The 122165-nt window shown below is 40.3% G+C and overlaps 5 protein-coding genes across 9 annotated transcripts; 1 reads left to right on the plus strand and 4 right to left on the minus strand.

Moving 5' to 3' along the window:
- Positions 1 to 4853: 4853 nt before the first annotated feature.
- On the minus strand, positions 4854 to 26255 carry LOC139445098 (scavenger receptor cysteine-rich domain-containing protein DMBT1-like). 4 transcript variants are annotated; one of them, XR_011651859.1, is made up of 15 exons: positions 26060 to 26255; positions 24690 to 24774; positions 23366 to 23496; positions 20189 to 20347; positions 19063 to 19144; positions 18251 to 18366; positions 17260 to 17406; positions 16173 to 16254; positions 14891 to 15003; positions 13344 to 13505; positions 11147 to 11246; positions 9853 to 9974; positions 7219 to 7377; positions 5760 to 6839; positions 4854 to 5643 (listed from the first exon to the last, which is right to left on the minus strand). XR_011651859.1 is itself a non-coding variant. In XM_071226188.1 (14 exons), the coding sequence occupies exons 1-14, from the start codon at positions 26169 to 26171 to the stop codon at positions 6463 to 6465; spliced, it is 1944 nt and encodes a 647-aa protein (XP_071082289.1). In that variant the 5' UTR covers positions 26172 to 26255; the 3' UTR covers positions 4854 to 6462. The 4 variants fall into 4 exon arrangements, 2 of the variants coding, with proteins under 2 accessions (XP_071082289.1, XP_071082288.1); XR_011651858.1 differs by having other exon boundaries at positions 4854 to 5682; XM_071226188.1 differs by having other exon boundaries at positions 4854 to 6836.
- Positions 26256 to 31835: 5580 nt separating this feature from the next.
- LOC139445968 (scavenger receptor cysteine-rich domain-containing protein DMBT1-like) lies at positions 31836 to 51050 on the plus strand. Its single transcript, XM_071227217.1, has 14 exons — positions 31836 to 32045; positions 33910 to 33994; positions 35105 to 35235; positions 36182 to 36337; positions 37744 to 37828; positions 38874 to 38992; positions 40397 to 40543; positions 41056 to 41137; positions 42558 to 42670; positions 44653 to 44808; positions 46167 to 46266; positions 46643 to 46764; positions 47582 to 47740; positions 48215 to 51050. The coding sequence occupies exons 1-14, from the start codon at positions 31952 to 31954 to the stop codon at positions 48616 to 48618; spliced, it is 1953 nt and encodes a 650-aa protein (XP_071083318.1). The 5' UTR covers positions 31836 to 31951; the 3' UTR covers positions 48619 to 51050.
- Positions 51051 to 56212: 5162 nt separating this feature from the next.
- LOC139445630 (uncharacterized) lies at positions 56213 to 74086 on the minus strand. Of its 2 annotated transcripts, none has more exons than XM_071226802.1 (5): positions 73901 to 74086; positions 69860 to 69968; positions 64634 to 64770; positions 62535 to 62693; positions 56213 to 60006 (listed from the first exon to the last, which is right to left on the minus strand). In XM_071226802.1, the coding sequence occupies exons 1-5, from the start codon at positions 74028 to 74030 to the stop codon at positions 59660 to 59662; spliced, it is 882 nt and encodes a 293-aa protein (XP_071082903.1). In that variant the 5' UTR covers positions 74031 to 74086; the 3' UTR covers positions 56213 to 59659. The 2 variants fall into 2 exon arrangements, with proteins under 2 accessions (XP_071082903.1, XP_071082902.1); XM_071226801.1 differs by having other exon boundaries at positions 56213 to 60072.
- Positions 74087 to 85516: 11430 nt separating this feature from the next.
- On the minus strand, positions 85517 to 91657 carry LOC139446788 (CD209 antigen-like protein D). The gene is made up of 4 exons (XM_071228112.1): positions 91473 to 91657; positions 88026 to 88300; positions 86629 to 86817; positions 85517 to 85737 (listed from the first exon to the last, which is right to left on the minus strand). The coding sequence occupies exons 1-4, from the start codon at positions 91655 to 91657 to the stop codon at positions 85517 to 85519; spliced, it is 870 nt and encodes a 289-aa protein (XP_071084213.1).
- A 4832-nt stretch (positions 91658 to 96489) lies between these two features.
- LOC139446835 (perlucin-like) lies at positions 96490 to 106266 on the minus strand. Its single transcript, XM_071228176.1, has 4 exons — positions 106182 to 106266; positions 102988 to 103232; positions 100873 to 101058; positions 96490 to 96754 (listed from the first exon to the last, which is right to left on the minus strand). The coding sequence occupies exons 1-4, from the start codon at positions 106232 to 106234 to the stop codon at positions 96540 to 96542; spliced, it is 699 nt and encodes a 232-aa protein (XP_071084277.1). The 5' UTR covers positions 106235 to 106266; the 3' UTR covers positions 96490 to 96539.
- Positions 106267 to 122165: the final 15899 nt, after the last annotated feature.

Consider the following 122165-nt stretch of genomic DNA (forward strand, 5'->3'; position numbering starts at 1 on the left):
CACTCCCTCACTCTCCGCGCTTTAAAAAAAAACTCACTATACAGTAAATACAAGTGAACCTTTGATGATGCGGTGTATTAACACAGCGGCAAACTCATCATTCGTCAAAGCATGTGTATGATACAATAACACCACCCCCATCCCCCAAACACACATTGAATCAACACAGGCAAGTTTAAAACAATATAAACAATATTTGTTTCAATTCGTTTCCTGTCTTACGTCTTAAACCATGTTCTTGACTACTATGCGATTACCTCCCTTACACATGGAATTTGATAAACAATGTCCCACAAATGAGCGCAGTAATTGAGGCAGAAACTAGGACACGCTGCATTCCGCTTGTGATTAATCGGCACGTCGTAGCTGCCTCCATCTCATAGCAAATGTCATGCATTTCAGGGTTGAAGTAAAACTAAAACTGAACTGCCAACAAAATATCAAGTATTTTAAGAACGTAATATATATATGTAATAATCGTTTAAAAAAATGAATGTACTTTCTTTTCACTTACCCATAAGGCCACATTCTAGCTACCTATATGTCTCTTAGACTTTTCAGAAAAAAATTATAAATAGCAAAATAGTTATTCAGAATGTTATATCAACCAAAACTCATTTAGAAGGGAAAAAATATACTCCTCCTAGTTCAACTTTTATTTGTTTCATTATTGTTTTGTCTCATGTGCAGTTAGGGGGGCAGGGGTGGCCCAGTCGCGATTCGCTGTGCAGAGTTGCGTCCCTTGGGCACGCCAGAAACCTATGATTGTGGGTTCGAATCCCGGTTCGCCCCGATTATGTTTTTAGGTTTGTCAGCACCATACCCGTGCTCGAGGGTTTCACCAAAGTGGTAAACGTCTGAGACCTGCATCACTTCGGGCTTTCCTCCCACATTAAGCTGACAAGCCGTGATATAACTGGAATACTGTTAAAAGCGGCGTTAAACGCTACTCACTCACTCATGTGCAGTTACCTCCCGTACTTACCGAATTCCTTAATTCCGTTGGAACCCTGTGGAATTAGCCCGGTAGACTATCTATGTCAATGGTCTCACCTCCATTATTTTGACAAATTTTCTAACACATATTAAGAATTCAGGGGTTTCGGTAAACAAAAAACTGGACAACTAACATCATAACAAGAATGCGCGAAACATATACCCCCACTGATAATGAATTGCACACACAGACAAGTGTAGACAAAATTAGAAATACGATATAACCCTACACAATAACCCATAAACCCCCATGTCCCCACAAACTTTGAATATAACTACTATAAATAGACCTGGCCATCGTGGAATAACCTAAATTCATTTTCAACCTGACCACAGTAAATGTATGGACATACATTGTGGCCAAATGTAACAAATGTTATATTTGGGATAACACTTTCTCAGAAAGCCTCGGTGGCTGACTTTGTGTGCTGGCGATCTGGTGCCTCACTCTGGCAGTGTGGGTTCGAATTCAGGACGGGACTGAAAACCTAAAGTACGAGAATCTGTACTTTACTGAGAAAGAGTTATCCCAAATATAACATTTGTTACATTTGACCACTTTCCAAACAGCATTGTGTGTTCATAGCTTTCGGCCATGGGAGCCGTGCCAATCTACGCTTGTCAGAGGGGTACACAAAGTACGTGATCTAGACTACCAGTTGTCGGACTTTCATTTTGTGATGATAAGGTGCCTCACTCTGGCAGGATGGGTTCGAATCCCTGGCGAGACTCAACCCAAAAATTTCGAGAATTTGTACTTTACTGAGAAAGTGTTAGCCAAAATATAACATTTGTTACACAGTTAATGTATTTATACGATCTGTATACTCTTTATACATACGGTCCGTGAAGATCCGGGCTAGAACAGGTCTTTAGCAACCCATGCTTGCCGTAAAAGGCGACTATGCTTGTCGTAAGAGGCGACTAACGGGATCGGGTTGACAGGCTCGCTGATTGGTTGATGCATGCCATCGTATCCCAATTGCGTGGATCGATGCTCTTGGTGTCAATCACTGGGTTGTCTGATCCAGATTCGATTACTAACATACCGCCGTCATATAGCTGGAATATTGCTGAGTGCGGTGAATTACCATACATCACATCGCATCACATCATAATAATTCAAATCGCTTTTGATCATGTCATAGATACTGTCTAGGCTTGGCAGTTGTGTTCGCACTACATACGAATTGTGTACACATTGGCGAGCAGCGCACTTGTCGAAATTGTCAAGTTGGAATTTGATTAGACTAAGATCTAGTCTGTGAAATGAACATATTTTACAGAAAAAAAGTTGTTAAATTATAGTTATAAAATATAATAAAAAGGGACAAGAGATACTGCAGTGTTCAAGACTTCCCACATATTATAGACTTGCATGGGTTGTATTGGATATATTTATCATAGTTTAGGGTCTGTATGACAGACTAGGATTTGATCACAGGAAGTTTTCGCGGCTTACTTGGGCTAAGGAAACTACTCTCGCCTCTGTGACGAGCGATAACTTCTGCTCTGATGTGCTTTAGCGCAGGTACAGACAGACCAGTGGCAATGCTAACTTTTGACATTGCTTGAGATTTATTTGTACTTTCTTTCTCCATGTAATTTATGGCATTACATGCCAATTCTCGAGCATGAGAATTTGACCATGCTTACCTTGCTTTGATACGTTTATTTGTTTGTAATTGACTTCTACCAAACGACTCTTAGAGAATTCTGGTATCGACTTGTCACACTGCATGACAAGAGGAGAGTAGTCCATTTCATCGTCATGATCTGCACGTGCAAGATATGTGTACGATATCTTTACCTTTACCAAAACAAATATGTTTGCCCAAATTCTGTTCACTGCCTACTGTCTCAAACGCTTTTCATTAGTTGGTTCAACTTATCCTAGATTACCAGTAGTTCCTGTCGCAGGTCTTTGCACAACTTCCCGAGGCGAGGGAGTTACTAGTAACTGACTAAAACTGCAGTTTCCACTGTACTTTTACAGTCAGTTAACTGCCTTGCCTCGTAAAGATGATCTTTGTAAAGAGAACAGAAGTGTTCTTAATCTTCTGTGTCGTTGGTTTTATCGAAGGGACACATCCCTTCTGCTGATGGAATATAAGAGTATCGTCCTCTCTCAATTTGAAGGTCGTGAGCACTGAGCCTGAGCCTTGTTATGGTTCTATGGAGGTTGTTATGTTTAAATATGCTTTAATTTCGAATTTATATCTGATATATTCCCTAGGTGTCCGGGCTTATGTGATATAGCGGATTGAGCTTGGCCAGTCTTAGTGATTGATATATTGGCTTTGAACCTTTCTTTAAACGGTTTTCTATTCCAGAAGAGATATTATCGTGAGCCAGACCAGAGAAAAGATAGTTAACTAGAATGTTGATTGAAGAGGTCGATGAGTTCAGTTTTTCATCTTTACTGAAGACAGCATGATGTTATCTGCCATTCTTCATATCTAATACCCGAAGGTAATAATTGTACATTGATATCAACATTGAAATGTTCAGAGGACCGGGTCCCAAGTTCTATAAGATAGCCCCTGTTACTTCTAAACTACTCTTTGCAATTTTGATGGTTAATGAATTCACTTGCTGTTTAGACCGGTTTTGTTGTACATGTTGATGAGTAGAGTGCCCTACACCTCCGACCTTTATGTTGCTATTGGTTTCACTAGTGCCTCATACAGACCAGCGACCCCGTACCGACATATGGTTGGTTGGTTTGTTTGTTGTTTAACGCCAAATTCAGCAATATTCCATCTATATCAAAAATCGAGGCTGGACCAGACAATCCAGTGATTGATATCATGAGCATCGTTGTGTGGAGTACGATGACATGCATCAATCAAGTCAGCGGGCCTGAACACCCGATCCCGTTAGTCGCCTCTTAGGAGAAGACCCGTGACGATCCGGGGTAGAATAGGTCTTCAGCAACCCATGCTTGCTGCAAAAGGCGACTATGCTTGTCATAACAGGTACATCCTCGTTTTACATCAATATATAAGGCCACAGATAGTTATATCCCCTTTGAAGTGTGTATAACATTATGTATATTTGGGTACATATTAGTGAGTAGATGGTAAACCTTGCCTTTTATATCCTGTTGCAGTAGCTTGAAGCTTAGTTCAGTAGATGCTATAATCCATAATAACAGTTTACCAGGCACCCAGGGCAATTCCTTCACACATATTTGTGTCAGCCTTTCACCTTTCTTGTGAATTGGTACAGTACAGGAGTGCAACTAGGTTGGGTATTTTCCACAGTCCAAACTAAGATTAAATAAGTTCAGGTAGTGACGCCAGGACGCAAGAATCCTTTGATTGTGGGCTCGAATCCTGGTTCGCCCCGATTATGTTTCTAGGTTTGTCAGCACCTTACCTGTGCTCGTGGGTTTCACCGGAGTGGTAAACATCTGAGACCTGCATCACTTCGGGTTTTAACTGAATTGTGGTATAACTGGAATATTGTTAAAAACATGCTGTGACATAACTGGAATACTGTAAAAGTGGCGGTAAACCCAACTCACTCACTCACTACCCAGCAGCACTTCAAACTCTCTGTCTCACACCTGAAACCTTCCAATGCTCTTGCCACCATCAAGATACATACAAAACCCATCAAAGCTAGATTACCTTTATGATCGGGAGACACTCTCTTCTACAGCACTGTTCAGTACCTCACCAAAATACTCTCCCTTATGTAGAACCACAATAAATCAACACCAAGCGGTTATAAAGTAAGCAAATTTATTTAGAAAAAGGTTTTATTTATGAAATATACACATATGGATCAATAAACATTATGTTTACACAATTCCATAAACTGTAAACGATGACATATGACATTGTATTTAAGAGTAACAGTGTGAGCTTCATTCTATATACACAAAAAACTATTCCAAATGCAATTTTGAAGAACATCAAAGAATAGTGAAATGAGGTGAAATCAGTTTAATGTCACCTTGAAGATTATTGCATGCAAGTGTGTGCTTGTTCAAGTCTTTCATTGTACTAGTCTTCCAGACCTATGCTTTGTACAAGACATCAGGCATGTTCTTTCTGACCTATACTTTGTACAAGACATCAGGCATATTCTTCCAGACCTATGCTTTGTACAAGACATCAGGTGTACTTTCTGACCTATACTTTGTACAAGACATCAGGCATGTTCTTTCTGACCTATACTTTGTACAAGACATCAGGCATATTCTTCCAGACCTATGCTTTGTACAAGACATCAGGTGTACTTTCTGACCTATACTTTGTACAAGACATCAGGCATGTTCTTCCAGACCTATGCTTTGTACAAGACATCAGGCATATTCTTTCTGACCTATACTTTGTACAACACATCAGGCATATTCTTTCTGACCTATACTTTGTACAAGACATCAGGCATGTTCTTTCTGACCTATACTTTGTACAAGACATCAGGCATGTTCTTCCAGACCTATACTTTGTACAAGACATCAGGCATATTCTTTCTTACCTATACTTTGTACAAGACATCAGGCATATTCTTTCTGACCTATACTTTGTACAAGAAATCAGGCATATTCTTTCTGACCTATACTTTGTACAAGACATCAGGCATATTCTTTCTGACCTATACTTTGTACAAGACATCAGGCATATTCTTTCTGACCTATACTTTGTACAAGACATCAGGCATATTCTTTCTGACCTATACTTTGTACAAGACATCAGGCATATTCTTTCTGACCTATACTTTGTACAACACATCAGGATATTCTTTCTGACCTATAGTTTGTACAACACATCAGGATATTCTTTCTGATCTATACATTGTACAACACATCAGGATATTCTTTCTGACCTATTATTTTGTACAACACATCAGTCATATTCTTTCTGACCTACAGTGTGTACCACCTCTTTCTGATCCATTCCTGTATGACTTGTCTGATGATTCTTATTGACCGAGATTCTTATTTACCAGTGGGTCCTTCAGACCAATACCCGGCTCTAAATTCTCACCCCAGCGTTAGATCTAGACTTACAACTGGTTCCCAGCATCTTACACTCGTCTTAGGAGGTGACGTAATGGATCGGTTGGTCAGACTTGCCTGCTTCTTTGAATGCAACACTTAATACACCAACTATCGTTGCTTCACATCAGTTCCAATTGTATTGGGGGGGCACGGGTGGCCCAGTCGTCTAAGGCGCCGCGATTCGCTGTGCAGAGTTGCGTCTCTTGGGCACGCTAAAAACCTATGATTGTGGGTTCGAATCCCGGTTCGCCCTGATTATGTTTCTAGGTTTGTCAGCACCTTACACGTGCCCGTGGGTTTCATCGAAGTGGTAAACGTCTGAGACCTGCATCACTTCGGACTTTCCTCCCACATTAAGCTGACACGCCGGGATATAACTGGAATACTGTTAAAAGCGGCGTTAAACCCAACTCACTCACTCCAATTGTATTGATGTACAGAATTATGATTCCTCAAAACCTAGTTTCTGTGTCTTTTTCAATCATTCCTTTTGTCACAGCATCTTCATAACTGGGAGGCAGCATGGGGGGCGTGGAAGGGTCAGTGACGGGTAGATAGTTGACATCCTGGTATGATGGTGGTGGTGCAGTAGGATCTACAGTATTGCCGGGGGTGTTGGTTGGGAGAAAAGGGGTTGCTTGGTCTCTGGTCTGGGGAGGAGGATGAGGATGACAAGTGGTTTGGACAACTGGAGTTTGTGGCGTGCGGTCAGAGCGTCTTTTTATCCAAATAACGACGATGATGATGATGAAGATGACGGCGGTGATGCCACAGGCTGTTGCTATGATTGTGGCTCTGGATGAAACTGAAGCTGTCCTTTCAAGCTCTGCTGAACAAGCGTTCCATGAAAAAAGACAAATGTAGTATATAATAACATTTTGTAAATAACTGAAATTGCTCATTCATTTACATTACAACATATTTTGTTTGAAAATATTGAATCATTTTTTTCAGTCTTTAAAGTCCATCAGATGCTGATTAGTCAAACTTATGGTTTGAATAACTTAGTACTGCCTGCTAATGATTAGCTTTGATTTAAGTCTCATTACAAAAGAATGGCACCAATAAACTTTCATATTTATAAATATAACAAAATATCAAATTGTTTAAACGTGAGCCAAATAGGAGGGAACATATGAAAGTTGTCTTATATTGTATGTTGACACTGCTGCATTTCTACCACGCACGAGTGTTCATGTGATACATACGCTTAACAGTAGACTGATATTCTATCTTGAAACCTGTTCCAATTCCAACCTCATTGGTCGAAAACACAATGGTCATTGATGGACTTTCGCTGTAGAAAACTTTCTTCTCAGTGTCACACAATATCATGTCTGGCTTCTTGTTCAAGTCAGACAAGTACCCTGAAATGACATCATACCAAAGTGACTCAGTCAGGTATAAGGCTTATATGTCAGAACTAAGAACATTAGGGATCAGCTATTTCATATTCTGTGGGGATATGGGATTTCACCAATCTCATTAAAATCAGATCTTAGTTCTCGCTATCGCTAAACAAAGATCTGAGGACATCCCAGACACGTCAGATCGACCTTGCACAAACTTTGACTGACCAATGGAATGACCAATCAGAAGGTAGCTTTCTCATGCTTTACGGCACTAATTTCAAATTGGCGATTACGCTCCGAAACATATTTTGACAAATTCTCGATTACCGTATTTACTTGAGTATAGTGCACACTTTTTAAAAAAAAAACACAGCTGTGTAGAAGGGGGTGCACATTATACACGAATTATGAGTTTGGATGTTTTTTTCCCCCATGGAAAGACATTACCGTGAGCACGAAACACCGGAAATACCATGTCAACAAATCCATACTGTAGTACGCAAATAAATCATGTAATTACACTGTCTGGCTATAAAAAGTGTTCTTTGTATATCTGGACTTCTGTAAACATGTAATTCTCACGATCAAGCGATCACGTGTGCATGAGCCTTGACGGTGACTGGTCAGACTGGTTCCATGTAAAAAATAATACCCGGGAATAGCGATCAGCTGCTTCGCTTAGGGTTATTATTACTTTAAATATGTTTAGTAAAAGCTGCATCAAAATTAACAATATATTGGAATATAATTTATTCCTGATAAAAAAAATAGTTTCAGATACAATTTTTGCCGATCCTTGCATATAAAATTCTGTAAAGTTATATCATTGGGTGTGTCTTGACCGAATCACCGGTCGATTCCAAGAAAACGTGTGGACAGCTGATTGCTGTTTCTGGCTTAGTTTACGAGAAAATACACAAGGTAATCTTAATGCCTGGATATGAAACAATGCCTAGCAGAACAATAAATACTATTTAAACGGTAAATCAACATGTCTGGTGATTTTTTTATCTCAAATTCACCCGTTCGTTTGCTGGACTTCGCTGAAGGGGTACGGTGTAATTTTTTTCTGCGCTTGGTATTCAAATTTTTTTTTTCCAAAATACTGAACCCGCTAGAGGGGGGTGCGCATTATACATGGGTGCGCACTATACTCAAGAAAATACGGTACAAATTTGAAACCTGAGCAAAAGAACATTCTGGAATGGCTAATAGATGGTCCAGATTGTATGGATTCAGTTGTTAAACACGTAACTATCACAGGAATATCCCGAGTTAATGTTTTCGAGGTTGTATGATTAGAAATCACACTCTGACTGTCACTTTCATGATCTGGTAAGTGACGCTCTGATTGGTCGGATGAAAGATCGTTCTGACGTGCCCCCTAATGGGATGTCTTCAGATCTTTGTTTAGTGGTAGTGAGATTAGTCTACTAAGGTCTGATTTTAATGAGATTGGGATTTCACTTTCTTCTTGGAAACGCAATGTTTTTCGGGACATCCAGCACCTCGAGAAAATGAATGTGTTTTAGGCAAACCTTAGGCAAGTATTGTCACCTGCCCTCACCCCAGAATATTAAATGGTCGGTCCCTTGTTATAATGCCTATATCACACCACATAGGCATTGGTCAGGTTACAACTAAGAGGTAGAAATGCGGCAGCCAGGCTCTGTTCCTGGCACTGTTGACCTCTTCTGTCCTGGTGTTCAGCCTATGTTGTTGTTTGTTGTTTAACACCGCACTCAGCAATATTTCAGCTATATGACGGCAGTGTGTAAATAATCAAGTCTGGACCAGACAATCCAGTGATTGACATCATGAGCATCGATCCACGCAAATGGGATCGATGACATGCATCAACCAAGTCAGCGAGCCTGAAAATCCGATCTCGTTAGTCGCCTCTTACGACAAGCATAGTCGCCTTTTACGACCAGCATGACTAGACACATCAGGTAGTATGTGTCTTATGATTAACTGGTGTTTCCCAGGGGAAATATCTGACCTCTAGGCTTATGACAAGACAGGTTAGGTACTATGTGTCTTATCATTACTAGACCTTAATGGGCCTGTACGTCGACCATTCTGAACCATTGTTTGCAAACAATAGCCAATAATCCCTGTCTACTCCCTATTATAACATCCCTGTTTATGAGATTTAAACCAACTGTAGAACATTAGGATGACGTCACTGGAGGTTTATAGTCCCCTCGGTCCCTAGTATGGTGGCCTAACTTTGGTTGCTGGTGATCTCTAGCCCGTTTTTATAATGTGTTGTTGAATCATAGGTTATTCTTTTAATTGTTCAAAAAACTAGTTTTACTTATAAACTGTGATAGTCTAGTTATTATACTGTCCGTTGATGACAGGTTTTTATTTGTCTAAATTTAAGTATTATAAATGTTCTCGTCACGATACGGCTGAAATACTGCCGATGTGACCTTAAATTTTAACTCACTCACTCACTCACTGGAGGTTTATAAGAATACCTACCATTATATAAGCGGACACTGTCAGAACATGTTGGCTTCGGATGAAGGTTAAGTTCAACAACTTTAACCATGATAACGTCCATATCATCATCAGCCCTCACTTTCCACACACACTGTATTTGGCTGAAACACAAAACAGGAGCCTCCATCACTCTATACATTTAATAAATATAGAATACTAAACGAGCTCCCGTGTAATACCAATTTTATGAAACGAGTGAATAGTTGTGGTATCTGACGAGCGAAAGCGAGTCAGATACCACAACTATTCACGAGTTTCATAAAATTGGTTTTACACGAGAGCGAGTTTAGTATTTTATTTATTACTTGTCATTTATAATGTGTTTAGAATTATACTGTTGAGTGTAAATAGGCTGACACCTACACGATCCATGCATGGCATAATCCAATTGAGTTTAACAGAATAATACTTCAAACACGTCAAAAGTTGAAACGTATGAATTTAATATCATACAATGGTCCACCTTTAGATTTCAGGCGTTCGTCCCACAAAATTATCGTAGTGCTAAGGCTATCACAACTCTCATAATTTAACTTAGACTAACGACTGTCGTTGCGCTAGAGTACGATCGCCTTGTGGAACGGGGCCTTGCAGCTCAAAGTTTACAATGACGTCACAATACCCGATGACGTAATTTGTGGAATTTTGTTGTAAGATCCATCGGCAAAACAATACCATGTGACGTCAGCCTAGCAACAAGGTTGCTGGGGTCATCGAGCTCATCCCAGTGATCTATCATATCCACACACAATGTCGTTGAATACGCCAAGGGATGTTGAGAGCTTTCAATATTTGTTCGTGAAACGTGTTCCGAGAGTACATAAGCACGCGTTTTGGTATTACACAATGTGTAATAAAGCTGTATGTTTATTAAACGGGTGATCTCTTCACGGGCAAGTAATAAAACTAATGTTCTATCTCTATACTGTCAGAACTAATGACAAGTTCTTGAAGTGAGGTGGAAGGTATTATATTTTATCAATTGCATTAAGCACTTAGCAATATTCCAGCTATATGATGGCGGTGTGTAAATAATCTAGTCAGGACCAGACAATCCGGTGATTGACATTATGAGCATGCCGTGATATTGCTGGAATATTCTAAAAGCGGCATAAAACCATACTCACTCACTTTGCATCCTAGCATTCTTTACCTGATGGAGGAGTAAGCATGTACACCGAAACGTGTTCCTCATTATAAAGAAGTTGACGTCCATAAATTCTCTCTCTTATGTGTATCAATTCTAAAAGCCATTCCAAGACAAGATACTCACTCGGGGTACATCTCAGGGTATCCTGGGGACATCAATATTTGTGTTTTACGTTTCGCTGTATTGAAATCTGCCTTGCCGTATTCTCCTTTTTGGAAGCACGCTGGTGACAAGAATAAAGAAGTTTTGGCATAAGGGACCCATCATTTAATAAAAAAATTCTGTGAAAGCAGGAATTCCACAAGACAATCGATTTAATTTTTTTCTGGAACAAATTATTCTCAAAAATCATTCCCAGCCACCATTTTCATACATTTTTGGCATATTTAAAAGAAAAAAAACACCCCAGCTTTTAAAAATTTTCCTTTTATTTTGGATAGGGTATTTAGAATCACCCTTGAATAATTGCTTACAATATGGCTGTAACTAGTCCCTGTAGCACCTTGGCCACACACAACATCTTTTAATGTGAATCAATAATGATATGAAACAAATACATGAATGAACCAGAACAAGTTATTAATAATAGACAATAATAGATAAAGGTATCAAGCCATTGGGAGCCACTCAGGCCACTTGACTCAAATTTACTGAAAATATTATTTCTGGAAGTTTACCATGTTTACTGTATAATGTGTAGAGAAGAAGTGACCTATGAAACATTGTGCTGGGTTCCACGGGAATGGCGAGCAAAAGACTTATGGCATGAAGTGAAGGTTTGATGTAGACAGTTTGGGCTGGCCTGTCAAAGGTACATAACAGCATCATGTATCCTATCATGGCTGACTGAAGATACGTATCATGTATCCTATCATGGATGACTGAAGATATGTATCATGTATCCTATCATGGCTGACTGCAGATACGTATCACATATCCTATCATGGCTGACTGAAGATATGTATCACATATCCTATCATGGCTGACTGATTATATGTATCACATATCCTATCATGGCTGACTGAAGATATGTATCACATATCCTATCATGGATGACTGAAGATACGTATCACATATCCTATCATGTATGACTGAAGATACGTATCACATATACTATCATGGCTGACTGAAGATACGTATCACATATCCTATCATGGCTGACTGAAGATTAGTACTACTACATCTACAACTACTTTAACAACCACTACTACGCATACCACAATACTACTATCATATAACTACAACACTGCTACAAGCACTACCACTTATATTACTACTACAACCACTATTACTACTACTACTACTACTACTTATACTACTACTACAACCACTACTACTACTATTACAACTACTTCCACTTATTTTACTACTACAACCACTACTACTACTACTAGTACTACTACTACAAACACTACTACCACTATTACTACTACTTCCACTTATACTACTACTACAACCACTACTACTACTACTATTACTACAACCACTACTACTAATACTACTACTACAACCACTACTACTACCACTTATATTACTACTACAACCACTACTACCATTATTACTACTACAACTACTACTACTACTACTACTACAACCACTACTATTACTACAACCACTACTACTACTACTACTACTACAACCACTACTACCACTATTACTACAACCACTATTACTACAACCACTACTACCACTATTACTACTACCACCACTATTACTACAACTACTACTACTACTACTACTACTACTACTACAACCACTACTATTACTACAACCACTACTACCACTATTACTACAACTACTACTACTACAACCACTACTATTACTACAACCACTACTACCACTTTTACTACAGCCACTACTACTACAACCACTATTACTACTACCACTTATACTACTGATACTACTAATACTACTACAATTACAACTACTCCTACTAGTACTACTACTACTACTACTACTACTACTCCTGTGACTACAGCTACTGTTGATGCCATCACTCACCTGTGTTGTTGTACCCTCTGTAGTTGATTCTAAAGGAGCTGGGTCCTGCTACTACAACTGCTACTACTACTACTACTACTACTACTACTACTACTACTACTACTACTACTACTACTACTTCTACTACTACTACTACTACTACTACTCCTGTGACTACAGCTACTGTTGATGCCATCACTCACCTGTGTTGCTGTACCCTCTGTAGTTGATTCTAAAGGAGCGTGGTCCTGCTACTACAACTGCTACTACTACTACTTCTACTACTACTACTACTACTACTACTCCTGTGACTACAGCTACTGTTGATGCCATCACTCACCTGTGTTGCTGTACCCTCTGTAGTTGATTCTAAAGGAGCTGGGTCCTGCTAAGGAACCCTGGTTTTTGAATTTGATGAACATACTCGGCCCGGAAACCAAGAAGGTATAATTCTCTTTGTCACAGATATCCCATGTGCTTTCAAAGTCTGTATCACTTGGTCCTTCAACATAAAAAAAAACAGTGCTCCAGAAGCATTGAAAGTAACAATTTGCTGAAAAAAGATTATTGCTAATCCAAATAAAATCTCTCAGAAATAACTAGGAAGACTGAAGCAGCTTCCCCCAAACATTTCTAGAAAGAAGTCTTGAGAATTCATCACATACCACCATGTTTGTTTGCTTGTTGTTTAACACCACACTCAGCAATATTCCAGCTATATGTTGGCGGTCTGCAAATAATCGAGTAAAAACCAGACAATCCAGTGATTGATATCATGAGCATCAATCCACTCAATCAGGATACGATGACATGCATCAATCAAGTCAGCGAGCCTGACCACTCAGTAGCGTTAGTTGCCTCTTACGACAAGCATAGTTGCCTTTTACGGCAAGCATGGGTTGCTGAAGATCTATTCTACTCCGGATCTTAACAGATCACTCTGTGAATAAAAGTCTAGGTGATTATATTGTTGGCCATTTGCAAAAAAGTGTTTAATTTTCAAAGCTGATGTAGCAAGTGTATTCTTTGTCCAACGTGCTAAAAGTAGTTTAGACCACGAGCATGGGTGACTAATGCTACTATTCCACACAGAGCACGAATCCCACAAATCGCCATAATTTGTAAATTTTAGGATTCGTGAGGATTCGTGGAATTTAGCAATTAATCTGGTTCAATTCATGACGTTCTACGATCTAGTTACAATACAGGTACGATAGAGTTACGTATATTTGTGTGATTGGGCTGGATTCGCATGAATATTGTCAAGAATTCACTACGATTTACAAGAGGCTATTACTAATACTGCATGAAAGTTAGGAATCGGTTTAGAATACGCCGAATGCATGTATGAATCAGGTACGAATAGAAATGAATTTTTGACTATTCTTGACAATTTTGGGGGTTTTCCATAAAGATAGCTTCGGCATGTATTCGTGGGATTCGTGACAGATTCGTAGCCGATTCGTCGTAAACCCATGAATTTACAAATCCCTGAATGAGTTAAGAATACCTACAAATGCCAATGAATCGAATACGATTCAGTTATGATGCCTAAAAATGCATTATGAATTTGTTACGAATTAACTACGATATTTTTTAATTGTGAGTTCGTGGCAAAAACTTTGAACAGCACAAAACTTTTGCCATAAATTCCTGATAGCTCAAGAATTGTAAGAACAAACTACGAATATATGCAAATCAGTTAAGAATTTCATGGACTGATTACGATTCAACTATGAATCCTAAAATTTATCAATTTGTGGGATTCGTGGTCTGTATGGAATAGTAGCATAACCCAGGAAAACATTGTCAGGACGGCAATTTCTACGAATTGAACTGCGAATGTTCATAGGGTTGTATGTTGATGAATAACCAACTGTTTCTCACCTTCATACACTGAAATTCTACTAAACGGGCAGTCAACTTGAACATTTCTGAAGGCCACCAAAAATTTGGAGACAGACTTTGGAACATTGAGGTACCACCGGCATTTGATGTAACTGAAATAAAAGTAAAATAATCAATGATGCTACTTGAGTAGCATCATGAAGCCCCATGCTAATTTAATAGGGTTTCAATAAATTGTTTCATCATTGTATAAACTACTGAGCGACATTATTACTTTTACATGTAAGTAATCAGAGAAAGGTCACCGTATGGACACTTAAAAATGCTTAGTGAAAAAAACATTTACTAATGAGAGAGTTTTTTTATTGTTGGGCTAAACATGTAGAAATATAAGTTAGGCCACACATTTTCTTAACTTGCTTTACAGATTTTTAAAAGGAAAATACCAAATGGTACGTTAAAAAAATAGGCAATTATATTTTATTGATAGTTTTCTGCTCCACTATAGGTTGCCGGGTATAAAAAATTAAAATGTTTTTAATGTGGGAGGAGAGCCTGCAACACAGCTGTTGCTTAAGCAATGCAAACCTGATGAATCAAGCAAGACTACTGTTTAGCATCTATGCATCCTATCAATTTCAGGAACAACAACAAACTATATTTTGGTTCCAATGTTTTATATATGTTAACATCAATGGGTACTTGTTTAGAAAACATTTTTTGTGTGTAATATATACGGCCGGCTTATAGGCGGGATAAAAAATATGAGCTAATAATGAATTATTATTTTTCCACTTCAACAAAAATTTCAGTCAGAGGATCAGTAAAGCAATAAAAAAAAATGGTGGCTAGAGAATTTGCTGAGTAAAACAAACGTTTAGGAGAGAGTTTTGTTATTGCTAGGCTAAACATGAAGAAATGTGAGCCACACTTTATACTATTAATGTTTCACATAATCATTCCAGCTTTTACATACAAGGTCGATCGAAATAAAACTAAAAATAAATAGCTGGGTCAATCATTTATTTATTTATATGAAAGTCATTCTGCCGTGGAGTTAAAACTGCACCTGCCTTCTGAATAGCTGATAGTGATGTAGACATGGAATTCATAGATAACATTTTATATTGTATAAAAGGGTCTGTATTGCTAGCGGGGGGCATAATAAAAATAAATATGTTTATGTTTAATTTATTTCTTTTCCAGCTGCATTTCAGTAGGGACGGTGGGCCTGTGAAATGAAAAATCGAAAATGTGTGGCCTAAGTTAGAAAGATGGTGAAATTAGTATATCTTGAACCAGCCATAAACTCTCGACTCACTGGCTAAATGGTGAAGAATATCCAGGAAACACAATTTCCCCCATCTTGTAATAGTCTGTGTGCACTGTGCCCCCACACATGGCTGCAAGTGAGGACAGATTGAGTGAGTGAGTTCGCTTTAATGCCTCATAGAATAATATTTATCCCATTATATCACAGCAGGGAAGAGTGAGTGAGTGAGTGAGTTGGGTTTAACGCCGCTTTTAACAGTATTCCAGTTATATCGCAGCGTGTCAGCTTATTGTGGGAGGAAAGCCCGAAGTGATGCAGGCCTCAGACGTTTACCACTTCGGTGAAACCCACGAGCACGGGTATGGTGCTGACAAACCTAGAAACATAATTGGAGCGAACCGGGATTCGAACCCACAATCATAGGTTTCTGGTGTGCCCAAGGGACGCAACTCTGCACAGCGAATCGTGGTGCCTTAGACGACTGGGCCACCCGTGCCCCAACGGCAGGGAAGAAAGCCCCAAAGTGGTTTAGGTCATCGTGGAACCAACGAGCACAGGTATGGCAATAACAACCCAAGAATTAGTATAAGGGCAAATCTGAGCTTCATAGGTGTGTGATGAGACTCGATCACCTACAGGTTGCCATGACATACCTGGAGTGTTGCTGAATGCAACATTCATTTCCCTGTTTGAACTGACTCATACAATATGGTAATTCCTGTTATTTCTCTGATCGAAACACCGCCTCTGTGGTCAAATGGTAGAGCGTCCGCCCGGAGAGCGTAAGGTCCGGGGTTCAATCCCCAGCCGCGTCATACCAAAAGACATTAAAATATGGTACTTGTTGTTACCCTGTCTGGCACTCGGCATTAAGGGGCTAAAACAAGGACTGGTCGGCTCGGAGTCAGTATACTGTGTCTGAGTGGGGTATTCATGTTCAACTGCTGCATTGTATCTCAGTGTGCTAGCACTATAAATCGGCATCAGTCCGGACTAGTACAAGCAGCCACACACACACACGCGTGCATGCACGTCGCTATATAAGTGTAGCAATAATCTTGGACGCGACGTTAAATCGAAAGGCTATATATGTATTACGTTAACGGACAAGATACATTTTCTCTGTGTGGTGTACCATCATAATAGTTTGCTGTGAAGCCTGTTCGTCTAAGGCTGTTGTCTTGGCTCACAAACACTACATAGAGTTGTTGTACCAGGCTAAGGAACTTGGGCTTCTGAAAGCCGCACCATTTTCCAAGTAGAGGCCCTTGTTCTGAGTCTCCTAGACACAGAGAAAGAGATCAGTTAATCAAAACTTAATTATTAATATCATATTTGACGTAATAAGCACCTCGCTCTAATAAGCACCCACGGCGATATGTGCTGATATATTGGCTAGTGAATAAGCCCAATTAGCATCCCTTCCAATTGATCAGTGTCCACAACACTTATTTATTTGGTATAATACGCACACGTGTGTTATATGCACCCTTATTTATGGGCAATTAAATTCTGGAAAAATTTATCTGTCGTAAATAAACATTTCAGGCTGTCAGCACAAACCACAAAATTTATCTTTCAACTATGTTTTTTTTTCCACCAAAATAATATTCTAATAAGAGCCCCCTATTTCTAATTTTGAGAGCGCCCTGGGCACTTATTACGTCGAATACGGTGTATCTGGAATTCTACCATGAATTAGGAGGCTATCAAATCACAATAGCTCCCTCCACCCTCCAACACTAAACCATGAACACCAAAGAGTTTTAATTTTCTTTAGTCATCGTAGAATCGAGATAAACATAGTGTTTCAGGTAACCTAGCCCTACATTGAAAACTCAGTATGTTTATCTCCTAATTGATACCTTTGAACAATAAAACTATGCTCAACATGAATAAGTATAAGAAATGAATGACTAAATAAGGATAATTCAATTAGGCATAAAATTCAATGACCAAATCAAGAATATTCATGATATGTGAAATACATGTATAATTAATCTTCATCACATTTATCAAAGGATGTTATACGTGAATCATTCATTTACTGTCACCATGATATAGTGTGATGTGATTTATAAAATATAGTAGCATTTTAACAATAGTACGAGTATTGGTTTACATACCATCGTATACCATAACATATGCATCTCGACAGGTGCCAAGAGCAGAATGTAGGACGTCCAGCCTGACATTGTAGTCAGGTGTCGATGTCCTTATCAGGTATGTGCATCTCTGAAAACTAAAAACTTAAAAAGTTTAATCCTGCAACCCTGTAGTGTATCTGTAAATCCATGATATATTCATTACCTGTAATTACTGGGTGCAGGTATGTGGAGAATAGTTACCTGAGACATATTGCTTACAGTAGTTACCTGGGATACGTTTTTAATGATACTGTAAATCTTGAAATTAATGCATCTTTTTGGTGATTATTTGTTTGGTTATACTTTTAATTTCTGATTTTGAGATTGGCAGATTTAGGCTCATTTCTGCACCAATTTGGTCATTTTCCGTGGATGTATGCTAGTGAGTTGTTTTTACAGATGTTGTGTCCATTTGTTTGTTTAGAAAGGAGGCGAGTGAGGTGTCTATTTTTGGAGTGTAAATTTCGGAAGGTTTGGTGTTTTGTCTCAAGTTTTTTAGTTTGTGTTCATATTTTTTTTGATATTATTGATGAGAGGATTTGATTGGGAGGGTTGACTTCGGGCACCTTGAATATTGTGGAGAATAGTTTCCTTGTGTAGGGTTGACTTAGGGCACCTTGAATATTGTGGAGAATAGTTTCCTTGTGTAGGGTTGACTTAGGGCACCTTGAATTTTGTGAAGGATTGTTTCATTGGATAGGGTTGAGTTAGGGCACCTTAATTGTTGCAGAGAATAGTTACCTTGGATAGGGTTGAGTAAGGGCACCTTGATTACTGCAGAGAATAGTTACCTTGGATAGGGTTGGGGATATCCATGAGAACTGAGAACAAGTTTTCTTTCAGTAGAAAAGAGCCTCTCACTGCATGATGTCTCTGATAAAGATAAAACATACGACGTTTATTTAAACATAAATCTTGTTATTCTTTATGACAGGTAGCCAGGACTCAAGATGGAGGCAGACGACTTGCAAGACGGTTTCTTGAAAACAAGAGATGAAACGTTTTGGAGTCGAAGGCTACAATTTCGGTCGGATTCCTGACTATGACATTCCTGGAGACAAATAAAAAGAAATTGAATCTGAAAGATGGCTGCACTCGGAGCAATAAACAATTAGCTGCACTTCCAACGACAGTCACAACACCATAGGTGGGGTCAGGCGTTGAAAAGCTATGGCAGCAATGAATGCAAGCCGGATGCTGTTTTTCTTTCTTACCCATCTTCAAGTGGACGCAGGTAACACAGGCTACGCAAACCCAATAGATAAACCCGCAAAAAAAACCAACTAAAGTTTCTCTGTAGACAAACACGGCTTCACACAGAGGCAATGTGAAAGAGAAAGATGTAGGAGAGACAGATATGTGACCAGTCACAAGGGTCGTGGTGCACAGAATCACGTACATGGACCAGTTGTTGGATGGTAACCATGGTGATGCTGGGATGTGTTTAGGTGAACTGTTTGTTTTAGATGCTGAAAACTGTTCAAGCATGTTTCCACATTCATTTCGGATATCATCTAATAGTCTAATCTTACCATCATCAATCATATGGGATATCATCTTGGAATCTTGTCTTATCATTGTCTGGTAGGCCAATCGCAAAGTCATCAATACTATCATCAATCATATGAGATATAATCTTATAGTCTTGTCTTACCATTATCAATCATAGGGGATATTTTCTTAGTGTCTTGTCTTATTATCGTCTTGTATGCCATCTTAAAGTCTTGATGTACCATGGGTGGAAACGTTGCTATTTACGTTGCTATTTGGTGAAAACCTGGGCAGTCGGGTAGCACAAGGCCCGCTTCCAAGTCCCTACATGGATACAATGTACGAAGTCCATTTCTGGTGTCCCTCGCAGTGATATTGCTGAAAGCGACGTAAAACCATACTCACTGACTCATACTCTTGACGTACCATCAATCATCTGGTACACCATCTTAAAGCCTTGTCTGCCTTGTGAAGAACTAGATCCGGTCTTGAATACAACCAGGAGGGACTCGATGAAGAACTCATATCTTTTCTTCTTTACGTTGCCACACAGCACCGCTAGTTTTGTATTCCTTGGTGATGTGACTGTTAACAAAGGATAATACACAAATGTAATACAGCACTCCCCTTGGGTAATATATACATGTAGTACGGCACTCCCTTTGGGTAACATATACACGTTGTACAGCACTCCCTTTGGGTAACATATACATGTAGTACAGCACTCCCTTTGGGTAACATATACACATAGTATGGCACTCCCTTTGGGTAACATATACATGTAGTACAGCACTCCCTTTGGGTAACATATACACGTTGTACAGCACTCCCTTTGGGTAACATATACATGTAGTACAGCACTCCCTTTGGGTAACATATACACATAGTATGGCACTCCCTTTGGGTAACATATACATGTAGTACAGCACTCCCTTTGGGTAACATATACATGTAGTACGGCACTCCCTTTGGGTAACATATACTTGTAGTATGGCACTCCCTTCGGGTAACATATACATGTAGTACGGCACACCCTTTGGGTAACATATACACGTTGTACGGCACTCCCTTTGGGTAACATATACACGTAGTACGGCACTCCCCTTGGGTAATATATACATGTAGTATGGCACTCCCTTTGAGTAACATATGCACGTAGTACGGCACTCCCTTTGGGTAACATATACATGTAGTACGGCACTCCCTTTGGGTAATATATACACGTAGTATTTCACTCCCTTTGGGTAACATATACACGTAGTACGGCACACCCTTTGGGTAACATATACACATAGTACGGCACTCCCTTTGGGTAACATATACACATAGTACAGCACTCCCTTTGGGTAACATATACATGTAGTACGGCACACCCTTTGGGTAATATATACACATAGTATGGCACTCCCTTTGGGTAACATATACATGTAGTACAGCACTCCCTTTGGGTAATATATACACATAGTATGGCACTCCCTTTGGGTAACATATACATGTAGTACGGCACTCCCTTTGGGTAACATATACACATAGTACAGCACTCCCTTTGGGTAACATATACATGTAGTATTTCACTCCCTTTGGGTAACATATACACATAGTATGGCACTCCCTTTGGGTAACATATACATGTAGTACAGCACTCCCTTTGGGTAACATATACACATAGTACGGCACTCCCTTTGGGTAACATATACATGTAGTACGGCACACCCTTTGGGTAACATATACACATAGTACGGCACTCCCTTTGGGTAACATATACACATAGTACAGCACTCCCTTTGGGTAACATATACATGTAGTACGGCACTCCCTTTGGGTAATATATACACGTAGTATGGCACTCCCTTTGGGTAACATATACATGTAGTACAGCACTCCCTTTGGGTAACATATACATGTAGTACAGCACTCCCTTTGGGTAACATATACACGTAGTATGGCACTCCCTTTGGGTAACATATACACGTAGTACGGCACACCCTTTGGGTAACATATACACATAGTACGGCACTCCCTTTGGGTAACATATACATGTAGTACGGCACTCCCTTTGGGTAACATATACATGTAGTACGGCACTCCCTTTGGGTAACATATACATGTAGTACGGCACTCCCTTTGGGTAACATATACATGTAGTATTTCACTCCCTAGTCACTATCATGATGCCATCCAACTGGCTGTGATGCAAGAGATATGATGTCACCAAAAAGTACCAAATTTCAAGTTCACTCATTTTCTCAATCGATTTATATCATGCTTTTTTTCCAAAGAGCTATTGTAAACCAACTTGGAATATTGCTGGTAATTGAAAATCTGCCTTTCAGAACCAATAATTGTACGGTATTATTTACCAATGACAAGGATGAAAACTGCACTGTGTATGGACATGGTAGCTACATTGTATATGTGAAAGGTAGCTACACTGTATGTGGTAGGTAGCTACACTGTGTATGTGGTAGGTAGCTACACTGTATGTGGAAGGTAGCTACACTGTATGTGGAAGGTAGCTACACTGTATGTGGATGGTAGCTACACTGTATGTGGAAGGTAGCTACACTGTATGTGGAAGGTAGCTACACTGTATGTGGATGGTAGCTACACTGTATGTGGTAGGTAGCTACACTGTATGTGGTAGGTAGCTACACTGTATGTGGAAGGTAGCTACACTGTATGTGGATGGTAGCTACACTGTTTGTGGAAGGTAGCTACACTGTATGTGGTAGGTAGCTACACTGTATGTGGTAGGTAGCTACACTGTATGTGGTAGGTAGCTACACTGTATGTGGAAGGTATCTACACTGTATGTGGAAGGTAGCTACACTGTATGTGGAAGGTAGCTACACTGTATGTGGTAGGTAGCTACACTGTATGTGGAAGGTAGCTACACTGTATGTGGAAGGTAGCTACACTGTATGTGGTAGGTAGCTACACTGTATGTGGAAGGTAGCTACACTGTATGTGGAAGGTAGCTACACTGTATGTGGAAGGTAGCTACACTGTATGTGGATGGTAGCTACACTGTATGTGGTAGGTAGCTACACTGTATGTGGATGGTAGCTACACTGTATGTGGTAGGTAGCTACACTGTATGTGGAAGGTAGCTACACTGTATGTGGTAGGTAGCTACACTGTATGTGGATGGTAGCTACACTGTATGTGGAAGGTAGCTACACTGTATATATATAGATGGTAGCTACATTGTATATGGGGATGTTACCTATATTGTTGCTGGTAGCTACACTGTAAATGTGGATGGTAGCTACACTGTATGTGGGAGGTAGCTGCACTGTATATGTGGATGGTAGCTACACTGTGTATGTGGAAGATAGCTACACTGTAAATGTGGATGGTAGCTACACTGTGTATGTGGATGGTAGCTACACTGTATATGTAGATGGTAGCTATATTGCATATGTGGATAGTAGCTACATATTATGTATATATATGTGGATGGTAGCTACATAGTACATGTAGATGGTTGTATTGTATGACAATAACTAAATCACTGAACACCTTATCAGATGAACAATATTATATTTCAAGCCAACATGCATTTTACTTGAAAGGAAAAATCCAATTCATTTCCATACTTACAAGCATGCACTGTGACAGATTCTCCTGAACAATCTGTAGAATCTTCTATGTCCACGATAAATTGCAGTTTTATTGTTTTGTTCTGGTTAAACATTCTCGTTGCATCCAACCTCCATTTGCAATCTGTATTCCTGGGAGACAAAAGAAATATGGTGAACATCTTTGACAAACCCACGTCCAATGCATCTGCATTGGGAGATATATTCAAAGTTTCTGGAATACCTTTCATTTGACATTGTCTTAAACAGACACGTTTTCATTCGAGTTGGGTTTGTCAGCACATTCGTGGGTTCACTGCAGTGGTAAAGGTCTGAGACCCCTATTTCCCCCCACATTAAGCTGACACTCCATAACGGAGAAATCATGAGTGAATGAGTTTGTTGTTTAACACCGCACTCAGCAATATTCCAGCTATATCATGGCGGCCTGTAAATAATCGAGTCTGGACCAGACAATCCAGTGATTGACATCATGAGCATCGATCCACTCCATTTGGATCGATGACATGCATCAACCATGTCAGCGAGCCTGACCACCCAATCCCGTTAGTCGCCTCTTACGACAAGCTTTGTCGCCTTTTGCGGCAAACATGGGTTGCTGAAGGCCAATTCTACTCCGGATCTTCACGGGAATCTGTAGATTCCGGAGTAGTGTGCCGTCATCATTATGGTGGCATATAACTGATCCACTTTACAAAGCAGGCACCTACTCCATGACAGTTAAGTATTTAAACACATTGAAGATTGTACTTTGAATTGGTTAAAAAAGACAAAGTAAAATTAAATAAATATTTGTTTTAGAACTGCTTTTACTTGGTTTGAGAGAGATTTTTCTTTTTTAGTCATGTCTTCAAGACATACATTTGCATTCTCTAAAGGAGTAGCAAAACAATTACTTTTTATCCAAAAGACATTATCTTTCAGAGCAACTGTGAATCACATTAGTTTTGCAAAACATTGAGTCTAAAACAAATATTTCAATGGTTGGTCCCTGTGAGATGGTACTTATGGTAACAGAGAAGATTGGTTTGATTGGTTGGTTTGTTGTTTAACGCCGCACTCAGCAGTATTCCAGCTATATGACGGCGGTCTGTAAATAATCAAGTCTGGACCAGACAATCCAGTGATTGACATCATGAGCATCGATCCACGCAATTGGGATCAATGACATGCATAAAAAAAGTCAGCGAGCCTGACCACCCGATCCCGTAGTCGCCTCTTATGACAAGCATAGTCACCTTTTACGGCAAGCATGGGTTGCTGAAGATCTATTCTACCCCGGAATCTTCACGGGTCCAGAATAATGTATCAAGTGATTGTCTTACTGTTGATACCCTGATGGGTACCCTGCTGACTTGACTGTGTGTTTGGCTGTGTCTGACACGACCACCACCGTATTGCAGCCACTTTCTGTGAAGTACAAAACAAATGCAATATCATCATACTGATAGGAAATGTTTGGTTACAAATATCAACACTATTTACAATACAAATAAAACAATAGTGAAATTACTTTCATGCACCTGGTCATTAGGGCCGGGACAGGTAATCTGGGTACTCGGGTCGGGCTGGTCCTGAGTAGGACCTGGGTACCCACAAGACTACCTAGACCCGTGGTTAGTCACGTGATATATTGTTTTATGGCATTATTTATACAAGAAAAGTCTACGTTACACTGTAAGTTGCTAATGTTCCTAATCTTTCCAGTAAAACAATTCCCATTGAGAAATTTTTGCACCCAACTCTTGAGTGAGTGAGTGAGTATGGTTTTACGCTGCTTTTAGCAATATTCCAGCAATATCACGGCGGGGGACACCAGAAATGGGCTTCACACATTGTACCCATGTCGGGAATCAAACCCGGGTCTTCAGTGTTACGAGCGAACGCTTTAACCACTGGGCTACCCGACCGCCCCCCACCTTCACCTCTTGAGACCTACAGTGGGTACCCAGGTAGGGTCTGGTAATAGAGAGTCCGATTTCCGGGTAGTGAGTTTATACATACATTATATATATATATATATATATATATATATATATATATATATATATATATTTAAGCTACTGGTTTTTGAAGACTTTGTTTGTTTTTGTCCATAACCTTAACACATATCCACAAAAGGCTGATCCGGCATGTTTAAAAGGGAGGGCTCCAAAATATCAAAACAACATACCACATTTGATTTACAAAGGTGGGGTGGGGTGGGGTCGGGGGGTGGGTAGGGTGGGGTCCTTGGCTCTGGCCTCTGGAGCCGCCTATGTCAACTAGTTGTGATAAAAAAAAGTGTATTTCGTGAGATCTATTTGAAACCATAAAATTATCGCAACGTATATAATATTCTTCTAGTTAGGTTGAATACATTGAAGGACACCATTAAGAAAATAGAAAAATGCTATGCCTTTTGAATGAACAATTAGTCATATGTGTCTAAATAGAAAGTTCTCTCGTCTGGTATTATAATCAGCATGGGGGGGATACTATTTCAGGGGCTGTTATCATACTAACACCTATGTGTCAATACTTATTTAGCTTTGGAACAGTCAACGAGTACAGTTGTACTAATTTCTGCAAATATATTTATCATTGTTTGTTGACATACACAAAATCAAAAAACTTCTTGGCTCCAATGTATTTATGATATGTGCATGTCAGCTTAACGAACTTTGAATAAGAAAACTGCACAAGTCCAACGTACCTGCAGATTGACCCAGTATTCGCGTACAGAGACACACTGTTGCTATCACAACAATGTCCAGTAGTTGTGGTCGATGTGACTGCATTTTAAACTCAAGTGTTGACACTGACATGCCATTAACTTACTAACAAATGCCTGTTTCCGGTGAAAAAGAAGCATAATCGTAAGCCATGTATGCTGTGACGGCCTGACCTGGTTAACGTTCAGTAAGTGTACCGGTGCAGTGGCAAAGAAGTTCCCTATGAAATAATTTGTACAAGGTTCACTGACAGCTTGAATACGAAGCACATCCGTGATTTATTGTGATATTTTGTTGAGGCTTGGCCGATGCAGATGAGCCAGACCGTTGAAGAGACGCCATTCTGGGGGATGGAGTTTTTTCTTCTTCATTTTTAGGGGCTGAGATTTTGTATCTTCTTAAGTGAGAGCTGATATTTTTTATGGCACATTTCAAATTCAACATATGGAAAGAATGTTAACATTTTCTCACTGTTCACTAAAACATTATAACTGTACAGGTGTAGGTGCAAACAGAACAATGAAAACAGCAGTATAATAAAGCATTTTATACACTAAAAGACCATGCGTAAGATCCCGCGACGTAAGGAGGCGTTAATTGCCTATTATAGATAACGCTGGGGATTAAGGGTCCCGCCCTAAGGGGGCATATGATTAGATGGGAGACGCTGAATGTTTGCTGTATACATTAAACAGAAAAAGGAGACAGAATTTCAGTGCACTTCTATAAACATATTGAAAAAATTAGATATTTGGGATAAATGAAGTTTTAAAGAAACCTATTGAAGTGGTTTGCATTAAAACAATACCCCTGAACATAGTGGAGCTTTTGTCCTCAATATTGAAAGCACAAGTATACAGTAAAATGCATTTCTCCAATCACAAAGATCAGTTTTTACCTCAGATTGGTCAGGATTAGGGAATGTTCACAGATTAGAAACGGGTGACGCCAGACCCATCAGACTCCGCAGCATTACAAAAGAATATTCCAGACAGGTGCAAGAAATGACAAAAGCCAATATCATTCAGCTCAAGCCTATATTTCCCCCTCTACCATGTTTTGAAGATGACGTTGATGCTATCTCTAGGCGACAGCCATGCCAACATTTTGTCATTGCTTGTGCTAGATACAAAACACAAGTCGGCCTTCTTTACACCTGATGGTGTTTTTGAATGGAGTCGCCTCCCTTTAGGCCTCAAAATGCAGCTATGATATTTCAGGCACTAAAAAAAATGAATCGGCGTTACATATTAAGAATATCGTAATATTTTCTAAAACGTTTTCAGAACATTTGAATCACCCCAAGCCAGTATTACAAAAGATCAAAGAGGCAGGGTTCACTCTAAAACTAAGCACATGTAAATTCGCGACAAAACAAGTCACCTACCTAGGGTATATCTTCAGCAAACATGGCATCCATGTTGATCATTCAAAAATAGATTCAGTCACACAGATCCCACCCCTAAAAATGTCCAAATGCGTCATTTCTTAGGTTTGGCATCGTATTATCGCAAATATGTAGCAAACGTTTCTGGCATCGAATGCTCCAACAATTGCCAACAGGCAATAGAAAAGAAAAGTAAGCCCTCACAACAGCCCCCATTCATGCATATCCCAACCAAAACAAATCCGCCATCCTCACAGCAATAGGGTACAATTTAGGCCAACTGGATTCTCGTGGCATAACTTGTAATGACTTTGTTCATTCATGTCTTTTGACAATACAAGTATAAACCATGACATTGGTCCTGTTTTGTGTAAGGAACAAACAATGTTGGTTGGTAACATTTATTTTGCTCGTTGACAATTTCTGTTGAGTTTACCAAAGTATTGTAATGTTTCTATTTTCATAATATCCTATTTTTTGCTAGGACACTATTCCCATGCATATTCTAAAAATATAGAGGAATCGTATCTCTGAAAATAGGACAAAATCTGAATACATATTAAACAAGTGCAGTTTTCCGACCACATCGGTCGTTTTTACACTTAATTTATTTCGCTTGAGTTCATCTAGAACGGTCTGTAGAGGTGATAATATAAGGACCATGTATCATTTGATTCTAAAATGTATGGGATGTATGTATCGCAGCTCAATGTAATTTGTTAAACAGTGTCCAATATTGCTCAAAGTTACCCGAGCGTTCGTGTTTGGGTATTTTCCAAAACATTCTAAACGACTGTAGGGTATCGGCGGCGTTTCACACTCATCATTGGTTATTAAATAAAAGCAACAACAAATACCCGAAATCACCGATATGTTATTTTTGAAATTCAATTCTACGAGTATATATTCAATATTTTGATTTCAAAACATGCACGAAATAACATCGCGAATGGTGACGTAGTAATGTGTCAAAAATAGTGAAATTTACGATGTTCCTAATTTTCAGAGGTGATCTTCAGCAGTTTTCCTTTGCCAAAAATGAGATTTGAATAACATCCTCCATATTAAACGGATAACATTAAAAATGCCGTCACTTATCACTATGCATGACATTGCATGCATGTTAAATGAAAACAATTAGGTCCATGTTTTCAACACCATGTGTAGTAAAAACCTCGTGTTCCCATGCATGTCCTTTGATTAAAGTTTTTTCATGGACCAGTGTAGTTGTTTAAAACGCCACACTGTCTTCGGCTTCCCTTCAGTCGGGAATTAACGCGCATTAAAAACTCGTGCAACGGAAGTCAGCCCTGATTGACCCATAACCATGACTCCACGTGACAAATCTCCCGAACACCGGCGCGAAATATGCAGCACGTCAATACTGATTTGACACTTGTTGATGTAAGTAGTCTAAAACGACTAAAGCCCCCCGTTACACTATCAAAAACATTGATAAAAAGCTTGGTCAAAGAAAACTTTGACCAAGTTTTCTTGGTCCAAGTTGGACTGTTTACACTCATCAAAGTTTTTGACAGGCTGTCAAAGTTTTGGCGGGAATTATCTTTCCAAGGTGGATGCTACTGCTACTTGTTTGCTCATATGTATTTTGTGTATGACCACGTTGAGAGAAGGCGGCGTCGGGGTAGGCAAAGGCATATTTGGTCCCGAGAATGGCTGCTCTTTGTTGAAACAAATCAATTAATTCTTCCAAAATCTCGTCAGTCCAAAATAGTTGACTCATTTTGACTTGACTCTATGCACTTCCGGTTGAAAAGGGGTAAATGTTCCTTGCAGTCTGATTGGCTAAATTACATCAACGAAATCAAGCTTTGATCAAAGTTTGACGAGAAATAGGATCAGTTTCTATTCCATCAAACTCCCGTCAAAAACTTTGTCAAAGTTTTTGACGGCATGTTACACTATAAAAAAAAACTTAGTCAAAATGGACCTGATGTCTGGACGTTGTAATTAGCTGGTCTTACTAACATAACAATGTATCTACATAATCATGATTTATTAGATTTATGTAGAACACAATGTATTTTGAAATGGCTGGAATAAACTTTGTTAATTGGCCCGAGTCTAGAACGGCAAAATCATAAATAAAAGCATTTGATCTGTTTGTTTCCTAATAATAAGAAGACAACTTAAAAAACATCATTGGCTGATATTCATGTTATTGTATGGCTTTATGTGATAAGCAACGTAGTGTCGGACGTGTGTTGCCATCTCACCTATCAAAGATGCACTGCTTATATTAACAGCAAGTAATACATAAGATCTAAAAGTGGATCGAAACATTAAGGCATTTATGAGATGTATGTAGGGATGGCTAGGAAAGAGCGAACAACCAACATCTCAGCGGCTCTGGAACATTTGAAACAAGGTGTGGTACAATACACCACAAGACGTACCTACGATCTATAGTATATATCATGCCTTCCAAAAGGTTACAATAAGATACAAGATTAATGTAAAACGTCCTGACACTTTTCGGTAAATGAATGGAAAACAAAGACGACGGAAACAGAACGTTCCACAAATACAACCCGATAGCCAATGCCTTTGATTTTCAGTCACGTTACCTTATGCTAATGGTCGTGAAAGCAACGGGACCGCCTGATCTTCCATCGTTACCCACAGCACCCCGACCCGCCCTTCACCTCCTACTCCTCCCCGAGCACGCACCCCACCCCCTCGCCGTTATTATACCGCCGGGCAAAAGAACATATACACCCATGTTTCATGAATATTCGATGGTGATGTATTTGAAACGGGTATCACAGTTATTTTGGACCTCACGTTTGCAGTGTTTCGGACTGTTTTCAGAGGGTCTACTCTTCTACATCAACATTTTTCTTGGAGAAATCCTTCTCATGCTACGAAAGGGCCAGATCGTTTTTCTCATTTCCATTAAAATCGACAGATGTACAGGAAATTGAAGTTTTCGCTCTATTTCTGAAAGATTTCGCCTTTCTTGTGGTATTTGGTTTAGGAAGCAAATCTATGATCATGAGAGGCCGAGAGGGGACACACTTACTTGCATTGGCAGATTTGACGGATTTTGCGGAGTATGAAGGATTAATTATGGTGGCCGAGAGGGGACATCGCTTTCTCGCTCTCTCGCTTTAGAGCGATGTCCCCTCTCGGCCACCATAATTAATGGGGGGGTGAATTAAGTATGCTATTGACAGCAACCCATGTTTGTCATACGAGGCGACTTATGTGCTTCTCGTAAGAGGCCAGGATCGCTGGACTTGATCGCTGACTTAGTTGATGCGTGTCATAGTATCCCAATTGCAAGTGTGTGGATCGATGCTCATGATGGCAGTCACTGGATTGTCTGGTCCAGACTCGATTATTTACAGACCTGGCGCGACAGTTTTAGGTCTGTGTGATACACGTAGACCTAGTTGTTTCAGTTTCATTCTATTATAGTTATTGTTCGTATGTGTTATGTCTGTGTGTTTAACTATCAGTATTAAAACGGCATGGGCCAAGTGTTATAAGGTCCCTGACATCAGTGGCTATACATACTAAAATACTATAATCCGTGTTTTGGAGTTTCTCATCTCATCCGGGGGCACGGGTGGCCCAGTCGTCTAAGGCACCGCGATTTGCTGTGCAGAGTTGCGTCCCTTGGGCACGCCAGAAACCTATGGTTGTGGGTTCGAATCCCGGTTCGCCCTGATTATGTTTCTAGGTTTGACAGCACCATACCCGTGCTCGTGGGTTTCACCGAAGTGGTAAACGTCTGAGACCTGCATCACTTCGGCTTTCCTCCCACATTAAGCTAACTGGAATACTGTTAAACGCGGCGTTAAATTCAACTCACTCACTCTCATCTCATCCTATATTACCTCCGCGCGCATAAAATAAATTTAAAAATAAATAAATCGATCAGCCCAGCCCCACCACACCCCGCTTGAATATGTATCATCCCACCATGGAAATATAGTGAATTTCAAATTAAGTAAAGAAAATCCTCGCTGTATTTTCCCTGATGATATTTGAAGGAAGTAGCCCTTTCGCGCCCTTCTTCCTTTCTTTTAAGCCCTTCCTTTCCCGCCTAGAAAGCTTGATACCCTATCCATTGCATTAAAAAAATATGGAGGACAATAGGGGGTCAAAATATGAACAGTTGGTGTACACATCTTAAACAGCAAACAACAAATCAGCTGTTTTGTCAACTAAAAAATAGTTTCTTTAATTTTCTTTAAATGTGTTTATTCAAAATAATTTATTTTCATCCGACCGACCGAAATGACAAACAAACGCAATTATATGGATGGCCTAACGCTCTGTATTGTGTTCCTGAAAGCTAACCTCATTTGACGGGTCACTGTTTTGCCTCTGCACCTGTGTACCTTACCGCGTCTCTGAACACCTGGAGGAGGGGGTCACTCCATACGACAGTGTGTTTCGTGTTCCCGGACATGTTCTTATTCGTTACAAGATTTGTGGCAAGGGAATATCAACAAGCATGTTCAAAAAGTCAACACGGCAATCTCAACAACTGGCTGTTTTGATACCAACATTGTTGCTGTGGACGCGAATACTAGGTCAACCTGCTACAGGTAAGCTTTGGTTGTTGATCAAATAAGCACGATTCTCATGGCTTGTGTACAAAAACAATATAGCAAAGTAAATGCAATTCTATGTTTGGCTATTAAGTTCTGATATAAGCTAAAGTACTGCTGTACTCCGCGTGGTGTAACGTTATTCTATTCCATCTATAGAAGTCAAGCGCGTCGGTGTCAATGTAAGACAACACCCCCTAAAATAATGTCTGTACCCACCAGACGTGATGTGCTGCTCTTGTTTATAGGTAGACTCCTGAGGTAAAGCAGGTTTGTCGACTAATTTGGACTACAGCACACCGCACCGCTCCTAGTTAAATCGGATTTGTAAATGTGTTTTTGTTAAGAATTGACCTGCTTGCGCTTGTGGAGATATGTGATAAATCGTAAAGAACAACGAAGAAAGAGGAGTGTGATATATTTCACAATTCAAAAGTGTTCTTTCATTTCTGGAGATTCGAACAAACGCTCGCATATTGGACGACGCTATGTTTTTTGAGAGGATAGTAAGATGTAGCTTAGCAACGCAGATGAACACACTGACCGAACGATCGCACCCAAAAGTGGGCGAGATATGGCAATTTATAATGGGATAAAGGTTGTCAATAGTTATTTTTCGGACGTTTGTGAGAATATCCAAGATATACCAAGTGTACCCCCACCCTGCACCCCCCACTCCCCACCCCCTGTTCATAAAATGGACTTGTCCGAAATTGCCGAGATCGGATTGTATTCAGTGAGTCATTATTGAATGAAGGGTAACTATTTAGCGGGTAATATCATGAAAGAAGCTGTCTGTTTACTTTACGTAAATAAATATTAAACCGGTTCGCACGGTATATCTGCATGGCGGATTTTAGCAAAGTGTGTTCGCCGCCCTTAACGTTTTTTCACGCTTAAACTCCATAAGCGCAAAAATATAGCAATCAAGTCAATTTTTATATATAAACACGTCAATAATAACTTCACAGACAACATATTTAATCATTAACACAAAACCTCTCTACGCAATACGAAATCAGTGACATCATTCAGCGCAATAATGCTCCGCCCATTCTATCATCAGCTGATCAGGTAACGGTACTCCGTTAGTGGGCGTGGCTTTATTCTTTTCCGTTTATGAAAACATAAAAAGCAAACCAAGTTGTTTGGTCAGTCAGTCAAATGTCTTGTAATCACTTCCGGATCAGCCAATCATGAAGTTGTGTTAATATGTAAACCGACAAGTTGTTTATTATGAGAAAAAACATACAGTGAAACCTAGTCAATCCTGAATCTTTTCATTCCGTGCGAACACTGTTTACCATGCTGTCATGTATGCAATGTGACATTCCCCAACCGTTATCCCTAAATCCGGAAAATTGTTATTGAAAAGAATTTTTTTTTAAAGTATATACTTGAAAAATGTAAACTTGCTTACAGGGCATGCTGAATGTGAAAAACGTGTGAGAAAAAGACGAAATTTTAGACTCCTTCATTCAATGAGAAAATGTCTGTCTTGTTGCAGGGACTGAAACTGTATCATGTCTTTCTCAAATCGTTCTGATGAAATGAAAAGTATGTATCATAATCACATTGATAAATGTTAACTATAGTTGATAGCAAGCTGATGACGGAACAAGAGCTGAATATACATAAACGAGAGGGGTTTCAAGCCCACAGGTGTGTCAGCATGTGACTTGGATTCATGGTAGCCAGGAATAGAATTGTGTTAGGGCGTTCAGTCTTGTGTGAGAGATTGCCACAGGTAACAAGCGTCAATCACTGTGTCAAATCTACGACAGCGGTCATGGTGCTGTGAGCTATTATCGTTATACCATGACTTCGTCACCATGGTAACTATATTGTTTGTACCTCGCAGATAATGACTGCAAAACCGTGGTTGCCGTGGCAGACCTGGCGAAAAAAGCCATCAGATCAGCAGGTTACCCGTCCGGATATGAACCGTAAGTAGTCTAACCACACCCCTTTTGTACAGGTAAGTGCAGCCAGGTGCTCGGCTTGTACGTACACGTATATGCAACAGAGGCGGGGTTGCAGGGGTGCTCATGATGTCAATAACTGGATTATCTGGTCCAGATTAAAAAATATACAAACCGTCTTTGTATAGCTTGAATATTGCGGAGTGGAGCGCTAATGAATGACTGCATGAATACACCAATAAATAATAACGTCGATCCGGCATGACTGGGGACGGTACATCCGGATTAACGGGGTTTGCCTCTGTATGCTATCAATCACTGGTTTGTCTGTCGGTGTGATTCTCATCGCCCTAGTTGTTTCAGCCTCACTCTTCTGTAGTTTTTCAGTGCGGCGTAAAACAACAAACAAACATTTTTTTATAGTCCGAGTGGCGCAGTGATTATAATAAGCATACCACCGGTCATACCAATCTTACCAGTAGACATACCATTCATACCAGCAGCCATACCAATCAAACAAGCATACATACCATTCATACCAGCAGAGATACCAATCATACCAGCAGAGATGCCAATCATACCAGCAGACATACCATTTATACCAGCATACATATCATTCATACCAGCAGACATACCATTCATACCAGCAGCCATACCATTCATAACAGCATACATGCCAATCATACCAGCAGAGATACCGATCATACCAGCATACATATCAATCATTTCAGCAGCCATACCATTCATATCAGCAGCCATACCAATCATACCAGCATACATACCAATCATACCAGCAGCCATACCAATCATACCAGCATACATACGAATCATTCCAGGAGACTTACCATTCATACCAGCAGTCATACCATTCATACCAGCAGCCATACCAATTATACATGCAAAAATGCCAATCATACCAGCAGAGATACCAATCATACCAGCAGACATACCATTCATACCAGCATACAAACCAATCATACCAGCAGACATATCAATCATACCAGCAGACATACCGTTCATACCAGCATACATATCATACATATCAGCAGCCATACCAACTCCAATTGAAACATATTTATCTCCCAACGGAGATGCATAGACGAATATGGTTATGATATGTCCTTTGTCTTCCAGGAATAAAGAATGCACGTGGGTGTTGAGTGCGGGGAGAATGTTTTACGAGAAGAAAACAATAAAAGTGCAATTTATCGTGGACATAGAAAATTCTACAGATTGTTCAGGAGAATCTGTGACAGTGCATCCTTGTAAGTATGGAAATGTTTTTTGGAAATTCAATGAAATTCTGTCATAATCAATCCGATAGGAAGTCACACGCTTTAATGACTTTATAAGCTCAATGAACATCATTTGCCAATGGTTAAAAATACGCAAGATTACATGACATGCATGTGCACGAATACAATATACAATTTAAATTTTCTAAAAAAAAACAACCTTCAACGCCAGAAAAATCCGGTTTCGATTATCTGCCGATACAGATTCCACTGGGCGTAAAAGGCAAGATATCGGTGAAAATGACATAAATGGAAGACTGAAAATCAGTGACGACCCGAAGTCTTTACGAAAAGGCTGAGCATGTCTTGCTGACCCACCAAGACATTTTAGAACTGGCTAGACATGTGACTGACATTCAGCCTTATGAATAACAAGGGGATAATGAGACAATGCTTCGATCCATTATTAAATGAGTTAGTTCTCAGTTTACCAGAAAAGTTGAACATTGACCTTCAAAGAAAAAAAAGTCTGGTAAATTCTACTAACTTAATTAGTCACAGCAACCAGAAGGTTAGTGAACAGCGACTTTACTATCCAAATAAAGAGGTTCCAGGTTCGAATCTCACCGAGGTACAAAAATCTTTGTGTTAATAAATGTGTTGTTGCTGTATGCCTAACAGTATTTCACTCATACATGAAACTGACAATAACAAAATATCTTATCACTACTTAACATTTTTCAGTTAATGACGATAGGCATTCTAGTAAAATAAATACTAACTGATTTGTAAAGTCTACTAAGATGTTAGTGTCTGAGTGGACAGTGAAATTCACCAACTAAGTTAGCAATCTTTACAAACGATTTTTGTCAGTGTTTGTGAAGAATCCTTTACCCGTTTAATTATATTGAAAGTGCCCCAGCATACGCCAAGGGACCAGGGAGTACTACATGCATGTCCTACCCTTTGTCAACAGTCACGTCACCCAACAATACAAAACTAGCGGTGCTGTGCGGCAACACTGAAAGAGAGTACGAGTTCTTCATCGAGTCCCTCCTGGTTGTATTCAAGTCCGGATCTAGTCCATCACAGGGCAGAAAAGGCTTTAAGATGGTGTTCCAGATGATTGATGGTACGTCAAGGCGTTAAGATGGTGTACCAGATGATTGATGGTACGTCAAGGCTTCAAGATGATGTACCAGATGATTGATGGTACGTCAAGGCTTCAAGATGATGTACCAGATGATTGATGGTACGCCAAGGCTTTAAGATGGTGTACCAGATGATTGATGGTATGTCCAGGCTTTAAGATGGTGTACCAGATGATTGATGGTACGTCAAGGCTTTAAGATAGTGTTCCAGTTGATTGATGGTACGCCCCAAGGCTTTAAGATGGTGTTCCAGATAATTGATGGTACGTCAAGGCTTTGAGATGGTGTTCCAGATGATTGATGGTACGTCAAGGCTTTAAGATGGTGTTCCAGATGATTGATGGTATGTCAATGCTTTAAGATGGACTAGATGATTGATGGTACGTCAAGGCTTTGAGATGGCGTACCAGATGATTGATGGTACGTCAAGGCTTTGAGATGGTGTTCCAGATGATTGGTGGTATGTCAAGGCTTTAAGATGGTGTTCCACATGATTGATGGTACGTCAAGGCTTTAAGATGGTGTACCAGATGATTGATGGTACGTCAAGGCTTTAAGATGGTGTACCACATGATTGATAGTACGTCCAGGCTTTAAGATGGTGTACCAGATGATTGATGGTACGTCAAGGCTTTAAGATGGTGTACCACATGATTGATGGTACGTCCAGGCTTTAAGATGGTGTACCAGATGATTGATGGTACGTCAAGGCTTTAAGATGGTGTTCCAGATGATTGATGGCACGTCAAGGTTTTAAGATGATGTACCAGATGATTGATGGCACGTCAATACTTTTAGATGGTCTGCCGGATGATGGTAAGACTGTAGGGTGAGATCCTATATGACCTTTAGTAAAGACATCACTTTGGATGAAGTGAGGTGAAATTTTGTTTAACGTTTACAAGATTTTACAAGTGAGTATATATTTACACCGTTGTTAACAATATTCCAGCAATATCAAGGCGTTATGGGTTTCAAACATTGTACCTTTCTGGGGGATCGAAGTCGGGCGTGAAGACCACGCTTTAAGCACTGGGCCACAGCACCCCAAAGATTTCACAAATATAGGGACGTGTATGCACGTGTTTAAAAATGCATCTACAAGTCGGGACTTACGCAGTTTTTTTAGCGTCAGCCCAGTGTCATACGATGCTACACTTTTTTGACATCATGACATCATGAACATAGATCTATGCAATTTGGACACGATGACATGTATCAACCAAGTCAGCGAACCTGATCACCCGATCACGTTAGTCGCCGCTCACGACAAGCATGGGTTGCTGAAACCCTATTCTAACCCGGATCGTCACGTGATTAACAGAGCTTTAAGATGGTCTACCAGATCTAAATAAAAATGCATGATCGGCCTCTGTTTTCGATTCAGAAACATCCTGCCATGAGAGGTTGGATTCACATAACTACAACACACGTGCCATTCATTCACCTAGATACCCGGACCCATATCCCAGGTAACTATCTAGACCCATATCCAAGTTAACTATCCAGACCCATATCCCAGGTAACTATCCACAACCATATCCCAGGTAACTATCCACAACCATATCCCAGGTAACTATCCACAACCATATCCCAGGTAACTATCCACAACCATATCCCAGGTAACTATCATCAACCATATCCCAGGTAACTACCCACAACCATATCCCAGGTAACTACCCACAACCATATCCCAGGTAACTATCCACAACCATATCCCAGGTAACTACCCACAACCATATCCCAGGTAACTATTCAGACCCATATCCCAGGTAACTATCCACAACCATATCCCAGGTAACTATCCACAACCATATCCCAGGATACTATCCACAACCATATCCCAGGATACTACCCACAACCATATCCCAGGTAACTATCCACAACCATACCCCAGGTAACTATCCACAACCATATCCCAGGTAACTATTCAGACTCATATCCCGGGTAACTACCCACAACTATATCCCAGGTAACTATTCAGACCCATATCCCAGGTAACTATCCACAACCATATCCCAGGTAACTATCAACAACCATATCCCAGGATACTATCCACAACCATATCCCAGGTAACTATCCACAACCATATCCCAGGTAACTATCATCAACCATATCCCAGGTAACTATCATCAACCATATCCCAGGTAACTATCCACAACTATATACCAGGTTTTGTTTGTTTGTTGTTTAACGCCACATGGCGATCGCTAACTAATTGAGTCTGGACCAGAAAACCCAGCGATTGACATGATGAACATCGATCTACGCAATTGGGATACGATGACATACATCAAACAAAGTCAGCGTGCCTGACCACCCGATCCTTTTAGTCGCCTCTTACGGCAAACATCCCAGGTAACTCTGTCCATCTGCGTGCCGGGTAATTATCCTCAGCTATATGTTTTATGGGAAAGCATGCGCCAGCTAGGTACATCATGAAGTAGATATCGGTTTGCATTTGGATCAGGGCATTCATATGCCAACTCCATCAGGATACAACGGTCAGGCTTGTAGTTTTCAGAGATGCACGTACCTCATAAGGACTCGTACAGCCAACCACAACACTGAGCTGAAGGTCATACTGTCTGAGCTGAGCGCTGACTGTCGAGATGAATACGTCCTGGTCTATGATGGTATGTAAATCAGTATTGTTAAATCATTGTATATTTAATCAGTCATATTTGCATGACAGTGAAGATGCTGAAAGACAATTTTAGAAAATGTTATTCATTTTTGTGACCTTTGGAATGAAATAATACAATAAAAGTGTTTTTTCAATTATTATTATTATTATTATTATTATTATTATCATCATCATCATTATGCGAATGGGACTTCTCCCAGGAAGCGCTGCCTAGTCGAACCCACTGGGAACTTTTCGGAGAATGTGAAGACCCCCCTACACTGCAGCCTTCGGCATTACACAGATTGTCAGAAGGGCTGTATTTCTAGCAAAAAACCCGTGTACTCTCCCAATGTCAGTCACCAGAGGTACCAAACCTAAGGCACCGAGAACAATGGGGAGTCGGACAGCTTGGTACTTGGGATGCAAACGTGACATTTCGAAAGCGAGGTGTGCATATTTGCCATATTTGTTCAGGGACAGAAAATTCAATAATGTAAATGATTTCATTGGATTTATCGAAAAGGACAATATCAGGTTTGTTGGCCTGGATAGGTCTGAGGCTGTATACGGTCCTATTCCAAATAAGTTTGTATTTATCATTTTCCATGACACCCTCTACTTATTCTGGGTTGTACCATGGATTGACCTCTGTGGCAAAACCAAAAACATGGCGAAGATAAATAAAATAAAAAATCCTTGCGCCAGTCCATCGTGTCGCTTTAGCTATTATGTTGGTTGACACTCATTTCTGTACCACCCAGCAGTACATAACCATCAGCAAAATCAACACTGGCATTGAGATTTTGTCCCACATCCTTGGTTCGTTTAAGGAAACTGTGGAATGCCTTGTTTTCATTATGAGTCTTTACATAATTCAGACAAGGATCAACAGACAAATAAATGTGTGCAAAAGTGCACAATAATATTCTATCAAGAAGAGCCTCCACGTTAATAGCCCCCCCAATATGATTGGTAAATATAAACGATTGACGGAAGAGTGAGTGAGTGAGTTGGGTTTAACGCCGCTTTTAACAGTATTCTAGTCATATCACGGCGGGTCAGCTTAATGTGGAAGGAAAGCCCGAAGTGATGCAGGTCTCAGACGTTCACCACTTCGGTGAAACCCACGAGCACGGGTATGGTGCTGACAAACCTAGAAACATAATCGGGGCGAACCGGGATTCGAACCCACAATCATAGGTTTCTGGCGTGCCTAAGGGACGCAACTCTGCACAGCGAACCGCGGCGCCCTAGACGACTGGGTCACCCGTGCTCCCGATTGACGGAAGAGCGAGGGTGATGGGAGGTATTGGGAATGCCATTTCTCTTGTGTTTCTTTCACATAAAATTACTTATTTTTCTTGGAGCAAAGGTACCAATCATCATATCAGAATGGATCATTTCTTTCTAGGAAACTCGGAACAAGGGCCTCTACTTGGAAAATGGTGCGGTTCTGAACGACCCAAGTTCCGTAGCCTGGTGCAAGAACTCTATGTGGTGTTTGTGAGCAAAGACAACAGCAGCGGACGCAAGGGGTTCAGAGCAGATTACAGAGACGGTATTTTACATTGTTGTAAATTAACATAACGTTGATTATTTACGCTTTTTTCCCTATCAAATATGATACCAGATGTTCGCAAAAAGCTGAGCGTATCCTGTCTCAGCGGTGGCACCCGTCTCAAACACACACAACGACAAGTCAACAACAAGAAATAACAGTTGTTGGTGAAGGTGATTTCAAATTTGTTGAATGTTATTGATGCATGGATAACATATCTTCAGCTTCGCAATTTCGTCAGAACATATGACGTTAGAGTGAGTGAGTGGTGAATTGGGTTTAACACCGCCTTGAACAGTATTCCAGTTATTTCACAGGTGTACGTGGCATTGGACCATAGACGGTAGCCATATAGACAGGCTGAAAATGCACGTGGGCTTCCCAGAATATTGTAATTGTCGTGTTTCCAGAACGGTTTTTCCATTGTTCCATGACGCGGAGCGACGCGATGGGGAGGGATATTGCCTATCCATTCGTTCGTTATAAACAATCGGTGATATTTATTGTTTCAGCCATGTGCGGAGGCACAGCATCAGCGCGACGTTCCTTTCAAAATGACATCGTATTTCCTGGATATTCGTCTCCATTTAACCAGTAAGTATGTGACGCATATCGGGCATCGGGTGGTCAGGCACCGTGACTTGGTTGATGCATGTCATCAGTGGCCCGATTGCGTAGATCGATGCTCCTTTTGTCAATAAACGTGACAATAAACGTGGCGGTCCAATCACGATTATTTACAGATCGCCGTCATATAGCTGAAATATTGCGGCGTTAAACAACAAACAAACTAACAACAGTAAGTATGTATGTATGTTTATCGACAAGAGAGCTGGACCCAGTATTGTCAAGATAAGACCCGTGAAGATCCGGGGTAAAATAGGTCTTCAGCAACCCATGCTTGCCGTAAAAGACAACTATGCTTGTCGTAAAAGGCGACTAACGGGATGGGTTGGTCAGACTTGTTTGATGCATGTCATCGATCCCAATTGCGTGGATCGATGCTCATGATGCCAATCACTGGATTGTCTGGCCCAGACTCGATTATTTACAGACCGCCGTCATATAGCTAGAATACAGCTGAGTGCGGCGTTAAACAACAAACCAACCAACCAAAGTGTCAAGATAAAGACAACTAATTCTACTGACCATGTGATAATCTGGCAACTTGCCAAGCATAATGACGGAGGAGTTTTATTTGATTGTTATTTGTTGTTTAACGCCGCACTCAGCACTTTGCAGCTATATGATGGCGTTCTGTACATAATGGAGTCTGGACCAGACAAGCAAGTGATTGGCGTCATGAGCATCGTTCTACGCAACTGGGTTAGCCCTGATCATTTTACAAGCAAGGGTTGCTGAAGACCCGTTCTGACCCAGATTTTCACGGGTCGATCTCGATAGTCGCCTTTCACGGCAAGCAAGGGTTGCTGAGGACCTATTCTAACCCGAATATTCACCGGTAGACGAAGAAGTAAATAGAGTTGATGAAACGCAGCAATGTCGTTGTCCAACCAGGCATGCCTGCTTCTTGTGAATTTCACCCATTGACAATTAGGGGGAGACTAGATAATTAGTCAGCTTCTGATGCAAAACCATATATTTTCTATTTTTGTATTTTTGTTCTCTTTCAACAACAGTCTGTCCCATAGTCCCTTAGTGAACATTTTGTCTATTTAAAAAAGAAGAAAAACGTACCTGATACCTTCCGTCTGGCATTTGTAATACATTTGGTTGAAAAATATATTATTTTATTGTGGCCTTTTATTATCTATACCTAAGAGTCACGGTTAAGTTAAGGGACCTCGTAACTGTAGGGGCGGTCGGGTAGCCTAGTAGTTAAAGCGTTCGCTCGTCACGCTGAAGACCCGGGTTCGAATCCCGACATGGGTACAATGTGTGAAACCCATTGCTGGTGTCCCCCGCCGTGATATTGTTGGAATATTGCTAAAAGCGTCGTAAAACCACACTCACTCACTCACTCGTAACTGTAATTGGTGTTATGTTTTGCCAGTTACATCACATGCAAATGGTACATCACACCAACCAGCGGATTTACAAGCGTACTGGTGGCCTTCAGAAATCTTCAAGTTGACTGCGCCAGAAGTAGGATTACAGTGTATGACGGTGAGAAACTATCAGTCCCATGAAATTGTATCTGTTTAGTATCTACAAAGTCTATACTCAAGATCAAAAAGGTATGCATTGAAACTTGTGTATTATCATGACTACAATACAATCTCAGAAGAAGGAAACAGTTCGCCCAAACATAACCGAAGTGTTCCGGAAGACACAGATGTATACAATTATTGGTTTTCGATCGATTCGGTCACAATCGATTACAGCTAGAAAAAAACACACGCTCGTACGGTTGGTGATCTGTAGAACAGCGAGATAGAATGCCCCGGGTTGGAGCGATGCAAGACCGTTAGGCTGTACTCGATATACCATCGTCAGAGTGCTGTAGCCTTTCAGTCAGACTTGTAGAACCACACAAAATATACATATTCCTCACGATGATGTCATCTGTATCATAATGTTAGGTCACCTCATCAGGCCATTCATTTTTTATTGTTTCTCATCTCCAACTTCAACCAGCAAGAAAATTGGCGGGTGAAATAAAAATGTTAAAAACTTTTTTTTAATGATTTTCACTTATTGTGTAACGTTTAAAGTTAAAAACCCTTGGTACCATTCTTAAATTAATATATGACGTAGATCCAGTCACTTTGCTTGGAAACGATTTTTTAAATAAAAGAATACTGAAGAAAGATCACGCTGAACTGTTGTTTTACGAGTATGCAATGGTTTTAGTATTTTTGTATCACACAGAGGCTGGGAAAATTAAGATACAAACACTTTATTATTTCACGTCGGCATAACAATTCACATACAGACAGCCTCAGGGAAGAGAGCTTTACGATCATATCCCTGAATTATTGTAAATGTCCCATGAGTCTTTTTTTGGATGAAAGTTAGGCTTTTATACATTTTTCGGTTTGTTATTTTCATATTTAGCTCACATGGCCTGAAAAGCCTGTCTGTCGTCCATGGTCGGCGTTTTCAATAAGCTTTTGAAAATGGCAAGATGGACTCAAAATGTGGATGTTTGTTATAATAGAGTGGATTGAGTTTGTCAAGGCCCTTAAAACAGAAATTTCAATATGATCGCCATCTTTTATTTTACAAATTTTTTCAACAATCTTCTTCTCCAAAACGTCAATCGCCAGCGGCATGTAACGTAGTTGGCTAGATTGTCACCATATGCAGTAGTTCCAGGTTTGTTCGAGGAATCTTGCCTGGAAACATATGCGTTATCCATCGTAATCTATCGTGGACAATTGTTCCCATCAATTAATACGACTCAGTTTCTTCAATTGTTTTGATTCCCATTAGTTAGTAATGTGACGCAACATATATTTCGTCATTCGCTTTTACCTTGTTTTGATCATTTTTGGTTCTGTAAACATCTTCTCATCTGAAATTGTCAGACAGAACTTTGGAACGTATGTTCCTCTTTACAGTGGCATCATTTTTCGTTCAGATCATTACAACTGTCCTCAGTATGTATGCGGTATCTATAAATTTACAATTCAAATGGATGACTATAATTACGAGTGAGCTACAGTGCCGTGGCACTGTTTTGATAAAGATGACAAAGATACGGATACCCTTTTGAGGTTTAGTTTTTATAATATTGAAAAATATTCCAGACGCGTTATTCATCTTGTATTATGAGTTACAAAGGGGCTTTTTTACATTCCGAAGGGTTTTACTCATTGGCCATGAAAAATCCATTTATAAGTTTCACTGCTATTTTGCATTTCACGGCCGGTTTTTTTTTTGCGTTGAGGTTTTACATATTCGATATTGCATCAATCTTTCTACCAAACGTTACATATACGTCAAAAATCTTGTTTAACTTGATATATTATATCGTCGTTGGTTATTGCTATTGTTGATTATACCTCTGGCAGGTCTGCTTCTGTTTTAGCAAGTACTTGCAAACGCTTTTTCTATTTTATACACAGCGATGCATTTGAATAAACTTTTACATCAAATGCTCGTTAGAGCACTCTTCCAGATTCTGGTTTGTTTTGTTATGTTAGGGCTATCGGATAGAGACAGGACCTGGATCATCTGTGGCAAAGAGGATTATACCTACTTGATTTCCGGGCCGGGTATGTTAGTCGAATTCAACAGCCAGGGCAACACAACAGAGCCCATCTCCTTCAAAATCAAACACAGAGGGGACAACAACACAGGTAGGTACTAACACGAAATCATGCAGGCGTATATCATGCAGTTGGAGTGGGTGTGGGTGGCAGCACTTACAGAAGTAGGAGTTGTAGTAACCGGAGCAGTAGCCTTAGTTGTAGTAACCGGAGCAGTAGTTATAGTTCTCGTAGCAGTTGTTATAGTTCCGTGTCAGTAGTTGTAGAAACCGTGTCAGTAGTTGTCGCTATGAGAAGTCTATGACGCTAATCCACAACTCCCATGGCCCCGAGAGGTTCTCTAAGTCCAGAAGCGGTGGGTCCAAGGACTGAAGCTCCTTATTACCAACTTAGACATTAATGTGCCGTCGCCCACGCTTACATGAATTAACACAACACAAGGTTTGATACTCACATAAACTCTTCCAAACTTCAGTCCATCTCTGAATACACAACTAACTGGTCAGGACAGGCTCGTCACTAAATGGGCGACCGAGGTTCAAGTAGATCTCAAGATTCAAAACCCGAACTACTTGCTTAAACACGAGGAGCTCTGTACAGGTGTTCGAGTCTGACGTGCCCAGAGATATCGTTTTAATTTGTAAAAAAAATCCTTTTCTGAATACACAACCAATTGGACAGAACAGGCGAAATGGGGAACTGGGACAACCGAGGTTCGACTCGACCTCAAGAAACAAAGCCCACACTATTCTCTTAACCATAAGAAGCTCTTTTTAGCTGTTCGAGGCTGACGTGTCCAGAGATATCCTCTTGATTTGTTAAAACATATCAGAGTGAGTCAGTGAGTTTGGTTTTACGCCGCTTTTAGCAATATTCCAGCAATATCACGGCGGGGGACACCAGAAATGGGCTTCACACATTGTACCCATGTCGGGAATCGAACCGGGTCGTCGGCGTGACGAGCGAACGCTTTAACCATAAGGCTACCCGACCGCCCCTAAAACATATCAGACCATGGTCACTTGTGAGTCACCATCTATCGATTCCTTTACCCTATCTCTTAACTTAACGATGTTTCTACATTCAACAACGCAAGCCATCACATCATCTAAGCTATCGAGATTATAGACTAGTGATTGATACTATGAGCAACGACCCATGCTGCCGGGGACCGATGACACGCAACCAACGGAGTCCTACCACCCGATCCAACGCTTACGGCAAGATTTTGATATCAATTCGTAATACAGTGTGATGGATTTTTGCTATTTTGTGGATCTATACAGAATTAACGACGGCATTTCCGGCTATATCATGGGATGACACACAGCATATGGTTCCACTGCGTGATATTGACTGAAATACTTTTGAGACGTCAAACCAAACTCATTGATTCGCTCGTTTCAAGTTCAGTCCCAACTGACATCACCTTCCTTTCTTGTCATCAGCATGTCGTCTGAAAGGAAATGACCGAGACAAGGCTTACCTCCTCACTTACTCTTACGAACAAATACTGCTGTCCCCGGGCTATCCTGATCTATATCCGGAGTAAGTAGCTTTGTTTATATAACTGTAAATTTTGAATAACATGACACTTCTTCCAGTACCTTCAAGGTATATTGTGCTGGACTGACACCTATCCAATTTCACTATCACTATAATACATAAAGTGACATATTTCCAGACTCATTTCCATAATTAATAAATATATTACTTTAAACTGAATTTAAGTACAACCCGTGGATCCTTACATAAAACAAAGAGACGGAACTTTCATGGAATGAGTTCACCACATCCACTGTCTTCTTAATGAAGCACCTGCATCAGCTGCACCTTCTTAGGTTGCCTTGGATGCCAATAGATGCCAGATCTTAAATACCTCAAAAACGTCTTTAAATTATGTTGCTCTCATTTTTTGTTACAGCCGAATACGATGCGTGTGGCAACTGAAGTCTGACCATTACTTGGACATTGTCATGATTAACGTTGAAACACTGAATCTTTACTCGCAGCCGGTATGTGGTGACAGTGTCCGCATATATCATGGTAGGTACTCATAACCATGGTCAAACACATGATAGACAGACAGTAGGTACCATTGTAACCATGGAAACGAACAGTCTCCATGTTAATATGAAATGTAAATAGAACATGACCATGATGATAAAATATATGTCAATTGTCTCCTAACTCCACCTTTTTTGAAACCTGTGAGGAGTATGCTATAAGTGAATGGTGCAATATACGATCATTGCTCCTCCCGGTTTCTTAACTTTCATGGAGATTATCATCCATAATTAAGAAAACTTTGTATTTTATTTACACGCCCTTTTGCCATACTGTTTGAAGCGAAGGTCGTCGTCAGTACGTCACGCCGTTACATAGCATACGTTACTCCATCACCAGTGAATACACATGACGACTTTGTGGTGTAGTCGTGACGAATTGCCTGGTATTTCAGCAGTGTGTAGAGCAGATAGCCGGAAGACCGTTGCGCATGCTCGAGAAAATATTGCCCTTTGTGCAATGTAATATTGGCGCTTATGGGTCCGAGCACTCGCTGGAATCAGGCCGTGTCTTGATAGGTTGGTTATAAGTAACGACTCTGTTAAATTGGCAGTAAGTATTCACTGGTGGTGGAGAAACGTTGTTCTTACGTACTGACGATTGGTGATGTCTCATTGCGATTAAATAGCCTATCACGGAGCTTTGATTTCACTGGCAAAGGCAGATATTTTCAGATAATACCAGTTCTCTTTCTGGAAGTTCTGTTCATAGCAAAGACTCGTGACACAATGGTATGCGAGAGAAAATGTCATGTCATGGAATATATAATCCTTACTCTGACGTGACGTCATTTCAGGGGCAGTGTCCGATTTGACCAAGACGCCGGATATGGTTCTGTGCCACACTGAGAGCAATGTTTTCTACAGCGATGGTCGGTACGCGACGATTGACTTTATAACGGATGACTTTGGGATAGGAAAGGGCTTCAGGATCGTATATAAGTCAACACCAAAGAGTACGTACCACATTTAATATTGTGTATACTAGAGATACAGTATGAACAGTTACGAAGCGTTTCACATAAATACATAGCAGTGCTAGATGTAGCTATATAAAACATGCACCAGTGCAACCTATTTTTGAAAACTGAAACCTAACATGTATGTCAAAATCTTTCAAATTGTGTCTTACCCTTACATATCCATATCTTCAAACTTTACCTGCCATACGTCTATAATCTCTCTGTTTTGTGTACTTTGTCATTCTTTTGGGGGCTTGACGTCATCAAACTGTGGGTGCTTGAAGATTATGTATAAGTTTGAACTTTGATAAATTAATGGGACCAGCTGCTACCAATTATCATTTTCTGCAAACGACTGTCCAGTCAAGATCTTTGATGTTAGTATTCTTGATAACAAAGTATGTTATCTTATACAATTTTAAGTTATTTACAATTAAAGCAACTGTAAACTATATCTGTCATTTTCAGAGAATGTTCGTTCAGAAGGTACTGGTGTCTCACACACGGTTTCCTCCAGTACTCCAATGATTGCGGCAGTTTGTAGCGTCATCGGCGTCATCATCTTCATAGTGATTGTGGTGACATGCTGTTTTGTTATGAGAAAAAGACGCTCTGACCGCATGCCACAACCCCCAGTTGTCCAAACCACTCTTCATCCTCCTCCCCAGACAAGAGAACAGGCAACCCCTTTTCTCCAAACCACCACCACCACCACCGACAATACCACAAATACCAGTGCACCACCACCATCTTATCAGGATTTAAACTATCTACCCGTCACTGAACCGTCCGCGCCCCCCATGCTGCCTCCCAGTTATGAAGATGCTGTGACGAAAGGAATGATTGAAAAAGACTCGGAAACTAGGTTTTGAGGCATTTTGAGAAGGTGTTTTCAAATTAGAAATACTCACTATGATGTGTATATGAGGGTAGTGATCCGAAAGTGAACGAGTTGGGTTTGACGCGGTTTTGAACAGAATTCCAGTTACATCACGTGGGAGTAAAGCGATCAGATATCTTGTATAAGGTACGGTCAGAAAGAAGCAACCTCGCGTTTAGTACCTTGTATTGATCAGAAAGCAGCACTCGGACATTGTATTTGTCAGACATAAGCACTCGGACATTGTACTGGCGGACAGAAATAAGAACTCGGACACTGTATTGGCCATAAATAAGCACTCGGACGTTGTATTGGCCAGAAAAAACAACTCGGACATTGTACTGGCCAGAAATAAGCACTCGGACATTGTATTGGCCAGAAATAAGCACTCGGACATTGTATTGGCCAGAAATAAGCACTCGGACATTGTACTGGCCAGAAATAAGACCCCCACGCACAAAGGATGATTCCTGCAGACAAATCTGTGGACACGTACAATGTGGAGTATTTATCTCCTTGATATCTTTAACGATATAGGTAATTGCAAATAGGTTTAAAAACATAGTGGTGGTATTCAAGATCTGGATTTCCCTACAGGCATCTATTTAATCCAGGACTACCTCAGTAGGTGCTGCTGAAGCATATGTGTCTTTCAGCAGACAGTGGAGGTGTTGAACTCAGATCATTCCAGGAGCATGTACCGTCTCTTTTGTTATATACTGATTGTGTGAAAGAATTCCTAGGAATGTCTATTTTGCTATCAACTTTACCAATACCTATTTCTAGGAGTGTGACGCCTCTGCATCGCCGCGTGCTATACATTCCATTGCAACATGTCTATAGTATCAATTGCGTTGTGTCTGTATTGTCAATCTTGGCAGTGCCATGTCATCAGCCGAGTCCTGTGGCTTAAAGGGCAAAGGAAACATTTATTTAATTATTTTACAGAACAATTCTGCTGGTTAATTGTATTAATGGGAATCATTTGATACAGTCTATCCTTGGTCACATTTCATTCTATACTTGTAACTCAGAAGCATTTCCTCTCAGCGAAACACTATTAATCAGATGATGTGCATCCCTACGTGAAGATTCGGGTTAGGATAGGTCTTCAGCAACCCATGCTTGCCGTAAGAGGCGATAATGCTTGTCGTAAGAGGCGACTAACGCGATCGGGTGATCAGGCTCGCTGACTTGGTTGATTCATGTTATTGTATCCCAACTGCGTGGATCGATGTTCATGATGTCAATCACTGGTTTGTTAAACAACAAACAGAACAACAGAAAACGTGTATCACTATTCAGATTATGGAACATATTTCTGAAACCGTTTTGTACGTATTAGCAGTGCTCAGAATGTCTGCACTTGTACAAAGCAGGCTCAATAAAAAATTAAGCTATCGTTTGTTTCAACCAAAGCAGTAAATGAGCTGTCGTGCGACTGGATTTCAGATCCATCTCGTGATTGTCTGGTATGTTTTCAAGCCGCCCCCTCGTGGCAGGAGTACTGCTGTGCAGTATCAGGTAACAAACACAGACGTTTTTTAGTAGATTGTGTGAGTGGCGCGGGGTTCCGGTAGGGTAGGACATGATTATGCTTTTCGCGAACACCTGGTGTTCGTATAATGTGTACCGCTAATATACCTTTTACACACAGTGGAATCTGTTTCGTTGGACTGGTTATTCTCTGGCGTGGACCTTTTTTTCTATTTACATGACACCCTGTATAGATTAATGTACTAAATATTGATAAATATTCATGCTACCATGTGCGAGAATCTCAGTTCAGATACACACACACACACACCTGTGTTAATAAATGAATCAACAATAAATTTAAATTACTTTTTTTTATTATCTCACCTTACATATTAATGTCGGATTCTGTTTGGCTGAGACCCATTCTTTTATTTTCAACGTACCCTGCTTATATGTAAAGTACATGTCTAATGTTCCCCGCTTGAATTGCCAAACTGTTTGCATACCAACCGCAATTTTGTATCTCCAATGATGATGTGAGACGCCATTCTCCGGATATTTACGGTATCGTCCGAATGAACTAGATCTAGGGGAAATAACTCTAAGTTTGTTGCGATAATAGCCGATGTATGTTAAAAATAAACGAAGTGGATAAATGCCTAACTGTGGTATTCTTACAGATTTGGACGATGACCAAACATGCATGCATAAGACTACAGCTGGAATACCAGAAATTATCTTTTTGGTTGAAACTATTCGCCTAAATATTTGTTTAGAGAAAAATGTGGATGGCTATTTATAATTTTTTTAACAGTCTGAAGCATAATTAGTTTTCAAGCATTTCCTGGAAAAAGAAAAGCTAACAAAATCCTAGCTATCTGCTATTCTTTACCAAACACGAAAGAAATGCATTTTGTGAGAAACTTGATGACGAATGCAACTGCTTTGTTTTAATTAGTTTGAGACATATGTGTACATGTATATTATATAAACATTATATACGTTTATTTAAAGATACATAATTCATAATAACGTGTTTATTTTTTATTGGTTTATCTGGTTCTCGTCAGGAAGACCTTCACACAGTAGCACCTCGCTCGTAGGGACGTGTTACTGAGGCGCGTGCCTGCCTGTGTTTGTTGGATGTTTAACGAGGCATTCGGCAATATTCCAGCTATATCACGACTGCCTGTAAATTATCGAGTCTGGTTCGAACAAACCTGCGGTCGATAGCATGGGCGGTTCGAACAAACAGGTGGTCGATAACATGGGCGGTTCGAACAAACAGGCGGTCGATAGCATCAGCGGTTCGAACAAACAGGCGGTCGATAGCATGGGCGGTTCGAACAAACCTGCGGTCGATAGCATGGGCGGTTCGAACAAACAGGCGGTCGATAGCATGGGGGGTTCGAACAAACAGACGGTCGATAGCATGGGGGGTTCGAACAAACCTGCGGTCGATAGCATCAGCGGTTCGAACAAACAGGCGGTCGATAGCATCAGCGGTTCGAACAAACAGGCGGTCGATAGCATGGGGGGTTCGAACAAACAGGCGGTCGATAGCAAGGGAGGTTCGAACAAACAGGCGGTCGATAGCATCAGCGGTTCGAACAAACAGGCGGTCGATAGCATCAGCGGTTCGAACAAACAGGCGGTCGATAGCATGGGCGGTTCGAACAAACAGGCGGTCGATAGCTTTGGCGGTTCGAACAAACAGGCGGTCGATATCATCAGCGGTTCGAACAAACAGGCGATCGATAGCATCAGCGGTTCGAACAAACAGGCGGTCGATAGCATCAGCGGTTCGAACAAACAGGCGGTCGATAGCATCAGCGGTTCGAACAAACAGGCGGTCGATAGCATGGGGGGTTCGAACAAACAGGCGGTCGATAGCATGGGCGGTTCGAACAAACAGGCGGTCGATAGCATCAGCGGTTCGAACAAACCTGCGGTGGATAGCATGGGCGGTTCGAGTGAGTGAGTGAGTGAGCTTGGTTTTACGCCGCTTTTAGCAATATTCCAGCAATATCACGGCGGGGGACACCAGAAATGGGCTTCACACATTGTACCCATGTCGGGAATCGAACCCGGGTCTTCGGCGTGACGAGCGAACGCTTTAACCACTAGGCTACCCGACCGCCCCTGGGCGGTTCGAACAAACAAACAGGCGGTCGATAGCATCAGCGGTTCGAACAAACAGGCGGTCGATAGCATGGGCGGTTCGAACAAACAGGCGGTCGATAGCATCAGCGGTTCGAACAAACAGGCGGTCGATAGCATGGGGGGTTCGAACAAACAGGCGGTCGATAGCATGGGCGGTTAGAACAAACAGGCGGTCGATAGCATGGGCGGTTAGAACAAACAGGCGGTCGATAGCATCAGCGGTTCAAACAAACAGGCGGTCGATAGCTTTGGCGGTTCGAACAAACCTGCGGTCGATATCATCAGCGGTTCGAACAAACAGGCGGTCGATAGCATCAGCGGTTCGAACAAACCTGCGGTGGATAGCATCAGCGGTTCGAACAAACCTGCGGTCGATAGCATGGGCGGTTCGAACAAACCTGCGGTCGATAGCATCAGCGGTTCGAACAAACAGGCGGTCGATAGCATGGGCGGTTCGAACAAACAGGCGGTCGATAGCATCAACGGTTCGAACAAACAGGCGGTCGATAGCATGGGCGGTTCGAACAAACAGGCGGTCGATAGCATGGGCGGTTAGAACAAACAGGCGGTCGATAGCATCAGCGGTTCGAACAAACAGGCGGTCGATAGCTTTGGCGGTTCGAACAAACCTGCGGTCGATATCATCAGCGGTTCGAACAAACAGGCCGTCGATAGCATCAGCAGTTCGAACAAACCTGCGGTGGATAGCATCAGCGGTTCGAACAAACCTGCGGTCGATAGCATGGGCGGTTCGAACAAACCTGCGGTCGATAGCATCAGCGGTTCGAACAAACAGGCGGTCGATAGCATGGGCGGTTCGAACAAACATGCGGTCGATAGCATCAGCGGTTCGAACAAACAGGCGGTCGATAGCATCAGCGGTTCGAACAAACAGGCGGTCGATAGCATGGGCGGTTCGAACAAACCTGCGGTCGATAGCATGGGCGGTTCGAACAAACAGGCGGTCGATAGCATGGGGGGTTCGAACAAACAGACGGTCGATAGCATGGGGGGTTCGAACAAACCTGCAGTCGATAGCATCAGCGGTTCGAACAAACAGGCGGCTGATAGCATCAGCGGTTCGAACAAACAGGCGGTCGATAGCATCAGCGGTTCGAACAAACAGGCGGTCGATAGCATGGGCGGTTCGAACAAACCTGCGGTCGATAGCATGGGCGGTTCGAACAAACAGGCGGTCGATAGCATGGGGGGTTCGAACAAACAGACGGTCGATAGCATGGGGGGTTCGAACAAACCTGCAGTCGATAGCATCAGCGGTTCGAACAAACAGGCGGCTGATAGCATCAGCGGTTCGAACAAACAGGCGGTCGATAGCATCAGCGGTTCGAACAAACAGGCGGTCGATAGCAAGGGAGGTTCGAACAAACAGGCGGTCGATAGCATCAGCGGTTCGAACAAACAGGCGGTCGATAGCATCAGCGGTTCGAACAAACAGGCGGTCGATAGCATGGGCGGTTCGAACAAACAGGCGGTCGATAGCTTTGGCGGTTCGAACAAATAGGCGGTCGATATCATCAGCGGTTCGAACAAACAGGCGATCGATAGCATCAGCGGTTAGAACAAACAGGCGGTCGATAGCATGGGGGGTTCGAACAAACAGGCGGTCGATAGCATCAGCGGTTCGAACAAACAGGCGGTCGATAGCATGGGGGGTTCGAACAAACAGGCGGTCGATAGCATGGGCGGTTCGAACAAACAGGCGGTCGATAGCATCAGCGGTTCGAACAAACCTGCGGTGGATAGCATGGGCGGTTCGAGTGAGTGAGTGAGTGAGCTTGGTTTTACGCCGCTTTTAGCAATATTCCAGCAATATCACGGCGGGGGACACCAGAAATGGGCTTCACACATTGTACCCATGTCGGGAATCGAACCCGGGTCTTCGGCGTGACGAGCGAACGCTTTAACCACTAGGCTACCCGACCGCCCCATGTGCGCAGAGAAGAATGACGAATGACCGCAGTGCTCACATTGGTGTTATATCAGTAGACAATATTTGGCCAAATTCAAGGAGTAACTAAGCACATATGAATACATATGATCCCAACCTTTCCTGGTACATGTATATGTATATACTTACTTACTTTATTGGGGTCGTCATGGAGGAGTTACTAATTGACCAATGACGAATTCTTTGATATTAAATCACTATAATGACGTCATGCTATTGCTCTTGTGGTTGACTGAGAAATCGCTGGAATCTGTATATTTTACATAGGGAATCAACCGATTCGAGTTATTTCTCCATTACAAACTTAATTTAGAAACTTAGAAAGTTAAAATTAAGACCTAATCTACACCTACTAGCTGATGATTACATTTAACCCTCAAGTACAAGGTTATGATCCCTGACTAAATTAATAAAACATGTTTACAATTTCAATATGAATAAACCACATAAAACACCCGATTCCGATTGCACATGAGGTGAGGTGAAATTGGGTTTAACGTCGCGGCCAAGATTATTGCACTTATATAGCGAAGTGCATGCACGTGTGTGTGGCTGCTTGTACTAGTCCGGACTGATGCCGATTTATAGTACTAGCTCACTGAGATACCATACCACAGTTTAACATGAATACCCCATTCAGACACAGTATACTGACTCCGAGCCGACCAGTCCTTGTTTTAGCCCCTCAATGCCGAGCGCCAGACAGTGTAACAACAAGTACCATCTTTTAACGACTTTTGGTATGACGCGGCCGGGGATTGAACCCCAGACCTTCCACTCTCCGGGCGGACGCTCTACCACTGGACCACGGAGGCGGTCATCATTTCCAGAAGTCACTGGTGCAGTTTTACTACAGGCAGTGCTGTTTTACTACATACATACATGTATGTGTGGTGAGTAGTACAGCCTCAACAAGAAGGGTCATTGTAAGAGAACATACTTACTTATGAATGTTGTTTTACGTGCACACATCAATATTCCATATATGTGACGGAAAAATCAAACCAAGTCCGATGAAACAGTGATTGACATCATGAGCACCCGTCCATGCATTGGGATCAAACCACATGCATTGACCAAGTCACCCAGCCTGACCACCCTATTCATCGCCTCTTACAAGCAACAAGCATGGGTTGTTGGGGATCTATATTATTACCCCCAATACCACTCCATATACAGTAAACTGTTTATAATGAACACGCTTATAACGAACTGACGGATATAACGAACTGTTTTTTTGTCCAAGTCCCCTTGCTGTATATGTGCTGTATATGTGCTTATAATGAGTGAGTGAGTGAGTATGGTTTTACACCGCTTTTAGCAATATTCCAGCAATATCACAGCGGGGGACACCACAAATGGGCTTCACACATTGTACCCATGTCGGGAATCGAACCCGGGTCTTCGGCGTGACGAGCGAACGCTTTAACCACTAGGCTACCCGACCGCCCCTGTGCTTATAATGAACTATGGTTATTACGAACTAAATCTAGTGGTCCCTTTAAGTTTGTTATAACCGTAGTTTACTGTGGTTGAAACCACAACGGAAATCACTCAATGCATGCCAGTTGTGATTAGATAATTTTGTACTGTAGAATTTGAACAACAAAACAAGGTCAGCTCAAAAGATGATATTTTAATGACATTTGGTTAGATATTGCAAAATGGTATGTATAAAGAGAATGCAGGAATCTAAAGAGTATATATAAAAAAAAATGGAAACAATACATACACAGGTCAAAACAACAATAAAAAATCTGAAAGCAAAATGTTATACATAGTCATGCTTTGTAGCACCATTAGGAATAAATAAGATACATTATGAAAGGTCATGTGACCTTACACAAATTGTGTGGGTCAGTGATTAAAGTATTAAATATAGAGTAAGCAAATATGCAGTCAACAGTATAAAAAGTCAACGCGGACAAACACTTAAGGTAAACACATTCTGCATAAACACTTAACGAAACAACAATGTTTCTTAATCTACTACAATAAAGGTAACATGTAGAATTGTATAACTTTGGTGCAAAACTTTTAAAACATAAACAATACAACAATTCACCTTGGATCTTTTTGAAAAAAATACTTTACCTAAGTCTTAGATCAGAGCTAATTGGGACTTCTTGGGAGATATAGTTTCATATAAGATAACCTTTCAAATTTTATTCCTTTCACAGAACTAAACATCCACTTATAATATCAAACTATAGTGAAACCAACTTAATCTAACTGGATTATTCCCAGAGCACAGAATAACAATTTTCTGGATTATTAAATCATGGGTACATAGCAGCATATCCTTAATCTATATAAAGACATACCCAACAATAACCCTCTAGAAAGTGAGGTTTTTACAGACTAATGAGAATTCATAATATATGACACAGATAATATAGTGATTGCAGCACAAGTTTAGTTCTATTATGTAAGATGATGGGCATAGGATGGATGATCCTCCAAAATGTCCCACACAGTAACTCACTACATCTTTGGTCTAATTGAGCAAAAACAATAACCAAGAAGCAGTTCTGTTAGGCCCCCATCATTCTTGATGTTTACCCTTACAAAAGTACAAAGTTGTTCACTTTAAAAAAAGAAATAGCAATACCTAAACAACTGTAATAAAGTGAACGAGAAAATATTACCCTCATGTCTTTTGATATCAAATATCGATGTTTGTCGATAAAGGTTATATTGACCAGTGTTGATATATTTGACATAAAAAGACATGAGGGTAAGATTCTACTTATCACACAAAATCATTCATCAAACTTTTTCATTTTGAAAACAGTGATATAAGTAAGAGGTACCGCTAACCATCTTCAGTGGCAGAGAGACTTGGGATGTTATTTGATTGTGATGTCAAGTCTCAATGGTCTTCAAAGAATTGTGATGCCATTTCATTGCAACATCTCACCCAAGTGATATCTCCTGTGGAAGCCAGTCTTGGATGATAAATGAAATTATCATACACATATCAATGATATAAGGCATTTTGCGTGTGTGATAGAGCTAACATAGAGGGGGAAGCAATAACAGACCGTCTTACACCCCCTGCCAGCCAGATAATGCTTTTCAAAGTATTTTGAATGGGTGATTGATATCAGCTCAGATGTTAATTAAGAAAGTGGAGTTACATCCCTTAGTGTGCCGTTTGCTTGTCTGCTTGGCAAGCTAACCTGTCTTCCAAACAGGTGAAAATGTATTGCTTTCACTTAGAAATAGATACAGTTTACAATTTGATGTTATGGTATTACCAGATGATAAAAGGGTTATCATATGGCAGTTTCGACCTTCCACCCCCATATCAGTCTGAGAACTGTCAGTCCTGGCCATGATTATTCTGCTAACTTAATATGTCACCATGTACTGCATATAAAGACACTATAACAAATATATTATGCCGAAATGTTTTAACTATTTTAACTATTATCTTTATCAATAAAATCATGAACGTGATTTAAATTTCTTTTTAATGTCCTTGCACATCGCAACTAATGACATAAAGTCACAAAACAGGGTCAAATAACAAATTTCTGTAGCAGAATTTTCAAATGATATATGTGAGGAGGGTGTTGGAAAATCCAAGATTGCTGTTACTGATGCATAAGGTCTCACATTAGATCAGTGACAGCCATCCTGGGTATTTACTGAAGGTATACAGGCTCATATGGGTTTAGTAGTTCTGCTCTCTGATTGGTCGATCTCACTTTGAGGGATAATAAGGGCTGATATGGGGCTCTTGGGATGATATGGGGTAGGATATGAAAACTGTCATACAATAACATACACATTTTACTCCCACCAGTCATTATTTTCTTAAAGAACCTCAACATTTTCTTGGCATAGTAATATATCTTATAAGGACATGATTGAGCTTCAAGATGCATGTAGAGACTTCAGCTCTATATCAATGTAAGGCCGCCACAAACTATGTCATGTCAAAGTAACTTAACTGACAACTGAATAGAACATTCATGTAACAGCTTGTACACATGAAAGAAGCCGCCATTCAAGGTTTTGTCAGCATCAATATTTTGCTACCATGTATGCACTGATATAAACGTTGATTGAATTTTGTGACTAGTCAGGAGGCAGTGAAAACATTACTTTTAAGCAAGGAATTTATCCTCAGAAAAAGTTAATTGCAAAATCAATCGCATTCTTTTTAAATATAATCTCCTTTGACTTCAATACACTTATTCCAGTGAAGCTCCAGTTTTGGTATCACTGTCCTGTAGAAGTCTCCATCTACCTAAGATGCCTTGATGGTGGCAATCATCTTGTTACTCTATCATTGTATTTTAGGGGCGGTCGGGTAGCCTAGTGGTTAAAGCATTCGCTCGTCACGCCGAAGATCCGGGTTCGATTCCCGACATGGGTACAATGTGTGAAGCCCATTTCTGGTGTCCCCCGCCGCGATATTGCTGGAATATTGCTAAAAGCTAAATGCGGCGTAAAACCATACTCACTCACTCACTCATTAGGAAAGCATGGGAAAGTAACTCAAAGTAACTCAAAGTCACAATCTGCAGCTGCAACTGATGCCACTTGTAATCTGTATACAGGTTCACTGTTCTGAAGCAGTAGCACTCCTCCTATTTCCTTGATAGCTTCTCTCAACTGATGCAGTTCTGTGACATAGTACTGCCCATTGATGGACCTTGTGGCAGACAGGAAATCATGATTGTCAAGCTATACAAAACAAAGTGCTATTAAATGTTCTATTAAATGTCCTAGTAAGTGCTAATAAATGCTATTCATTGATCTAGTCACAAGTAATATATTGCCTCTATCCATAGAAACTAAATTCATGGTCAACATTGGCAGCTCAGCACAGTTATTCTGAAACATCAGCAACAACATGGTCAGGTCAACATAGCTTACTCTGAAACATCAGAAACAACACGGTCAGGTCAACATAGCTTACTCTGAAAAATCAGAAACAATATGGTCAGGTCAACATAGGTTACTCTGAAACATCAACAACAAGACTGTCAATTCAACATATTACTGTGAAACATCACTCGCAACAACGCGGTCGGGTCAACATAGGTTACTGTGAAACATCACTCGCAACAACACTGTCAGGTCAACATAGCTTACTCTGAAACATCAACAACAACACTGTCAGGTCAACATAGCTTACTCTGAAACATCAACAACAACACTGTCAGGTCAACATAGCTTACTCTGAAACATCAGAAACAACACTGTCAGGTCAACATAGCTTACTCTGAAACATCAGAAACAACACTGTCAGGTCAACATAGCTTACTCTGAAACATCAGAAACAACATGGTCAGGTCAACATAGCTTACTCTGAAACATCACAAGCAACAGTGTCAGGTCAACAACACCTAAATATTTTTCTTTGAATATTGTCATTTTTAGACAAAATGTTTGTCTACAACTGACATCAAAGCGTTGTTTCTCTATCACCAAGAATCATCCCCTTGCTAACTGCATCTTCATAACTTGGGGGTAATGCCATTGGAGGGGCAGATGATCCGCGATCAGTGTCAGGTGAAGGTCCAACATACACTTCCTGGTATGTTGGTGGTAGGTTATTGGTGTTCCTGGAGTTACTTGTACTCCTTGCATTACCAGATGTATCATTAGTTTCAGTCGTACTATTGTTTCGGAGGAAAGGGCTTGCCAAGTCTCTGGTCGGAGGTCTTGGATAATGAGACCGTAGAACATGAGGTTGTGGCATCCGTTGGGACCTGCGGTCAGCTTGTCTTCTATAGAACACATAACAGCAAACTACGAGCATTATGACCGCTAAGAATCCAAACACTCCGACAAAAATTGGCACAGGATCCGACTTTTCTGAAAATATAGACAAAACATTTGCAGTCCTCTTTGTATTGATCAAAACATGTACCTGGATACACAGGAACATTTTGATTGTCACCGGAACATGCCATTCAATATATCATATATGTTCACTTATTCAAATTTTACATACTTCTGAAGTACCTGTGCTGACAAGGGCCCAATAGTCACATCACCTGATGGTTGTATGTGACCCTTGCACTAATACAGTTTCATGCTTTGTTATAAATGTGCCTAGTTTATCTGTTAATGTAGCAGTCACAGACATACAACCATATATATGTAAATAATCGTGTCTGAGCATGGCAAAGCAGTAGTTGACAGCATGATCAATGTCATCAGAGAAGGTCGATGACCCACAATCAGCCACCTTGACCACCCAATATCCATCTTAGTCAGCTCTTAGAATAAGCATATAATACCTAAGAGACCCTTTATTTGTGAGACAGTGGTTTTTTCCCCTAACTCACTATTTGAGCTAATGTATAAGCCTTTGTTGTGTTCAAATAGCTAATAAATTACCAAAGAGATCGTGAAGATCCAGGGTAGAATAGGTCTTCAGCAACCCATGCTTGCCGTAAAAGGCGACTGTGTTGTCGTAAAAGGCGACTGTGTTGCCGTAAAAGGCAACTGTGTTGTCGTAAAAGGCGACTGTGTTGCCGTTAAAGGCAACTGTGTTGTCGTAAAAGGCGACTAACGGGATTGGGTGATCAGACTCGCTGACTTGGTCGATGCATGTCATCGATCCATGCAACTGGGATCGATGACATGCATCAACCAAGTCAACGAGTCATGATGTCCACCACTGGATTGTCTGGTCCAGACTCGATTATTTACAGACCGCCGTCATATAGCTGGATTATTGCTGAGTGCAGCTTTAAACAACAAACCTAACCTAACCTAAAATACCAAAGCAAAGAAACTCTGCAGTATCCCTGGTCTTCCTGATATGGTTTTATGCCACTTTCCTAGCAATATCCTGGCGGGGGTCACAAGAAATGGGCTTCACATATTTTACCTGTGTGGGGTCTTCGGCTTGACAAGTGAACGCTTTAACTACTAGGCTACCCCACTGTCCCCATACCTCTTTTATGAGTATGTATACTATTACATTTGTAATCATTTATTAACCTTTATATCACATATCTTCAAGGATGTTTACTCAAGGTATCCGATACCTATTGCTATACAATACCATACATACAACTGATGCTTATATTTGTTATATGTCATATATTACTTGGCAAGTCTAAAATAGTTATTAAGATTAGAAATCACAGCGTGTCAGCTTAATGTGGGTGCCGCAATTTGCTGTGCAGAGTTTTGTCCCACGGGCATGCCAGAAACCTATGTTCATGGATTTGAATCCAGGTTCGCCCTGATCATGTTTCTAGGTTTGTCAGCACCATACCCATGCTCACGGGTTTCACCAAAGTTGTCTGAGACCTGTATCATTTGGGCTTTCCTTTCACAGAAAGGTTCTTTTCTTTCAATATTTTAGTAGAGGTGCTAGTATCTATTATCAAGTGACCATTTAGTACTGGAACTGTAGCGAAATGCTGCATAAAGAAGTTGAAATCCTTAAGTCAACTCTGTCTTTACTGATACTCCAGGTACTAAATGCCAGTATAATGATCCTATTATTGCACTGGTGGATCGCAATATTTTACTTCCTGATACAAATATTGATCACAGTAGCAGACTAAGTTAAAAATATTGATTTCCCTTAAATGTTTGCTATGATAACTGTAACACAAAGCTCTAATTAGTAGTAAAAATATTTGTGTCACATAATATTCTCAGACATTACATTTAGCTGATATTTCATCTAAAATATTTAAAAGGCCATATTGGCAATGGCAAATTTTGTGACTCCGACATGAAGGTTTTAACATGGAAAATTGTAGAGTTTGCTCCTTTTTTATCAATCAATACACTATTTTTCATTATTTTCAAGCTTTTCTATCGAAATGTTTATCTCGAATGATGCCCAAACATTCAACATAAAATTCAAACATACAAAATATGAAATAAATATTTCTCACTTTTAAACATTCTTGTGGTATTATGACTACAAATATTATGTTTACATCTAACCATAAATATAAAGCAGTAGTAACTGTTAATAATGCCAGTTTGAGGAAATATTTCGCGTGGGATTTGGATTCGAGTTTCTGAAAAATGTGATTGTATTAATTTTTTAGGGTAAAATGGTTATCCTTTTACTGGAGAATTTTGTAATTTTAGCCACAGAATTTTAGTAATTATACTGAAGAATGTTGATAACTGTACATGACCCTATAGCTTATATAAATATATATTGAACCAGCTGTAAATTCATATTGCACAAGGATTTATTAACTTTCTTCAGGCAACTATCAGTTTGTCTTGTATGAATAAGGTGGACAGACTTCTAAGATGTGAATCTGAATGTGTATAAACCGAAACTGACTTACTTTCCAGTGTAGCAATCTGATTATATTCTAACAAGAAGCCTCTCCCTGAACCAAGCTCATTTGTTACAAAGACAATGGTCGCTTCTCGCCCATTGCTGAAGAACACTGTCTTGTCCTGGGCACATAAAAACACATCAGGAGACTTCCTGGAAACAGCTCCTGAAATGACATTAAAGGAAGCCATCAATAGATGCACAGAGGCTTGAAAGCCAACAGTAACATGTGACCTATTTATGTCATGCTAAATTCCTTTTCTGCACATAATACAGTGTTACAACTACCAGTTATTTGTAAATAAAACAAACAGTTATGACAATAATGTACGCCTCATTATCATGATTATGAGGATAAGCTGTGCTAATAATGAGTGTTCGATGATGACCTTTGATAATGATATTAATGGTATCACAGCTACCCTGAAATCCTTAAGTTTATTCTGACAGACTTTTGTGTATAATCCCTCTTGTGGTAGACATATTTCAATTGTTATAAATTAATGTAATGCATTTGGGACTGAAGCAATATTTGACAGAGATCCGGATCAGTCAAAAAGTTTTGTTTTGACATATTCCACTGGATATATATGGGGAATATTTTTCAGGGTACAGCATTTTGTGTGCACAATAAATGAAATTACACTTTTTAGTGCATATATGTCCCTCAAAATTGACCTTTTTATGACCTTTGAATTCTGAATACCCTTCCAAAAATGTGATACATATGTTCTCAACTTGGACATTCAGAAAAAGTTCGAACAAGCGCAATTACAATGTACAATCATATCATTTTATGTTGTTGGTCATCTGTCTGTAATCAATCTGTCCAGTGTGGACAGATGTTGTTTCTGTTGTTATCCACTGATACCACTAGAGTTAGAGGGCTGACCTATATAGCCATAGACAGGGTTCATACAGACATGGAACACGAAAATTCACGTCCTTTTCAAGGTTTTTCAACGCTTTCAGCTGTCATTTTCAAGGCTTTTTTAGTTGGGTATCACAACCAACAAATAAAATGTATTAAGTATGTCATTAGTTTAATACTTTTATTGACAAGTATATGTTATTTTCTACAAATTCAATGCTCTTCAAGCTATTTTTTTTTTTTTTCAAGGCTTTCGAAGGGTGAACTAAAAATCAAGGCTTTTCAAGACAGCCCTCTCTATGCATCTTGATAGATGTTCCTGACATCAAAGCATTTAATTACTCTGAATTCTAAATAATTCTTTGATTTGAAACATGGATGTCATATTGAAAATATCACTATATTATGACCTTGCCAAAACATATGATCTTGACAAAAATATGAAAAAGAAGGACATAACAAGACGTCTTGATCAATGGACATATTGTGATATAAACTACATTCTAATTGTATTTGGAGTCCACACTAGAGATCATATATCAATGTATACACATCCTCACACACAAGTTTTCCTCAAATGTAGGTCATAGTGGTCACAGCCTTTCTTAACTTACCTTACATATGAATGTCAGATTCTGATTGGTTGAAACCTATCTTATTATTCTCAATATACCCCGCTAACATGTGAGTTATTTCTTATATTCCAGCTCAAATTGCCAAACTGTTGGCAGTACATTTGCAACACTATATAATAGGTACGCCAGTATCATGAAACTCTCCATGGCTACTTAAGAGGATTATTGGGTAGCTGTATCCAACGATTGTTATTTCGGCATGGTTGAAAAATCAAAATACCACAGTCAAATAACTGCAAAAAAATTTACTACATCTCCATTAACAGCAAAACAAGGACCTTGAAACATGTTTATTATATAATGACAAGGGACTGGTAATTTATTGAGGGGTCTGGGTGTGGGTGGTATTGGTCTTAGGACCGTATCATACTTTGCCGATCCCTCCCCCCCATTATATGTAACATTTTATCATGACCCTTGTAGTAGTATTTTTTTCATTACCCCCCCACCCCACCCCATAAAAAAATTACCATAGTATTTGAAAAAATAGAACTGCCCTCCCTCCGCCCCTCCCCCGCTGTGTCACTTTTTTTTAAGACACCCATCTAAAATAAATGACCAGTCCCTACTGATGAGAGCTCCAAAGTTAATGCTACCTACGATAATTTCCATCAAATAGACTGACGTTGTGCAAACAAGTCCTTGGTACTGTTCGAAGAAGGTCCATGTTAAGCACTGTGATCCTGATCTTGGCAGAGAAATGTAAAGCCTGCACTTCCCACATACATTTCATTCCTCTGTAATGTAAAATGCAGTATCAGTAATTTGCATCATATTGCCATGTAGCAGGACAATGTCAAAGTGACCCAAAAGTACAAACTCAACATTCTGACAGAATGCAAATTTCATAAGGTACTTAGGCCAAGTGGATATATAAAATGTATATCAGGAAATTCCCCAGCGGCATTTAAGAGGTATATCAGGGAATTCCCAAAGAGTATATGTATGAAGTGCTGATATATCAGGAAACTCCCCAGGGGTATATAAGAGGTATATCAGGGAATTCCCAAAGAGTATATGTATGAAGTGCTGATATATCAGGAAATTCCCCAAGGGTATATAAGAGGTATATCAGGAAATTCCCAAAGAGTATATGTATGAAGTGCTGATATATCAGGAAATTCCCCAGCGGCATTTAAGAGGTATATCAGGAAATTCCCAAAGAGTATATGTATGAAGTGCTGATATATCAGGAAATTCCCCAAGGGTATATAAGAGGTATATCAGGAAATTCCCAAAGAGTATATGTATGAAGTGCTGATATATCAGGAAATTCCCCAGCGGCATTTAAGAGGTATATCAGGAAATTCCCAAAGAGTATATGTATGAAGTGCTGATATATCAGGAAATTCCCCAAGGGTATATAAGAGGTATATCAGGAAATTCCCAAAGAGTATATGTATGAAGTGCTGATATATCAGGAAATTCCCCAGCGGCATTTAAGAGGTATATCAGGAAATTCCCAAAGAGTATATGTATGAAGTGCTGATATATCAGGAAATTCCCCAAGGGTATATAAGAGGTATATCAGGAAATTCCCAAAGAGTATATGTATGAAGTGCTGATATATCAGGAAATTCCCCAGCGGCATTTAAGAGGTATATCAGGAAATCCCCAAAGAGTATATGTATGAAGTGCTGATATATCAGGAAATTCCCCAAGGGTATATAAGAGGTATATCAGGAAATTCCCAAAGAGTATATGTATGAAGTGCTGATATATCAGGAAATTCCCCAGGGGTATATAAGAGGTATATCAGGAAATCCCCAAAGAGTATATGTATGAAGTGCTGATATATCAGGAAATTCCCCAGGGGTATATAAGAGGTATATCAGGAAATCCCCAAAGAGTATATGTATGAAGTGCTGATATATCAGGAAATTCCCCAGGGGTATATAAGAGGTATATCAGGAAATTCCCAAAGAGTATATGTATGAAGTGCTGATATATCAGGAAATTCCCCAGCGGCATTTAAGAGGTATATCAGGAAATTCCCAAAGAGTATATGTATGAAGTGCTGATATATCAGGAAATTCCCCAGGGGTATATAAGAGGTATATCAGGAAATTCCCAAAGAGTATATGTATGAAGTGCTGATATATCAGGAAATTCCCCAGGGGTATATAAGAGGTATATCAGGAAATCCCCAAAGAGTATATGTATGAAGTGCTGATATATCAGGAAATTCCCCAGGGGTATATAAGAGGTATATCAGGAAATTCCCAAAGAGTATATGTATGAAGTGCTGATATATCAGGAAATTCCCCAGGGGTATATAAGAGGTATATCAGGAAATTCCCAAAGAGTATATGTATGAAGTGCTGATATATCAGGAAATTCCCCAGGGGTATATAAGAGGTATATCAGGAAATTCCCAAAGAGTATATGTATGAAGTGCTGATATATCAGGAAATTCCCCAGGGGTATATAAGAGGTATATCAGGAAATTCCCAAAGAGTATATGTATGAAGTGCTGATATATCAGGAAATTCCCCAGGGGTATATAAGAGGTATATCAGGAAATTCCCAAAGAGTATATGTATGAAGTGCTGATATATCAGGAAATTCCCCAGGGGTATATAAGAGGTATATCAGGAAATCCCCAAAGAGTATATGTATGAAGTGCTGATATATCAGGAAATTCCCCAGGGGTATATAAGAGGTATATCAGGAAATTCCCAAAGAGTATATGTATGAAGTGCTGATATATCAGGAAATTCCCCAGGGGTATATAAGAGGTATATCAGGAAATTCCCAAAGAGTATATGTATGAAGTGCTGATATATCAGGAAATTCCCCAGGGGTATATAAGAGGTATATCAGGAGGTTCTCATAGAGTATATAAGAAGTATATCAGGAAATTCCCCATGGGCATATAATAGTTACATTCAGAAATTTTCCAGGGGCTTGTCTAAATGGATCAGTTGTTTAGGCTCATGGAATTCATAAGGAATATACATGAGGTGCCGATAGATCATAAAATTTCCCAGGAAAATGTTTTAGAATTGACTTTTACTTTGTGTGAGTTCACTGGAATAAACTGTCTGAACGTCGGAGCTTGCAACATCATGAGCATCGATCAACCGTTGGGATATGACGTATCAACTAAGTCAGCGAGCCTGACCCCTCCGATCCCGTTAGTCGCTTCTCACGACAAGCATAATCCCTTCAAAAGACAACTATAGGTTGCTGAAGACCCAATTCTAACCCAGATCTTCACAAGAGGATATGTAGACAATGCAAAGGTTTATGGCAGACAGAGGGACAATGGATGTAAAACATTCAGGTGAGCCAAAGAGTTGTATTGTTACCATTTGGTAATTGAGTACATATACAAAGGTCATAAAAAGGTAAAAAAAAAAGATACAAAATACTGATTGAAAAAACTGTATGGGTTTGTACACAACATACATTCCGAAGTAAAATACACTGTGCACTGATAAATGAACCTAAATTAGATCAAAATTAACTGATTAATAAAGCTACAGGATGCTGGAACAATCCAGGTTAATAATCTGGACAAGATCAACCAGTGGTTGATATTATGAGCAATGCATCATGCCATCTTAGTACAGTGAAACACAATCAACCAAGTCACTTAGCCTGACCAACCAATCCATTTAGTCACCTCTTAAACAAGCACTGATCAAGTGATCTGTACATTCAGTCTTTTCTATCAAATTATATTAATGTCAAGTCCCTGATGCAACCAGAAAAACAATAATCTCTATTGAGAAGAATATTCAGTAAATTCATAGCTATCTCACATAATCTGTTGTCAATAGAGTATTTGCAAAATATCACAGTATAAGAATTTCATGTTTTATTGATTGTGAAAATTATCATCAACTGAGAATTAAATATCTTTCTAAATAAACATAGATATCAACAATGAATTAATAACTTCAATGATTAATATTTTACAGTATACAATGAAGAAATAAAAACTGAAGCTGTTTTCTTAAAATATGTACTTTCAATAACATAATTATTTGTTTGTTTATTGTTTAATGCCACACTCCAATGCAATATTCCAGCTATATGACGAAGGTCTGTAAATAATCGAGTCGGGATCAGACAATCCAGTGATTGAGATCATGAGCATTGATCCACGCAATTGGGATACGAGGACATGTATTAACCAAGTCAGCTAGCCTGACCAACCAATACTGTTAGTCGCCTCTTACGACAAGCATAGTCGCCGCTTATGACAAGCATGAGTTACTGAAGACCTATTCTACCCTGCATCTTTACAGGTGAATGTCATAATTAATTCACATGACTAGGTATTATCGCCTTGTGGTGATTCTGGGTTGGAATTGGTTCCCAGCAGCCTATGTTGGTTGTACCCTGGTTGGTCTGATTGTATCTAACACTGGATTGTCTGGTCCAGATTTAATTATTTACATGTACCTGGAATATTGCAAAGCGTGGCATTTAACACATGACACACAGAAACACATGGCTCTATTTCTCACCTCAACAGAAGAAAACTGTAGACAATAATACAATATCTGTGACATCACTTAACACACTAATTCAACTAAAGCTCTGCCCATTCTAAATATCAACCATCAGAAAAGAGTAGCTCATTAGTGGTTGGGCCTAATCTTTTTAAATTTACAGAAAGATATGTGCAAAGAAATTTCTTCATTAGCCAATCAAATGAAAATTATAGCAGTCATAGACGAATTCTGTGATTCCACGATTGCAGAAAGATTTTCAGAAAATGTAACTTACCGACAATTGCAGAAAATCATAGAATTTGCCCTTTTTTATCAATCAATACACTAATTTTCATTATTTTCAAGCTTTTCTATCTAATTGTGAACTCAAAAGATGCCCAAGCCTTTAACAAGCGATTTAAACATAAAAAGTATGACTCCCACTATATATATTGTTGTGATATTATGACTACATAAAGTATGGACCATCTCTGTGGTCTAGTGGTAGAGCATGCGTCTTAAGAGCGGAAGGTCCGGGGTTTGAAACCTGGCCGTGTCATACCAAAAGACATTGAAAGATGGTACTTGTTGTTACCCTGCTTTGTGCTCGGCATTAAGGAGCTAAAACAAGGACTGGTCCGCTCCGAGTCAGTATATTGTGTCTGAGTGGGCTATTCATGTTAAACTGTGAGTGTGGGTGAGTTGGGTTTAACACCGCTTTTAACAGTATTCCAGTTATATCGCGGCGTGTCAGCTTAATGTGGCAGGAAAGCCCGAAGTGATGCAGGTCTCAGACGTTTACCACTTCGGTGAAACCCACGAGCATGGGTATGGTGCTGACAAACCTAGAAACATAATCGGGGCGAACCGGGATTCGAACCCACAAACATAGGTTTCTGGCGTGCCCAAGGGACGCAACTCTGCACAGCGAATCGCGGCACTTTAGACGACTGGGCCACCCGTGCCCCTGTTAAACTGTGGCATGGTGTCTCTGCCGACTAGCACAATAACATTACATTAGTCCTGACTGAATACAAGTATGTATATTTGTAACCATAAATAAACATCAGTGACACTATGCATATTTATTTGCATAATTTTATGTTTCATCCAAAGATAACTCTTTATAACGACAGTTTGTGGAATGATTTTGTTTCGCATTTGGATTCAAGTTTTTGAAAAATGAGTTTGCATACATTTTTTAGGGCGAATTGTTTTTTATTGCAGAATATACTGCATAATTTGATAGCAGAATTCGTCTCGGACTGTTACAGCTGGAATGTTGCTGAGTGCGTCTTTAAACAAAAAACAAACAAACAAAGTCAAGAGCAAGTGACTGACAATAAGTTTCCACCACTGCAACACAGAACACTGTACTCACGGTGGGTATGAATTAGGGTATCCTGGAGATTTTAATGTTTGAGGTTCATCATAGGCCATCAGGACGACAGGTTCATCAGCTTCATCGCCATAGTTTCTATTGAAGCATGCTAGTGGCAGCACAAGAAAACAATAGTCATAATGTGTGTATAGCTGAATCCTCAATAACAGAATGGAGAAATGGTACACTGGGTAATCGAGGATGAAGTCAGCGTGGAATGAAAAAGGTTTAATGTCACAGTGAGAAATATTTCAACTGTATCACAGTGATGAGTGAGTTTGATTTCATGCCGCTTTTGGCAATATTCCAGCAATATCACGGCTGGGGACACCAGAAATGGCTTCTCACATTGTACCCATGTTGGGAATCGAACCCGGGTCTTTGGCGTGACGAGCGAACGTTTAACCACTAGGCTACCCGACCGCCCCCAACAGTGGCCTGTAAAACATGGGAGACTGTGGCAAGCAACGCAGCTGTTGGCGGCATCAGTAATGATACATGTGTATGTTGTTTGGGCACAACGGCATGAATAGTGAGTGAGTGAGTGAGTGAGTGAGTCACATCGGCAGGATTTCAGCAATATCGTGACTACCAGAAGTTATACATAATATATACATTTAAACAAAAAAAGCCAACAAAGGACAGTTAAATAACTAGATGTTCACAATATTATTTAAAACTAGTATACAGCTATAAAAGGATTTCACTATACCTAACGATACAATATAAAAAAGGCTATAGATAGCCAGCAACTGAAGGTAGATCACCTCACTGGGTACCATGGGGACTTACAGCACTTTTGCTACCTGCATGGACCCCAGCAGGATTTACACCATCCCTTCAGGTGTTGGCGATGGCTGACATAATTAGCCGAACATTAAAACAACACATATTCTACAATTAAGAACGTGGTAGCAAATAAATACACTTTGAAAGATGTGGTCTTACATACCCTCTTAGGGGCACAATAATTTTACACAACTTCAACCCCCTTCGAGGGTACAGCCACGGACAATCACAGTTATCAAATTCATTTTACCAATTATAAAAACTATATTACATAGAATGGGTTTACACTGCTTTTAGCAATATTCCAGTAATATCACAACAGGGAACACTGGGAATGGGCTTTGTACCTATGTTGGGAATCGAACCTATTTCTTCAGTTTGACATGCTTTTACCACTGTGCTACCCCACAGCGCGAATCTTCAGGGGATTTGAGCCAATGATCAGTGGTTGAATATCCAGTCATTACCCCAGACTTTTCTTTAAACTAGTTTTAAGAATCTGCCAACTCCAAAAATGAAACAAATAGAAAGTAGTGTTGTATTTATTCCTTTGACCAGAAATAAGTGAAATACTGAACAAAAAAAATCATTTACTGTCGCTGTTTAATATAAATAATCTAATGAAGATATTGTAATCAAAACCTGTTGTAAATATATCTTTATTTTTCACAAATAAAAAATTCCTAACAACTTATCTTTTTGTGGAAATCAAAACACATATTTGAAATTGGAATATATCACATGTTAAAAAAACCATGATATTGTGGTGCACTTAAATATATTATGACATTAATACAGAAAATAAGGGGGATGTTGGGGGACCTAAGGTTTTCTGAGTATTTTAACATTTTATCTACAACATTGTGCAGAGTTTTGACAAAACTAAGGGTCCCGGGGTCCCCGTAATAATTAATTTCAAGGGTCCTCCAGAAAATATGAGGGTCCTGTAAAGTATTGAAATGGTGCACTGCACTGCACTGGAAGATTTGATAATTACTTTAATTACAGGACCATTTATATTTCTTGTCAAGAATTTGGTACAACAAATCTAACTGTGCGCCCTTCGAGATGCAACATAAATGCTTTCTGCATCAATTCTAGACTTTTGAACATACTTTTCTGAGTTGTATAAAACCATGATTGTGACAGTATCATTGCATGTATCATAATGTATCATTTTATTTCTATTGAAGTTTAGAAATTACAGTGTGTGTTTGTTTGTTGTTTAATGTCACACTCAACAATATTCCAGCTATATGACGACTCTCTGTAAGTAATTGAGTCTGGACCAGACAATCCAGTGATTGACATTATGAGCATTGATCTACGAAATTGGTTACGAAGACATGCATCGACATGATCAATCAAGTTAGTGAGTCCTGTCATAAGCCTCATACGACAGGCAAGAGTTGCTGAATGCTGATTAGAGTGTGTGAGTGAGTGCGTTGGGTTTTACGCCACCATTAATATATTTCAGCAATAACATGGTTGGCGGACACCAGAAATAGGTTTCACACATAGCATCTATGTGGGGAACTGAACCCAGGCCTTTGGAATAACAAGCAAACACTTTAACCACTAGGCTACTCCAATGCCTAAGATCAGTTGGAAGTTACACAAAAATATATTGAAAATGTTCCCAGGTTTGCATGGTGCACCTCTCCTCACATATTTCAACATGTTTTATTTATGTTGGTAACGGTATAGGTATAGTTTTGGAATCAGGGGGTATACCAAGATATTCCTTAATGTGAACTTAGCTGAGCTTGCCGTAAAAGGCGACTATGCTTGTTGTAAGAGGCGACTAACGGGATTGGGTGGTCAGGCTTGCTGACTTGGTTCATGCATGGAATCAACTATAAACCCAAGCTTGTACCAGTGCGCAGATTGGTTTTACAAGAGTAGTAAAACATATTTCATAAAACAAATAGACGAAAGGAAATAGGGAAATCATTTCAGTAATTGTAAGTGAGCATTATAATTTTTGCATCATGTTGATTGGCTAGTTCATGCCAATTGTACCAGTGTTTTCACTGTTTAGGAGGTGTTCTGTGTCAATGTGACTTTGTATCACCGCATTGTCACAAGTCATTGAAAATTATGTGATCATTTGTCCACAGCATCACTGATACAATCTTGCTGTACCGTATCATAATTTCCTTCAGACCCGTGAAGATCCTGGGCTAGAATAGATCTTCATCAATCCATGCTTGCCGTTAAAAGTGACTACCGGTATGCTTGTCATAAGAGTCGATTAACGGGATTGGATGGTCAGGCTTGCTGACTTGGTTGATGCATGTCATTGAATCTCAGTTGCGTGGATCGATGCTCATGATGTCAATCACTGGATTGTCTGGTCCAGACTTGATTATTTACAGAGCGCCATAATATAGCTGGAATATTGCTGAGTGCGGCGTAAAATAACAAACATAATTTCCTTTAGCTATCTGTATTTTCCTATGATATAGCCAAGTTGCAGACGTCTGAGGTGCCATAATTTGCTGTGCAGAGTTGCATCCCTTAGGTGGGCCAGAAACCTATGACTGTTAGAATCCCAGCTGGCCCTGATTAAGTTTCGGGGTTTGTCACCTGTGCTCCTGGGATTAACCGAAGTGGCAGGTACAGGTCTATAAGAGTAGTGAGAGCTTGTCTGACAGGAGAGACATAAACCCCACATCATGTTTGTTTGTTTGTTTGTTTGTTTTTGTTTAACGTTGCACTTAGCAATATTCCAGCTATATGACGGCGGTCTGTAAATAATCAAGTCTAGACCAGACAATCCAGTGATTGACAGTTGCATTTGGGATACGCCTGACCACCATATCTGATGACAAGCATGGGTTGTTGAAGACCAATTCTAAGCCGGAATCTTCACGGGAACCCCACGTGATGCCTTGTCTGAAGGACCCCATTGCGATGCTTAGATAGTCTAAGACCTCCATTCACTGGTTTCCTCCCATATCAAGCAGACACGCTGGACTAAATGAAACGCAGTTCAGAGCAGCGTTAAATAAATTGTAACCCTTAATGCATGGACGGATATTTTATAGGCTGTTTTCGTACGAACACCGGGGAAAGGAATTCAGCTAACATTTTATGATTCGTCAACAAATACGGTATAGATCTATATATACACACTTATATCGGTTAAAGTTTTTTTCTGTGGTACCATATATTTTTCGCACGACTAAGTTGCGTCTAAACCGGGCTCCATCTGTTGATGGTGATTCAACGGTATAAATGATTTCTTACCTCCTGTTGGTAATATTAGAGTCCCGAGATGAAATGTGATGATCGAAAGAGCCCATAGTAATGATCGCATTTTAAGCGCTACATGTATATAACTAGTGACATACATCAAGTAGTATATGCATACTAACATAACTGCCCGACAAGCCCATTTCTATAAACATGTTTACATCGCAAATAGTTCCTCAAAGCTCCACGACAACGCCAAGCGCCTTATTGCATTTTCGGTATCGAGGGCAACGAACGAGCTGTTGTGTGGAGTTTGGAGAGAGCGGTACCAGGGGCAAAATGTTCCCCGTGAAATATGCGATTGCTGAAAAATGACATATCATGGTATTTGTGAAACACCAAAGACCCGGTGTTCGGCGGAGTCTCAAAGCAGTGTCAGAGACCCTGACCGTACCTTGTGACAGAGAGCCGCAGGTAGAAACAACACAAATGTAAGTTTTCACCTTTTGTTGACGCTTCATTTAATCAAAGACCAGGGAGAAGCACAGGCTCCTGTCCCATCTCTATTCTTTTTGATTTTCTTTTCCTGAAAATTCAAATTTTCCAACTTTTCTTACCATAGCCTAAACTATAACAGTGACTTTAACAACATGAATATATACAACTGCTTTACACATGCACAAACACGTATACGTGTATCAACACAATGCTATAACAGCATTTCATTGTATTGTTTGTAATTATGCCCAAATTGATAAACAATATACATCTCGTAATTTCATAAATGAATTTAAATACTTATTTCACTAACAAATGAAGTGTTAAAACACATTTTGTAAGAATCTTTAACAATCTAATTCGTATTTTATTTTTATAGAAATTTAGACTTTCTTTTCAGACTCATATACATAACAATATAATACCGTCATAGTTTTAAAACATATATAAAGGTTCTGCAAAATTGTATTACATAGGTCAGACTATGGAATAGGATTTGTTTGTTTGTTTTTTAACGCCGCACTCAGCAATAATCCAGCTATTTTGGCGGCGGTCTGTAATAATCAAGTCTGGATCAGACAATCCAGTGATTGACATCATGAGCATCGATCTACGAAATTGGTGAATACAGTACACTATTTAGATGAGGTGAGATGAAACGATTTTATAGTGCTCGCCCACTGAGATACCATGCCGTTGTTTAACATGAATACTCCACTCAGACACTTGTTTTAGCCCAACAATGCAGGGCAATAACAAGTACCATCTTTTAACGTCTTTTGGTATGACGCTGCCGGGGATGGAAAACCCGACCCTCCGCACTCAGGGCGGACGCTCTACCACTAGACAACGGAGGTGGTCTGTTATGATAAGAAGAAAAAAGAAATAAAGTTCATGAAAGTGTCACACATTTTTAGTCGCAAAATCAAGGGGTGGTGAACCACCCCTGTGTGTCCCATGTGTCGAATGAAATGTCATGTTTCTCTCATCACGTGACGGGTGAAAAGAAGACAGTTTCACTCGCGGCTATCTCCTTTTCCCCCGCCACTCGACACATGAAAAATCCTCGATGTGTTTATGAATCACTATCAAATAGGGGCGGTCGGGTAGCCTAGTGGTTAAAGCGTTCGCTCGTCACGCCGAAGACCCGGGTTCGATTCCCGACATGGGTACAATGTGTGAAGCCCATTTCTGGTGTCCCCCGCCGTGATATTGCTGGAATATTGCTAAAAGCGGCGTAAAACCAAACTCACTCACTCACTCACTATCAAATAATGTGGATGAAACCAGTGGCTAACACCTCTTCAACTATATCAGATATAGAATATATAGGTCTTCAGCAACCCATGCTTGCCGTAAAAGGCGACTATGCTTGTTGTAGGGATCGGGTGGTCAGACTCGTTGACTTGGTTGATGCATATCATCGTATCCTAATTGTGTGGATCGATGCTCATGATATCAATCACTGGGTTGTCTGGTCCGGACTCGATTATTTACAGACTTTCGTCAAATAGCTGGAATATTGCTGGGTGCAGCGTTAAACATGAAACAAACAACAAACTATCAATACACCGAAATCTTGTTCATTAATGTTCTGTAAACCGAGCCAAAATGGCGTAAACATATTCACAAATACAGCGCGACCATTAGCCGGTATTTCGATATGCATTGGTAGTGGGATCAGGGCAGTTGTTTGTCTCTTTTTAGATAACAATGAAATCACATATATGATTTTGTGTGTGTAAACATGTACTTTGTAAGACTATTTAACATCTTTTAAGACATTTAGTGCCCACAGATCTCCTTTAATAAACTATTTCACAGACGAATTTGTATGTGTTAATACAACGGATGTCGACCAAGCATGGTCTCGAATTGCAGTACAGTTCTCACTCAAATCACCAGATGGTTCATATGGGTTCCACACACTAGCATTGACCGGACGTCCGTCGCCCCACACAAACGTACCTTCAACTGTCGCACCAACGTATACCAGCTAGGCCGCCTTCGAATAAACTATGACAATTTATCATCATCGTCATCGTCATCGTCGTCGTAGTTTTCGTCATCAACATCATCATCATCATCATCATTAATCATCAATCAACATCCATCGACGCCTCCATGTTATTATTTAAATTACAATATTCATTTATGCAATATAATGTTTTGATGTGCCCAGTATGGCGACAACCGTCGTTAATGGCCATTTACTTACGTAAGAGACTTTGAGCCATCTTTGATATTGCCTCCCACTTTACGAGCGTCAGAAAGGACAATGAGTCTGCCCCAGTGTAGGCCACACTGAGTGAAGGCGGAATCGTGGGTGGCCGGCTCGTGGGACAGCCAGATGCACATCTGAACATCTATCAGGAAGATGTATCCGTATTCTACTGGACACCATTCTGAAATATGCACATGGCATTAGACGGCCGGGATAACAAAGTTACGTAGGTTGTGATTTTAATATTGTCAACCAAAAGTGTTTTACTATTTTGCAGTCAATGATGTCTCACCTGCTATAAGTCACTGGCTGAATCGGATAAGTGCATACACGGTCATTTAGATGCAAGGTTGTCCACTGAGATGCACGGTGGGGTCAGTGAGGGGGCTGGATAAAGACATCAGTCACTGAGATGCGCGATGGTGTCAGTGAGGGTGCTGGATAAAGACATCAGTCACTGAGATGCGCGATGGTGTCAGTGAGGGTGCTGGATAAAGACATCAGTCACTGAGATGCGCGATGGTGTCAGTGAGGGTGCTGGATAAAGACATCAGTCACTGAGATGCGCGATGGTGTCAGTGAGGGTGCTGGATAAAGACATCAGTCACTGAGATGCGCGATGGTGTCAGTGAGGGTGCTGGATAAAGACATCAGTCACTGAGATGCGCGATGGTGTCAGTGAGGGTGCTGGATAAAGACATCAGTCACTGAGATGCGCGATGGTGTCAGTGAGGGTGCTGGATAAAGACATCAGTCACTGAGATGCGCGATGGTGTCAGTGAGGGTGCTGTATAAGGTTTTTTTTGTTATATGTTATATGACGGCATGCAGTGATCGCTGTAGTGAGCAACGACCCTCGCCATCTGGGTTCGTAGACACGCTATCAACCAAGCCACCGATCTTGACCCCCGTTCCAACGGGTCGCCTCTTAGGACCAGCATCAGCTGCTCACCCGGAATCTCTACGGTATGGATACGGGTATTTAGTCAGTGAGATGTATTTTGAAGCTACCTTTTGTATAGACGTAGTATTGCACCGAAGGTTCCCTAGCCTTGAATCTCCTGAACTCGTATGCTTCAAAGATGGTGCACAAGGACGCTAGCCTGTCGAACTTGAAGAGAGAACATCTTGGGTGTCCTGCACAGCTGGCAGCACATGTATCAGCTCGCTTTGTCGACACTGTCGTCATCCGATACACGAACATGGAGTGGTCGCGGTGACGTTGTGTCATCAGCTCGTTGTGTCATTGACCTTCCTCCACTCCTTGAAATAGTAAAATCAATAAACCCGTGATTTCTTCTTTTTTAGCTTTACCTTACACTGAGTATTTTTTTTTCACTGCTTTGCCACACAATATTGTTATATTATTACAAAATACATTAATAACGATAGATGCGATAGAAGCTAAAAATGTATGTAGAAACTGTGTGACATAACCCTCTTCATCATACCAATTAGATACATATCACATACACTATGCTAATGGTGCCAAGATAGATGTTTATGACCCCCGTACATATTCCAAAAGAATGATTGTTCTTGAGCGGCTGTTGAAATCTTGATCTCGTCTCAAAAGTAAGAGTAAGTCTATCGAAAATGTGTCGCTTACGTTTACTTACTTGTATGCTGTTCTACTAAGACTATGCTATTTTAAAATTGCAATCCGTGTCAATCAATAATTTAAGTATGTAAAGTATTATTTCATAAATTATTAAGAACAAAAGCTAGGAAAATCACAGGTCCTGAAATATGTTGAAACAGTTCAGATGTCTGCTTGCTAACGTTTGTCTTTTAACCGGTTTATAATAACCTCTACACAGATAGTACACAGATATAGGGTTGAGTTGTATACTTGATGGTACTGAGCGTATATTTCCGCAATGGTATTTGTTTTGAACTCAAATGTTTATAATAATATGTCCCATTGTATTAGAACAGGAAGCATCAGACCCGTAAAGATCCGGGGTAGAATAGGTCTTCAGCAACCTATGTTTGCTGTAAAAGTCGACTATGCTTGTCGTAAGGGGCGACTAACCGGATCAGGTGGTCAGGCTCGCTGACTTGGTTGATGCATGTCATCATATCCCAATTGCATGGATCGATGCTCATGATGTCAATCACTGGATTGTCTTTCCCAGACTCGATTATTTACAGACCGCCGTCATATGGCTGGAATATTGCTGAGTCTGGCGTTAAACAACAAACAAACAAACAAAACAAAAGAAAGCATCATGATGTGAACCCTCTTTTATATATTGCACCAACCAGGGAAGAGAACACGGATAACTGATACAGCAGATTCACAATACGTCTAAACGTTTCAACACTGCTTTGAACAGTATTTCAGTTTTCAGAATTGTGTCGGGCTTTTAAAAATCAAGTCTCGACCAGAGAAAAAGGACGTAACTGAAAACATCCATCATCGCCATCGGTCACGTTGATTGGCAGTCAAATCAAAGAGCCCGACCATCCCATACAATTTTGGTCGCCCCTTGCCTCAACCAATGGGGTGCTAGGCATTCAAGTAATCAGTTAAGTATGGTACCAAGTATAAAGATATTAATACCGACGGTCAAATACTGACCCCATTGCCAACAACATTTGCAGACACATGATCTCATCTTGTAACGGTCTTCTTCTTAAGACTCTCTTCAAATGACGAATACGACTACCTGAACGGATACCTAACAGCCTTCAACCGTGCTGCTGTTGATATTTCAAAACATCGGTTTATTTCAATGGCCTGTTTGACGTTAATGTTATTGACAAACTGTAGTTACACAGCTAATTGTTGGTAGTTGGTAAGGGCGCGAAAGCTATTATCTCCATCGATCGATCATCAATGTGTAATAATTCCTGTGATTACCTACTCTAGATAGAAAAGAGTTTTAATTGGTGCCTGAACACCAATGTTGGTTATTATCTTTACAATTCCAACAATAACAAAGAAACAAGAACATGGATGAACAAATATACCTATATTGCATCAATAGATGAGACAAAGCCAAACACGTTTTAAATGTTCCTGATTTCTTAGAGCTATAGCTTCTATATAGAATGAAGGAGTGTATGGGACCTATTGAAGAAAAAGTTTGAACAGGTGTTTACAAGGAGAGCGTAATTATATTATACTAATTATGTCTCGCCTGAATAAAACAAAATCATTCTCGAAGCCATGGTATAATTATCTAGTTACTGAGGCAAAATGATGACCCTAAATTCATAAAATCGATGTGAGCTTTGGCTTCCCATAAAAGATTGATGAATTTGTTGAAAGTTAATTAATGTTTCGGTTAGAAGAAGTCCCACTATAATTCAAATCATATTTTGTTTTGCAGAAACACAATGGTATAACTAAAAGTATCATGACACATATTGTGAACTAGACCGCCTCCGTGGTCTAGTGGTAGAGCGTCCGCCCGGAGAGCGGGAGGTCCGGGGTTCGATCCCAGGCCGCGTCATACGAGAAGACGTTAGGCTCGCTAGGTGGCGGTGTTTCAGTTTCGAACAGTCTGACAACCTAAAAACAACAGCGTGTCGAGAGAAGCTTTTTGATAATCGTACGTAAACAATATAACTGAAGACCTTCAAACCTCGTATCGACTTGAATGAAACACCGTGGATACCACAAATGGATCCAAAACCAAATATAAGTCAATACATTTTCTGTAGTTTTATCACAAAAAATCGAATTGGTCGTATTTGAGCGTCGCATCAATCACAGTGGGCGGGGCTTATTTAGGTTTGCGCTATAAATAGCAACGAGCATGGCCATGCATTTATGGTCAAATTGTCTTGTGGTGTATTATTTACGGATGAACGGCAGCACAACAGCAGTCTCGCTAAAAGTAACAGTAACGATACATAAGTACGAAATCGAGATAAGTTACCTAAGAATAAGCAACAAGATTTTTTCAGCTTAATCCGAAAATAACATAAATATTTGTTTAGTTTTGGTCACTTGCATTTAACTGTTATCATACCATAAGCAGGTTATATTTTTGAAACTTCAATTACCAGACCGATTTCACAACTAATGTTTTGGAATGGGCCTAATTTTATACAACAGAAAAGTGGTTTTTATGACGGGTGCCACTGGTTGGGCAGGCAACACCTGGTATCATCACTATTTGATAGTGAGTGAGTGAGTGAGTGAGTGATTATGGTTTTACGCCGCTTTTAGCAATATTCCAGCAATATCACGGCGGGGGACACCAGAAATGGGCTTCACACATTGTACCCATGTCGGGAATCGAACCCGGGTCTTCGGCATGACGAGCTAACGCTTTAACTACTAGGCTACCCGACCGCCCCCTATTTGATAGTGATTCATAAACACATGATATAGTCGGAATCATACAATCGACTCTCCTTTTAGCAGAGATTTCCTATGAATATGGAAAGGGTTTTGTCGCTTTTATTTACCTTGACAACAATATATGAATATGTCACATGTATCAACGTCACATGGAAAACTAATAAAACTAACAAAACACAGTTGCTTCAGTAAAGATCTCTGTCCAGTTGACAGAGACTAGAGTCAAAAGAGAGTGTACCTAGCCTGTTGCTAGCAAACCGTATTCACTGAATGTAGGTCGCACTTGAGAACAAGGCTTAGTTTTCACGGGAAAAGATATCAATTATCAAAAGATTGAGGCTAAGCTCGCACACTGACTCTTTCTGGATGGAGAACAAATGCAGGTGAGAGCGACATTGATGCTTTGACCTCCGTGACCACAAACTGTGTTCATGCCGAAGTAGTTCAAGGTTAGGGTGTGGCATGAAATGCGTGGTTTTCTTACATTGCTGGACAATCTGGATAAATATAATGTTAATAACCATGCTCACACACATGACAGAAATACAAGTGTTTAACAGATATTTATCTGAACATCGTTTGAAGTCTGTAAGGCTGTCCGTATTGATCCACATATCCACTCCGACGTGAAATGATATAAACATTTCGTATCTGATTTTTTGCAGCCGCTGTGGAAATTTGTACATCGATTAGTTTATTAATTACTTATTTCCGAAGCAAAGTGACTTCATCTATAAACTAATTTGAAGACTGTTACCAGGTGTTATAAATTTTAAAATGTCATTCAAGTACTTCTTTACCACATCCACACATTTTCCTATGGATTATTAAAACATGACACAGCCAAACACATGAGCTATTCGTCTTTTTATAACAATTATTTCGTTGTCATCTTTTGTCATGGAACTTAATATGTTTTACTCGTTGAATGCGTACCAAATACGATTTTAATTGGGTCCTGAGTTCAACATTGGTGAGTTCCGTTTTTGTTTTTACGTTTGTTTGTTGTTTAACGCCGCACTCAGCAATATTCCAGTTATATGACGGCCGTACATAATCGAATTTGGACCAGACAATCCAGTGAGCATCGATCCACATAACTGGGATAAGATGACATGCATCAACCAAGTCAGCAAGCCTGACCACCCGATCCCGTTAGTCGCCTCTTACGACAAGCATAGTCGACTTTTACAGCAAACATAGGTTGCTGAAGACCTATTCTACCCCTGATCTTCACGGGTTTGGTGAGTTCCGAATAATCTTTTGATATACCCCCGAATCCAGCGTACCAAAAGGGGGTTGGCATCCTCAAAACTAATTAGCAACCAACGCAGTCTGTCATAGTTAGGCTCAGAATGTTTTTGTCGTCCAACCTACACACGTAACAGTAGTGAACAGTAACATAACAAAAATGTGCAACATAAGTATGTTATTGCGGGGAAATCTCATGTGAAGTTGTGAGGTCTGCGAGTGTGTTTGATCAAGGCTACATATATATAAAAAACGGAACGGCAAATCAATCTGTAAAAAGAAACAAGTGAGTTTTGCAACGAATGATTTCCTGTTTGTACTGGATTCCAAAGCTCCATAATAATCCGTGCATATGGAGATATATTGCTGGGTCCAGCAACTGTACCTTCAAATCTCTAACTCAAAGATGAACCATAATCCTTAAAATGACGAAAGAAGGATTTTCTATATATTCATAGAAAGTATTTGGGACAAGTGGAATTAACACCACGTGGACTTTCAAAAACTAAAATTGGCTTTAATGTTTGCAATCTCAGAAAAGAAGCAAATTCCATTCTGTCAAAGGATTGGGTTTTTCAGCTTTGCACACCACTATTACGCACGAAAAACGTAAGGAAAAACCCGTTATTCCGTAGGGCATATGTTACTAACGTTGTGACATCCCCCCTCTTTCAGATGTTCTGGAAACATTTTCATAAATGAAAGCGAATGTCTTCTGATGTTCACAATATGTGACATGCCGAACTTCCTTACTGATAAGACCGCCTCCGTGGTCTGGCGATAGAGCGTCTGTCCGGTGAGTGGAAGGTCGGGGGTTCGATCCCCGGCTGCGTCATACCAAAAGACGTTAAAAAATGGTACTTGTTACCCTGCCTGGTGCTCGGCATTAAGGGGCTAAAACAAGGACTGGTCGACTCGGAGTCAGTATACTGTGTCTGAGTGGGGGATTCATGTTACACTGCGGCATGGTATCTCTGTGGGCTGCACTAAAAAGTTGGCATAACTACGGACTAGTACAAGCAGCCACACACACGTGTGCATGCACGTCGCTATATAAGTGCGATAATCGCGACGTTGAAGCCCATTTTACCTCACCTCCTCATTGATAACATCCTTGGGAAATGTGGGGATAAGACATTTAGGCAAGAATTAGGCATCCCTACGGGCACCCGATATATCTGTTTCTTTAAGCATCGATTCGAAATGTTTGCTCGCATTGGCAAAACCAACAAGGTAATTAAACTTAAAGTATGTCAATGATCTGATATCGTTCAATGACCATCAAACAGCCCATTCCCGTCAACTGATTTACCCAACTGAACTGGAAATAAAAGAGACTAGGAAGACCGCCTCATCTGTTTCATATTCAGATCTATGCATAAAGATTCAGAGTGACCAAACACTCTCCACAAGACTATGTCAAGAGGGACAACTTCAACTTTCCAATAGTCAACTTTCTCTGTCGAGCAATATTCTTGCAGCTCCAACCTTTGGCGTTTACATTTCACAATTTTTGAGGTACAATCAAGGATGCTCTTTCAACCTAAGATTTCGTAATACGACCCTTGTTGTTTGATCAAGGCTAGAACGTTGAAGGCTTAAGTAAAGCTTTCAAAAGGTTTTACGGGAGACATGTGGAGGACATTTCTAAATTTGACGCATCATTGACAAAAATGATATCCGGTGCTATTCCCTATTATCTACCATTCATTTCTTCCGTGTTCTCGTGTTTTTCGGGTGAACAATTGACTTGTCTTTGCATGTGTTTGTGATGGTTGCCACCGGCGGGGTAGGATACGCTGACCTTCTCGCGAACACCTGGTACCATCACCATTCATAGTGAGTCATAAGCACATGCTCATGATGTAGTCCAATCGTACAATCGATATGTTTTATGAATATGGCAAAGGTTTTGTCGCTTTTATAATTATTAATTGACAATGCATGGCTTGACTACGTTTGTTCTGTTCCTGTAGATATATTTTCCAATCTTCTGTCTATCTCTTCTTTGATTGCATTTAAACATATTGAGCTCTGTAAATTGTAAATATCGGGCAGGGTAGGTATTCTTATTTGTATAATGTGTTCCCCGCTACATTCAGGTTTGTGCAGGGGGCACGGGTGGCCCAGTCGTCTAAGGCGCCGTTCCTTCGGTACGCCAGAAACCTCTGATTTTGGGTTCGAATCCCGGTTCGCCCCGATTATGTTTCTAGGTTTGTCAGCACCATACCCGTGCTCGTGGGTTTCACCGAAGTGGTAAACGTCTAAGACCTGCATCACTTCGGGCTTTCTTCCCACATTAAGCTGCCACGCCGCGATATAACTGGAATACTGTTAGAAGCGGCATTAAACCCAACTCACTCACTCAGGTTTGTGCATAAGATGTTTGTCAGAACCATACGCGTGCTTATGGTTTTAACAAATAAAAACGTCAAATACTTGCACACATGTCTTCATATGATTGAAATACTGTGGCCTTTAATCCAACTCACACACTCTCTCACTCACTAACGACTTATATACTACTGAACTGCTTACACAAATAGTCATACCTGACTGTATAATCAATAACAAATATGAATAATCCTACATATGAAGCATTATTCGTTTACGGATGAGATGTTCTTGTGGAGAGATACGGATTTGACTACTTTTTGAGACTCAACATTTTTCACTAACACGACTCTGCAAATAGCAGGACACAAACATCGAACAAAACAATAACAGAATTAATCCATCATATAAATTTATTCTGGTTTAAGGCCTCTGGCCCAGGTTCAAAATGACAGACAACATACAACACATTTAAAGACATATTTAAGAGAACATGAACAAGATAGAAACGATAGAGGTAAAAGTAGACTAACATGTTCGTCCCCTTTTAATTTCAAACTGATAATCTCGTATTAAACATAGCAGTCATCTTCTTGATATATAACTTCATGACAGGTAGCCGGAAAAGGCAGTTGCAATGAAATACTAATTATTTATGATTATTGAGCAGCTAAAACTAAAACCGTGTGTCAATATCCGTTTTATAATTCATAAAACATGATATTATCACAACTGTGGTCAATAATTCTTTTATTGCATAATATAAAAAAAGTTGCGAAGTGCGTCTTTTTCTTTTTCACAAACGAAATCGAAATGAGCAGCCATATTGTTTACCTTGTTTACAACAAGCTTTGCGTAAGACTCTCGCTGATTGGTTGAAAGTATGGCTCTCCTTTGAGTCCATTAGCTTAATTACGCAGGGCACTACCACTTTTGATCTCTGGGCAATACCGTGTCATGTGACCTTTACTCAACCAAAGAAAATCCAGACATACATGTAACCTGTAAATGTAATAATTAAATCCGTTCGTCAAATCAAATGATTTTAGGTTTGCCTATTTTCACAGAGATACCTTTTTTCGCTTCCACAGTCGCTATCATATATTCCGCCTTGATGCAACATAACACAGTTTTCTTCGGTCCCTCCATTAATTAGACTACGGATCCCATGATCGTTTGACAGCGTTGTCCCATCGATCCATTTGAAGACTCCTTCTGTCTCAACATCGGTCATGCCAATCCACACGTTGGTGCTATATAAATAGACTGCAAAGCAAGATGGAATGGATTAGTTTTGAAAAAGATTTGCATAATACATGTTTATTATGTTCTTCTTTAGGGCAAGGCAACCAAAGATAGTCGCGCCGCCATTTGAGCTATTGCTGATCCAGGAATAAGCGATTATTTGCTTACTCTAAGGGATTCGTGGCTTGCAACGCGCCTGTATTAACCAAGTCTCTTGTGATCTTAATTCTGGTTTCTTTCATTCTTTCTTATCTATATTTATATATTTTTTTTACACAATACAGATTGTCTGAAAAAGATGAGAAGCTGTCTCAGTGTTCAGTAAAGCAAACAATTAAATGTCTTTTCGTTTTAAACGATTATTAACTTAGAGATAATCATAACTCCAAACCAGGCTAAGATTTGAACTTAATGGGCATGTACAGGTGAACTAACACACACATGGGGAAAAACAATTATCTGTTCTCTATGCCAAAGAATAACTTAAAGTTTAATATATATATATAATAACATTGTATTTACAGTAATTGCTTGAGGCTTGGTCTGAAATTGTGAAACTGGCTTACCATTGTTTTCGACCATAATTATGACTTGGTTACTTGGACATGTGTCTTCTCAGACCACGGCTTGAAATGCCTGACCCCAGAACATTTACCTCCCCTTGTATATTGTATATAACTCTAAACGAAATGGGAATATTACAAATTGCGAACTTAAAAGAAACGAAAAAATGAAAATATCCTTTTAGGAGGGTAACAATACCCCTTGTTTTATGTATATGAGGGTAACATAAGGCCAGTTAATACATTTTTTAAAACTCTAAACGAAATTGGAATATTACAAATTGCGAACTTGAATTTTGATCACTTCAGTGCCCATTGATCTCGCTCATTTAAAATTTCAGACACTTACATCCATTGATAATATCCAAAACTTTATTTGTTTTGTCCTCGTCTTTGAACATCATCAATTGCCCCCCTTTGTCCTCACACGTTCGTTTTGCATTCTCCCAAATGGCTTCGTCCTCTGACATGCTGTAGCAGATGGTGGAGCCCTCATCCTGAACCCAGCCTTTACTCTCTGCACACCAATCTGTAGGGTCTGAACGAAAGTAAGATATAAACTTCTCAGTATAACTTCTTATCCCCTTCTGAGTTTCTTGACTTGACTAAAACCATCAGGCGGCTCTTTTTTCCCAAATTCAATTCATGTGGCAATTTTCCCAGGGAAACCACTTTTCAATTCACCGCATTCGTGGTCATTTTATCAACATGGCTTTGCCTTAGTGCAAACGGGTATAACGACAAAATAGTCAGTTACATCGACCATTGCTTTGAGAATATTACATGGATATTTTAATATTATCATTCATATACCACGGTTGTCATTTATAACCACATGTTATTCAGCATGGAGAAGCACTGGTAATTGTCACAAATCGCTGTGTAGGGTTGCGTCCCTTGGAATCGTGGGTTCGAATCCCGGTTATTTTTCTTGGTTCATCAACACCATATCCGTGCTCGTGGGTTTCACCAAAGTGGCAAACGTCTGAGACCTGCATCACTTCGGGCTTTCCTCACACATTAAGCTGACACGCCGTGATATAACTGGAATACTGTTAAAAGCGGCGTTAAACCCATCTCACTCACTCACTTACTCACTCACTCACGCACTCTGGCAATGTATAGGGGGCTAAGTCTTTGTAATTATTTAAACATATTTAAGAAAGTACATGCAGTTTTGTAAGGGTTGCAGTTAGTATTAGTATTAGTATTAGTATTAGTCTCATCCTTGCCAAATCCCTACAGCTCCATATCCCCCTTCTATTTCTACAGGTGTCGTGTCGATCTGGTGCGAGGTATTCACATACAAACGATTGGTTGATCTATTCCGTAAACGTTACGTGTTACTTTACCGAACAGCCACATATACGCGTTGTAATATAGATTTGAAAACTGCCTTTGTTGTGTCAGTGGGCAATATTACTTTAAAATTAAACGCCTTTTGTATTAATGTAAACCAGGTGATATCGGTCATCCACTTAATTAGATAAACATGCTGTGTTTCCAACGTAGAACTAAATGAGTTTGGAACCGAACGCGCACCACGGGCTTTCTACTTGTGCCTTCTACCATGATACAATTTAACGTCATAGCTCTTGTGTTTGCAACGATAGTGAGGGAAGCGGTATAAGCTGACACACTGCGATATAACCGGAATATTGTTCAAAGCGGCGTCAAACCCAACTCACTCACTGACTCACTAGGGTATACATGTACATGTGCTACCCACGCACTACTCAACCAAACCTGATGGCAGCTGCAGTCGTCTCTGATAGTGTCGAGATCCGGGGGTTGACCTTCCTGTGTTAGGACTTGGGATCACGATCAAGGGGTAGAGAATGCACCATGATGCCACCGGGTCATGGTAGAATACAACACAACTGGAACTCAATGCGCATACGTCAGCACATTTGTGGACTTCATTCACATCAATAATGCGATTCAGCGATACGCTGATGTTCATCACGTTTACATCATCGTAGTCTAAAAGTCGCTCAAATGTGACGCTGTAGTTTTTGCATCTGCAAAAATACCGAGTTTACGGAGGCTATAATGAGCCGGTTGAAGTCAGCAATGTTACAATGTTAATATATATTACGAAAGCAATAACACACATATGTTTTGTAACATCAACATTAACATGATCACTTGTACATACATAGAGGTTATCCCCAAACACACAAGCGTGATAACCTCTTTATCATATAATGTCATTCTTTAATTCTGTGCTTCAAAATTGCTTTCCCTCTCTCACAAACATTAACGAAACATTGCGACTTTTCCTGGAATGCGCGCATTAATATTTATTACGTCACAGGGTGAGTGATGTGTCAGTCGGACAGTGACAGTAGCCAATATAGTTCCAACTGACATCTGTTTCTTATACAGTGGCGAAGCAACATATACGCAAACAATAATTATTGTTTTTAATTGCCTTTCGTGGCAATCCATCGGTCTGTCCGCTAGAGTAACTGCCCTTTGTCAAAGGGAAGCTACTCTAACCCTAATCTATGAGACGTCACAGCCACGGTCAGACGTTGTTGATAGTCGGTCTGTCCTGTCATAGCGTTAAGAATTGTATTCAGATGTACACACAGCGACAAAACGAAACAAGGTAACAATTCAAACATATTTCGGCCAAATCCAACTATTTTAATTTGTGGAGAAGGTTTCAAGCCGCAGAGGTCTACAAGCACAGATATGGCTACTGCTCCCGCTTGGCTAGGCCTCGTGCCCTCGCAAAATTGTTTCGAAATTTATATCTCCAAAGTTGCCAAATCTTAAAAAATGCCTTAGCTACGTCACAATTAGACACTGATTTTCAGTATATTAGACTGTTCTTTTGATAATGATAGCAATTATCCCTGTAGTTTATCCAGAATGACGAGGGCGACGCAATGTTTGTTTATAAACGGTGAAAGTAGTCCCTACTTGACCTTTTATTTTTGCATCTCTATCCGCATATGACCCAAACGCATATCGTTTTTATCCGTTGGCTTTATCCTGCCGAGAAACCTACGCATTATATGATAAATATGTATAGCGGACCATTAGTCAGCAATGTCACAGCTATAACATGACGCCAGCTTGCCATCAATATCACAGCTGTAACATATATCTCGGTGGCCTGTAGTCAGCAATATCACAGCTACACCACAGTGGCCTGTAGTCAGCAATATCACAGCTACACCACAGTGGCCTGTAGTCAGCAATATCACAGCTACACCACGGTGGCCTGTAGTCAGCAATATCACAGCTACACCACGGTGGCCTGTAGTCAGCAATATCACAGCTACACCACAGTGGCCTGTAGTCAGCCATATCACAGCTACACCACGGTGGCCTGTAGTCAGCAATATCACAGCTACACCACGGTGGCCTGTAGTCAGCAATATCACAGCTACACCACGGTGGCCTGTAGTCAGCAACATCACAGATAGACCACGGTGGCCTGTAGTCAGCAATATCACAGCTACACCACGGTGACCTGTAGTCAGCAATATGAGAGCTACACCACGGTGGTCTGTAGTCAGCAATATCACAGCGACACCACGGTGGCCTGTAGTCAGAAATATCACAGCTACACCACGGTGGCCTGTAGTTGGCTATATCACAGCTACACCACGGTGACCTGTAGTCAGCCATATCACAGCTACACCACTGTGACCTGTAGTCAGCAATATCACAGCTACACCACGGTGGCCTGTAGTCAGCAATATCACAGCTACACCACGGTGGCCTGTAGTCAGCAATATCACAGATAGACCACGGTGGCCTGTAGTCAGCAATATCACAGCTACACCACGGTGACCTGTAGTCAGCAATATGAGAGCTACACCACGGTGGTCTGTAGTCAGCAATATCACAGCGACACCACGGTGGCCTGTAGTCAGAAATATCACAGCTACACCACGGTGGCCTGTAGTTGGCTATATCACAGCTACACCACGGTGACCTGTAGTCAGCAATATCACAGCTACACCACTGTGACCTGTAGTCAGCAATATCACAGCCACACCACGGTGGCCTGTAGTCGGCAATATTACAGCTACACCACGGTGACCTGTAGTCAGCAATATCACAGCTACACCACGGTGACCTGTAGTCAGCAATATGACAGCTACACCACGGTGGCCTGTAGTTGGCTATATCACAGCTACACCACGGTGGTCTGTAGTCAGCAATATGACAGCTACACCACGGTGGCCTGTAGTCAGAAATATCACAGCTACACCACGGTGGCCTGTAGTTAGCAATATGACAGCTACACCACGGTGGCCTGTAGTCGGCAATATCACAGCTACACCACGGTGGCCTGTAGTCAGAAATATGACAGCTACACCACGGTGGCCTGTAGTCAGCAATATGACAGCTACACCACGGTGGCCTGTAGTCAGCAATATCACAGCTACACCACGGTGGCCTGTAGTCAGCAATATCACAGCTACACCACGATGACCTGTAGTCGGCAATATCCCAGCTACACCGCGGTGGCCTGTAGTCAGCAATATCACAGCTACACCACGGTGGCCTGTAGTCAGCAATATCACAGCTACACCACTGTGACCTGTAGTCAGCAATATCACAGCTACACCACGGTGGCCTGTAGTCAGAAATATCACAGCTACACCACGGTGGTCTGTAGTCAGCAATATCACAGCTACACCACGGTGGCCTGTAGTCAGAAATATCACAGCTACACCACGGTGACCTATAGTCAGCAATATGACAGCTACACCACGGTGGCCTGTAGTCAGCAATATGACAGCTACACCACGGTGGCCTGTAGTCAGCAATATCACAGCTACACCACGGTGGCCTGTAGTCAGCAATATGACAGCTACACCACGGTGGCCTGTAGTCAGCAATATCACTGCTACACCACGGTGGCCTGTAGTTGGCAATATGACAGCTACACCACGATGACCTGTAGTCAGCAATATGACAGCTACACCACGGTGGCCTGTAGTCAGCAATATGACAGCTACACCACGGTGGCCTGTAGTAGGCAATATCACAGCTACACCGCGGTGACCTGTAGTCAGCAATATCACAGCTACACCGCGGTGGCCTGTAGTCAGCAATATCACAGCCACACCACGGTGGCCTGTAGTCTGCAATATCACAGCTTCACCACGATGACCACAGCTACATAACATCGCAGCTACATAATATAATTTCAACAACACTTACGTTGATACTGCAATGTGAATTAAAGTCGAAGAAATCAAGAATAACGGCGTCATCATCACAGTTATTCTGTAGGATTGAGATCTTTCATATATTATATATACAAGTCCATTTATTGATTCAGTTGCATGTCTTGAACTGTGCATGTCTATAAGGCATGTCTTGAACTGTGCTGACAAGTCTGGCATTTGTTCTGTCCGATATGAAAAGTGATTATACAACTAAGGGCATGATGAACAAATACTGACCTATCATTTTATATGTTTTATTGTTCTAGAACACATTTGGTTCAATTTTAGGACAAATAAAAGATTCACGATACCACATGCAGCACTTCACGTTTGTAAACAGTGGGATTGATTAGGGGTATGCATGTAAGAGTAGATCATATCATATTGTCTCTGACCTTAACATTTTCCAGTATGTGTGCTTGTACTTTCTTTTATGTTAAGAAGGACATACAAGTAACTGAAGGTTCGTGAATGTCAGAGCCCCACACAAAGAAATGATTGTGTTCTCTGGCTTAAAATAAAGAAAATAATTCCACAATTATGAGAAATCTCTACAACAAGTAAACTCATTCCTAATTTCTCAAATTTAAAAAGATAGAACTAACACCTTATACAACTAATACAGCAGCCTGTCGGGTAGCCCAGTGGTTAAAGCGTTCTTTCGTCACGCCGAAGACCCGGGTTCGATTCCCGACATTGATACAATGTGTAAAGCCCATTTCTGGTGTCCCCCGCCGTGATATTGCTGGAATAGTGCTTAAAGCGGCGTAAAACCATACTAACTCACTACAGCGGCCTAGGTGTATATATATATATATACACACACACACACACACACACACACACACACACACACACACACATTATGCAGTAACATGACTGTATTACCGGACAAAACGACATCTAACTATTGTCACTCACTCTTTTGAAAACCTTTTTTTTCAAATATTTTCTCATTGAATCAGTGTTACGATGTTGAACGTTTCAAGCATGCATTTTACTCATCGACTCAATGAACATATTGCTGTTGATTATAACCACGAAGTAATACATATCAATATGAGATTGTAATTTGTGAGAATATCGATAAGCACATTACGGTTGATGGTTAATCTTTGTTGACAGTGTGGGAATGGGTTTTTGGGAACCTTCGTTGTGTCTCTGTTTACATGGTGTAATGAAGTATATTGAACACCATGTACTGCTCACGCATAACATCAGTAATTCCCTTTGATGCATTGTACAAACACAACGTCATTATATGCGAAATCATCAATTTAATTAACTACACATCTGATGCAATAAAAACAGTGAGAATCATTATCATCATTATTCGACATGAACATCTTTGTCTAAAATACGGGGCGGTCGGGTAGCCTAGTGGTTAAGGCCTTAGCTCGTCACGCCGAACACCCGGGTTCGATTCCCGACATGGGTACAATGTGTGAAGCCCATTTCTGGTGTCCCCCGCCGTGATATTGCCGGAATATTGCTAAAAGCGGCGTAAAACCTCACTCACTCACTCATTGTCTAAAATACAACAAATGTAATTGACACAACATCAAAGAACAGTGTTTAGTACCAAGCGTATATAATGTACATTTCAGAAACAAAGATCCCATTGAATTATTATCAATATACCAACATGGAGATGTTCAATTACAGAAGAGTGAGTTGGGTTCAACGCCGCTTTTAACAGTATTCCAGTTATATCACGGCGTGTCAGCTTAATGTGTGAGGAAAGCCCGAAGTGTTGTGCAGGTCTAAGACGTTTACCACTTCAGTGAAACCCACGAGCACGGGTATGGTGCTGACAAACCTAGAAACATAATTGGGGCGAACCAATTATGGCGTTCCCAAAGGACGCAACTCTGCACAGCGTATCGCGGCGCCTTAGACGACTGGCCACCCGTGCCCCCTAATTTCAGAAGAACCGGACATGTTGATTTGATTGCTTACAACTGTAGTTGGAATATTTTCAGCGAGTTTTGTTTTATATTTATTTGTATCTTTTTTCTTCCTGAACATCGACGTTTCATTATCCGCCGTCATATTGCTGGAGTATTGCGGAGTGCGGCGTTAAACAACAAACAAACAAACGTTTCATTCCACAGAACGGGTACGTCATTAAGAAAACAAAACGAACAAGGGTTCCCACTACATCAAAACTCTTGGAAATAGTGCTTTATTCAAACTGAAGACATTAAAACAGAATTGAGCTCATTTAGAACAATCAGATGTGATGTGATAAGTTCCGAGATGTGTAATATGTGTTCCAGATTCAACCAGACGGTGAACAGGTTCTTTTAGTTTTCAGCGTTTGTATGGTTTTCAACGATAAGCTGTAAAGTACTAATTGCTGTGGATGGGACATATGTGTAACAGTCAGTGAGTAAAATCAATCAATGTTTAAAATGACTGAAATGCTCACTCAGACAATTTACACTTGTTTGTTTGTTTGTTGTTTAACGCCGCACTCAGGATTATTGCAGCTATATGACGGCGGTCTGTAAATAATCGAGTCTGGACCAGACAATCCAGTGATTGACATAATGAGCATCGATCCACGCAATGACGTGCATCAACCGAGTCAGCAAGCCTGACCGCCCGATCCAATTAGTCGCCTCTACAAGCAGAGTCGCATTTCACGGCAAGCGTGGGTTGGTGAAGACCTATTCTACCCCGGATCTTCACGGGTCTAGACAATTTACAAAACACCAAAATATTTTAGTCATTTTACAATTATTTGTCCATCAGATTGACTAAAAGTCTCAAAGAAGTTAAAACGGCTTAACAAACACCAGAATAGAGTTAATTTGCTTGGATTAACAGACAAAAAATTGAATACATTGACCTACGTTTTCTTAGAATCCTGTCATTTTCAATCACTGGGTGATGAAATAGAGCATACACACGTTGATGATTCATTTTTATATTATAAAAAATGGAAACATAATTGTAATATTACTGAAATATTTAGGCGTTTTGTACATCGCCTTAGTAAAAAAATTCAATCATTTTACACATTGACTGTAACACATACACCTGGGACAAAACTAAGCTGCATGTTTATTTCCATATATTCCGATCTTCCCGGTTTTCTGAGGTTATGTCTACACAGGTTCTTTATCCAATGTTATACAGGTCTGATACACCACCAATAGCTGGTGAAATGTTGATACAAAAACACTGTATGATCCTCCAGTGAATGAGTATGGTTTAAGACCGCTTTAGCAATATTCCAGCAATATCACGGCGGGGAACTTTACAAATGGGCTTTAACATTGTACCCATATGGGGAATCAAAGCTTAATCAAATCAAAGAGTAATCAAATAATTATTGATATGGAAAAGTTATAAAACATGTCATTACATAATCGATTTCGGTGTCTCTGAATTGGGATTGGCCCTTTGTGTTCAGAAACAAAATGTGTTTCGTTTACGATTTTTAATAATGGTTACTTTATGTGGTATATGTAGTGAACGGTACTCAATTTTTTACCAAGTGTACATCTGCATTTACAAAGAAGAGCGTGGACATTGGTTACCGGGCTTTTATGTATAATTTTTGGATAGGATATTTAGGCAAAAAGTAGGCATCCCCATGGGCGCCAATTTTGGTACCCTCCTTGCTGATCAGCTATGCATACGAATACGAACTTATGCTCGGATAGGTAAACTACCATAAAATTGGAATTTGGCAAATTAACTAAATATTTACGTACCTCGATGATCTGAAATCGTTCAGCAATGGTCAAGTAGCCAATTCCCTTCTACTTTCTTTTTATGTCGTGCAATATCCCAGCAACTCCAGCCTTTGGTGTCTACATTTCACAACCTTTGAGGTGTAATCGAGCACACTCTTTCCGCGAAGATTTCAAAGATCGTCATACGACTCTTGCTCAAAAGTTGTTTGATCCGGGTTTTTGCATTCCGGGCCTCGGTGTAGCTTTCAACGTTTTATGGTAGATACGTAAAGTCCAATGCAAATCCTTATTTTGGTTTTTGATCTTATGTTTCTTCAGGTGAACAATTGACTAGCCTTTGCATGTCTTTGCGACGGTACCAATGGTGGGACACGATACACTCACGTTTTTGTGAGGACCTGTTATCATCACTATTTCTCTGTGGTTCATACAATACTTGCTTATGATATCGTTGTATAACACAATGGACTCATGGGACTATTGAGAATTTTGGTAGCCTTTATTCAATCGTGAGACCTGGATGAAATTGTATCAAGAATAAGTGCATAACATTGCCATTACAATATAAAAAAAGTATGGTACTTCCAGTAATATGTTGTATTGACCTTGGGTCCTTATTGAACACACATATAACATGGTTTACATGGTATCAGAGCGCATACAAAGCAGTTCAATCTCGACTGAGTGTGAAAAGGTGATATTTGATAGCAGCGATGAAGAGTGAGTAAGTGAGTATGGTTTTACGCCGCTTTTAGCAATATTCCAGCACATATACATCATGGCGGGGGACACAAGAATGGGCTTCACACATTGTACCCATGTGGGGAGTCGAACCCGGGCCTTCGGCTTGACGACCGAACACTTTAACCACAAGGTCCTACCAACCCCAAGTGATGAAGATACCAGCCTGCAAGCTATTTGGGGATTGAGGACAAACTCACCACAAAGTTCCACAACATAGGCAATGACATGGCAGCTCATCTTCCCAAATAGTATCACATGAAGTCAAAACGCTACCTGATGTGCTTTGGCAACTTCTATTCGTATCGCGAAAAGCCACAAGGTTGTACGAAATGTGCTATGAAGCGAACACCGATCTGTGTTCTATATTTCTTCTTCACTGAGGTTAAGCTGTATGTATATGCTACAAGTGTTGAAGTGTCTCGAAACATAAAACACTTTAATTTCCAGATACAGTATACTACGGTTATAACGAACTCAAAGGGACTACTAATTTTAGTTCGTTATAACCGTAGTTCGTTATAAGCATATATACAGCATAACTACAGCAAATAGTCGGGACCAAAAAGTTAGTTCGTTATATCCGTCAGTTCGTTATAAGTGTTTGAAATTTAACGAACGATCTCGCAGATGAACATTTGATTCCACATACAAGGAACATCGAAAAGACGCCCAGTACCGATGATCAAGCCAACGCAGGACTCATCCAAGAAATTTGGTTCACCAACATTCCAGTTACTGTCATTTACGAGGCGTCCGTCTTCCCACACATATGTACCTTCTACATCCTTGTCATCTGCACCAACGAACACGTGTTTGTTCTTCCCTGCAATTGACATATTAACCGTTAGTATAAAGATAGTGAGTGAGTGAGTTGGGTTTAACGCCGCTTTTAACAGTATTCCAGTTATATCGCGGCGTGTCAGCTTAATGCGGGAGGAAAGCCCGAAGCGATGCAGGTCTCAGACGTTTACCACTTCAGTGAAACCCACGAACACGGGTATGGTGCTGACAAACCTAGAAACATAATCGGGGCGAACCGGGATTCGAACCCACAATCATAGGTTTCTGGCGTGCCTAAGGGACGCAACTCTGCACAGCGAATCGCGGTGCCTTAGACGACTGGGCCACCCGTGCCCCCGTTAGTATAAAGATAACCATTGTTGTTGTGTTACACTTGAAGTTATAATGATATAAAGCTCAGATAGTTCACATATTGGACGAATTATTTTATATCATTAAACCTGACACTGGCAAGTGAAACCACAATTTCCAATATGGGCCGTGGTAGCCTGTACGTTTTGAAACTTCATTTATCATGTTAATATCGGATTCCGAAGTTGTAAAAAACGCAAAAAATAAATAAATAGACTATTCAAAGGCTGCGTTGGGTGTTTACCTGTCCACTGAGCTCCATTCGCCTCATGTTAGAGCTAATAATACATACTTGTATTTACCAACAGGAGATTGTCAATGGGAATGCATGGTTTTGTCGTCCTGTCACTTTGAATATGCTTTTGACACAATCTCAAGACAAACCTGAGCCGTCTGCTTGTAACATGCACACATATTTTCGACGATTTTGTTTTGCTTTTGTTAAACATGACAGTAGAAATGCATTCACTCGTTTTGGGGCAGCTTCGGTTAGCATGGGTCGTTTACAGAGGACAGTGGTTTTGGATATACGTTCGAAGTGTTGTCAAATATATTTATTCAGAAAATTTGTTACCAGTTTGGTTAGGTGTCATGAGGTAGCATGACCTAACAGAATGAATGAAATTAAGAGTGAAATGTTGTCATACACAACTGTTAGATACTAAAAAGAATTCCTCACTCGAAACGATTTTATATTAAGTTGGGCGATGCATCCTAAGCAGGGTAAAGAATGATATGGAATTCCAAGTTACTTGCATAAAAATACTCCATCTATCATCACTGATGGCGTTAGCTGCATGAAGATAAATCGCTGGACAATCTTTCTTTAAATTTAGTGGTCAACAAAACTAAATTGTCCACGTCTCCCTCTTTATTGAGACTAGTTATCAAATTTCAATTAATCAATCTTGATTTCTGAACACCGAAAATTCCTAGGCCTATGGTACATAAATAAAAAGTAGTTGAGGGTACATTTACACAATAGAGAACACATCAATAGCCATGATTATAACATTTAGCATACATTCGATAAATGGGTTAATGGGCAGCATTTATATTTCCCTCGCACTATCAGTTTAAACGCTATATACTTCTATTTCCGTCTCATATCTCAGGCAAGAAAGTAGTCAACTTTACTCCCGTGTTCATAAAACAACCTAATATAACGTCACTTCCGATCGTCTACGTCATTTCTTCTGGCCTACGTCACTTCCTCTCACAAAAACAGCATGCTTTCTTTCAATATCGCTTTCACCATATCAACGCTAACTACATTTCAACTAAATGTCTTTCGCAATCGGACCCGTGAAGATCCAGAGTATAATAGGTCTTTAGCAACCCATGCTTGCTGTAAAAGGCAACTATGCTTGTCGTAAAAGGCGACTTACGGGATGAGGTCAGGCTCGCTGACTTGGTTGATGCATGTCATCGATCCCAATTGCGTGATGCAAAAATCACATATTGACGGTTTCGAGTGGGAAGTGACTGGTCCTGACCAACTTTTCAGGCAAGCCGACTTCATTCTTAGCAAATGACTCTGCAGGGTTGCGGATCTTCTCAACACATTGTGCATACACAATTCAATGGTCGTTCAGATAGCCTCCCCTTGGGCCGATTTGATATAGCACTTCGCTTGGTTGACACTTATTTCTGTACCATCCAGCAGTACGGAACCATAAACAAAATCAACATTGACATGATTTCTTAAAAGAGGTCCGCATATTTGCCAGGTTTTTCCTGAATCTGGTCAATCATATTTGTGTCAAAAGTGACAGAAAGTTCAATGATATATAAGAGTGAGTGAGCTGGGTTTAACGACGCTTTTAACAGTATTTCAGTATATCGCGGCGTGTCAGCTTAATGTGGGAGGAAATCCCGAAGTGATGCAGGTCCCCGACGTTTACCACTTCGGTAAAACCCTAGAGCACGGGTATGGTGCTGACAAACCTAGAAACATACACGGGGCGAACCGGGATTCGAACCCACAATCATAAGTTTCTGGCGTGCCCAAGGGACGCAACTCTGCACAGCGAATCGCGGCGCCTCAGACGACTGGGTCACCCGTGCCCCCCAATGATATATATGATTTCATTGTGTTTATCAAAAAGGACAAGATCAGGTTTGTTGGCCTGGATACGTCTGAGGCTGAGGCCTATTTTGTATTTATCATTTTCCATGATGCCCTCTACTTATTCTGGGTTGTACCATGGATGAACCTCTGAGTCAAAACCAAAAACATGGCGAAGACGGTAATAAAATGATCGAGTTACACCATCATGTCGTTTAAGATACTGTGTTTGTGCCAAACCTGGTTTCTACTGCCAATTTGGTGGACAATATCATTAAATTCATTACATAATCTACATTTCATATTTACATTTTGATGCAAAATCACACATTGACGGTTTCGAGTGCGAAGTGACTGGTCCTGAGCAACAAACAGAAAGCCTTCTGTTTTACTTTTCAGGCTAGACGACTTCATCCAAGCGAAGGACTCTGCAGGATTGCTGATTTTCTCAACACACTGCATATAAACTCGATGCAGTGGTCATTCAGATAGCCTCTCCTTGAAAACATGAGTCTAGGCCGACTTGATAAGGCACTTCGCTTGGTTGACACTCATTTCTGTACCGTCCATCAGTACAGAGCCATAAAAAATCAGCACCGACATTGAGGTTATGTAAATATAAGCGATTGAGGGAAGAGCGAGGGTGGTGGGATCTATTGTCTGACATGATTCTTCGTGTGAGGGTGTCAATACCCTGAATTCCTTGTTTTGCCCAATCAACAACACCAAAAGAATATGAAAGGACGGGTACAGCATAAGTATTTGTGGCTTTTACTTTATTGCGAGCGTTCAGCCCTGAACTCCTGATCTTCTTAAGTTTACATTTGTACTCTGCCCGAAGTTTTTCCTTGATATGGGCATTCTGGAATTTGTCCCTAATCTGCATCCTTAAGTACGTATAGGCATGACCTTCCACGAGATGGTCAATAACTCCTCCTCCAACTATACTGACTGATCCTCCCTCTTCTACCTTGCCACGTTTCAGATGAAGACTGTTGTATTTGTCGAGTCCAAAGGACATGCCGATGTCATTAGAAAAGGACTCGACAAGGAGAATCTATTTTTGAGTGTGGATCCACCATTGGCAATACGTTCAAGGTCATCCATGTAAAGGAAGTGAATAAGGGGTGTTATTATTATTATTATTATTTAAAGATTAAAAATAAAAAATGCATCAAAGAGGGTTTGGGTAATCCTGGCACAGTTAGTCTGATTAGGCTCATCATCAGCACAGGGCCCTTGGCCCCTCTACACGCAGCCCAGACAGCGAATGGGACTTCTCCAAGGAAGCGCTGCCTAGTCAAATCCACCCAGAACTTTTCGGAGAATGTGAAAACTTCCCCAAAACTACAGCCTTTTGCATCACCCAGATTGTCGGAAGGGCTGTATTCCTGGTAGCAAAGCCGGGTACTCTCCCAATGTCAGTCAACAGATTGGGAGATACCATACCTAAGGCACCGAGAACAATGGACAAGACCAGGTTTGCCTGGATATGTCTGAGGCTGTATACGGGCCTATTCCAAAGAAATTTGTATTTATCATTATCCATGACGCCCTCTACATATTCCGGGTCGTACCATTGATGGAACTTACTATTATTATTATTATTATTATTATTATTATTATTATTATTATTGTCGTAGGTTGAAAGATATCATGTTTAGGAGATACTGTCACAGCCTTAATATGCAATAGTGGCACAGTAATGGCATGCTACTTACACGGGTCGGTAGCAGCTAGTTTTGATATTGCCTCCATCTTGTGAGCGTCAGCAAGGACAATGAGTCTGCCCCCACGGAGGCCACACTGAGTGACGGCGGAATCGTGGGTGGCCGGCTCGTGGGACAGCCAGATGCACATCTGAACATCTCTCAGGAAGATGTATCCGTATTCTACTGGGCACCATCCTGAAAGAATATATTCAGATGTGATGCTTTTACTTTCCAACAAAATAAATCACAAAGAAAAGGTACTGTAAAATCAGTGTAACTCCCATGTCAGGTACAGGATGAGTGAGGAATGTGTCTGTGTGGTCAGTGAGACGGTAGAGGTGTAAAGTCCAACGGACAGTACCTCAAGTTGACGATGAGTTGTGAAGTTTTCGAGTAAATTAAAGCATCAAAACCATATCAATAATCATACAAAATCCAATTTTATCATAAACATGTGTTTTGTTTGTTTGTTGTTTAACGCCGCACTCAGCACTATTCCAGCTACATGACGGCGGTCTGTAAAATAATCGAGTCTGGACTAGACAATCGAGTGATTGATATCATGAGCATTGATCCACGCAATTGGGATCGATGACATGCATTAACCAAGTCCGCGAGCCTGACCACCCGATCCCGTTAGTCGCCTTTTACGACAAGCATAGTCGCCTTTTACGGCAAGCATGGGTTGCTGAAGACCTATTCTACCCCGGAATCTTCACGGGTCTAAACATGTGTTTAGGAATCACTATCAAATAGGGATGATACCAAATCTTCGCTTTACAAGGTGTTATAAGAGTGCATCGTGCCTCACTCTTCATAAACAAATGCTTTTTTAACGCCGCATGCAGCAATATTCAGCTATATGACGACGGTCTGTAAATAACCGAGTCTGGACCAGACAATCCAGTGATTGATATCATGAGCGCATCGATCCACGCAATTGGGATACGATGACATGCATCAACCAACACAAACACATGCAGAGGCAAGTCAAACTCCTAAAACAACCACGGGAACATATGGTACAAGTTAAAATAAGGAATTGCATCGGAAATTATATTTTTAGAAATATCCTCTACGCGTCTACCATAAAACATTTTCAAAAGTTTTGTGAGGTCTTCAGCGCTGTAAATCTGATCAAACAACGTCTGAGCAAGAGTCGGAGGCCACTCTTGCAAATCTTGGTCGAACGAGCTCGCTCGATTTTACCTCAAACGCTGTGAAATGCAGACACGAAGGGATGAAGCTGCGAGACCACACTAAACTACGGTTATAAAGAACTCAAAGGGACTACTAATTTTAGTTCGTTATAACTGTAGTTCGTCAAAAGCATATTTACAGCATAACTACAGGAAATATTCGGGACCAAAAAGTAAGTTAGTTCGTTATATCCGTCAGTTCGTTATAAGCGTGTTCGTTTTAACCGTAGTCTACTGTATGTTGTCATATATTCTTGTGGATAGATAGTTGTCACACTCACATTTATAGGTGTAATAAGAAACATGGTCTCTTCTACTAGTTCGGGCGGGTAAGTCAGTGGAAGGGAATCGATCATTTAGCCATTATTTAACGACACGAGAAGATCCGGGGTAGAATAGGTCTTCAGCAACCCATGCTTGCCGTAAAAGGCTACTATGCTTGTTGTAAAAGGCGACTAACGGGATCGGGTGGTCAGGCTCGCTGACTTGGTTGATGCATGTCATCGATCTCAATTGCGCGGATCGATGCTCATGATATTAATCACTGGATTGTCTGGTCCAGACTAGATTATTTGTACAGACCGCCGTCATATAGCTGGAATATTATATTATATTATATATATATATGGAGTGCAACAAACAACAAACCAAACCAAACCAAAAACCATCATTTAACAATATCAGGTCATCGCTGTACCTGTAGCTTCGTTAAATTCTTTGTCTATTCCCTTGTTTTGAACATCAATGAAGCTGTGAAATTAGGATAGTAAGTTTGTGTGTGGCGTTAGAATATTAAGTGTGTCACGCATTGTCATACAAGTTGGTGTATAAGTAATAAGAACTGGCATCAGGCAGTACTGGTATTCCGCAGCGTTGACGTTGTATATTAAATAGTTAGAAATACCTCATATAATTGCCACAGTACCGTTTGAGAAGGCATAGTGCTTCTCTGCTTGTGTCCGATATCCGATGCTGGCCACGCGGAATGTGTCTGGAACGAGGATTGTGCACAAGGACGCATGCGTGTCGAACTTGAAGAGAGAACATCTTGGGTGTCGTGCACAGTCGACAGCACATGTATCTGCTCGCGTAGTCGCCATCTGGTACACCAGCGTGTAGTGGTCGGGGTGACGCTGTGTCAGCAGCTCAAACGTTGACCTGGTTCCACCCCTTGAGAGAAATATATAAATCAATATAATTGTCATCGTCTCCGCATTGTGTCCTTCATGAAGTTTGACATTATGTATCCATACTTTTCCTCAAAGTGAACATTTTAAATGTATATATTAAATTGAGTGAGTGAGTATGGTTTTAAGCCGCTTTTAGCAATATTCCAGCAATATCACGGCGGGGGACACCAGAAATGGGCTTCACACATTGTACCCATGTCGGGAATCGAACCCGGGTCTTCGGCGTGACGAGCGAACGCTTTAACCACCAGGCTACCCGACCGCCCCTGTTTATATTAAAACTGCTTTCCGAATAGCCCGTTCATGTGGTTGTCTCATCTGTGTCAAAACTATGATACGTCCTTGTTCAGGTAAGAAAACTTTAATAGGTATTCATTTTACCCACCGTGACGGAAAGTGACGTGTACTTCCCTATCACCTTCCGATACTAAAATGCTGATATACTGAACAACAAAAGTTCCCGTGACACTGAATAAGATTTAATGCAAAGTTATGTTTTTTTACCAAATCTGAAACAATTCCGGTTTGCAACAGATAGAAGACTCCTAGTAAGTGTTCAAATGGTATAATTTGCCAAACTGACTTCAGAAAATGTGTGATTTCATAAAACAACAACATGAACATGCCAAAATGTCAATTTATAAATCAATAGCGTGTGTGTCCACCTCTAGTTGCGATGCAAGCAACACATCGTCGCGTCATGGAATGGACCAGGCGTCGCACAAAGATCTGTGGGATATCTGTCCATATCTGCTGGAGCATGTTTGGAAGTTCCTGGAGTGTCCGTGGAACACGTGGTTGACGTCGAAGGCGCCGATCCATCTCATCCCACATGTGTTCGATTGGTGATAGATCAAGGGAGCGAGCCGGCCAGGGGATGACATTCACGTTGCTTTGTTGAAGAGAGTCCTGAACAAGTCGAGCAATATGAGGCCGGGCGTTGTTATGTTGAAAAGTAATGCCTGGACCATGACGACGAAAAAACGGTAGAACAACAGGGCCGATGATCTCGTCGCGGTAGAGCTGTCCATTGAGATTTCCCTCTACCACTATCAAACGGGTCCTCTGTCTTGCTGTAATCCTATACAATAACGCTGCCGCCCCCGAACCGATCTTCTTCTGGGACACAATGGTTGACGTAACGTTCACCTTGACGTCGGTACACTCGAATCCGTCCATTGCCGCGGGTTAGGTGAAAACGAGACTCACCAGTGAATAGAACTTGTCCCCACTGCATCGCCGTCCAGCGTAGACGTTGTCTGCACAACTGTAGACGTGCTTGACGGTGTTTTCCTGTCAAAATGGGACGTTTGGCGGGTCTTCTGGCAACAATCCCTGCACATCTGAGGCGACGACGTAAGGTTTGTGAAGATATTCGTCGAAGGCCTGGGATGCTTCTTGCAGCCACTTTTGCTGGCCGGTATCGATTTCGTAGGTGTGTTGTTCGAATCCAGTTGTCTTGTCGATTATTGGTTACGCGTGACCTGCCACCCCGAGGATGGTCTCTGACTGCATTCGTATGTAGCCAACATTGCCATAAACACCAAATGGTGTTTCTGTGGACGTTAAATTGTCTTGCAACATCACGATGACTCGATCCTGCGTCAAGCATACTAATGGCTCGCAGGCGCTCATTTTCGGACAGGCATGGCATTTCGTAATGTTGAATAACTGCGTAATTTTGTTGTTTTTCTGAGTGTCAGCAGGATGCTAAACAATGCATAAGGAATCCCGTTAACCCACATGTTTTTATACCCATTCTTGGGTAGTGAAATGCATGGGGTTTGCATAAAAGTCAACTTTTGCATGGAATGCATGCTTTTCTGTAGCAGTTCCGTGTTTGTGACTTGATTCCATACATGTACTACAATATTGAAAACCAAACTTTACTTGTTTGAAAAATGCACTGTATTGTATGTTCTGTATCTGTTGTCCCTGGGGCATGCCAAAAACATAAAAGTGCTTTGCTTTGATAATATTTTTAGGTTGGTCAGAACCAACAACGAGCTAATGGGCTTCCCTAAAGATAGTCATTGCCATTGCCCCCCCCCCCCCCCCCCCCTCCCCCCCACGATTTTTTTTATAGGCATTACTTAGAAGTTGCCGGATGACAAAGTAGACACAATGCATGGATAACAACGGTACTAAAGAAGGTGTTATCTATAAACAGTGTCTACTTTGTCACTTACAGACATTGTATTTTGTATGAAATAAATATTTATGACCTGAAGAAGGCAATATATGAGAGTCGAATCACTCCCAGAACGAATATCCTAAACGTGATGCGATATTTGCTAGCATTGTTATTCGACGTCATTATCAACTTTGTAATGTAATAAAGTAAGGTGACGTGACGTGACGTGAGATATATAGCCGCAGGTTAACCTTGTTACCTCAATCAGACACAGTATTCTGACAGGTTAACAGGAAGTACCATATTTCACGGCTCTTTGTATGACGCGACCGGGGATCGAAACACCGACCTTCCGCACTATAAAGTAATAAGACAGGTGACGATAACATTTGGTTGGTTTGTTGTTTTATCCGTGTTCTCTTCCCTGGTTGGTGCTTCATGATGCTTCCTTTTGTTTTGTTTGTTTGTTTGTTGTTTAACGCCACACGCAACAATATTCCAGCTATATGACGGCGGTCTGTACATAATCGACTCTGGACCAGACAATCCAGTGATTGATATCATGAGCATCGATCCACGCAATGGGGATCGATGACATGCATCTACCAAATCAGCGAGCCTGACCACCCGACCCCGTTAGTCGCCTCTTACGACAAGCATAGTCGCCTTTTACGGCAAGCATGGGCTGCTGAAGACCTATTTTACCCCGGATCTTCACAGATTACAACCACATCTAATGATTAAATAAAATGTATCCTGTCCTGACATTTTAACATTTTATGTTCAAACACTTACGTAATCCTTGAGAACAGCAGCAGCAGGCAAATCATGATTTTGAATCTCATCATATACTAACGATCGTCAATGGTGCAGTACCTTCATTTGACGCACAAGTTCTAAGTGAGATAGTTCCGTTGATGTCAAATTCCCAATGACATTAATTTTGCATCAAAAGTCATAGACAAAAGAAAATATATCTTCGAACGGCAGACCGTATGGACCACTGGTGTCTGATCAAGCTAACACTATAATCATCTAGTTAAACAAATTGCTCTGGTTGGTGGTTCAGGTGGGTAGTTCCGACTTTGCTTTGATCAATTCTTGTTATAAATGTTTGACTTAATAATGACTATCCCATTAGAGAGAAACGTTTTGATAACTGACATTATGCAACAACATGAGTGGCATCATAACAAAGTAAGATATCAGGTATGCATGGCTGTTCAAGAAGAACATTTCATGGGATTTGGCTATATGCGTAATTAAGTTACCTTAAGTTACTAGAACAACCAATGTGTAACCCATTACAGTTGTGTCGGCAATCGATGGTAATTGGTGGCTATGCTTATAAAATATACATATTGCACTTCCCGGGGAACAGAGAAGCATCTAATAAACTCTTATTAGATTCAAATTAAGGATGGTAAAGTATTGACTGTTTTACAAAGATATTCCACTTCGACCTATCAGTGAATGTGTACCGATCAATGTACAGATATAATGACAACACTTTTTCAACATTCACTAACATGTTTTCATTTTAGTCTCCTCGGGTTTAGTTAGTGTGTGATGTTGTCATTGGCAGAATGCGACCCGTGAAGATCCGGAGTATAATAGGTCTGTTAGATATTTTTCATATATATCTGCAAAACCGTAGTTTGAAAAATTAAAGGAGACTGATTATTTTGTTGAGAATAGAAATCTTGCAACAATGTAACTTTTGTGACAGTCAAATTTTTATTTTCTACCGTCTCAAGCATAAATATTTTTTTAAAGAAATTTCTTGGACAAAATACTTTTTCCAATAAACCCCCAGGTCCCCAGGATATCAAATGGTCGGTCCTTAAACCGTCATTTTCGTCAGGGGTGATAACTTCATGTAAGCCAAAGAAAGTAGCTATACTACACACTAACACTGCTTGTTATATAAGCAGGGCGGTGGAGGAAGTCTAGTGGTTAAAGCGTTCGCTCGTCACGCCGAAGACCCGGGTTCGATTTCCAAAATGGGTACACTGTGTGAAGCCCATTTCTGGTTTCCCCTGCCGTGATATTGCTAAAAGCGGCGTATAAACAACTGTAGTCAGTCAGTGTTATAGATGCAAGTAAAACATAATTATACTAAACCAAAAAATATGTTTGAACATGTACAGTGCAATGCATTGTTTCTGGACTAGCATCCTCAATTCAGACCGACACACCACTCAAAACATTATACTCAACCCATACCGCTTCCCTCACTATCGTTGCAAACACAAGAGCTATGGCGTATCATGGTAGAAGGCACAAGTAGAAAGCCCGCGGTGCGCGTTCGGTTCCAAATTTAAGTTCTACGTTGGAAACACAGCATGTTTATCTCCGAATTAAGTGAATGACCGATATCACGGTGTTTACATTAATACAAATGGCGTTTAATTTTAAAGTGATATTGCCCACTGACACAACAAAGGCAGTTTTCAAATCTATATTACAACGCGTATATGTGGCTGTTCGCTGAAGTAACACGTAACGTTTACGGAATAGATCAACCAATCGTTTGTATGTGAATACCTCGCACCAGATCGACACGGCACCTGTTCAAATAGAAGAGGGATATGGAGCTGTAGGGATTTGGCAAGGATGAGACTAATACTAATACTAATTGCAACCCCTACAAAACTGCATGTACGTTCTTAACTATGTTTAAATAATTACAAAGACTTAGCCCCCTATACATTGCCAGAGTGAGTGAGTGAGTGAGTTGGGTTTAGCGCTGCTTTTAACAATATTCCAGTTATATCGCGACGTGTCAGCTTAATGTGGGAGGAAAGCCCGAAGTGATGCAGGTCTCAGACGTTTACCGCTTTGGTGAAACCCACGAGCACGGGTATGGTGCTGACAAACCTAGAAACATAATCGTGTCGAACCGGGATTCGAACCCACAATCATAGGTTACTGGCGTGCCCAAGGGACGCAACTCTGCACAGCGAATCGCGGCGCCTTAGACGACTTGGCCACCCGTGCATCCTATACATTGCCAGAACACAATCATGTTGTACATATATATATATATATATATATATATATATATATATATATATATATATATATATATATATATATATATATATATATATATATATATATATATATATATATATATGAGTCACAAGGATGCTCTTTCAACTTGGACTTCCATTAACTTGTATATAGTACATGACAGGTCCACAAGTATAGGGCAATTATATAATCAATAGGGCAATTTCCGTTGACGGTCATCGATTCCGAAAATGAATACTGTTGGCGCTTGGACAATTGTCACTCATTAAAATAAACAGACTGTCAGTATATGTCCGTCGGGACTTTCAGATACATCAAAACACCGGTCAGCACGGTGATTCACTGGTTGGGTAATCAATAATCATTGTCAAAACATATTGATTTTGAAACCAGGACCATGACAGCACTTCATTACCTACAGTTTCCGATAATGTCGATGAATATTTCATATTAGTCAATATTCCCTCAATACGAGGTTCAATATTCCCTCAATACGAGGTTCAATATTCCCTCAATAGGAGGTTCAATATCTTTATCTTCAGGTCTCCTGGGGTGAGGGCGGTAGGGTTCTTTTGTCACGTTGACGGCCCTGTTCGATTCTCCATAAGGGTACAACGTGTATGTGAAGTCGTTTAAGGTGTATCCCATCTGTAAACGTTATGTAATATTGTTTACAGCGGTGTAGAACCTTACTCACTAATATTTGACTGGAAATGACCTTGGTCCTTAAAGTACATCTTACACTACAGACGGACGGTGGTGTAGGCTAGTCACGCCGCAGGTCCATATTGAATGGGTACAATGTGTGAAGCCCATTTCTTGTGTACCCCGTCGTGATATTAAAACAGTTAAGGACAAAGCAATGTATTTTATATTTATTTATAAATGCACTGTGATATTTTTGCAACGATCGGTGTATATCTATACATTTCACGTCCAAGATTATTGCACTTATATAGCGACGTGCATGCACGTGTGTGTGTGTGTGTGTGTGTGTGTGTGTGTCAGCTTGTGCTAGTCCGGAATGATGCCGATTTATAGTGCTAGCACACTGAGATACCATGCCTCAGTTTGACATGAATGCCCCACTCAGACACAGTATACTGACTCCGAGCCGACCAGTCCTTGTTTCAGCCCCTTAATGCCGAGCGCCAGACAGGGTAACAACAAGTACAATCTTTTAACGTCTTTTGGTATGACGCGGCTGGGAATCGAACCCCGGACCTTCCGCTCTCCAGGCGGACGCTCTACCATTAGACCACGGAGGCGGTCTGCGAACACCTGATGTCATCACTCAATTTCCACAGGTATTTGGCCTTTACGACAAGTGAAATCTGTGAAGATCCGGGGTAGAATGGTCTTCAGCAACTAGTATCATACTAGTATTGTGGAGGAAACAACTAGTCCCTCTAAATTCCCAGGCATGGATTAACGGACTAGTGAACTATATGCAGTTCCTATAAATAGCACAAGTACCTTATTAACATCCTTTTTCGTTATTTATGTCATAACCGTCTCATTCTTAATGCAATGATAAGTGCATATTCCTCTCTTCTCAAACATTCATCACGAACACATTTATTTTGAAAACATTTATAATTACAAACTACACTATTCCATACATCCCTGTATTTATGTTGTGATTCACAAGTAAACACCCATGCTGTTAAATGGAAGTGTGCACAAGTTGAAATGAGCAAGTTTCAGGATTTATTAGGGGCAAAATGATGCACAGAAGTTGCACTTGAACAACATGCAGGATGTATATGAGTCAAACTGATTCGGTGAACGGAGTTCGCCTTGAACATCCTTATCACAGGAGTCCAGCATATACTTCAAAATATGATATGACACCTGGAAAAGTGGCAATGCACAATTTTGTCGAAATAAATGAAATAATATTTTACCTACACCTGAAAATCCCCCCCCCCCCTCCCACACACACACACGATTAATTTATGGAGAGCTTGGATCGGATGTTTTCAGCAACCATATTGATCATCATCGCATTGGACGCCAGGGGCAGACATGGTTAATCAGATACTACTTTGCACAGTGTTATTACTGTCGATCTACAGGTATGGCCACTGCAAACAACGCAAGCTACGTGCGTGTCTTCTGATCTGAGTACGTTTGGCGCCAGAATAAACTTTCATATATGAGAGTACAATCACACAGCTTTGTTTACATTTGGAAAAAAACCAGACTACTCTCGAGACAGTGTATGATCAATCTATGTGCATCAATACTTATATATATGTCCAGAGACATAGAGTTAAACCCTGGACCTTTGAATATAGATCTAGAAGACATGAAATCAGCAATCATTCGGCAAATAAAAGATTCAGAGGATAAACTAACAAACGAAATCAGATGAATGAGGTAAGATAGCCAGGTGTTACATGGTGACGTCACAGATCTTGAAAAACAACTCAAGGAGACCAAAGAAGAAAACATCATCATGAGGTTAAATATTGATGCTGTTGATGATAATGCTTATGGGATCCATGATGGTTTTGATGTTATTGATTCAAGCATAGAGGATCTTGATAAACGAATCATATACTGTTTGCAAAAATAAATCATTGGATGTCCTGAACTCTGCCAGAACTGATGACAATGAACTATTATCACTGAGGGATATCGAGAGGACACTTAGGATAGGACGCCTGTCGTCCGATAAACCACGCCCAGTTATTGAGAAAATGGTGAGGTGAGGTGAAATGGGGTTTAACGTCGCGTCCAAGATTATTGCACTTATATAGCGACGTGCATGTACGTATTGCGAAAATGATTCATTGGGACGATAAAATAGACTCTGACCTTGAGAGGTTCTCTTAAGTGCAGAGGGTACCGTATAGCAAACGATCTGACGATGAACCAGAGACAAGAAATAAAACAATGCAAAGAGAAAGACCCAAGCAAACATTATTTCTATAAAGGTGGTAAACTGTCGTCTGCTCCTTACGTAGGCTTCACGCGTAAAGGAGGTGATCTCGTCCCGCGAGTCACGTGACGGAAACACCCCCCGTGGGGCCGACAGAGGTAACGCAGGCAGGGGGAGGGGGAGACCGACACAGAAGAGACAGGGGCACGGATATACAGGCGGTGTCGTCGGAATCCATTTGTAATATCGTTAATGCTGTGAAACCCGTGTTTTGGAATATATCAGGATTGCTCTCAAAGTTATCAGACTGAGTGTCTATGATTTAAAAAACAACAATTCGACATAATTTTTTTGACAGAAACATGGACCCAGAAACTCAATTTTGATGAAACGTTCTGCGAATGTACCAACTTTATTAAAACAGCAGACAAGATAGCAAATAAATTTGGGAAGACCTTCAGGTGGAATTTGTGTTTTCGTAAAAATGAATCTTATAGATTATGTTAAAAACTCATGGATCACAGAAAGTGGTGTACATCTTTTCCTTGACAGGTCACTGTTTGGACTTAAAAAAACACGTGTTATACTGCTGTGTGTATATTCAACCAGAAGGATCTACATGGTACGACAGTAATGTTGGATCTAAAAACGGTATATTGCTATTTCAGGATGAAATGCTTGACATTTTAAGTGATGTTTGTGACGTTTCGTGTATTTTGGGGGTGACTTTAATGCAAGAACTATCAAAGAGCCAGATTATGTGGAGAATGATATACTTGAATATCTCCATGGCCAGGATACTTCATACTGGGACTTTCTCTTGGACAGGTTTAACATGAGTAGATATTCAAAAGATACTATTCTTAATAATTTTGTAAACTATATTACTAATTTATGTGCTCTTTTAAATGTACACATTATGAATGGCCGCTGTGGAAGTGATTCCGAGAAAGGTGATTTTACATTTGTTTGCAATGCTGGGGCAAGAGTTATCGATTACATTATTAGCAACATAGATATATTTGACTTGTGTCAGAATTTTGATATTGAGTCACGCCACGAATAACAGCATCTGCCTCTCACAATGTCTTTACGAGCGCTTCATTCATGTGGAAAACCATCATTTGATAGCGCCTACCACAGTCATTCATAGTCCCCCAACAGAGAGGGTAAACAGTGGTTTGACTGGGAATCTGAGTTGTTAAAAAGGAAAGATGCAATCTTTTTTAAACAATTGCAGGAAAATAAAGGATAGAGACTTGCTAAGTATACTGATTCGAAAAATAAGTACAAAGCTACTTGCAGACAAAAGAAACAAAATTTCATGGACGAAAAAAACAACTGGAAGAAAGTATCAGCTCATCAAATTCATGAGTGGTTTAATTACTTCAAACATCTTTTTATAATGAATAACCTGCAGTTGAACTCTTTTGATAATGATGAAACCAATTTTGCAACGGAAATATCATATTCTTCAATCTCAAAAGAAGAGATTAAAACTACTATTTAAAATCTGGAAAACACTTGAAAAGCCCTTGAATAGACAGAATTCTTTAAATACTCTCTTGATAACACCCCATCGTATTTGGAATTATTATTTAACACAATAATGGATACCGCTTACTTTCCAAAAGATTAGACACTATAGCTAGTTCCAATTCCCAAGACGGGTTCAGTGCGGATGTTGAAAATTATAGGGGGGGTATGCTTACCAGTATATTCAGTAAGATATTTATTAGCATTATTATTAAACGCTTGGTATTGTGGTCGGATACACTTCATAAGATCGAGGCAGAGCAAGCAGATTGTCGACAAGGTGACAAGCTTACTCTTCCACTGATAATATGTTTCTCTTCCAGGCTCTTATGGATAGGTATATTCAACGTAAACGTGGAAAATTGTACGCTATATTTGTAGACTTTTGTTAAGCATTCGATTCAGTCTGTAGAGACAAGTTGTGGTATCTATTTAATTCACATGGTGTCAGTAATAAAATGGGTTAATTGTTATGTGGTATTTATAAGAAAGTTATGCCATGTTCATATCGAAAATAAGGCAAACGCTTTTTGACAAGTACTTTCAACCATGGAGATCTACTGTAGATGTTTCTAGTAAATGCGAATATAATAGATATTTTAAAATGCAAACAACCTGATGATCAACATCATCTGCCTGGCTTCAAAACGCTAGACGGCATTGCGATGTTCTCGATTTGTCTCAGATTGTGTCTTTTCCTGAAGATTATGTAACCTAACTCTATGGTAGCTTTATCTTGGTCTATACTCTAGATGGGAGTTTTTTCCCTTTTCATCTTCCGCCTCTCGTGGAGAAGAATCTAATTTCCCCAATGTATTAATGTTGTAAAATCGCTAAGCTCCGCCTATTTATCTTTTGGGTAACATTCGTGCCAGTGATTTTGTCTTATGTCTATCATTAAAATAGTCTACAATTAAATACAAGTCGAAGTGCTAAATGATACAGGTTTCTTTCTCATTCTCACATCTGAAACTGACTGGGACGAGGGACGATCCAGTCTTTGAAAGGCATTTAGTTGGTTGGTTGTTGTTTAACGCCACACTCAGCAATATTCCAGCTATATGACGGCGGTCTGTAAATAACCGAGTCTGGACCAGACAATCCAGTGATTGACATCATAAACATCGATCCATGCAATTGGGATACGATGACATGCATCAATCAAATCAGCGAGCCTGACCACCCGATCCCGTTAGAGGCCTCTTACGACAAGCATAGTCGCCTTTTAAGGCAAGCATGGGTTGCTGAAGACCTATTCTACCCCGGGATCTTCACGGGTCGAAAGGCGTTAGATCGCTGACTTTGTGTGCTGGCGGTTATGTGCCCCACTCTGGCAAGTGTGGGTTCGAATCCCGGACGGGACTCAACCCAAAAATTTATAATAGAATCTGTACTTTACTAATAAAGTGTTATCCCAAATATAACATTTGTTACATTTGACCACTTTCTAAATGGCATTGTGTATTCATGGTTCCGTAAGGGTGGAAACTGGACTTTAAAGTCAGTTTACGGCCTTGCCTCGGGAAGATGGTATACCACAGCATACCACCTATCTTCAAGGGCATCATACTTTGTGAGCGTCTACGTGTACGTGCACATGGTTACGTGCGTGGTTGCGTGTTTGGTTACTGAGTGCTTGCATGCCATAGTGTGTCTGTCTGTTTGTTTGTTGTTTAACGCCGCACTCAGCAATATTCCAGCTATGTAATCGAGTCTGGACCAGACAATCCAGTGATTGACATCATGAACATCAATCTACGCAGCTGGGAAACGATGACATGTATCAACCAAGTCAGCGAAACTGACCACCGGATGCGATGCGAGGGGAGGCGAGGGGAGGCGATGCGATGCGATGCGAGGCGATGCGAGGCGAGGGGAAGCGAGTTTACTTCGATTTCGAGATTATTGCACGTGTGCTTGCCTATGTGTCTGCTTGTAATGTAAAGCCGGTTTATAGTGCTAATCCACCGAGATACCATGCAGCAGTTTAACATGAATACCCCACACAGTCAGTAAACTGACTACTTGCCGAACAGTCCTTGTTTCATCACATTAATGCCCCGCGCCAGTAATGGTAATAACAATCACCCCACTTTAGCGTTTTATTGATAGGCACGGACGGGGAACGAACCACCGAACTTCCGCTCTCAGGGCAGACGACAGTGGCAGACGACGGAGTAAGTACTCGGCATCACTCGGCATCACATGATCACTTATCTACATGTACCAACATCATTTAAGTTAACAACTATTACACAACGACTATTTACATCTGCATAGCTGTTGGTCTAAAGAGCTTTACAGGCAGATGCAGACAGACTCTTTACGAGGTTAGTTAGTGCTTTGTTAATGGTCCTGAGAAAAGCAATAAAACCAGTATGGCATAGCCAACTACATCTATTTCGCAAGAAGCTAAAACATGTAAATTACAAAAAAAATACTTTGCTTCCTGACAATAAGTGCTAAGCAAAAGCTGAAAAGACCGGACACAGTGTCTTGTGTACTTTGAACATTCATGATCCCAGTCAAATAAATATTTCTGGACTCAATACAATTTGTTGTTCTTCTAGCCGTAAGCATCTATATATACGTAAACCAAAAGGGGTGTTTAAGGTTCGTACCAAGCCCTTGTTTTTACAGCCATTATATGCATTTCCTGACTGGAAGTTTGTGATCGTGTTGTTTCGGAGCAACAATCGACTGGCACCGTCATTGCATTGAGAATGAATTTCCGACTAGCGAAATGGACAAGAGAAAGCACCCAGTCGGTGCATAGATCAACCTCCTTGCATCATTCAAACAGTGCTGATATCGAACCTTATATTGATCCCTTACCTGCGTAGTGAGTAGCAAGTTTGTTTTTCCTTGATCTTTGAAATCTCTGACAAGCTGGCTAGTTTTGAAACGCTGTCAATGTCAATCAAATTAGTAAGAGGGAACGGCCTAGTAATCTAGTTGTAAAAGCGTTCGCTCGTCCCGCCGAAATCATGGGTTAAAAAAGTTCCCAGAACAATGTACGAAGCCCATTTCCGGTGTCCGCCGCCGTCATCATTGCTGGAATATTGCATTAAATCACACTCACTCACTTACGCGCACAGGTGGCGCAGTGGACTAAACTTGTCTTCGTTATCCATCCGCTGGTCGTGGGTTCGAATGCAACATTTGCTGTATAACGATCTTTGGTCTGTCAGCACCCGACACGTGCTCCTGCCATGTCTCACGCACGTGCATACACCTACATACATTTGTTTTCTCGGAATGACCCTTCTCCTCTCATCTTAAAGATAACGAGAAGCAAGCGTATCCACATGCGGGAAATTGCGTGATACATTATGGGAAATGGCACGAATCGGACATGTTTTCAGTGGTCCATTCATATAACGGGTACACTGTGTGAAGACCATTTCTGGTGTCCCACGACGTAATATTGCTGGAATATTGCAAACGCGGCAAAAAACAATACTCACTCCTTCCAAATAATTCAAAAAGCTAGTTTGCCCTTTACGCCAAATGGAATCTGTTTCGGCGGATAATCTAGACTGGTTATTCTCTTGCACTGACAATTAATATTATGCCAAAACTCCTAAATGTACCAGAGACTCATTTTTCCTCCACAAACATCAGTTGAGAAAAGCATCAGACATAAACATAGTATGGCTTATTACTAACATTAATGCACATATATGTATTTGTATTTCACCATGATGATAATTAGGAAAGCGTGGCTTCAATATCTTAAACGAATTAGTTGTTATTTATTCAATGGTTTCAATAAGAAAATGGTCTGTAGCTTCATAATTACAGCCAGCTAACACCTCTGTGTATTCCATAAGATTAACTAAAACAAAACGATGAAGTTTCTTCTCGTTTGATCTTATCCCTTTCTTTACATAACGGTTAACTTACACAAGTGAGGAAAACATACAAATATGAAGAAAACATACAAATGTGAGATATGTTTTTTACCTCCCTACTTTAGATACAAAAGAGGCACTTCTTTATGTAGCGTTAGATACTATAGAAATACTCCTTTAATACAGCATTATATACAATACAACCAATTCTGGCATGTATCGTCAGAATACAATACAAGCACTTCTTTAATACATCTTTAGAATACAATACAAGCACTTCTTTAATGCAGCTTTAGATACGTCACAAGCACTTCTATAATACAGCTTTAGATACTACACAAGGACTTCTTTAATACAGCTTTAGAACACAACACAAGCACTTCTTTAGAATACTATTTAATACAAGCACATCTTTTATACGGCTTAAGATACTACACAGGCACTTCTTTAATACATCTTTAGAATACTAAATCTATTTAATACAAGCACATCTTTTATACGGCTTAAGATACTATACAAGTACTTCTTTAATACAGCTTTAGAATACTAAATCTATTTAATACAAGCACGTCTTTTATACGGCTTAAGATACTACACAAGCACTTCTTTTATACAGCTTTAGAATACTAAATCTAATTAATACAAGCACATCTTTTATACGGCTTAAGATACTATACAAGCACTTCTTTAATACAGCTTTAGAATAATACATCTATTTAATACAAGCACGTCCTTTATACAGCTGTGGAATCCATACAAGCACTTCTTTTAAAACAGCTTTAGATACAACACAAAACATTTGCTTTCACTTTTTTTCACAAATTGTCCAAAGCCTTTGACGACAGAGATGTAACTCTATCCATGGTCTCCACGTTTAATGACAAATGCCCCATCAAGGAATGAAGCTTTTCCTTAAGTTTGTCGTGTTGGATAGTGGTGTGTAAAGTTGAAAATTCAGGATCTGCTGTGATATGGCAACAAATCGTTATAGTGTTTCAGAAATTAAATGGTATTTTTTCCACCTGTGTCAAATACTTTCTGTGAATATATATTAAAGCGACAAAACCAATATCATAATCAGAGTCCAGAGTCTATAACATTAAACAAAGTCCTTCCTTAAGTTTGCATTAAGGATTATGGTAACTCTTTGAGACTGGCATTTGGTGGTACTTTTTCTAGAGCCAACAAATCTATACCCTTCTATGTGTATGTATGTTCATGGAGCTTTGGAATCCGGTACAAATGGATCATTCCTTGATCCATGGGGAATATGTCTTTAGGTTCAGCCATGCCTTGTTGATAATGCACGTTCATACTTTGGTCAGATTTCTTCAATTAACACACTGACCTTAAAATGTGGTATTTCCTAAAGTTCTTTGCTTAAACAATTAATGTAGAGATGATGTTTCAAATTTTACATAGTGTTTGTCTGTCAATGGTATTATTATCAGGTTTTTGTAATTGTATTGTACAGTCGTGCCTCGTTTATACGGACACTTGCGTCATTTCACAATTCGTCCGTATAAACGAATTTCCGTATAACTGAAACCAGCCTCACTGGAAGAGTAAATAATGTTACTTCCCTTCAATTATGCAACCCATGACAGATGACAGAACAAACAGATATGTACATCCACTCAATCTTTATTCATACACGTTTCAAAAAGTCTGTCATGGAAGTTTGAACTTGACCACATTTTGAGGTTTGAATTTTAAGCAATAATTCCAAATTGTCCAGATCGCCTGTGTTCTCGTAATAGGTAATCAAGGTCTCTATACATACACGAGCTTCCTTGTGAGTGACTGCAGTGGGTTGGAGGGGCTGCTCATCTTGCTCATCGTCTGAATCTTGCTCCGGCTGTGTTACGGCTTGCAAAATGTCGACATCACTGAGGGACTCGCCAGTCACCTCTTCCTCATCACAGTTTACGTATTCCTCAGCTGAGATCGGCTCAGCTGACGGCACAGAACCGTCGGCATTCGCACACAGAGCCACACTAACACGCTCCTTTGATCGCTTCGTACCGCTAACAGGCTTGGACGCAAGTGTCTGATTTGGTCCCAACTTATAAAATAACCCAGTTTCATCAATGTTAAAAATATCTTGCTCCTCGTATTCTTGCAGTACTTTTTGAAGATCTTCCCTTCCTCTCACAATGGCATCCTTGTCCGCACTAGCAGCCTCCCCTTGAAATTTCCTACATGATACACTATGTCTGGATTTGAATCGAGTGAGCCACCCACGAGAATATGAAAAGTCAGAAATGTCCATTTTGCCACCAAAGTTGCGAGCTTTCTCTATCAGCATTTCATCATTAACGGGCACATTACGACTTGTCATGTCACACAGCCAAAGAAATAATGCATCTTCCATCTTCTGGTGTTTTGCTACACGGGATCGTGATAAGTCATTTGAATTTTCCGGGACATTTAGCCACTTCTGTTTGTCTTTTAAAATGTCACCAATTGTTGATTTTCCTATGGTATGTCCAAATTCAGTGCCATACTGCTTACTGATGGTTTCTAAACTTGCTGACGGGTGTTTTTCCTTAAAGAGACAAATTTCTCTTTTTTCCCGTGCTGTAACTGCGTGTCGCTTACGTTTCGCTGGTTGACAGGCCATACTTGCTCAACTTTCACCTCTGACCTCTGACCTCCACAGACGCCATATTTATCGAAGGGGATTACATGTACAATAAACAAGCTCGTCTCAAACGTAACTCAGTGTCACTTGGTTAATTGACTTCTCACGAATCAAAGGATTACCACCAGCGGAAGGATTACCACCAGCGGAAGTGTATTGTCCGGATAAGTGAGACAATTTTGTGTGCATTTCAGTGTTTTGTGTATGAAAATGACCGTCCGGTTCCGGAAACTGAATTTCCGGATATACGGGTAAATTTATATAGTAATTATTTCGTCTTGAATATAAATCGTCCGGGAAGCGAGGTTTTTAAAAAAATAGGACTCAAAGGTTAGATGATAAACTACATCCAGGACTTCCTAAACAATCGTAAAATAACCGTGGGTATAGACCAAACTCTATCGGACCAATGTCCCCTAGAAAATGGCACTCCACAGGGCAGTATCCTCAGCCCCACCCTCTTCAATATAATGATAAACGATCTATTCGAGGGTCTATCCCCTAAAGTAAACACATCAAAATTCGCGGATGATGGAGCCATCTGGATCCGCACTAAAAGCATGAAAATGGCCAAAAATCTACTCCAAAAATCTCTTAATAAAATACAACAATGGGCTGACAAATGGGGCTTCTCCCTTAACTCAGAAAAAACAACAGGAATAGTATTCAAACATAAAAACATGAAACCCGCCTCCCCAATCCTCCAGCTAAACAATCAAACAATCAAATTTCAAAAACAAACCAAATTCTTAGGACTTATTTTCGATGAACATCTCACCTGGGATGCTCACATCCAAAACCTAACAACTAAATGCAGTAAAGACCTAAACACCCTAAGATGCCTAACTGGCTCTAACTGGGGAGCCTCCAAAGATACTCTCCTCTCTCTCTACATATCACTAATTAGATCAAAACTAGACTACGGCTGCGCCATATACAACACCCTAAACAACTCTCTATCTAAAAAACTTGACTCAATACAATATCAGGCTCTCAAACTCATTACACGCACCCAACATGGCACCTCCTACACCTCACTTCAGGCCTTAACAGGAGAAATGCCACTAAGTCTACGCAGGGAACAGCTAAGCTTAAATTTCTGGGCCGCGTCCCAATCAAACCCTCTCATCCAAAACTTAATAAACCAAAACATCAGCCCTAAAAACCAAGCTCTAGCTCGTAAACACCCCTTACTTACCCCAATATCCCAAAGAATAACAAACTACCTAAATGAACACCAAATTAAAAATCTTAAACAAAACTGCAAACAATCAAATATCTTCACCCCTAAACTTAAAATACCCAAAATAGACACAACACTAGCTAGCCAAATAAATAAACAAACCGACCCAAACATAGCTAAAACTACCACACTAGCATACATACACAAAAATTGGCCAAATTGGTGTCACATTTACACGGACGGATCCTCAGATCCGACCTCCAAACACACGGGTTTCGGAGTCCATACCACACAACCAACTAAAATCACACAATCCTTCCGACTCCCAAATAACCAATCAATATTCACGGCAGAACTAATGGGCATGGCCTCAGCCCTCCACAATCAAGAATCCAAAAACCACCAAAAAATCCTAATACTTACTGACTCCCTAAGTGGACTACAAGCCCTCCAAAACAAAAATACCAAAAAACCGACCTAAATTAATAAATCAAATACTTAAAAGCTCTAACGACCTAACTAAGGCAGGCAAACAAATAACCTTCTTGTGGATCCCCGCCCACGTAGGAATATACGGTAATGAAAACGCTGATAAAGCAGCTAAACTATCCCTCAAAATCCCAGAAATAAGCTTAAACTTACCCATCTCAAAATCAGAAATTAAAAGTGTAAACAAACAAAATATCACAAAAAAATGGCATAACCTATATCTAAACTCAAATAGCCAAATCAAAAGAGTGCTCAGCAAACCACTAACCAAACCAAAAATTCTCCATCCATCAAAAAAAATCGACAGAGTAATCACTAAACTCCAAACAGGATAAATAACCAACCTAAATAACCACCTAAATTTTTTTAAAAAACACACTACAGGTAACTGCCCACACTGCAAACAACCAGATCCCCCAGAACACGCACTCATCCACTGCACACACTACCTAACACATCGAACCGCATTACAAACAACCCTCAATCTAAACAAGGCTCTCACTCTAGAAGCAATACTAAACCCACAAAATAAACTAGAAAACTTCAAGGCCTTAGGCGTATTCTTAATCAAAACGGAACTAATAAAACGCATCTAAAACCATAATAACCTACCAAATCAAAATCACATAAACAAACAATCATCCACCATACCCAGCTCCCTTAGTTCTCCTCCCCAACCCCATCGGCATCTATTCCAAATCTCAAAATTCCCAAATTCTACATAAGCAACCCCTAAAGACCACCTTCGCCCCTTTCGGAAACACATTAAATGGCCTGGCCGGGCCCGTGTGCGAAATACGCATCAGTCGGAAAGCGCACGTTAAATCTCCAAAGTAAGTAAGTAAGTAAGTAAGGTTTCCGGATATCTGAAGTCCGTATAAGCGGGGCACGACTGTATAGCTAATAATCACCAGATCGAAAAATATATATAAATAACACATGTTTATAAATAGTAGTTATTTATTACACTTTTTCTGAAAATAAGTCATTAGTTCATCGTGCATTGTTGAACAAAAGCAATATATAGATTTGAAACAAAATATAAATGAATATTGAAGGAGTAGTTTCCAAATACGACGTATGATGGATTGAATTGCATAAACATCACTGACAAATGTCTTGAATGCGTTTTGTTGAGGACCATGTGGAT

The sequence above is a fragment of the Haliotis cracherodii genome, unplaced genomic scaffold, assembly GCF_022045235.1.
Source record: "Haliotis cracherodii isolate W230 unplaced genomic scaffold, xgHalCrac1.p SCAF_6, whole genome shotgun sequence".
NCBI lineage: Eukaryota > Metazoa > Mollusca > Gastropoda > Lepetellida > Haliotidae > Haliotis > Haliotis cracherodii.

Coding starts and splice junctions, on each gene's coding strand:
- LOC139445968 (XM_071227217.1), top strand. CDS start 31,952: ATGTTCAAAAAGTCAACACGGCAATCTCAACAACTGGCTGTTTTGATA. Junction 40,544..41,055: donor CAGAGCAGATTACAGAGACG/GTATTTTACATT, acceptor TTATTGTTTCAG/CCATGTGCGGAGGCACAGCA. Junction 41,138..42,557: donor TATTCGTCTCCATTTAACCA/GTAAGTATGTGA, acceptor ATGTTTTGCCAG/TTACATCACATGCAAATGGT.
- LOC139445098 (XM_071226187.1), bottom strand. CDS start 26,171: ATGTCAGTGTCAACACTTGAGTTTAAAATGCAGTCACATCGACCACAA. Junction 17,407..18,250: donor ATATGTTATGGTATACGATG/GTATGTAAACCA, acceptor CTCTGTGTCTAG/GAGACTCAGAACAAGGGCCT. Junction 9,975..11,146: donor TACCCTGAGATGTACCCCGA/GTGAGTATCTTG, acceptor TTTGTGTTTCAG/CCAAATACAGTGTGTGTGGA.
- LOC139446835 (XM_071228176.1), bottom strand. CDS start 106,234: ATGATGAGATTCAAAATCATGATTTGCCTGCTGCTGCTGTTCTCAAGG. Junction 103,233..106,181: donor CTGCTGTTCTCAAGGATTAC/GTAAGTGTTTGA, acceptor ATTTCTCTCAAG/GGGTGGAACCAGGTCAACGT. Junction 101,059..102,987: donor GCACTATGCCTTCTCAAACG/GTACTGTGGCAA, acceptor ATATTCTTTCAG/GATGGTGCCCAGTAGAATAC.
- LOC139446788 (XM_071228112.1), bottom strand. CDS start 91,657: ATGCCAGACTTGTCAGCACAGTTCAAGACATGCCTTATAGACATGCAC. Junction 88,301..91,472: donor ATTCACATTGCAGTATCAAC/GTAAGTGTTGTT, acceptor GTATTTTTGCAG/ATGCAAAAACTACAGCGTCA. Junction 85,738..86,628: donor TTTGGATATTATCAATGGAT/GTAAGTGTCTGA, acceptor CTTGCTTTGCAG/TCTATTTATATAGCACCAAC.
- LOC139445630 (XM_071226801.1), bottom strand. CDS start 74,030: ATGTTAGTATGCATATACTACTTGATGTATGTCACTAGTTATATACAT. Junction 64,771..69,859: donor TACCCTAATTCATACCCACC/GTGAGTACAGTG, acceptor TTTACATTACAG/AGGAATGAAATGTATGTGGG. Junction 60,073..62,534: donor TCAGATTGCTACACTGGAAA/GTAAGTCAGTTT, acceptor CTATATTTTCAG/AAAAGTCGGATCCTGTGCCA.